The sequence below is a fragment of the Ambystoma mexicanum genome, chromosome 2p (assembly GCF_040938575.1).
Source record: "Ambystoma mexicanum isolate Mex_15411 chromosome 2p, UKY_AmexF1_1, whole genome shotgun sequence".
Taxonomy (NCBI): Eukaryota; Metazoa; Chordata; class Amphibia; order Caudata; family Ambystomatidae; genus Ambystoma; species Ambystoma mexicanum.
Genome location: NC_090923.1, coordinates 519,244,410 through 519,388,588, shown reverse-complemented (window position 1 = coordinate 519,388,588; position 144,179 = coordinate 519,244,410).

The following is a 144,179-nucleotide window of genomic DNA, read 5'->3' as shown; positions in this document are numbered from 1 at the left end:
CTCATTGTTTCCATAACCAAAAACAGGAACGACCACTCCACCCGATCGAATGCTTTTTCGGTGTCGAGGGCCAAGAGGATCGCCGGAGTGGACGTCTTCGGTGCTTTCTCAACAACGTGGGCTACCCTTCTAATGTTATCAGCCGTCTGCCTCCCAGCCACAAACCCTGTCTGATCTTGATGTATCAGCGCGGGCAGGTACTTTTCCAGCCGGCTGGCCAATATTTTAGTATATATTTTTGCCTCTGTATTTATGAGGGCAATAGGCCGATATGAGGTACACTCCTCAGGGTCTTTCCCTGTCTTATGTATGAGTATTATTTTGGCCTCCTCCATTGATGGGGTTATCCCACTGCTAGACACAAATGAGTTGAACAATTGTGTTAAGTGTGGAACCAACAAGTGGGAGTAAGTTTTATAAAATGATGCAGGGTAGCCATCTGGGCCCAGAGCTTTCCCCCGAGGGAGGGCCGCTATAGTAGCTCTGACCTCGTCTTCAGTGATGGCTTTGTCTAACTCGCTCCTCAACTCCCTGGATAGTCTCGGAAGGGAAAGAGCCCCGAGAAAGCCCCTCTGCGGACTCTGCGCCGTATTTTGTGAAGAGTACAGTTCATCATAGAACTCCGCCAGCCTCCCCTTAATCTCTTCCGTCCGAGTGAGCCTTACCCCCCTCCTATCCTTCATGGCCACAATATCATTCCACTCCCTATTCCCCCTAAGTAAACGTGCCAGGAGTGAATTCGCCTTATTGGCCTTTGCATAAAACTTTTGTCTAACACTTCGCATAGCCGCCTCAGCCTTTTTAGTCCTTAGAATTCTCAGCTGACCCTCCGCTGCCCTGTACTCCTTATACACTTTTCTAGTGGGGTTCCCCTCCATGCGCGCTCTGGCGGCCTCAAGTTCACCTTCCAACTGTGTCTCTAATCCCCTCAACAATCTGTTTCTTTCTGTCTGTAGGGCGATCAGTTCCCCCCTCAATGTCGCCTAGTTGCTAAACTCGTATCCACGCTATTGTTCCGCCTAAAGAAATCCCGAATCTTGCCATCGATCTCCTCCCTCATCACCTGATATATAGATTGGTAAAACAATCAACCCAACCTCCAGATAAACATGTTCTGAAATGTTCTCTGTGTGAACCAAGGGCTTTATCACTGAGTTATGTTCAACCAGCTTGTAGAAAGCCTCGTTCTTTTCTTCCACTGCATTAAAAAGCTAATCCCATCACTTCACTTATCCATAACATCAGCAGGTCCCTGTGGGAATCCTCTCTCCACTTGGATACCGAGAATGTGTACTCACGTGAGGCCAATACAAATAGGGGGGATCAAAGATGAACACTAAACATGGCCATCCTCCAGGGCAAATGGGAAATCTAGTTTTACTCATATTTTCGGGGTTATTCAATGCTTGGTCCCAAAAGACCCTAAGGGGGTTCTGCAGTTTGCTTGTGGTCACTCCCCAATGAGATGGAATGCATGCTGCCATAGTATGCATATGTCTGGTTCATGGTGAACTCAGCTCTTTCTCCACTTAGCCCTACACCGCCACCAAACACACACTCGCTGACCGTGCCATTTCCGACAGCATTCCCACTGTCAAGCATGACCCTTCCACCAAGTGACACTTATGTCCAGTGCCCTCAGTCCTGTCAACACTTGGGGTGTCTTAGGCCGGTGTCTAGGTGAAGACCTGACAGTAAATGTCTGTGAGAGGATGAGAGGGTGGGAGCCACCCATTCCTTGGTTGGTAAGTTAAGCTTAAGTTTGGTCAAATTGGCCTGGGTCATTAAAGAAAGAGGGCTATCTTAAATGTTGGGGAGAGAGAATGCCAGTGAAGGATGAAAGTAGAGGAAAGGAACACAACTGGTATGAGGGACAGTAAGGCATGGAACTGTTGAGGAGAAAGAAGCATCATAGAGTTGGGAAAAGAGTAGAGAGATGCAGATATACAATAGCCCGGATGGGGCCAGGCCAGACACACTTGAGATGGCAGTCAGCTGTGTGTACGCTGCCAGCAGACTAGATGATTGGATGAAGCATCTTTGAACTACCACTTGCTATGTATTCTGTGTTGTGGGCGGACCAAATAAACCTTGAAAGAGATAGACAATTGGTTGATGAGTTAGGCCAAAGTTTGAATGTAGGCAGTTATAGCCACGAGGGAAAGAGACGAGCTTCTGGGAGCCCCACCAAATCGTAGTCATCTGTTGTTCTCAAACAGTACGAGTTCTGATTGTTTTACCTGACTGACAGAAGATTTTATCAGTTTAATCTTGGAGCTGTTTAGTTATTCTTCTCTCTGGGACTTTTCTGCCTCAAAAGGAAGATTTGGTGAAATACACTTTGGCTAAAATGGAGGCTTCTGCATTGTGTTTCTTTAGCTGCTGGGCAACTGGTCCAATTGTGATGTTCAATAATATGTGGCATGCCGAGAGACAAACATTTCAGAATATCATGAAAGGGGGGATGGAGATGTTGATCAGGGCTTTGGATGGATGTGCAGAATATGGCAACATTTGGGATTTGGGATTTTAAGGTTTCAAGCTTTCCCACTTTCTTGAGACCCTTTCCTGTGCTGTAGAGGGGAATTCTAAGAAGGATGTGACAGGTGTTCATTGAGCTGTTGCATATAACACCAGCTGTTTCCTTGGTAGAGCGTGGATTGAGGATCTATTTCAGCTACTTTCCACCCGAAGTATAGAGAGAAGCTTTTGACCATATCCCATGAGGGTACTCTAGTGGCAAAAGCAGGACCATTTGTTGTACCTTCATTGAAAATGCGGAAGGAAGGAGCAGTTTGAATTCTTTTACCACAGAAAGTATTATTTTTTCTTTGAACGGTCTGCCTATATGTTGTACCATGTTGTGGACTCCCTAGGTTTTTCTTCTCAATATGTGTGGCATGTGTCATAGTAAAGCCAGTGTGCAGTCATCAATTTGTGCTAAACACTTCATAGATTGTAACTAGTAACATGTACAGTGAAGAATACTGACACGTGTAAAGGGCCAAGAAGGCCTAGTGATCTAGATAGATTGCCTTGCTGTTGGTTTCACTCTTGCCTTGGAATGCGATGCATAGTAAATCTACTAAAACAAGTGGAGTCTGGATTTGCTCTGTTGTTGGCTGACACATCCAGTTGTACGCAGACTGCAGCAGCTGGCGTGCACACTAATCCGAAACCCTCATTAGAAACAATAGTATTTTCATAATTAAGTGATGGGACGTGACAGCCTGTGGAATTATGAGGATGTTGTGCAAACGCTCGGTAAAGTTGCCGTGCCAGCAAGCCGGCCCTTCCATACACATGGAAGGCAAAAGCATTAATGTCCACGGCTAGACTGCTCGAAATGGTCAATGTAAGAAGGAAGTCGCTGCTTTGCCTTTACTTTCTGAAAGTCGATTAAAAAAACCACGAGGTGCAATCGATGGAAGCCATTATGAAATAACGGCTTTCACAATCCTGTATTCCACTGCTGCCATTTTGAAAGGGAAAAACATGCTTCTCCGCTTCCACTGGCCTAGTGTCAGGAAAACAAGTAGTCATTTTCTATGCCTCTTCCAAGTCTCCTCAGAAGCAAAGTAAATAGAGGTGCCCAGAGGTCTGCAAAGGCCTGTACCACATCCCGCAGCAGGTATTTCTCAGCGACAGACCAACTGATAAGCAGGGTATGGCCTTAGTCCTGGCAGTGCCCAGGGCAATACTAAAGTTGGTCCTCTCCCCCTGCATTCCCCCACTCAGGCGGCGGGGGCACGCAAAATGTGGGTTGTGCACCAGCAGGGGAAATGGAAAGCGCCCACTCCCGCGCGGGAGCAGGGCGCTTATCACTTAATTAGAGTGCTGCTGCTGCACCAGCAGGGGGAAGCCTTATGGAGGCTGCCCCCTGCTGGTGTAGCAGCTGTGCTCTATTGAAATGGAAAGCACCCCTCTCTCATGCTTTTCATTTTAATTGGGTGCCTTTACCAAACCAGCTCGGGGGAGCCCTTGAAAGACTAGCCTGAGCTGGAGTGGGGTATTTTATTTTTGTAACCTTTTTGGGGAGCAGTAAGGACACTCAATGGAGGTGAAGGTGGGAAGGTTGTCGGTTTATTTTTATGTTTTTATGTATACAGACATGAGTTGTAAATGGAGGTGGGAAGGGCTCTAGTTATTTCTTTGTTGTGCATTCGAACACCATGCCTGCCCATTACATCACAAACGGTTCATGGGTAAAGAGATACAGGTGTGCTATATATACAACATACAGTTGTAAATAGATCAACAAAGCGGTGTGTCCATTTAGGTGTGGCAAGTGACATCAAGCCTCTCTTGTCTATAAAGCCACTGAAAACCCCTCATTTGAATCCATCCACACAATTGATAGCTACACATCTACAATGTATTAAATATTAGCACCTTCAGTGCGGAAAGGCACTTCCATCTCAAAACAAAGCTATAAAACAGACATGCAATTAAAAAACAGCAAACATGTGATTTGCAAGGAGCCCAGAGAATACATTAATTGTTGGGCATGTTGTAGCGACATATTGGGAGACCACCCTTACAACGGGGAGTGCCCCCCAATTACGGTGCCACACGACACATCTGTTATTTTGAATGCATATAGAGCCACGTAGATCCCTTCCCCTTTGCCACCAATCAGCCAAGAACCAGGCCATGGTACAGAAAGAATATATATTTATTAATTAATAGGGTCCTTGAATATTTGCACCACATAATTACACACACCACCTTCTTTGTGGTACCAAACAAAGCTTCAAAACAAAATCTCACTTTTTCTTTGAATTTTACCTGCATCTCATGAACATGGATCATTGGCCAAATACACAGTTCAAACCTCTTGTCCTGTGATCCCCTTTATGTCAACATTAACCAAAACCTTGGAACATTACCAGATCTTGAGCATTTGCATTCCTTGATAAGGTTTAGATTGAAAACAACTGCAACATTTTTCTGTGTTCAAAAGCAAATTCACACATACAGTGCTTTGTATATTCAGTTTCCCTGCACAAATGAACATTATAGCAGTTTTGAAATCACAACAGACCTTTGATACTACTTTGGATTGATAGAACCATTCTTCCTTCTTCATCCCAAGGCAATACAAGATCCTTTCTTCTATCAGTGTCACTTTCAAACTCACTTTCAAACTCTCAGGAAAGACTGCATTTTTCAATTAGGAATTACACTTTGTGTTGCATTTAGCAAAGCACTTCTGTGCCCAGCACCAAACCCAGACCTTCAGTGATGTGATTCAAAATATTCTAAGGATCTACTTTCATACCCCACACCCATTAACAAAGGGGCAGGTATTAATCAACAAATCCCCAATCTCTGTTTTTGGTTCTCAGGAAAGTCAGCAGCATTTTAGGACCCTCTCTTGTGGAAGCACAGATACTTCTGTCAAAGATACCCACCAGCATTCATTCACTATTTCTCGCTACTTGGTCATACGGCCCAGTCAGCTTTTAGACTTCCCCAATTTCTGTGTCCCAGGCAAAGTAAATCTTGCAGCAAAACATTCTAACCAAGGTAGTATCATGAAGTCTTCCCAAAGGATTTCAGACACCTCTGAAGGTTACTGCCCACATGCACGTATATCCACTAGACCAAAATAAAGGGCACAGCCCACTAGGGAATGAGACCAGGTGAGTAATTGCAAGTAAAACACATTTATATAAGATATTAGAATACAAGCAGAGAACTCTGCTGCCCGAGAGCGCTTTGGTACACAATACACAGGCAGCATAATATGAGCCAAAATAAATGTCACAAATGATGTAACAACATAGGGTATGAAATAACAGTTTCAATTGGTTGGCCCTCAAGTTGCAGCATACGGCATAGGTGATGTCAGGCTGTGATTGGCTGCTGTGTCTGGGTTGATCGGCTGGCACGTGGGTCAGCTGGGCTCATCTCTGCAGTGTGAAAGTCTAACTTAGCTCATGTAGAGTTACATTTCTGACTAATCTAAACTAAACAACAATCATTGGCATACAAAGAATAATGGTGGACATAAACTATTATGTGGATGGGGGGCCTTTGTAAAGTATAGACAGACATATGGGCATTCTAACTCTTGCATTTTACAGGGATTGGGTAGCACTGGGTCCCTTTCCCTGGTGCCTTATCAGTAGGGTTTGATCTATACTGTATGCTCCCTGGTGCCTCACGACTCAAACTAATATTTAGACGTATGTTAGTATAGAGGAGAATATACTAATGCAGGGGATTAAGTATATGGTGGGTACTCTGGTGTGGCTGTTGGGAGGGGTCCTGCCAGCAGTTACCTTCAAAGAGAGTGGAGGACAGGGGGTTAGTGGACCATGGCCTGGCAAGGAGGGGGTGGAGAGGGTACAAGTAGGTCAGCAGCATTCTGTCGGCATTTGTTACTAGCTAATTGCAACAATAAATGGCTGGACTTCCATGATAAAAAGGCTTGCGTGGAGCTGGCAGGGTGTGGAGGTGTTGTGGGCTGTCTGTACTTGGTGCTGGGAAAGACAGAGCTGACATCTCAGTTGAGTAAATTTTTGCCTAGCAAAAGAAGGCGTACGGCAGGGCACACAATGGAGTTTCTAAACACATACATACATTGAGTTAGGGACGTACTGGGTAGTGTTATGAGGCGTGAATAGGTACGAAGGGGTTGGGGGTGTGTCTCCCATTAGCTTAAACATGGTCTGTAGATTGCAGGAATGCTCATGTGGTGGGACAGTGCCACCTCTCCCCCAACACCTGTCTCAGGTTTCACACAGGTGATTTTTAGGCATGTCTCTCTTCTGCATAGTGCAAGGCCTTTTTACTCTCTAATCCACACATCCAAAATAATAAAATTAGAAGATGCAAGTTTATTGGTTCTGACTTTTCATTGGAGATGTATTATCTTCTCCTACCCCAAGGTCCAGTCCCTCTCCGCTGATAGAGCCTTAGAGTTATGAAGATGAATTGAAGGGAGGGATGAATACACCTACTAGAGTTGTCATTTTTGCACATTTAATTTTGCACTGAAAAAGTCCTATATGAGAAACATTTTTGTTTTACTAAATAAACATAACAACATATATATGTTGGTGTTCCTCTATTCATGCTGGTCTCATTAAGATGACTCCTTTCTCAACAGGAAGTTGCAGGTTCAACTGCCACTTTTTCACACTTTACACAACAATTATCACAGTTATCCACCTGACATTTTCAATGCCAATATCTAATTTAATAAACCACCAGCACCACAACTTTCAGCATCATAACACTTTCTGGGGAGCTGGAAACACATCAGTGTCAGAAGCAGCTGCTTGATTGATTTACTGTATGTGCAATATGCAGTGTGGCTTGACACCTAGCTTCGACAGGTCCTTTCTTCGTATTGGTCTGAATCTGCCTGCTGCATGCACTTTGTTTTTTGAATTCTGCAGAAATTTGCAGAAATCAAGGGCAGCGCTGCGAATGAAGATTAAGGGCTGAATACTGCAGAACGTGGTCCTGTAATAGCCATACCGGTGTGCTCCTCTGAGTGTTCTCAATTACTGGAGGTGTCATGGCTGCTGGAAGCAAGGTGAGCTAAACCTTTGAATTATGGTATGATTAGGATGTAGCCTGGTCCATCCCTATTCTATTGGCTGCGCCCCCAAAAAAGGGTCCACAAGCGAGTGCTGGAATCAGCCTGTGTTATTGCCAACCTGAACCTCAGGGCCTGTAATGGCAGATTGTCATCTGACTAGCCAGCAAAGATAACATTTAATGGCTGCAATGGTACATCACGTATCGACTAAATATTTATTACAGCCAGTCGCTGGTCCAAGGTTATTGATTGATTTTGATTTATTGATTTATAGAGCGCTTTACACCAAGGCGCTGGTTAAGGAGTTCAATGTGGCCGAAAGAAGTGAGAGTGACCACTATCCCCTCACGCTTAAACTCTGCATGAGGGGGTCCAACTTCGCATTTTGAATCATGGCTTGGTCAGGAATCAATCCCTGTCAAATTTGGCCTACGTAAGGAAAACAGCAAAATGAGCCAATTGGGTAGATGGCGCTGCAAAATGTAAAGTATATGATGCCATCAAAGATAATATGAGCAACATCTTTGTTACGTCCATGATACCAAGCCTACAAAATCTGAGGTTTGGACCCTCTGTGGCAAAGCCCTCACAGGATAAGGCTCCGGTGTTGAGAGCAATGCAGGTTCGTAGGGTACGCTGCCCTATGACACGTAACAAGTTTGTTACGTCCATGCTACCGAGCCTATAAAATCCGAGGTTCGGACCGTCTGCGGCAAAGCCCTCGCAGGACAAGGCCGCTGTGTTGAGCAACGCAGGTTCACAGGATATGCTGCCTGATGGCATGTAACACGCTTGTTACGTCCACGCTACAGAGCCTATAAAATCCGACGTTCGGACCCTCTGTGGCAAAGCCCTCACAGGACAAGGCTGCGATGTTGAGCAATGCAGGTGTTTGGCGTGAAGGGGTCTGCAGTGCCGAACCTTGTGCAGACAATTCACTCTTCTTTCTGTGGCCGCCAGGTAAGGAGTTGGGGAGTTAGCCTGCATTGCGCTTCTTAGCTCTTCTCCTGAGCCTTTCCCCTATCTCGTCCCCTGCATCCTTTGCCTCTGCCCCAGCCCCTGCCCTCGATGAGTGACCCCCTTCTCTGTTGGTATCTACCTGCGCTGTCCCCTCTTACCCTCCTTGAGTTCCCCTCTGCCCCGTCCAGCCCATCCCCTCCCATTTCCCGGTCGTATCTCTGCATTGTCCCTCGCATTCCCTTACGCACGTCCATGCCACCTCTATCCTTGGCTTGGCACTCGCTAAACATTCCTGATGTGCGTGGCCCCTCACATTCTTCGATCGTGTGTGCCTTTGTGCCCCTTCCATTCCTGTCTGTTTGCTCTGTGCGTCCTCTCCCTTTGTAGTCCGTCACATTCCCTTTTGCGTGCGCATCTGCAACACTTTGACCCTTGGCTTCGCACATGCTGTGTGTTCCTGACGTATGTGGCCCCTCGCATTCTTCGACACGTGTGCCTCCACACCACTCCCATCCCTGTCTGCTTGCGCTGCACGTCCTCGGCCTGTGTGGTCCCTCGAATTCCCGCGAGCGTGTGTGCGTCCGCCATTCTCTGTCCTTGGCGCTCCCCTATTTTGTGTGGCCCCTTGCATTCCTCGATTGCATGTGCCTCCGCTTCCTTTCCATTCTCTGCCTTCCCGTGCACGCATCCTTGGCCTGCGTTGTTCCTCGCATTCCTGTGTTAGCGTGTGTTCAAGCTACTCCTCCAACCTTGGCCATGTTTGCGCCTGCGTGTCCTAGGGCAGATTAAGCAGGTTTTATAACCAAAGCACAAGCTGTTTTTTGCGCTGGCAGAGGTACTGTGGACCACTGCTTCCTCCACTGCTTCCTCCTGACTTTATGAATCCAGGAACATATATTCTTAGCCAAAACAAAGCTATATGTCTTCTTTTTAGATTTGAAGTCAGCTTTTGACTCTGTCTTTAGGAACATACTTTGGCGGGTATTAGGTGAACGGAATGTGCCCACGCCGTTAGCTGATTCAGATATTCAGAAACTGTGGCATTTGTACATTATGGAGCAAGGGGGAAGCAATTGAGGCCGTCTGCCATGAACAAAGGGGTGCGCCAGGGTTGTTCTCTGGTGCCCCTGCTTTTCCTAATGTTTATTCACGATATAATAGAACCACTAGAAAGGGGCACCCTTGATTCCCCAAGAATTACAACTAGGAGATGGCCTACTCTATTCTACGCAGATGATGCAGTTAATCTGGCTACTTCTCAGAGAGTAAATGTAGCAAGCTTGGCCTTGAACTGAACACTAAAAAAAATAAAGTCCTGGTTTTTAAACCCCCCCTTTGTGAAAACACCCCTCTGAGCATTGTGGTAGACAACACACTGTTGCAGCAAGTGAAATTCTTGGATTGCCTGGGTCTCAAGTTCCATGAATCAGGGGGGTGGTCTGATCACCTGGCCAAAGCCAAGATGAGATTGGAAAAATACAGTGGTGGATGCACACTTTTTTCAAAGGCCACGATAGTGGGGCAATTTCGCCAGCACTGGAGCTCTATAGTAAGGAAGAACTGCCTGTAGCTTTGTATGGGTCGTAATTGTAGATTGTGAGAAACCTGAAGGTGTCTCCCTAACTAGTCCACGGGGATCTGACATCCAGGTGCCCAAGACACGGCCATTGCTGTTGGATCCAGTTCCTGGGAGTGGACCAGTGAGGGAAGATCACCTGGATTGGGGGTCCTTGGGAAGTGGGAGTAGGACACTGATGGGCGAGATGCAGTATCCCCCCTTCTTTCAACAACTTTTCCCCCATCCTACTATGTAGGATATTCCACAACACTGCCCCTCCCCTTTTCCGACACAAACACTTACGTACAAAACTAAAGACAACAGAGTAACACCAGAGCCATTTACCTGACATGTTCCAATACGACGGTCAGGCAAAGTCAGGCAATTGGCCATAATCACTCACACCTGACGTCCCTTTCCCTTCCCCACAGGGATAAAAGGTGGAGCACGAGAGCACAGGACGAGCAAGCAGACCGCACAATGTGAGAGCTAACTCAGCACAGCAGTTCAAGAGGAGGCAAAGGACGGCAAATACTGACGGGGTGACAAGGGGAGAAGTAACTTTGCCCTTTCCTATCAAGGACTGTGAAACCTCTGCAGACGGAAGAATAAGAATGCGAACAAAGGGCAGCGTGTGTTGCAGCAGATGTCGATGGTACACGAGACCCTCCTCCATTGATAGCCAAGCGAGGGAGAGACACCGGTCTCTGTGGTACCAACCTTGACTGGAAGGATAAGAAAGCCAAGCAGTTCATCACAGCCGGTGAGTCGAGGGGGAGACGATAAGAAACCGGGCTGTGTTGAACGAAAAGTAGCAAACAGATAATTTGAACTTGGAAAGCTTAAAGGAACTTTTGTGAAAGTGAGGGGAAAGCCTGCAACAGAGGCATCCGGCACCACGTGGGTACCCACACAGAAATCTCTGGGCGATTACCCGAAGCGAGAGACTACCATAACCAGAAGGCCTTGGGAAGAGGCCAAGAGAGGTCATAGTGGTCATATACGGGTCTTGTGAAATCCTCTGTACCAATTAAAAGTCTTTGGCCGACAGATGATTGTAAAGAAGGGAAATTAATCCTTCATGGTGAAAACAGTAGTGAACTGTGTTTCATAAAATTGGTTAGAGTGAACCCGGCAGAGGGATGCTAACGCGAAGGGGCACATTGAAAAGGAACTGTTTGATTGGGAGCCACCAGGGGATGCTGAGATGGAATGATGCATCTCAGACAGTCTCCTCCTCATGGGCCGATAATTGGGGAATGAGGCCACCCCAGGATAGAGCTTCTGACCCCCAGAGCACCGGTGGGGAGAGAACTTGAAGCTTCTGCACCTAGTATCTCCCGAGAACCGAATAAATGCAGTCGTGGTGGAGTTCCCGCGTCCCACGGACCGCATATCACCTCTGAGATGGGCAGCCAGGGCCTGAGGTGTTTGTGAGGCCCCACCACCGAACGGAGCTGTCTTTCACCTAGGGGAAAATTGATCTCCCCCTGGGCAGGGTGTGCCCTTGGGGCATTGCGTGGGATTGCTTGAGAGACTGGGACACAGATCCTAGGTTCAACCAATCCTTGGACTTCCCTGCAGCGGAGCTCAGAGATCCCTACCGCTCCAGCCTTAGACATCTTCACGGCCGTTAAGGTCCCTAAGACAGGAGGGGGTAGAGCATCGGTCCCTCCTCCCTTGGATGTCTGGCTGGGCTTGCCCGCTCCCCTGAGCAAGAGAGAGGAGAGAAGTGACTTGGAGCAACTCCGGCTGCTGCCGGCGCCCTGGACTATCTTTCACCCGCCCCAGCACAGCAGAATCGACGTATGAAGAGATTGGAGAGATCTGTCGGAACTCCAAAGCCCCCCAGCTTTGGGACTTCCCCTGTGGGGCCCCCAGATCCATCTCTGCCAAGGAAGGTTTGGAGCCCAGCCCAACTGCGCCTTTTGGGCCTCTTGTATCTGGTGAGCTGTCCGCTCATCGTAGAGCTGTATTAATCCCCAGGGCAGAAACTCGTTTTGGTCCAATGGTGCCCCTTCATGCCAGAGGCACAATTTCAAAGATCCTAGAACCAGATGCCTGTGCCTCCCCTCGTGTGGGGGGCTGGCCGATTCCCCCTCTGTCCCGGACTCTGATAGGTTTGGTGCCATTGGCAGACCCTGCAGCAGCTTCTCCCCCCCAGGCAGCTCTTCCTCCAGGGGCTTGTGAAGGGGATCGGGCGAAGGGGGGGCATGCCAGGGTGAAGCGACAGCGAGTCCCACCCATGCCACTAGCTTCAGATTCCCACTTTTCTTAACTAGGCACGCTCCCTCACCAGACTAACCCCCGGCTGGGCACCTAAAGATATCAGAGCCACGCTCCCGCCCAAGTCTACACTTTTAGCAACTGTGCCACCTCACCATCCTGTCCATCAAGGTGTGCACAGTGTGAGAGTGACTCTGGTTACTTCTGGACTGTGCCGGAGCTTGCTTCTTGTCATCTTTACATAGATAAAACTGCCCAACATTGAGCAAATCCCCTTCGGGCCCCTGCCACAACTCAGAACAGGCTCCATCTACACTGGCTGATGTGATGGGCAAGGGAGAGTGATGAGATCCTGAGCCAGACCTTAGAGAGCTTTTCGCAGGAAGCGAAGGTCTATACTTGCTGCTCATCGACACAGGCAATCTGGTGGGCCCAGCCAGTCTCCAACCTGACCTAAAGGGAATTGTGGTATCCTCCCACCCAGGGTTCGGGCGTGAGATGGCACTCCTCTACCTTCATTACTGGGAATAGGCACATAGGGAGCAGTGGTTCGATCCTGACATTTCCTGCTCTCCCCCCTTGTGCCCTTTCTCTGTGTACATGACCCCCAACCCTGCATGGGAGGTCTGAAGTTCCCAGTACTTTGAGAAATCCATGAACTGCACTGCAGCGCCCACCACCCTCCTCAGAGCACAGCCCAGCCGCCGCTTTGACCTGTCTTGGCGATTGCTAACTACATACGGATCCTCACAAGACTGGCATTGGCCACGCTTCCAGAGTTCCGGCGCCCAAATCCAAATAGTAGCTGGACCAACAGAGGGCCCTTGCCGGGGAGTCCAGACTTTGAATTTTGCACAAGGTGAGACACCTAGACAGTCCTGCAGCCTCTCCTCAAACAAACTACTCATAACTGAACTACTCAGAAGGGCCACGAAAACCCTGCTCACGACACTTGCCTGGTCTTCTGTCTTCTACCCGGGTTCCCGACGACTGGAGCACCACCTGTTTGGAATTCCAGTCACCCCTCAGTGAGGGTCTCTCCGCACCCTCCTCTGGTGGGGAACCTCTACATCCCCGAGGGAGTCAACTCTAAAGAAACCTGCTTATGGACTGGACCCAATCACTACAAAAGTTCTGCCATTCCCAAACCCCTACTTTGGAGGGAGTCAGTATGCCGGCCACCATGCAACCAGAAACAATGGACGCCCAGGTGGTGAATAAGAACATGACAGCCCTTCTGGAGGAGATCCGGAGCTTTAGTGCAAATATCAGCAAAAGGCTGGATTCCCTAGATAAAAAGGTGGACTCTATGGATGACCATGTCCAAGCCCTAGAAACAAATCAGACTTCATTCGACCTTCTGGAGACCCAAATAGACATGCGCTTAGCAGAACTGGAGAGGAGGGAGGAGAAATACACCCTAAAACTCCATGACCTGGAAAATAGAGAGTGCCATAGCAAACTGAGGTACCTGGGGATCCAGGAACGCGACAGAGAAACGCAGGCGGAAATTGTAAGAGTCGTCAATGGGGTGATCAACAAACTACGTGACGAAAGCAATACCAATGAGCCGACCATTGACAAGGCCCACAGAGCAGGGGCACCCACCAGAGGCCCAAGGTCGATCTTCATGAGATTTCACTATTATTCGGAAAAGGAAAAGATCCTGGAATTGGCACAGAAGATGAGCCCGGTCGACTGGGAAGGCGCTAGGGTCACGATCTACCAGGACCTATCGGCTCTTACCCTGGCACAACGACGTCTATGTGGCCAACTAACAAAATGGCTCCACCCCAAAGGGGTCAGGTACAGATTGGGCCACCCCTTTTCCCTCTCCTTCGAGTACGATGGCTACAAATACTCCTTGGTCACAGAAGACGACATACAAAGGGTGACCCGGGAACTGCTGGGCAAATCGACCCCTGGGGACGAGCAAGAAGGCATAGGGGGGAAGGAGCGGAGACTCGAAAACCCTATGGTTTCTTGGAAAGTCGCTGAGTCCAGGGCAATAGAAAATTCAGGAGGGTGGCTCCAGCATCCCGCAGGCGCATGGCTGATTGATAGCAACTCTTTTTCGCTCTGCATCACTACATTGAACTGGGAGGCGCTGATAGCCTGGTCAGACGGCATCTCCTATGTTGCAGGCAACCCAGGCACTCAGGAGGAGGAAGGGGGGTTTGTTGTGGGTTTGTTTCTTGTTTACTATGGGGTGTTGTTGCTTTAAACTACCATGTGGGGCCACAGCTACTTTGGTGCCCGCTTTCTCAGAGAGGGATCCGAGTGTATAGACCAGGAAGGGGTATCGGAATACATGTGGGCTCCTAGAGGGCTTTTAGAAAAATGTTATCCTTCTGATGGCTGACGCAATTCATTCACTGATATTGGGTTCACTGAATGTTCAGGGACTGAACTACCCACATAAGAGGTCCTTAGTGGTGAGAGAATTTAATAGACTGAAACTACACTTTTTATTTCTACAAGAAACCCATTGGGCCAGGGGTAGAGAAGTCTCTCTTAGGGCCAGGTCCATACAGGAAACCTTTTATGCATTGTGACCGGCAAATAAAAGGGGGGTAGCAATACTAGTGTACCCTCAGGCACATTTTACACCAAACGCTCAGCGCAAGGAACCTGAGGGTCGATTTGTAATGATCAATGGGGACATCAGGGGTAACAAGATGACATTAGTATCGATTTATGGCCCGAATGAGGCCAAGGACCACTTCTGGGAGGGAGTGAAAACAAAGATTGTGGCCTTCACAGAGGGGGTTCTCTTAGTGGGGGGGGGGTTTAACATGGTTCTCCACCCAGATCATGACAGAAAATCTGAGCGCCCCTATACTGACACACAAAACCAGAAGAGTATGGCTGATTCCTTTCAAAATACTAATCAGGAATTGGGACTCTCAACTCCCACTCGACGAGGCAGGGACGTGACCCTCTGTTTACATTCTTCTCCACCCCACACTCTACGTTCTCCAGAATTGATTACGTGTTAGTCAATAACTCATGGCGATAGTTGATTTTTGTGTGGAGGTTGTCCTGTGGTCAGATCACATCCTGGTCAAGATTCAAATTGGGCTGCCCTTGAGATCCCAATGAACTCAAGGTGGTCGTGTAACAACCTCTTGCTGAAGGATAAGGAACTGGAACTGTCCCATCCCTGTTAGCATCAATAAAAGAATTCTTTGCAATCAATGACAATGGCGCGGTAGGGGAGGCAGGAGTCTGGGAAGCCTTCAAAGCTACAATTAGGGGGGTACTCATTGGTATGGGGGCTAGAAGAAGGTGGGAGAGGGGGAGACAGGAGAAGCTCCTTAGGGACAAAATAAAATCTATCCAGCCAGGGGGCAAACTTAGGTCTCAGATTTTTCCAGTTAAGTGAGAGGAACTCCAACAATTTAAGGCTAAACTGGCTGCCCTTATGGTGGAGCAAACCGAGAGGAAATTGGCCTTTCTTAAGCAAAGATATATGGAAAAGGGGGAGAAGGCTGATAGGATCCTTGCCTGGAGGTTGAGGGAACTTAGAAAAAAGTAGAATGGTTGATTCATTGCAGCAAAACAGGGGGGACAAATCTCTAGATGACTCTGAGATAGCAGAACAATTCCACCTTTATTATGAAGGCCTCTATAAATCGGAATACTTGGGGGAAGGTTGTACAGGAGGGCGGAGCAACCTCTGACGGGCCCATGGGATCAGAGCTCACCCTCAAGTACCTTAAAACAAGATAGCTGCACCTTGAGTAGGATGGGGTGCAGGATTCTCTTACTCCAACACCAATCAATAAGGACAAGTCAATGGTTTGGCAAAGGAAAGTCCGTTTAATGACAAGTACAAAGAATGAGGAAACAATGGAAATCAACAGTGATTCGATCGCCCGTCTCGCTTCAACTCCCAAATTCTTCATTCAGACAGCAATTCTTATAGGCAAATTTTGTCATCATTGACTTGTAAAACTCAAAGTTTGCCATGAAATTCGGGAAAAGTAACTTAAGTATAGGTGCTATATCTGTATATGGTAACAAAGCGTGAGGATTGGATAACTCTTATCGGGTGGGCATCTACGCCCATCCCTCTACATCACTTGTGATAGATGTCACTACAAGTATGAGGTCTCATTGGTTCTACTAGCTATAGGACCCTAGATTATTTGGTCCATTGTGATTGGGTATGTTACACCCCTAGACATAAATCTCCACTTTAATTAGCAGCATGCAGAATAGACACCCAGATGCGGTGTGCCCGAATATTCACCCTGCCTCCCTTCCATCAATCAGTACCTTAGGGCTATGTGTCAATTAGTTGGCTGTGGATGGCCTCGAAACTGTAGCTTCTTATCAGGAAAAGTTATGGCATCCTCGGGTTCTGGGTGACATCAGACATTGGTACCTCTCCGCGCTTGGCTGGTCACGTGTTAGTTCACCGTGAATCTGCTTCATTTTTCCTCTATTTGTGTATTTGATTCTTCCTTTAGCCTTGCCACCTGCCTGGGCCTCTTATCTCGACCTTCACTGGTTGGCTGCTATGCTCTTAAGTTTTGTTTCTTCGAAGTTGCCACTCTCCTCCCTTCCTGGAGTTGACCTTGAATTTCTAGGAATGAGCTGCTTCATACTGAGTTTCGATTCTGCTCTTTCGTCTGGCTTTGAGCTAGTATCTGAATCCTGGCCTGTTTGTCCTCCGCCATCCCGGGCTTAATTCGGCTTTTATAAAATGGAGTCGCACTTGTATAATGTGCTTCTTGAGGTAGATATATAGTCGGCGCTTGCCGTTCTATCCTTCTACTAAGCAATGCAAGCAGTACCGTTTCCTTAGCTTCTTGCGTTCCAAACCTATTTACAGGCATTTAGCCAGTTGCATGTTTTCATCCTTCTTTCATGATTACGTTCTTTGTGTTGCAACATTGTTTCTTCTTTTAAGTCTATTACACCATTATTCCTTATATTTCGTCTTTACGTGTCGTTCTTTGCTTGTCGTTTCGTTCATTAGTACGCCTGTCAAGGCCCTTGTGTCGTCACCATTCCCCTTCCATTAAGGCCCTTTGGGTCTCTTCGGGGACCGTTTGTAAGTAGTCTTCATTTCGTGTCAACTGCTGGTACGTTTGTCTCAACGGGTACCGTGCTGCCCATGGCTGTCTGGTTATAGGCACCTCAACAGGTATTGCTCTTCTGATGGGCACTGGGCAGAGCCCTAGTGCTGCTCTCTGTTGGTTTAATTGCACCTCATACATCACATATCTTGGCGAGTATGTTCCTGGTACCTCAAAATGGGTGGCTGGAGTGCAGGCCATATCTGGGACCTCCTCTACACTCCCCCCTCTGGTCGGTTCATCGACCACTTCTGCTTCCTCCTTCGGATTCGTCTTACTTGGTTCTTCTGTATCTTGTTCATCGTCTTCTGGGTTTGTACATGATGGTGTGAATTTGTGTTTCTTTGGAGTCCATATTTTTATCACTCCTTTCAGAGTTCCTGCTGTTTTTATTTGTTCGTCCTTGTTCCAGGTCGTAAGCTGGCACTGTCCATTTGGGCTGCAATATACTCATTTTCCTTCATATTTTCTTCATTTTCTGGGATATGCAAACTTTGTTCCTTCTGGTGCAAATTCACTGGCCTTCACAAAGTCTCTTATTTCTTCATCAGTCAGGTCTCTGGGCTTTCATCCTGGTTTGACATCGATCATGATCTTCATCCCAATGGCTTTCTTCGCAGTTTTCTGGCATTGTGTGATGATTATCTTGATAACACAAAATCCTAGCAGTATCATCAATAGCAGGGCTCCCAGAAACTTGAATATGTCTGCCATCCATTGTGGGACGTATGAGAATAGAGTTCCAAACCATCTGTCATCATCAACTTTGGCAGTTTCAACGATCATCTGGTTCTGTAGGTTTGTCAGCATACTTATGGCTTCTGTTAAGGTTCCATTTTCTTCATCATGAGAAGGTATAAATGTGCAACATGATTCTCTGATTTTTGCGCAAACCCCTCCATCCATCGCTGTGATCATGTCAAGTACATATCTGTTCTGGAGAGTCATCAATCAGATTACTCTAAATTCTTCTTTAATCGCATTGAATCCTTTTAAGGTGGTGTTGATGGTCTGTAATAATTCCCATCTGGTTGTTTGCGAACACTTAGTGTTTGCGCCAACCTGGATTCTTGGCATGATGATTGTTGTGAACACTGATGAGGTGAGGCTGAACAGCCTGTGTTCATATGGGATCGCATGGAATGCTTCTTCTGATTTGGCAGAAAAGTAATTTTCTCTCTTCATTCGGGAGACCAGCTCCACTGATCTCCTTTTCCTCAGGTGAGCATCTGCTTTCAGGAAACTGTCAATTTTCAGGTCACTTTTTGGGATCACCAGCACAGGAACGTGGACATTCACTATTGTGCATATGCCTCCCCAGTCTCTTGGCAGTCTGATGTATGCTTTGGATCCACACGCCCAATAATGAAACATAATCACTGCGGTTCCATGTACCATTCCTGGAGCGTGGAAGACTCGTCCACAGTTCTGATTTTCTCCCATCTTCCTTGTGCTGTTATTTCTGAAACAGAACTTTGGGTTTTCTAGTGGCACTATCTGCAAGGGTCCTCCTCTGTCTTCGACCCATGTCAGTAATTTTGCAAGTTTTGGCCATAATGGCTTGCATCCGTTTCGCACTATGTTGATTGTAGTTTTGTATTGACCAATGACCATCCAGGCTCTGCAGATCACTACTCCTTTCTCCCATCCATCTGGTGAAAGCACTGTGCCCCAAGTCTGCATTTGGCCTCTGTTCTTCCAACTTTGAGCTTCCTCTGGAGTTTTTCCTTGGACATTTAGCTTCTGATTCACTTCCCATCTAATTTTAGCCCCTTTTACTCCAGGTTTCTCGTACCTGATTACATGATTCTTAGTATGAGCTCTGTATCTTGTCTTTATGTCTTGAACATAATCATCTTCATCAGGATCAGTTGCTTCAGTTGCCCATTTCAGAGAGGCATCACTGCCCATGAACTGGTCGCTGCACATTGCTACGTGCGACATACAGTGTGCTGTCTGGACATCAATTTCTACTGCCACAAAGATTTTGGATTTTCCCATGCTGTACAGTAGGAGTGCACAAACGAAGCAGTCTCCTTCTGATTTCCTTCTCCCAACTTCTTTCATGTGTCGGTACCAAATGTTGTTTCCAAGATGTGCTGTTCTGTCCAGGTAATCGTTTAGTTCATTCTTATCTTCATGTGGGCTTCTCTTGATTCTTAGTGTCTTTCTGTAGTTAGCTATAACTACATCTCTAAATGTGTCTGTGTGACTTTTCCTTGCTGGGGGTCTCTCGGGCATGCTGGTTTCTTTATCTGCAACGATGTGATAAGTGGAGGTTTTGCAAATCTGTTCCTCTCCTCTTGCATTCTTTTCCTGCCCTCTATAAGTGTCTTTAACCACCACCTGTCATCAGCCTAACGTAAGGCTGCATCGTGGACTTGGTACTTGTTCTCTGTGTTGGAACTGGTGTGCTTGTCTGCGGGTTTATTTTTCAGTTCCTCATGTAGTTTCTTCGCTCTAGCTATGAACGGGAATAAATGATATATCAACATTTGTGTCCTTGCAGTGAATTTTCCCGTAGCTGTTTCTGTCTTCTTGAGGGTTTTTGCTATGTCTGCTTTCGTTGGTCTTTCACTGGATTCTTCTTGGTTTCTTTCATTATTTACAGGGACTGGTTGTTCGGTAGGCAGTCTTGTGCTCTCTGTCGTCTTCGCTTGAGGTTCTGTGGCCATTCAGTATGTGTGTGCATGTGTGGTCAGTGCTATGTTTTCATTCATTCCGCGCTGACCCTGTCTCCAGCTTTTCTCTTCATTTGTTACCTCAAATGTGTAGGTATCACTGCTAATTACATTAAATTTTAGTTTGTTTACCTTACCATCAGATTTTCTCTGGACTGGAAAAACTATATCGGGTCTGGGTGCTTTTCTGGGACCTATGTGTACATTATCCGGTGGGTGCACTGAAATTGGAACGCTTCGTGCACCAATAAAGAATGCAGTTCTGATTGTTTATGACAGAAGGACAATCATAATCAGTATACATATACACATAATCGTGCGGTATGACAATTGGCAGCATTTCCTTCCAGGGAAGCGGGGGCAACCCCTCTGTTTGTGGGAGGATCAGGTTACTGTTCTGGGCCCCCATTTCAATCATAGCAGAATGTCAATATTTTATTCTTTTCACTCACTCCATTATTGTTTCTCAAAAAGTTTGTATCTTAAAGTGTCTGGTGCTTCGCAAGTGTCCCCCCTCTTGTGGGTGACGATTGTCTCTGGATATGGGATACAGTTCCCTTGCTAGACTATGGAAAAAGATTAGACTAACACCTTTGGTGAGTCACATTCATTGTGCATATTCAGAATAGGTGAGTTCCCAGTCCACCCGCCGAATCTGTTTCAGTCCTGAGGACATGCTGGAACCTGTTCAATGTAAAAAATGGAAAAATGGCAATTTATCAAAATCAAAGAAAGGTGAAGTTCTCGTCTCTGCTCCTTCGATCTGTCCCACAGCGGAAAGATGGAGTATTTTGCCTCTGCTTCTCTGATCTGTCCCTCGGTGGAAAGATTAAGTATTTTGCCTCTGTTTATCCGATCTGTCCCTCGGCGGAAAGTTTCATTGGAATCTCCTCAGATAATCTCTCTGAAAGTTGGAAAGCTCCACTTGCAGCATAATTCGATGGAGGAGTGTTCCCATATGAGCAACATTAGCTGGATCTCTGATGAAGGTGATGAGGAAAACCTCGACAGATCTCCACACCATTTCTGGAAAGTCAGTGACTAGGCAAAACAGGATGCCGTGTGCCAATCGGCTGTCTTTGGGTGACAGGGACATTTGTCCTGCTTTACTGGGTTCAGGATTACAAGCCCTTCCCTTGACGTGAACAGTCCTTGCACCTTCCTGCTGCACGGATTTGCGACCAGGTAACTGAGTTTAGCCCACAGCTGGCTCAAATGTTCAGTGTTTCTTGGATCTCTAATGAAAGTAAGAGTGTCAGTGGTTCTCCCGATGATTGCTGGGCACTCCTCTATGATGCAAAAGAAAAGTGTATTTGTGAGTTCATCTATTATCGCCTGAGGTGGAAGCATTTGTGTCCTTATCACTGTATTCTGGTAACACAATAAGGGTTCCGCAATGACAGTAAGCAGTTGCCAGATTTTTTCTTGTTGGCAGAATCTTGAATAAAGTCTGTGACACTGGTTACTCTCCCTACAAGTGATGGATAAGATATTAAAACTGACTGGAAGTAGGTGAGCACATCCCTTGTGATATTTCTGCTGGGAGACACCATACGTTCTGCTAAACAAGGTCTTAGTGTTGGTTGCTTCAGGATACTGTGTTAGCTCTTTAGGGTAAAAGTCCTCGATCTCAGTCTATTAGAGTCTCTTTTTTTTCTCAACAATGCTTTAGTGTGATTTGATCTACAAGTTTGTGTCAACATACGTGTTGTGGCTTAGATGCGCAATTTTCTTCTTCACCCTGCAACTAGGATGCACAGAGTGTCCGTTATGTCCTTATCCCCTTTTTTGTTTAGAGGAACTGTCCAGTTTAAGCCACAATTTGCAAAAGGGTTCTTTTGTCTTGCTTTGCTGCTCATGCGTCCTTCTTCCTCATCATGGATCTGGTCGGCACATGCTGAGGTTCTTCCCCGTTGTCTGTAACTTCTTCGTGGTGGGGTGAAGCTTCAGGGCTTTCTCCGATATAGGGCTTAATGTCATTGAGAAAGATCCATGCTCTTCTTCCTTGCAGTTTGACAGCTGAAGGAGTGCAGCCCTCTACGATGAAAGGGCCATTGAATCTTGGCTTGTCCCACCTTTTCCTCGTGTGGTTTTTCACCAACACAACGTCTCCAGGGAAGATGAGTGGAGTACATAGACCTTGACCTGTGTCTGTTTCAGCATCTCCTGCTGTGTTTTGTGCTGCGTGGCACCCTTTTCGTCGTCACTGTAGTTGATCGGAAATTACAGTAAGGCTGGATGTCATGCATTTAAGATATTCTTGCAACTTGGTTCCCAGGACATCTCGGGTTGACTGGGCATCACATCTCGCTCTATCTCGGGGGGCAAGGGGAGCACTCATTCTTCTTCCTGTGACTATCTCGTGCAGCATAAGATGATGGTCAGAGCCTGGTTGGTTCCGAAGAGCATACAATGCCAGTGGAAGGCAGTGAAACCATCCCCTCTTTAGAGTAAGCTTGGAATTGGCTATCCTTTCCTTTATCAAGCCGTTGAGCCTCTCACAAATACAATTACCTTCTGGATGATACGCCAACGAGAACCTGTGCTTTATACCAAGCAGCAAGCTGATCTGCTCAAAGACTGTATTAAAAAAATGAGCCCCATTGTCTGATCTCATCACCTCACACACCCCCCATCTAGGGAATACTTCCCTCACCAGGAATTTGGCAGCACAGGTTGAGTCTGGGTGTGTACAGGGACCTGCTTCTATCCAAATAGAGAATGGACACACCATTGCAGTTAAGTACCTGTACCCGTTACACACTTGAATCATATCGACCTAGTCGTTATGTAAATGCTGAAAAGGCCCTTTGGCCGAGGGATGATTCCTCTCACTAATTTTACTGTGTGCTCAGCGGTGAATTGCTGGCAGATTATGCAGTTTACCAAAAAGAATGCAACATGCTCAGCTTAATTCGGCATAAACCAGTCTTCTGCGAGCGTTTCTGCAAGATTCTCTTTTGACATGTGAAATGGGTAATGCAATTGCTCCAATGCTATCTTTAGTAGGGCTACAGGCATTACTGGTTTACCAGTGCTGTCTTGCTGCCACAATCTATCAGAGGGGTTTAAAGAACACCCTTAATGTTTCCACAGGTTCTTTTTCGTCCTGAGGTGCCTCCCCTTGAAGCTCCATCAGTTGTGTCTGCCCCATATTGCTATAGGCTTCTGGTGTGGCTCGTGCTATCATCATTCGTTCATGGGTGCACGCCACTTCTACTTCCATGATCGTCTCACTTTTGGATGCATACGCTTAGCTTCTGTGTCTGCTACATGATTTCCGCGTGACACGAAATCTGTCCCTTTGGTGTGGGTGGCACATTTCACGACCGCTATGCCCACTGGGAGCTGTAGTGCCTTTATCAGCTTATCCAATAAGGCTGTGTGCTGCACTGGCATGCCGTCTGCTCGGAGATAGCCCCTCCTTTTCCAGCGTGGTAGTCCTGCATGCACTGTGGACGTCACATAGGCGGAGTCACTGTACACCGTAACTTCCTGGTCTGCGTGACTCTCTATGGCGAGTATCAACGCCAATAATTCTGCAGCCTGTGCTGAATAATGAGATGGTATTCATGCAGTGACGAGTACTTGAAATTCCCTGCTTGCTATGTGTTTCATTACAGCAACGCCTGTATATCTTTGTCCGTCTTCTTGGTCGATTCTTGAAGAACTGTCAATAAAAATGATCTCGCCACCCGCCAGAGCATTTTCTTTCACCAAGTGGATTTCATCATAGAATTCTTCATAGTTTGCACAGTCATGTATCGGCTCTCCTTCAGTGACTGGCTCAGCTATGAATGTAGCTGGGTTTACTGTTTTACATCAAACTATTTTGGTCGATGGATTAAATATGATCACCTCGTAGGCGGAAGCTCTTTGCAATGTCAATGTACCCTTTGGTTTCTCTAAGATGGCAAACAATGAGTGCTCGACGTATAACGTCATGGAACATCCCATTACAATGGTAGTTGCCTTCTCTATGGCAAACGCTGCGGCAGCTAGGCATTGTTCGCATGGGAAGTAGCCTCTCATGACTGGGTCCAGGCTCCCACTGTAATACGCTAAGGGCTTGTACCCCAACGAGGTTCTTTGAGCGAGCACTGCCGTCATAATGCTGCCATCTGTGTGTTAGAATAGGTAGAATTCCTCTGCATAATTAGGAATCCCGAGAGCTGGAGCCGTACAATCGCTCTCTTGAGTTTTGTAAACCCCTTTTCCATTGCCTCAATCCATTCAATCTCTCCCTTCGCACCTGGACCTTTTTTAACGCCTGGAGCAAGGGCTTGGTATACGAGCTGTAGTCAAAGACCCACGCTCTGACATAATTGCACAGGCCTAAAAAGCTCTGCATTTGCTTTATCGTGAGTGGTTTTGCCGGGTTCATGATGGCTTCAGCCCTTTCTGGGGTCACCTTTTTCCCTTCATGCGAGATGAGTTGGCCTATGTACAGCACTTCCTGTTGACAATACTGTAGCTTTTCCTTGTCAACCTTATATCATTTCTCAGCCAGTATGGTCAGTAGTTTAACAGAATCGCGCCTGCATTGCTCTTCAGTGGTGCTGCAGATTAGGATGTCATCCACATACTGCAAGACAACACTATCCACTGCAATATTGCTTAGGTCCATCTGTAGGACTCTGTTAAATATGGACGGGGACTCACAGTACCCCTGTGGCAACCTCGTGCTTTTCAGATGCATTTGTCTGAATGTAAATGACGTCAGATCTTGAGAGTCACGGTGCAATGGGATTGATAAAAAGGAAATTTTCAAGTCAATCACTGTGAAATACTTTGCCTCAATGGGTATGTTACATAGGATTGTAGATGGATTAGGGACTAAAGGGAACTTGTCTTCAACAATATTGTTTAGTGCTCTTAAATCTTGGATTAAATGGCAAGATCCTCCCTTTGATTTCTTGACAGGATAGATCACTGTGTTACAGGGTGACTCTGACATGTCTAGGATGCCCTGATCCATCATGGTGGAAATTGTCTTCGCGATCCCTTCATCTGCCTCTCTGAACATGGGATATTGCCGCGCTCGGGATAAAATTGCTCCTGGTTTTAATTGAATTTTCACTTCTCCCACCCCCTTCAGGAGGCCTACGTCATATGGTCCCGTAGTCCATACTGAGACAGGCACTTGGGCCATGTCGTCATCGAAGTATTCCAGACGTACCAGCGCCAACATCATTCTCTGAGGCACTTCTCTTTTAATCATTTTTACCCAAAATATGAGACTCACTTACTTCCACCCTTGTCTCTTCTGTGTCTGGTTGTTCTTCAAACAGATCATCATCAGTGACGTCAGTCACTTGATACCCTACTTCAATGGCGATAATCGTGCACCATTGTCTGCCTTCATCATCGTATCCTTCGACCAATGCTACTTTCCCTCGTACTGCTGCAGTATGTATCATCAAGGGAAATACTTGTCCCTCCTCTTCATGCATAGGTATTCTTGGTCTGAATAGAAACTCATCAGGGGTTCTCATAGTTCTATCTGCGAAGCTTGGCAATCCTGCCATAAGCACATGCATGCCATATGCGAAGACCTCTGGCTCTAATGGTATAGCTCTCATGGTTATATGTCACGAGTATGCCCTGATTATTTCACACACGTTTGAATAATGTATTCTTGGAGTGGGGCATACTATGCCCTCATCCGTGAATGAGATGGTCATATTCAATTTTGTCATTAAGTCTCGACCCAAAATGTTTACTGGGGTCTGACGCGAATACAATAAAGGTACATTCAATTCGCACTCTCCTACGGAGACTGGGAGTGCGTCCGTAAAGGGAACTTGACTGTGAGCTCCTGTAAAACTCTGAGTATCTATGGCCTCACCGGACAAGGAAAACTTGCCTTCCCGTATGCACAAGCGTGTTGCACCTGTGTCAACTAGGAAGGAATATTCTTTACCCCCTATGACGACATTCACCCTTGGTTCCCTGTTAGGGTCTGGTGTCACTGATAGGATAGAGCACTTCAGGGTTCCCAGTGAGCTGTCCTAGTTCATATATAACTTCGGCCCACTGTACACTTGTGGATTCTCTCCATTTCCAGGGTTGCCTCCCCTTCCGGAGTTTGTGCCCTGAAACGGTTGCGGTGGTTCCTATTGGAATTGCCCCTGTGGCAAGTTCCCCATGTTCGGGGTTTAACCCCTTGTTGTGCACTTTGCTGCAAGCCAGGTGCTTGCTGCTGCACTGTGTGATTCTGTGTTGTGAGATTGCAGGTGGATTCGCCGTGCCTGCTCCCATTCCTTGGCCATTTTGCCACCCGCCTTGGCTCCTGCACGAGCGCGCCAAATGCCCTGTCAAACCACACAGCCAACACACTGGCGGTGGTCGGGCTATTTGTCCATTTGACATATCAGGACAGCCCATCTGCACGTTTTGAAAGCCTCCTTGATTACTCTGGAAACCTCCCTGATTACTCTGCCATCCTCTTCCTCTAAATCGCCTTCCCCTTGCGTATTGTCCTACTATACGCTGGTTGTTCTTCTGTGGGTTAGCCACCTGTTGTACGTTCTGTTCAGCTGGGCTGGTCAGCATGGCTCCTTCAAGAGCATACTTAGATAATTTCTTTTGCACCAGCTTCGCTTCCTCACCTTTTCGAGTTGCTTCCTTTTTCTGATTCTTTTCTTGCAACAATCTACAGTAATGTGCAATAGTCAACTGTGTTTCGGCCCAATGTTTAGCATCTACCCCTACCAATTTCTTGAGCTGTTTCTACTGGTTCTGGTAACCCTTGGCATAATATGTGGTAAAATACAGGTATAGATTTCGTCCAAGATTCATGTGTTTCGAGCACCTACGCGTCTTGGAAATTCTGGATATAAATCAACGGATCTTCTAACTCCTTCATTTTTCGAGTCATTATATCTCCCATATCGGAAGTATCTGGGTAAAGCACTTGTAGCGTTTTCCATACTGCTGCTCTGCAATTGTTGAATGGCGCTCCGTCGTTGGCAGTGTTAATTATGGTAAAACCAGGTTACCCAGCCCGTGCCCATACATCGTCAGCTCTCTCACCCAGTATGGCAATCAGGAGACCTTTAATGTCCCCTGTAGCTAACGTGACACCCCCTGTCATCTTTTCTAACTCGTGTATCCACTTCCGAGCTCCCTATGTCAGCATTGTAAGCTTGTTTTTCAAGTTCTCTCGATCCATGTGTGGCCATGGAATATATTGCAGTCTTGCTCTGCCCTTTTCTAACAGCGGAAATTGGAATGTGCAGCCTTCTTTCTTCTTCCCCATAGCTCTTCTGTCTATCACTGGGATAATATTCCTGCATCGCCGTCTGCCTGGCAATGTCCTTAACCTATCTACAAAGGCATGTGCCGACACCCTCCTCTGACCTTTGGGTGTGCCTACATGCCAGTCAGGCTGTGTGGCAGACTCTGATGCCCTCAGTGCAGACTCGCTAGCACCCGACCATCGTACCCCTTTGTCCCTTGGGAGATGCTTTTGAGCCGTCTCCCTTCTTCATTTGTCTCGCATTCCATCTCCTCTCCGGAGTCGGACACTGATTGTTCACAATTCACGCAACTCCTTGCGTCATCGTCGTTCTTACTGATTTCTAGCCTATCCAGGGACAGTCTCCTGCTCCCATCACTTCGGGTGACGTCTTCAGTGTCATACAGCTGAGTGCTTTCCAAGCGCTCGTCTTCCCATTGGGATATTGGTTCTAACCCCATTTCATCATATATTTTATCGATCGTTTCCCCGATGCTTCTGGTGTCTAAGTCATCCTCAATATTAGCCCCACTAGTGCCTGGTATTGAATCATATGCAGGGAAAAATTCTTCAATGTCGTCCCATTCTACAACAATATTTGGTTTTTTAACTTCCCGCTCCAGATATTCGAGATTGCGTGTCTACGCTTACGTTCAATATCATCATCCAATTCTTTGCGCTTCCTCGCTTCTTCTCTGACCTTATCTTTTTCCCTTCTCCTTTCATTTCTACATTCATTTGCTCTTCGAACTTCCTCATCTTCTCATCTCTTTCTTCTTTTTTCACATACTCTTCGCTCTTCTTCCAACCTTTGCAGGTTCTGACTGTACTGGTCATAGGCTGCGCTCTGTTTGCGACTGAGCTGCTTTCCTTGCTCATCGCGATATAGCTGTTCCCGCCTCAGCCTATCCTTCCTTCTTATTCTCTCCTCCCTTATCTCCCTTTCCTTCTCCTTTTCCCTTCTCTGTGCCTCATCAGACTTCTCTCTCGGTCTCACATCATCACTTCCTTTAGCATCGAGTTTCAACAACATCTGTCCTCCCACCCATTCGTCTTTTGCGAATGCTATCTCATCCGTTCTCTCTTCACTTCCTTTCCTCTTCTTTCCCTCTCTCTCTTTATCGAGTGATGCACTAGTCTGTGCCTGGTCCCTCCTCTCATCATCGCGTCTCTCCTTGTCACTCGGGACTGCGGAGGCAAGATTATTTTCCTGATCCTTCCCTTTATTGTCGTCACTACTGTACATAGGTGACTCATATGTGGGGTTGCTGTACCCTGTGGCTGCTTTAAGCTCCCTTAATGGGTAGAGTCGCTCAGGCTTACATCCCTCCGTTTCTATTTCGGACGGGGCAGGTGGCGCGGTAGGCGTCTCACCCCCCTCCATGGTTACGTTTAATATCCAGTCAGCAGGTGGCTCTTCATCCTTCTACTGTTCGAACATTTTCCAAAGTTCTAGAACAGCGAGGCGTTTCTGTAGTTTCTTGCCTGTATATGTGGCATGCAAATAAGTCGTCATGTGTTGTAAAACGGCTTTAGATAAGGACCCGTTCTGTGGCCACGGCATAAACATCTTGTGGGCAGTACCCTTAACTCACTCGGTACTGTATTTCTTAAGCTTGGGTGCATGTTTAGGCAGTTGCTTACATAAGTGTGCTAATGGAGTAATATTGTCCATGCTTAAGCCTGTCTCCAACAATACTTCCATGTAACTTCATCACTCCTTATAATATGAGCGAGCACCGGTACTGCAAGCTCCAATCCAATCTTTTCGGCCAAAATTTTATATCACCAATTTACTCAATAACATCAAATCAGGCGCGATTCCCTCTCAACTAGAGAATCGTGTAAAATACCTTGATCAATTTCAAACAACAAGGAGACAAATTTCCTTACGTGTGACACATCAATATAACATGCACGACAAACATCAAACAGACTAGACAGACACCAGCTGGACACAGATATCTCTGCTTCTAATCATTACCCTGACATGGAGTTTAAATAAACTCCTTTTACGACATCTTTAATCGTCGTAGTAGCCTAATCTTTCCCTATTATGTGGGACTATGAGTTCATGTTTCTTCTGACCGCTATATTAAAGCGCAGGAACAAGGCGTATCCTCTCTCTTCTCGGGTGTCTACCCCGGTAATCACTATTTTATTCAGTTATTCTAGAGTCATTATCCCCTTATATATATACAGTCTTCTCTACTTCTGACTATTTTGTTTTTCTCCACCTCCCTCCGTTACCTTTTCCTTACTTGTTCTATTGCTTAAAGACATTTGCCAAAGCATCATTTTTTGTTTCACTCAGTGCTTGCATCATTCCTCTCTGGATCCTCAGGATCACCGCCTTCGTTAGCGCCTTTTTTGGTCTTTCGTCTGTTGCACTGCCTGTAGGAATGGAAGGGTTTACGGGTGCCTTCAAACCCACTGCAGTTTTTTGGACATGTTTATACTATCATTGTCCATGGGAAGCTTCACAGTCTACTCGGCCAAAATGGTGAAGGACTCGTGATATTGCCGAAGACCTAGAGTAACTTTGTGTCGACGGTCAATAGGTGTCTTGTCAATAATCAATATTCAATAGTTGATGGTCAAAACCATCCTCTACGGATGGTTTTGACCATCAACATGGGATCAGAGGTCAGGATGGGGTGCAGGATTCTCTTACTCCAACACCAATCAATAAGGACAAGTCAATGCTTTGGCAAAGGGAAGTCTGTTTAATGACAAGTACAAAAAACGGGGAAACAATGGAAATCAACAGTGATGCGATTGCCCGTCTTGCTTAACCTCCCAAATTCTTCATTCAGACAGCAATTCATATAGGCAAATTTCGTCATCATTGACGTGTAAAACTCAAAATTTGTCATGCAATTCTATTGGTCGGGAAAGGTATCAAGTATAGATGCTATATCTGTATATGGTAACAGAGCGTGTGGATTGGACAACTCTTATCGGGTGGGCGTCTACGCCCATCCCTCTACATCACTCGTGATAGACTTCACTACAAGTACAACGTCTCATTGGTTTTACTAGCTATACGACCCTAGATTATTTGGTCCATTGTGATTAGGTAGGTTACACCCCTAGACATAAATCTCCACTTTAATTAGCAGCAAGCAGAATGGACACCCAGATGCGGTGTGCCCCAAGATTCACCCTGCCTGCCTTCCATCAATCGGTACCTTAGGGCTATGAGTCAATTAGTTGGCTGTTGATGGCCTCAAAACTGTAGCTTCTTATCAGGAAAAGTTATGGAATCCTCGGGTTCTGGGTGACATCAAACGTTGGTACCTCTTCGAGCTTGGCTGGTCACGTATTAGTTCACAGTGAATCTGCTTCATTTTTCCTCTATTTGTGTATTTGATTCTTCCTTTAGCCTTGCCACCTGCCTGGGCCTCTTATCTCGACATTCACGGGCTGGCTGCAATGCTCTTAAGTTTCATTTCTTCGAAGTTGCCGGTCTCCTCCCTCCCTGGAGTTGACCTCGAATTCCTAGGCATGAGCTGCTTCTTACTGAGTTTCGATTCTGCTCTTTCGTCTGGCTTTGAGCTAGTATCTGAATCCTGGCCTGTTTGTCCTCCACCATCCAGGGCTTAATTCTGCTTTTATAAAATGGAGTCGCATTTGTATAATGTGCTTCTTGAGGTAGATATATAGTTGGTGCTTGCCGCTCTATCCTTTAAGCATTGCAAGCAGTACCGTTTCCTTAGCTTCTTGCGTTCCAAGCCTATTTACAGGCATTTAGCCAGTTGCATATCTTCATCCTTCTTTCATGGTTACGTTCTTTGTGTTGCAACATCGTTTCTTCTTTTAAGTCTATTACAGTATTATTCCTTATATTTCGTCTTTACGTGTCGTTCTTTGCTTGTCGTTTCGATCATTAGTGCGCTGTCAAGGCACTTGTGTCATCACCATTCACCTTCCATTAAGGCCCTTTGGGTCTCTTTGGGGACAGTTTGTAAGTAGTCTTCATTTTGTGTCAACTGTTGGTACTGTTGTCTCAACGGGTAACGTGCTGCCCATGGTTGTCTGGTTATAGGCACCTCAACAGGTATTGCTCTTCTGATGGGCACTGGGCAGAGCCCTAGTGCTGCTCTCTGTTGGTTTAATTGCTCCTCATACTTCACATATCTTTGCGAGTATGTTCCTGGTCCCTCAAAATGGGTGGCTGGAGTGCAGGCCATATCTGGGACCTCCTCTACAAGGTACTGAAGCTGACAAGTTCATGGAGTCTCTCCCAAGATGTTCAATGCAGTCCTAGAGTCGGGAGCCCTCCCCCAATCTATGTTATCGTCCCTCATTGTGGTTATCTTTAAAGACGGGAAGGACCCAATGCTCTGCCAGTCCTATTGTCCCATTTCTTTACTTAATAAAAACGTGAAGATGTTGGTGAAGCTAATCACTAATAGGCTGGCCCAACACCTCCCTTCGCTGGTACACGGGGACCAAGTTGGATTCATCCTGGGCAGACAGTGGTCTGATAATATTAGAAAGACCTTAGACCCAATGCACAAATCCTTAAGTAAGAATACTCAAGCCTACCTTCTTTCGCTAGACTCATAAAAGGCCTTTGACTGTGTCAAATGGTCATACATGGGCAAGGTCCTACAAAGAATTGGACTGGGCGAAAGATTCTGTGGGTGGATTGCCTCTCTCTATAATGGCCCCTCTGACAGAGTGTCAGTCAATGGTACAGTCTATGCCCCGTTTCTCCTCTCCAGAGGGACTCGTCAGGGCTGCCCTATCTCTCCCCTCCTTTATTTCCTAGCAATGGAACCACTGGCCATAGCTGTAAAACAGCACCAGGGGATCACAGGGATTCGATGTGGGGACCTAGATTTTCGCTGACGACATCCTTGTCTATTTAACTAATTTAAATGTCTCTCTTCCGAAGCTCCTAGAGCTGATACAGGCTTTTGGTATCTTCTCCAGGCTCAAATTAAATCCATCAAAATCTTGTCTAATGCCAATGGGAGGGGGCAACAGAAACTTTGAGGGGAGGGAAATAGTATGGGGTATGAGAATTGAACGCAAGGCCACCTCATGTCTGGGGATCCTGCTGCCGAGAGACCTGAACTGAACTTCCCCCCTATCCACTCCAAGATAAAAGCAGACCTCCTTCGATAGGCTCCCCTGTCATGGTTCAGGCGCATGGTAACCATTAAAAATGAACGTTCTTCCCTGTCTTTTCTATCTTTTTTCCTCCCTCCCGACTGCTATCCCAGATGCGTATTTCAGGACCCTATACACCCTGGTCCAACGCTTTATATGGAATGGTAAGAGGCAGAGGATTAAGCATGCAACCCTGATGCTTCCGAGATCCCTTGGGGGGTTCAGTCTCCCGGATTTCCAGCAGTACCATAAGGCTGTCCAGCTAAGGGTAATGTTGGAACACATGAGGGATGAAATGCACACTTATTGCACGTCCATAGAGGATAACCATACTCATCCTAGAAAAGTGAGGGACCTCCTGTTGTCCTCTAATAAATACCTTCCAGTTCATATCAGAAACCACCCAACATTATCAGTCCTATGGGTGCTATGGTAGCTGACAAAGGAAATGTACACCTTTCGTCCTGGCCCTTCCCGCTGTCCTCTTTGTGGGGTCCCCCCATTGACTTAGCTAAGAGGGGTTTGCGTGATGTGCAAAGATGGTCGGATATGGGCTTTGAGCGGGCCGCCCACCATTTCACCAGAATGCTTTTGTCGAATACTATAAGCTAGCAGAAGCCATGGGGGATAACCTTATATCGATCTTTGAATATCTCTGTATTAAAGGAATCCTAACCAGTTGCCAATGGAAAGAAGACATTGCTCGCCCCCTTAAACACCTGGAGAGAGTATTTGCTGAGTCGATCTCGAGGAAGGGTTCACTGTCAAAGATATATAGGGTCTTGGTCATGGCACACTTAAATGGCAGACAGGGGTAGAGACAGTTCTGGGAAGAAAAACTGGGGAGGGTCCTGGAAGAGGCAACCTGGGCTAAAATCTATGGGGTCCTTTTCTAAGGTACTCTGAATACTTCTGCTATGGAGCACAACTTCAAGATTCTCCACACATGGCATCTCTCCCCCGACAGTTTGTCCAAAATGTTCATTGGGGTTTCCCCCCATTGCCCTGGAGAGTGTGTCCAATGGGGAACCTGGTATCAATTGTGGTGGGAATGCCCATCGGTTCAGATCTACTGGGCCGAGCTCCTGAGCTGGATCAAGGATATTGTGGGCATCTCCCTTGACCAGCGCCCACTGGAACTCCTCCTTCGTATCCCTTGCCCTAAATTCAGATTCAAATAGCTTCGCTAAGGTGATACAGGCCATGCTAGAGCCGGAAGACTCGCCTTAGCCCAGAATTGGAAAAATAAATCCCTACCATCCAAGTCAGAATGGCTATCTAAGTTGTGGGTGATCTTCACTTATGAGAAAGTGGCAGCACTGACCCACGACACAATGGAAACCTTCTTGCTGGACTGGACACTGGTACAACTCCATGAGGATTGTGGAGCATTGAGACTCTGATGATCCTCCCACCCCCATTAAGTCCTGTTTTTCTCTTTCTGCTCTGTTGAAGTATAATCTTCGCCCCCACTAGCCCCCTATTGTTTGAACCCAGTTTGTCAGCCCAGTCTGGACACACATTCCCTCACCATTTTAGTTAAATGTGACAGGCTATCGGTCGGATCCAGTGGTTTCTATGCGGGGGGTGGGAGGAGGAGGGAGGGGTAGGGTACGGTTAACTCTACTGTTGATTCTGGAAATTGATTGTTTCCTGATGAAATGTCTTTTCTTTTTCCCTTGTTTTATGAAAAACCTTCAATAAAAACTAAGTAAAAAAAAAAAGAAAAGGAACTGTTGATTGGTTTGGTGAATACAATTTGGTGAAGGGTCTACGCCTGGAAGAGGGGGGACTTAGGGGTGAAGCCGTCACCCAAAGAATATGTGGAACAGAACTTTTTGTTTGTTTGTTGAAGGCATCGAAGGCAAGAGACTTTTATTGAAAGGTGACTTGACCGTCGAAGGACATGATAATGGATACAGAACTGTTGGCTCGTGGTGAGAAGGCTTGAGTGTGTGCTGTGCTCCAAAGTCCCACTTTGTCCTGTGCTAGAAAATGTGGGAAGGGAGACCTCTGGCAATCACATCCTGACTTATTATTTATGAACACTTATTTATTTATTGAAAGCCGTATCCCACACTTTTTCTGTAATTAGTTGTAAGGAATTGGCAATATGTTTTTAGTATAGGCTTTTTTATTTTGACACATCGCCACGAGGACCGCCTTATTTTCATTTGATGGTCGACGCTTGCTCCCATCTTAGATTCAGGTTTAGGCTAGATGGTTTTCCACTCTCCATTTACAGTTTAATAAACACCCTTGAACTGTGTCTGTCTTTACTGTTGTCACCATGAGTTCTGTATACGGGCAACATTAAATTGTCTGCTCTGTCTTGTATTGAGTACAATTTTTTGAAAGAACTCCTTTTTTTACAGATGAGTGCACCAACCTCATTGGTTCTAATGCATTTTGGTGTTTTTCCCATAGCTGAAAAGATCGCATTGAACCTTGTGCTTTATTGGATGAGACTGTGGACCTCTCCAGGGCCATCAACTAATCGGGATGCCCTAACATATATTCTATTTTTGGTGGGGGCACAGGGGTGTGGGTGGCTGGCCGATCTAAAAAAGGTGCTGTATATGAGGGATATCAGAATTCTTTGGGACAATCCAATGCACTGTTGGAAGTTTTCCAAAGCAGACTTTAAAGCAAATGCAAAAAGGAAATCTTTGGCTCAGCTGGAAGTGAAACGTTCTCCTATGAAGAATGCACTAGAGTGTTTCTCCAATGCAACAACAGGGAATTTAATGAGCCTTTTGGAAGAAATCCATCCTGCCTTTGAGCGTTCTATGTTTGTTTGCATGAGACGGGGGATTCTGCATTCTGATTGGTTTACTCGATCATGGTCAACTACGAGATCTGGACTCAGCCCATTGTGTGGTTCTGCTGGTGAAACCCTAATACATTTCATGTTAATTTGCACTACTACTCTTAATCTAAGGCGTTTGTCCCTGAAACCACTATTAAAAAAAAATGAACTGTTTGAAACCATCACAGAAGCCTTGCAACTGTTAAAGTGCTCCACAGAAAGGAGTGTTGGCTTGGTATCTGCAAGCTATGCGCACCACGCCTGGCTATTAAGGTGAGGATTCATGGGAAATGTTGTTAAGAAAGAGTCTCGGAGCATGCTGAGTTTAGGGCCCTTTTGGTAACATGCATACAATGGGTGGGATGCAGAATAACTCTGACACCAAATAGTCAAATCAACTCAGGAAGATGGCAAAGTCTTCTGTTTTATTATCAATTGTCTAAAACTGGGAGTTACAACAGACATCAACGGATGTTAGCTCAAGTCTCTCGGCATACGTTACAAAAAATCACAGTTATATAGTAAAAATGCGTCATATGTGATGTCATACTATGTGGCAAATAAGAGAAACCTAAGAGGGATTGTGATACGCTCAAGGAGAACATCTAAGTATACTTGCTATAGGGGTTTGGTTGTAATTGGATCTCTACTGTCAGGTGGCCATCTTGTGCCTACCGCTAGTGCAAGTCATCATCAACATTATTACTTATACAGTATATCATTGGCACTCACACTATAAGGCCCTTCGTTATATGGCCCTCTGCAATTGATTGGTACGTTTGTGCCATGTCTGGAACATTTGGTTCACTTAGCAGCACGTAAGATTGTTAGCTCCTCGAGAGTACATCTGATCAGGTTTTCTCAGAGTGTATCTTATTTTGAATATTCTTCGGGGTATGGTCACAACTGCTGGTGTCAAGCATGGCACAATTTCTGGCCTCCAACATACAGGTGGAAGTGGGGCAGGACTTCCTGCAGAGGCATTCCGCTGCTCCTCTACAGTGCTCTCCTCAAAATGTGACACTTGATGACAATGTATAACCCTGTAAATAAAGGTATTAACCAGTTGTTCGGTTTTTATGCCGAATAAAGCTTTGTTAAAGAAAGAAAGAAAATTAGAAGGTGCAAGTTTACTGGTTCTGACTTTTCATTGGAGATGTATTCCCTTCTTCTACCCCAAGGTCCAGCCCCTCTCTGCTGATAGGCCCTGAGAGCTATGAAGATGAATTGAAGGGAGGGATGAATACACCTCCTGGAGTTGTCATTTTTGCACATCTAATTTTGCATGGAAAAAAGTCCTACATGAGAAACGTTTTTGTTTTACAAATAAACATATATATATATATTGTTGTTTCTCTACTCATGCCAATCTCATTAAGATGACTCCTGGCTCAGCAGGAGGTTGCAGGTTCAAAGGCCACACTTAACACTTAACACCGCAATTATAACAGTTATCAACCTGACATTTTCAATGCCAACATCTAATTTGATAAGCCACCATCTCCCCAACCTTCGGCTTCAGAACATTTTCTGGGGAGCTAGAAATACATTTTAGGTTGTCACAGGGTTTCCAAAACAATGCAAATGTATTCAACATCACAGGCTTGTAATAAGCTCTAAAACAATACTTGTCCCGATTCTGCATCACGGTGCAAATGTTAACAGGGAACATGTAATGCCTAATATAAATCTATGGCCACATATTTACAGACATAAGATTTTGAGTTTCATCTCTTGTTCAAGGTTTCACTTCTCTCGAAACATATGCTCCAGGCACTGCGGCCTCATTGTTGACTTAAGGCTGGAGCAAAACTATTAACTTTCTTCTCCCAAGGTTAATGGTCATTTTATTGCTTTTTACAGCCCCTCATAAATTCCCTCACTGGTCACCAGAGTATCCTAAATAGAAATGGCTCCTTCTCAGGAAATAGAAACTTAGAAACTTACAGTCATGCCTCTAGCAACAGGCACTAATATTGGTGAAGGTTACAAATCCTTGGGCACGTGAAGCCTTTTCAATGTTGCATCTGAAATAAAAATACTGCCTTTTTCAATCAGTTGCATTTAATTTTCATGTGTAGTCTTTTAATGTCTTTCATCATGACATCAATGTCGACTTCACTTTACAATCTTTATTTGAAGGGTTTAGGACAGGGAGTCCTTTCTGTCCAAACTGTAAGATGCCCACATTTTCAAGGCATCTTTCCTTTGTCAGCAAGCTGGCCGGTTTAGAAAAATAGGCCTCACAAGGTGTACTTCTCTTGATTTGCACACAGCATTTGTAGTGTGGAAGCTGAAAATGAAAGGCTGCCTTTTTGTCTGTTAGCTCACAATGTGGCTTTCCAGTTCCTTTCTGCAGTCTGGTTTTATTTGTTGCATATGCCTTGTTTCAACTGCAGAAATATGCACAGTTTGAATTCACTAGGCACCTTGGCAAGGGTTAAAGTTTGAAGGCTGGCTTTTAATTCTGGCAGTGTGCCTTTCCATGAGAAGAATGTATTTCAGCCCATTAGGGTTTAGCATGGCCTTTCTGTTCATTTGATCCTGGGGCTGTCATTAAACCCCACAATGTGATGATTATTAGCCAGGCTCGAACTGGTTTGAGAAGAATTCGATCCACCTGAATTTCACCTTGTTCGAGGTAGATGACTTGCATAAACTCTTCCAATAAACAAAGTGCCACACTTCAATTGTACTTAATTTTCCAACTTCCAAAGAATGAAAAGAAGAGGAAGACTTGGCTGACAAGTGATTGATTTTACCCCACTCCTATATTGCTATTCCATGGCATTTCAGTCATAAAGTCAAACTACCAACTGAACTTCCTCAGAGGTATTCTTCCTTTCCTCTCCTTCCTCCAAAAGCTCTCTGTTTCTAGAGCTCTGGTTCTCTCTATGCTTGACTACTGAAACAACCTCTTTTTAAATATGCCCACCTCTACTCTCCGTCCTCTGCAACTCATCTAGAACAGGACTGCAAGACTTGTCCTTGGCCTCAAGCCCAGGAATCGTACCTCTCCAGCACTGAAATCTCTCCATTGGCTCCCAGCGGCTCAAAGGATCAAGTTATAGACCCTTTGCATTATACACAAGGCCTTCTGGGGCCTGGGACCAAAATATCTCCAGCTTACCCTTCTGAAGTACCTTCCTACTCGAGCTCTTCGCTCCTCCACCTCCAACTCCTTGAGGGTCAGTTGCTTTTCCAAGCAATGAGTGGGGGCGAATCTCTCTCTTCGGCTGGCGCCTCCCTCTGGAACAGCCTCCTTGCCTATCTGATGCTTGAGCAGAATGATCTTCAGTTCCGGAAACAGCTCAAGACTTTCCTCTTTGCCTCTGCCTTCTCTCTTCCTGCTGATCTCCTGCCTGACACTGCACTGGTTATCTGGCTACCCTCTGAAGCATGGGCCAAGGTTGCGGCACTCCCAGTTGCACACCTGCACTACCTCGTGACAACCCTGCTGCACCTGGGGCTATATCTGCAACCCTACCGACCCCCTACCTGCACTAACACTCGCTGCCTGCACTTAACCACTGCACTGCCACCTGTCATTTCTTGTTTACGATGTTTACATCCTATGTCCTGCACTTGCTCCTCCTGCACTTTTCCCTTTTCCTCGCCCCAGCACTTGCGTGATCTCAATGTCACTGGGCCTAGTAAGATCGTTGTTTTGTCCCCCTTTGTCCCCCCTGCCTCACTGCACCTTGAAACACTTTTGTATAGGCACGCTATAAATAAAATATCATATCATATCATGTATTTTATTGACTTCATAAGTTTGAAAATGTGACTTGTCCCTATTTAGATTCAAACCTTTCACTGCAGATAACATACAGATCTTTACTGCATAAACTTACTGAGATAACATACTTGTGACCTAAATGTGTTGGCTTTTGCTGACTGTTGATCGATAGTTAATGTTTAAGATAAGAATTTCAGTCACCAATTAATTCAATGACTACATTAATAATCCTAAATTCACAAGTTACCAATTTGCAAAGGGGGTGTTCCATATCATTTATAGGTAGTATTCTACTATGCACCGGAGGTGAGGGGAAGAGGAGTATATTGTGAATCGGAATGTATTGCACCTACACAACGAATTCTGAATATTGAAGTGTTCATATTAAGGGGAAGGGGGACCAAGGGTTTAGGGTTTTTAGAATGTATTTTCTCGGAAAGAAGCAGTTGCAGCCTTTAACTAGCATTACCTTAAGTGGGGTTTTATCTTATCTATCTCGGCTTTTACTTTTTTTAAAATTTATTATCAGGACCAGTACGATGTAGGATCAATTGCATATCCACAGAAAGAATGGTGACTAAGGCAAGAGATGAACTATGTTTTGTTTCATGGAATGTGAATGGTATAAATAATGTATTAAAAAGAAAAAAAATATTAACCACTTCAATGACTTAAAGGCAGACATATGTTTATTTCAAGAAACACACTTGTTGCAAGAGGAGATAAACAGACTAAAGAAAGGATGGGTAGGGAGTGTATTTGGTTCATGTTACAACTTGAGGTCACGTGGAGTAGCAATATTAATACGTAAAAACTCGCCAGTTCAAATACTGAAACAATACTCACACAAGGAGGGCAGAATAATTGCATTGTTATTGAATATCCAGGGGGAAATTGTAGCATTGTGTAATATATGCACCAGCGGTTGATGTTGGTTCATTCTATAGATAGATTGCTGAGACACTGCTAGACATGAATACATCTTATATAATACTTGTTGGGGGTTTCAATCAGGTAATCGACCCATTGATGGACAAAAGCAAATGTACTCTGACTCGAGTAAAGGATAACAATTCTTTGTCTTTACATGCTTTAATTTCTGAACACAGGTAAGCACATGGAGACTAGAACACACGTCAGCCAAAGACTATAGTTTATTCTCAAACGCACATAATACATATTCAAGATTGGACATGATACTGGTAGCTGGCAAGGTTGCAGAAAAATACAAGAACGGTGTGATTTGAAACATTCACCCGTCTGACCATGCACCTGTGCAATTGCGATTAGGTTTGTTTTTTAACATAAACAGAACCGGTGCATGGAAAATGAACACATTAATACTGGATGAGGACGACATTATTGAGAAGATTATCAGTGAAGCCAATTATTTTGTTGAAGAAAATTACAAAGGGGAGTTAGATGCAAGAATTGTTTGGGAAGCCTTTAAATGTTCCATGAGAGGCTTAATGAGTAGTTTGTCGAGTGGACCAACAAAGAAACATGAAACTGAAGTCTTTGCCCCAGACAAAAAGATTAAAGATTTGACAGAAGAAGTGTTACATGACCCAAATGAAGGGAAAGTTAAGGAACTATGCAACATAAAAGTGAATATAACATGAAAAGGTCTGAAAGGGCGTAACAAACATTATTTCGCATTAAATGTACATATTTTGTACATATTTTAAAAATGGTGAAAAAGTGGGGGTGTGGCTTGGCGCCATGGTGAACGGTCGGGTCCGGTGAGAGCTCCCGGGCGCGACCGCGTGTTTACCAGCAATGCCCCAGTAAACTCAGGTTTTTGTGAATAAAACCAAAGCCCTGCAGAGCCGAGAGGCTTTGTCATCCAATGCCTCTACTTTCGCAGCCCTGAACAGGTGAGGGACCGAGTTAGCGCCATAATACCCCAGACTTTGGCGGAATCCAAGATGGCGGATGGCAATCCGGCGTAACCCGGCCTCCCGGCCAGCACCTGAACCGAGCGGGAGCTATGACAGCTCAACACGGAGCTGTCCCTAATTCCTCGACCTGAACTGGAATGCCCCGGAGCCTGCCTGCCCCTCCGCCTCAGGACGCATCAGCGACGTAGAAGCGCCCAACCTCTGGAGCAGCGGACACTTCTACGCTGAGTCCTGTGAATCTCCCTCCTTCCCCTGCGGTGGGAGGATCGAGGCTTTGGGCCCGGAGGCCAAAAGCAGTTGTGGGGTGGTCCCCGCTAAGTGGAGCGGCAGCGTGAATCCTCTCCCCCCGGGCTCTACAAGCCGAAGGTCTACCCCTTCCCCCCTCAGCCGAGGGAAACTCCAGCTCCCAGGACGTCCGCCACCCTAGCTGCAGCGAGACCCATCGCCGAGCTCCGGAGTCCCTACCTCCTGTCAGCGCCTGCTGAGTCCCGCGACTGCCATCTGCATCAGTGAAACACACATCAGAGGGGCACGACGGGGGGTCCATCCCGCCCTTCCCACAGTGCTTCACCGGAAAATCTCTGGCTTCCTACTGTTCACCCCCGCCGAGGCCTAGAGTCCCACCCCAGGTGCTGACACGGGGGAGTCGGCGGAGGCGGAGGATTGAGCCCCAAGTCCCATTGACCCATCGGTGCCCGCGGCCGCGGAAGGCCCGTGAAACCCGTGGCCCCCATCACCCCAGCTGGGACTGGAAGCTTGGGAGTCCCCCCCTGCAATACACTACCAATAACGACTCCTGGAGCCCAAGAGAATCATATCCTCGGACCACCCTGATGCTGCAGAGGCGGGCTCTGGCACCCTGAGGAAGGTAAGGCGGCACCTGCACCCTAACACAAACCCTGCTAGGAGTGAGCTGTACCCCAAACCCATGTTGAGCCCCCTCTCTCCAGAGGTACTACACAACCAGCAAAGAGTTGTTCCTCCTGAGAACGGCCACGGCCCTATCATCTCCCACCACTACCACTACCCCTACGGCCACTACCGATGCTCTAAGCCATGGAGGACACAGTGGGTGATCACCGGTCTGTCCCACAGCAAAGTCCCCTCTCAAATCTGCCAGGCCAGGAATCTAGGGCCATGAAGAAGCCCCAGTCCTTTTATATCAATCCACCCCGGGTGGGAGGCATACAGGCACAAGGGACAATGTCCAGGAACCAGAAAACAGCCAAAGAAACAGACATTGCAACCTTACTATCCGCCAACATGGGCGAAAAATCAAAGAAAGGGGGGCAAAATGACACTTCTTGTGCCCCCCCGGAGCACAACACGGAGTCGCCAACCCAAGCAGTGACCAAAGCGGACCTCCGGAGCTACTCTCCGCCATAACTAAGGAGTACCAAAAAGGGACAGAAGAACTAATGGGCAGAATCTCCTCCCTGGACAAGAGAGTGGGGGAAGTGGAATCTAGAAAAGAAGAAATCGAAACCATCCTGACCGAACACAACTTCGAGATAGGGGAGGGGGCAGACAGACTCGCTGCGCTGGAGGCCAGGTGCGAGTCCCTCGAGAACAAACAAGAAGAAGCTGAAAATAGGTCTCGACGCAACAATATCCGCTTGAGGGGAATCCCGAGTTCTGTCCCCGACGAAAAGCTCAACGCTTATGTCAATGACTTATTTCGCTTCATCATAACGCTCCCAGATGGAGCTCCTCTGGAACTGGACAGGGTCCACAGAGTCAGAGCCAGAAAAAATGCAAATGTTACGCCGGATGTCTTAGCGAGGAATCCACTTCTATAAAATAAAGGAAGAAATCATGCAGGAAGCCAGAAGTTCGGCCCAAATTCACTTCTGTGATGCCGAAATATCCCTGTATCAGGACCTAGCCGCGACTACCCTCGCAAAAAGAAAAGCCCTTAAGCCACTCGCTGAATGGCTGCATGATCGGAAAACAACATACCACTGGGGCTTTCTCACATCTCTACTCTTCGATTGGGAGGGCAGGGCTTGGTCTATCCCTTCCTTAGAGAAGCCGAGTGATTCATGAACCCGGAGAGCGAAGAGGGGTCCCTCCCCGAAGTCGCTGAGGCTCCTGGGAGATCCCGCGAGACTCCACCAGAGCCTGGACCAAGGTTCCTGGCCGCCGCAGAACCCGTGGCCCTCCGGGCAAGCCAAAAAAGGGACAACAACCGCTGAACGGGTAACCTAGAACATTCGAACCACACGCCCCCTCCTGGCCCGACTATCTACCCCCCCGTGAGGGGACACCAAATTACTTCAAGCTGCCTCCATCACTTAGACTCGCTAATCTCAACCTGAATGTTTACTGGCCAAAGGAAGAGGCAAGGTTTGCCTCCAAGCAGAGTTTATACACCGGTTTGGCCGAATGCCCCGTTGATTTAAGGCAGGCCCGGAAACCTTGTTATTGTTGGGTGGGTGGGGACTGGGAAGATAGCGGGGGACAAGGAGGAGAGGAAATCTTCACGAAGATGGAAGGACGGAGGAACTCAGCACTGAAAGACAAGGAACAAGAGATCTTCAAGGAACACCTCGAACCGACCTACGTAAGATCCAAAAGATGGGCTCGCTAGACAAAACCCTAACTATCACGACCTGGAACGTGCAGGGGCTTAATGCACCCAGAAAGCGGAAAGCAGTGGAACACAAACTAGACCAACTAGCAGCTGACATTGTCTTCATCCAGGAAACCCACCTCATTGCAGATGACGAAAAGCGACTACGGTTCTGGTGCTATCCAAAATGCTACTTTGCCTCGGCCACACAGAAAAAGAGAGGCGTCACTATCCTGCTAAAAAGAGACCTCCCATTAACACAGATCACCATCAAAAGAGACCCTGAGGGCAGATTCCTGCTTCTGAAGGGCCTCCTAGTTGAGCTACCGATCACCTTGGTAGCCATTCATGCACCAAATAAACAGCAAGACCAATTCCTTCACAGCCTCCTCCCAACCATCACAACCTTCTCAGTGGGCTACTTATTAGTCGGAGGGGACTTCAACCTCCCACCGGATCCGACGGTGGACAAGACGCTCCCAGCCTCGAGGGAAGACTTTGGTAAATCCCTGGCCCTGGCGGAATTCCTGCGGGAAACCGAGACAATAGGCATATGGAGATTCCACAACCGGAGAGAAAGGGACTACACTTTCTTCTCCCACGTGCATAAAGGCTACTCACGGATCGACCTCTTGCTAGCCACAAACAACTTGGCCCCCTGTGTGGAGAATATTCAAATTGGACCAATCGCAATCTCGGACCACACGCCAGTCACGATGGCTCTGCTTCTCCATGGAGCTCCGGAACCTAACCAGCGGCAATGGAAACTGCAAGATTACATGCTCACCGACATAGCGGCCAGCTCAGACCTCACGGAGGCGATTCGGAATTACTTCACCGAGAACACAACCCCTGACTCCTCAACAGCAACAGTGTGGGACACCATGAAACCGGTGATCCGAGGTGTGGCGACGGATTTAACAGCCAGACTCAAGCGCCAAAACCTACTGAAGCAACAGAAGTTCGAGAAAAGACTCACAGAACTGGAAAACAAGCTCAAAGTCTGTTACAGGAGAACAACGCACCAAGAACTCAAACGAATTAAAAGAGAGCTCGAGATCCACCTAGCGGACCGAGCCGCCAGAGCATTAACTTATACCAAACAATACTATTACCTGAACAGTAACAAAGCGAACCGGCTCCTAGCACACAAACTGAAAAAGCTTCAAACCAGGAACCACATCCAATCCCTGATGGATAGAAATGGCTCCTTACACCATCTGGACCCCGAAAAACTTGAGTTAATGGTGCAACACCATAAAGAAATCATGGCAGGGCCTTCGACGTCTACCTCAGCCATCACTCAATTCTTGGCCCTAATCCCAAAGACACAGCCACCCCCACCACTATCGGACTTGGAGGGCCCTATCTCAGAGGAGGAAGTCAGCGAAACGATCCGTCACCTGATGAACACAACACCCGGTCCGGACGGGTTATCAGCAAAATTCTACAAAATGTTTGCTCACCTGCTAGTACCACAGCTGGCTAATTTATTCAATTCATTCCTGTCCACTGGCTCCACAACTCCATCCATGAACGAGTCTATAACAGTACTGATCCCTAATCCAGACTGAACACAATGTGCATCATATAGGCCCATAACGCTCCTAAACAACAATGTAAACATATTTGCTAAAATCCTAGCAAACCGGCTGGCCCCCTCCCTCCCAGAGCTCATCCAGCCGGACCAAACATGATTCATTCCGGGTCGGGGTACCCAAGACAACATCCACAGAACCATCAACATCATAGATTCAGCGAACAGACTGGGCACAAGGCCTGCAGTACTCTCCTTAGATCCGCACAAAGCATTCAATATGCTCGACTGGGGCTATGTTGGGGAAATGTTAAGGTACTTTGGCTTTGGCCCAAATTTTGCAAAGTGGGTCCTAGCCATCTATCAAAGACCTTCTACAAATCTTCGCCTCAACAGTGCCAAATCCAGTAGGATAAACATAACCAGAGGCACGAGGCAGGGATGCCCTCTCTCCCCACTTATTTTTGCCCTATCTATGGAGCCATTTGTGGAAAGGGTCCGCAGAAATTCATCAATACTCGGCCTAATGATTAAAAGAGAATACTACAAAATCGCCTTATACGCGGACGATGTGCTCCTCACACTCACCAGACCAGAAGAATCAATAAGAGCCCTATGGCAAACGCTCGAAGAATTCCGAGTAGCATCGGGATTCACAATAAACATCTCCAAATCAGTTGCACTGGGCATAAACATCCCACGAAAGTCCAAATCTCACCTCGAAGCGGAGTTCCAGATCCCCTGGGCAAGAAGTAGCATCAACTATCTAGGAGTTCAAATACCCAATAAAACTGAGAAGCTGTACAAGACAAACTTCCCGGCACTCTTCAGAGACCTGAAAAATGACATCAACCACTGGAAAAAACAAGAAATCTCCTGGTTCGGCCGAACTACTGCAATAAAAATGAATCTCACACCACGGCTGCTATACTATGCCCAAGCTCTTCCGGTGTCGATCCGTAAAAAGGCCCTGCAAAAGCTGCAAGGAGAGGTTTTGAATCTAGTCTGGGAAGGAAAGAAGTCCCGTACCCCGCATCATGCTCCGAAGTGCGTCCTTGGGTGGCCTAGGGGTCCCAGACGTATCAAGGTACTGCCTCGCGGCCCAATTAGCCCTGGCCTTCGCCTGGAAGCTCCTCGCCAACCACCCTCGGTGGCTACAACTGGAGGAAGATTTGAGCCAGATCCCACTGGAATCCCTGCCCCACTCCAAAGAGCCCAAAGGGGCCCGGGACCCAGGTCCCCTACCAGCAACAAGAAATATGGTCGCCAGCTGGAAATCGGCTGCCCGCCGGTGGAAATGCAGAGTCACAATGGGCCCCCTCATGCCAATCTGGGACAATCCCGACTTCTCCCCCGGAATCACATCAAACCAGTTCACGGAGTGGCGGGCCGGTGGTTTAGAAACTATTTCTGATTTCTTCGAGAATGGCCTCCCTTTAAACTTCGACGAGTGTAAATCAAAGTTCAAGATCCAGGAAACAGATTCCGCTATACGCAGCTCAGGCACTGGCTATCGAATCCCCAGGTCAGGAAACAGGGCAGCAGAAAGCTAATGGCATAGGAACTCACCCTCTCAACAAATCCCCCGAAAGGGAAAATATCCGCATTGTACCAAATACTAGATAGAAAAGACCCCACAAAAAAAGAACCGTATATGGTGAAATGGGAAGAGGACATCGGGAGACCAATTGAACCAGAGGAATGGCACCACATCTGGTCCTGTGCACTGAAAAGCTCAAAATGTGTGATGAACAAAGAAAGTGCGTTTAAAGTCTGCTACAGATGGTACAGAACTCCAGTAATCCTTAGCAAGTGTAACCCGGCTATCCATGCTCAGTGCTGGAGGGGTGCCCGGACCGCGGAATCCTATTCCACCTCTTCTGGTCATGCCCGAAAGCCACCCTATTTTGGAAAAACATCCTGGAACAAATTAAAACAATTACCGGACTCAACATCCCCTGGGACCTAGGGATTGTGCTACTGGGGGCGACAGGAGAAGGCCAATTCCCCTAACCGGCAGCCTGGCGGACCTATGCTCCCATCTCCTTACAGCCACCAAAATTACCAATGCCAGACTCTGGAAAAACCCAGAGGGCCCGTCTACGGAGATCTGGTGGTCCAAATGCTGGGAAACTGTCGCAGCTGAGAAAGTCACAGCCATCAGATCAGGCAAAAAAAAACAAATTCGAACGCATATGGGCGCCCTTTCTGGACTATGTGCAGCAATTCCCCAGGGTGGCAAGGCAACCCCCTAACCTACGCTGGATGGAAACCCAAGACTGAAAAGAACGAACAGAACCAAGCCAGAAATGCAACTGAGCTCATCCACGCCCCTGAACCGCCACAAACCATCAGTCTATTTACCCCGACCCGGAAGGACCTACGCTAAAGCACCCTGCCGAAATCCAGCGAAAGAGTCACCTCGAACCGTTGAAACTATCTCCTTGTCGAAACAGACAGTCATCTGTTCCTAATGTGCACACAGCTCCTTGTCCCTTGTTCCCCTTCCCCCATCTCAGTTGTAGTTAATACTTTTGTTTTTGAAGAGAACGCAGGACTGGCTAAGACTTAATTACGCAAAGAGCTGTTTTCTTCCACTAAACGTATTTAACAAGTTGGTAAAGCATGTAATAATCACAGATTCTGCATGACTTGTTATGTCAAAAACAATAAAAATAATGTTGGAAAACAAAAAATGGTGAAACATGTGACGTTGGTTAGCCGACCGCCTAAGGAACCAGGAGGCTGACAGAGCAATTGCATCGATAGCTAAATCGGATGGGTCCATTACTTTCAATCCATCTGAGATTAGTGAGGTATTTAAGAACTACTATGAAAAACTATACTCCAATGAAAATAATATTTCTGTCAGTTTTAAAAACGATCTTCAGTTAATGAAATTATTTGCGGAGGAGAGGGACAACCTGGATGGCAAATTGACGGTTGACGATCTAAAGAAAACTGCAAGCCCCAGTGCCTGCGAGGATTAAGTTCAAAACCCTCTGCATTGTCATATAAGAATTTCCTTTGGGACAACAAACCACCTTGGATGAAATTATGGAAATTGCAATTGACTTTGCAGAAGGGTGGCTTAGGGGTTCCAAACGTTTTCAAGTGTCATCTGGATTCTATGGCCAGATATTATGCACCGCATTTGGAAAAGGAACCAAATGAGTGGTCCAAAGGAAAGGCATGTTTATTAGGCCCCCTATTACCGAAGGCGATCTTAACGACCACGTCAGGAAAGAAAGATAATGTAGAACCTATGATGCAATTTATGAGAAGCTCTTGGAAGTTAATGAAACTTCTGGGAGAGAACGCCTTAAAGATTCTTGACTCATCAATATGGTATAACCCAGAAATAAGTGAGAATGGGAAAATTATATTTTGGCCAGAATGGTTCTTGGGGGGTGTGATGTGGATCGGGGATCTGAGAAGTAATGACAAATGGCTGACCCTAAGTCAAGTCAGAGATAAGTGGGAAATTCCAAATTGTACACAGCGTGATTACCAAAGGCTTAGAAAGGCTATTGGGGAAATTGTGACTAAGAAGGGAACAGATTTTGTAGCCCTTAAAGACAGGGAAAAACAGAGGGTGGTGGACCAGCGAGTAAATACTATAAACTAATTGTGTCTATATTTAAGGATAATGGAACTCTACTGGAAGACTGTACCAGACGATTGACATGTGAAATGACACCGGAAAGATGTTTTCAGTAACTTTGAGCGAGAGATCTCATCAGATTAAGATCCTGAATAGGGTTTATTGGACTCCTGAGAGACTGCACAAGAGAGGCCTATCTGATTTCAATGACTGTTGGGGTTGTGTCCACAGAATGGGCACCTTGGAACACATGCTTTGGGAGTGCGTGAGAGTAATTTCTGGGGCAGACTCTGCATCATTTTTAACAATGTATTAGGGTTATCCTTGGATTTCGATTTCAATACATTAATTCTATGGGATGATGAAATACTGGATTATCTAAACACTTCACAACATAAATGGTTAGAGGGGCCTTAGTGGCAAAAGAATTTATATTGAGAGGATGGAAATCGAGATTATCTCCAGAAGTAGATGTTTGGATGGATGAGATGTTGAAACTGGCTAATATGAAAAGGATGATTTATCGAAGAAAGAAAACAAATTATCAGTTGTTAGAATGTGATTCAAGACTGTGCATTGGGCATCAAAGACCAGAACAAAATGGCAGTGTCACTCCTCAACCCTCCAAACATATTAACACACCCTTAAACTCAGAGCAAACCTAAAGAGCTATTGCCTCTGATGCTGTCTACTGTACACACTGCAAGACATAAAATCCTTTAAAAAGTGAATCATTGTGCCAGCTGCAAGTGCCACTGCATTTCACCACTACCGGCCATCAAACAAGTGACATTTTCCCAAAGTCAGTTAAAAAATCAGATGTGATAAAACGTCTTAAGCGCTCATTGTTGCATTGATTTGTATTACATATATAATTGCATGTAGAAATCCACAATAAAGAGGTTTGTTGCTTGAAGTACCACAACAACATATTGGCTTGCTCATGGTCACCACAACCTTGAAAACAAGTTAATGGTCCTGGAAATTAGTGGAAAACTGAAGTCGTAGTGAAATCTAGGATACTGGCTGGTTCGTTATAGAGTACACAGTAAAGCACAGGTCAAAACATCTTTAAGTAAACTTTGTGTTGGTTTACTGAATTTCATATAGTGTATTTCTGCCATTTGCGAGTCCTATTTCTGTAATAGAGGGTTGCAGTGGGTAATGTGGTAGAAAGGTTTCTATTTCTAAAAAGATAGTGTCTGGCAGATGAGAGAATTAATGTTCGATGCATGGGCGTCGCCTATGTACTAATAAGAGTGTTGTGATGTGAGGGTTATAATGTGAGCTCTGAGGCTAGTTTAATTGCTTGATGCAAGTTGGTGCACTAAGTTATCCTCCCGACCTGTCTGAAAAAACATTATGTGGGATTATGTGAAGTGCACAGTGTGTGATCTGAAAGTCAAATAGAGGGTAAGTGGACACTTGGTAAACCTCGAAGGTGGTATGCATGAGGCTGATGATGGGGGCAATACATGAAGGGTTACGTCAGTGGGTTAGCCTGGTTGGTGGGAGATAAATGCTGAGGTGTGCTAAGATTCTTTGTTGATTGCTTGAGCCTAGTGTGCATCCCAGGGATATGGTAGTGTTTGTTATATCACACACTAAAACAACCTGCAGGTTCAACATGCTGTAATCAATGAGGTGCCATGCGCAACATTTGTAAGCAAGTATGCCCAACAACGCTGTCATGTACTAACTTACATTTCTGTAAAGTCTTCATAAAGAACCTTTTTTTTTAAGTACCTCCTTTTGTATAAAAATGCTTCTCTTGAAGCCCTATTTAAAATCATCCTTCAATAAGAAATGCTCTATTTTCTTACTCCTCAAAGGACGTGGGAGGATCTCCCCTGCCTGTTTATGGGGGTCACTGAGGTGGTGATTCAGTGGGCTGGATGCCAACCTGAGGCAGCGGTTTTGGGCCCAAAGGCGGTATGCAGAGGATACCCTAACAACCGTAGTTTGGTACCCTTTGCATTGCAGAGGGCAATCAGAGTACCTCACTAAAGCCGACTCTTGAGGTCCTAGACTCAGTCAGTTAGTCCTGAAACCAGTTCTAGAAGCCCTGACCCTGCCCAGAATCTTTGTAAGATCTTTCAGGGCGATCATAAGGCACTGCCTCCCCAATTGAGGGAGCCTAATGGTGCCCCTGAACAGACCCACATCTCTAACATGGGACTAGATAGCTTTTTCTTTTCATGTATCTTCACTCGACACAGGTACCGTGTTTTGATACCTTATCAGCATCCCCAAGACATTGAAGGAGTAACTTCATTGCATTTTTCAGACTCTTGGTGAACTCTGTAACTATACAGATACAATGTTGCACGTCATACGATTTCAAAGTCATACGATTTCAAAGTAATACGATTTCAAAGTCGGAAGAAAACTTGGAGAAGCATTGTTCTATGGTAATAGTTTCTAATAATGGCTATGCAATGGTTTGATTTTAATGTGCACACACTATTAAAGTAGAAGCCCACTTTAAAAAGCTCACCCGGTTTTCCAGCTTCTAATTCACACACTGGAAACACAGGGGACCTCATCTTAGCACAGGAAGCACCAGGTAGGGTCAGAGGAGATAAACTCACATCAGTCATGTAAGACAAGTAGATTACATTCTTGCTGGAGCCCCATGAACATAAAGTAGCCACTGCTGTAGTGAAAGGCAACAACCAATCTCAACCCTCACCCAATTATAAGCCTAATAATGTGCAGGCCCTCATTCAAACCCCACCTGGGAGATGAAGGGAATACTGTACAAAAGCAACTTACTGTGGGCTTTAAGGGAAGATTATGGTGAGTGGTGGGACAATGGTGGAGTGTGATTGGAAAAGCGAGAAGGCGATGTTAGAGGTTAGGGGAAGAGGATACAGCAGAGGAATTGTCATTAAAAGCAGAGGTAGAAATGGTAATACCAGAGAAGGAGGTGGCAACCTCAAAGGAGGAGGAAGGGGTAATAGTGCCAAAGGGGGAGGTGCTGGTATCAGCAGAGAAGTTGGTAGTAAGATTGGAGCAGATGGCAACAAGAGAGAGAGAGGAGGAAATAGTGGAGGAACCAACAGTTGGGAGTAACAAAGAAGGGAGGCTCTTAGCCAATAAGGGCAGCCAGGTATGAGGAGGATGGGTTGACATAAATCATGCTGAGGAGGATTGAGAACCAGCAAGGAGGGCAGAAGAGTAGCAGTTGGGGTGCTGGTGAAGTGATCCAAGACTTAAGGGCTTAAGCACAGACTTAAGGAAGAAGGGACCCCAGAGTTTATGAAGTGTGAAGTGCTGATGACTGCAACTACATCAACAACTCGGTCAAGAGACAGTGCAACTAACTGACAGACTTGTATTTCCTTATTAACTAGGTCAGAAGAAGGTTACGGGACCCACTGGGAAACCTGTAATTCCACTGGGAGGTTAGATGTTATCATATCCATTGATAGAGAATTGTTTCAAGTTTTATATGTTACCCCTTTTTGTTCACTCTATCAATAACAGCTTGTTAACAGTCCTTCCCGAGTTCAGCCTTCTGTGTCCCTTGATGGCCACTTCACACAGGCTAAAAAGACACACTATCCATCATTCTCCCCCCTTCTGCAGGGGTCACAGAAACAGTGACAAAGCTGTTGAAGTAGGGGCCTTTCAAAGACTGATGAATCAACCAACCCATATTCTGTTGCTTGAAATTCTTAAACGTTGGAGCAGCCTTCTGACAACTGAAAAGCTGTATTAAAGCTTTTTTTTTTTTTTTTAATAAAGATTTGTGTCTGCATTTTAGAACAAGCATCATTTTAGGAATCCAGGTGTAAACAGACATCACACGTTTGTCAAGCATCCTAGTTCCAGTTTTTAAGAATCAAGAACAAGAAAGAAATCAAATGTCTTAATAGGGAACACTAAATAGTCCACATTGCACGTTTGGCACAATTAGCCAGGCTAATTCCGCCAAACTCGAACTTATTTATTTATTTGTATTATTTATTTTGTACATTTATAACGTGCCTAATACCAGCGATTGGTTTGTAAATTTGGGATCAGGAATATCGAACCTGTGTTGTATTGCATTGTCTTGCTTCCAAGACAAATGCGTTGCCCCTGAGCTATCCTTCCTCCAGAATACAATTTCTGCCGCCCATTTTGGCAGTAAGTCCATCAAATGAGTGTTAGTCCCCATTATGGTGTCCCATTGGACTAGATTGAGGTTTGTAGAAATGACCGCCAGTGGTAAATCAGCTGGCAATTATTCTTCCCTTTTGCTGGAGGTAATAACACCAGCTCGGGGTATTGCCTCTGAACCATTCTCACCCTTGGAATATGGCAGAGCAGTAATGTTACAGCTGCCACATATTCTAAATGAAGCCCAATGTCTTTTTTCCACATGTTAAAGTGTCTTCTCTCTTGCAAGTATGGTTTTATACATTTCAACTATTTGTTACATGGGAATTGCCGGAATAATCTTCAGAATTAATGAATTGCGAAAACATGCTTATCATTACTGACAAATGTTACAGGAATTAGAGATATATTTAACAAATCAATTAAATGGCATTATAATTCTGCTGTGTGCCGCTAATGGTTGAATATATGGAATTTTAAACCCATCTGATTTTGGAAAATACATTGTGCTTTTTTTTATTGGATTATACATTTTCAAGAAGTGCTTTTTAACACGTGTTAGCTGACACCCTCAACCTCACTTTCTAGGGGACAGGACATGGAAAAGTAAAAGTCAGTAACAATTATTTTAGGCCTCCATTTCCGGCTGTGTCCCATTTTTTTTCAGTGACAAGATGAAGGAGGGGCACAGGGCAGAGATGAGATTTCTACCATGCATTCCTCCTCTGTCTTGTCAGAGTGTTTTATTTTACACTTGCATGCCATGTTCATGACAGCATAGAATTAATGTATTCATATTAAATAGACAGTGGGTTCTGCATCTTCAGAAGGCCAGTTGCAGTCTAATGGAATCCATTAGTAAATGTCAGACAGCGATTACATTTTCACAAAACAGAGAGGAAAACGAAGGAGGAAAATTGAGTTTGCCCCTCGTTACTTTTTTCTTGGTAATGTTTAAAGTTGCTTATTCTCTGTATGTGTTGCCATGTTTAGAATTGCATGCAGGGGACCCTCTAGCATGTAAGTGCTAACATGGGTGATTCTCTGCATATATTTACAATTCTTTGTAAACTGACCACCCACTTACTGTCTTTCATTCAGAATTAGAAATATAAATCAAAGGTTCCAAAGTGAATTATCAATGTGTGCCTTTGTAATAATTTTTGGAAAGAGTAAAAACAGGCACAGAATAGTGCAAAATGTGTTGGAACACATGTACGTATTTTCATTTACAACATAATGTAAGGTTGATGGCTTGTATCAGAAGTGAAGAAAATTACATCAAGCATGCATTCTTAAACCAGGGCAATTCTGGGCATTGCCAATTCATGGGAAAACATCCGGCTAGGTAAGCATCAGGAACAATGGTCTGGCATGTCTCAACTAAAGCACCCCTTTAGTGGGTCCATGAAGCCCTGTGACGAGGATCTGAGTGTATGGTATTCTCACTTATTTCTCTTCTGTCAGGTGTGTATGAGTAGTCTCACATTATAAAGAGTATCTTGTTTACTTTACCATTGGTACTCAGCAGAAAACATGCCAAGCCGCAGTAAAAAATATAACCAGACTGGTTGCACCAATGCAGTCCAGTCTATCCACCTAGTAACACTCATAATTCTTTCTTTCCCTTTGATACCAGTAAAAGAAATGTCATGCTATAGAAAGAAAATGTGTCCAAAATGCATGCAGCTGCTCACATTTAACCCCTGTCTGGGGTTGTTACGGTTGCTAGTCTATTCCAGAGCGCGATTGGCCAAGCTATGCTCATTACGAGTATGGCGGTGTGGGAATGAATTAGAGGTAACGGAATTACCACCACTTTTCCTGCCCCCCCCATACTACAAGTAGTGACCTGGAGTGGGGGATTTACCTCCAGCATAACGCTGGAGGTAAATCCTTCCACTTCTGCTAGAAATCGGCAAAATTGGCTGGAATTACCGCAGCAGTTATTCCTCCAGGCAGTAATTACGCCAAAATGCCCCATAGAGTCCAATTGACTCTCAAAATATGGGGATTAACTCCACCCCACCACTTGGAATCTGGCAGCAATTCCGCTGGACCAAGTGGTGGTAACAGTAATTATGTTCGGCGGTATTCCAGCAGATTTACCACCGGAATACCGCTCAACTCGTTATGAACCCATCGTCTGATAAGTCTAGACCGGCATAATCTCCTGGTGCTGTTAGTTTTGCCTCTTTCTGGGCTTTATTCATTGCCCTATTTCGCTGGACAGTTTTTAGCAACTCTCTGCCTGACCTCACGTCTTTTCCCCATGGCCATGAAGACTTGCAATACTGCCGAGACAATTCATGAAGTTCTCATGAAACATACGACGGAGACACAGTGTGCAGCAGACTGGCAAGTCACATGAGTCAGAGCAAGCTCGGCAGCATTTCTCGCTATGTGGCTCGCAGCTGACTTTGCATCAAATTGCGTTTGAAGTCATGGCTGTTTTGACAGGTACTGCAGAGGTCAGATCCCTGGAATACTTCGCATTTTCTTCACTTCAACCATTATTTCAGTAAATATGACGCATGGACTATGTGCTGCTGAAAGAGGACAGTGCTACAGAAGGATGCCGTTATATTTCATTAAGAATCTAAACAATGCTCACATATTTGGTAAAGTAGATTTGACAGATTACAGCTTTACATAATGGCAGCTGTTTGGAATGTGCAATGAACCAAGCGACAGTAGGTGTACAGTACATGAAGACACCACGGCTACACTTTTGAATGCCAGTAAAGTGCCTTCAATGCCAGGTTTTTGGTGAACCCACATAGCACCTGTACATAAGGTACCAAACACTCAACTATTGATTAGCCTGACTCTTCTTTTGAAGAAAAAGAGCATCGCTAGGAAAATGTGTGCCAAGTCAGTAGTAGACTGAACCACTGCAAGAACCCTCACCTGGGACCTATTCAGTGCCCGGTCAACCAGTCTCTGTACACATTCCTGATATTGGTTGTTAAATTTAGCCATGGAATAACTGTTCTCCCCTGCGCCACCAGGCTGCTTCTTTCTCCCACTACTCCCCACCTCAGACACTCCATGCTGGGATCGTGCTGAAGGTCTCACTCCAGGACCCATCCTGCGCATTCTCTCACTTACGCTACTTCTCCCTCCCATCGCTAAAACCTCTGACCTCTTGAAATCAAAGGCACCACCAGCATTCCTGCACTCAAGGTGGACCTCACCTAATGCTCAGTCTGCTCAACATTGTAGGGGCCCAACACTATTCCCACCTAAACCATGAATCCTCTGTTCCTTTCAGCAATATGTGTGTATACACACATACACATTGACACACACATGTATACTCTTCCCTGTTCGTGTTCTCCCCCAGTTCATATCCCACCGCACCCACTAACACCATGCTGTTTATTATGTATTGTGCAAAATCTATCAAAGGTCATGTTCTTTTGGGAATGCCATAACTACTCTTTGCAAGTATGTGTCCTCAAAAAATACCAAAAATAAATAAATAAATGAATAATAAATAAATAAATAAGGTAAAACCTTTTAACTTAGCGACATGTGCTGAGGAAATCTCCAGCAACGGTCTCTTTGCTGACTTTTTTCAGAAATTATGCAGGTCATGAAAACAACAAAACATTTTTACCGACTTTATTTACCACAAATGTACTGGCTTTCTTATTTTATAAATGACCAGTTGTGCCCAATTTTGGGGAACTGGTGAATTATGGTGTGCAATTTCACAATATTGTCAAAAGCAAAATTGCCCAATTGCACAAATCCCTCAAATCAAGCAAGCAGATGGGGCGACTGACAACAAAGGAAGCAGCCAGGCCAGTGGGAGCGAAAAATGGAAGAAGACAGAATAGAAGAAAAGAATAAGCATGGGCAGCAAGCAGAAAGGAAGGGGCCTAGGCAGGAGAGAAGTGCAAAGTAAAGCATCAAGTGACAGGGAAAGTAACTGGCCGGAAAGAAGCGGGAAAGGCAAAAGCACGTAGGAGAAAGAGGGAAGGAAGTTAAAAGAGGAACCAGAAGAAAAGCGGGCCGGAATGCCAAGATGAGGAATCTCAGTGATCGAGGGAGGGCAGGAAGCAGGGCAGGAAGCCCGCATAGAAAAGAAAAGAAAGGATCCTTGTGCATGGACTTCAAGTTATCTCGATTGGGTCGGATCTACGTGCAGTCGACCACCACCCATTCTGTTGCACATAAGCTTATGTACAGAGTGCATACATACAACACAAGAATTTGTTTCCTTTTTTTTAATCAGTGGCAGTTGCCTTACATGCAAACCACGCATTTCTGTGAGCACAAATGCAAAAACGGTTTCTGAAATGACCCCAATGGGTCTGAATAGACAGCTACACTACAGAGAAGAAGGTACATGAGGGGATCGCCAACGCGGCAGGCCCAGAGACTTAAAATTGCATTTGGGAAGGGAATCACTCAGCTGCTGCTATCACTTTGATTTTCTTGCAGTAGGTTTCATAGTTTCCGTCTTATCCAGGAGACCTTCTCCTGAGGCGGATAAAGTGCGCCACCCGTGACGGTTTTTCAGCCTTTGCGGACTTAGCTGTACAGAGTTCTACAGACAGTCTTTCCAAGGAAACCCCCCCCCTTCCCACCCTTTTACTGCACCGGTGAAATGTGCCCCCCCCACCCCCCAGACTGAGGCAGCTTGAGCAGAGCTGCATGCAGTATGTAGGCCTGGCTGGCGTACATCAATGATCTCACACACCCATCCCTAGTGGGGCACCGAGGCAGCTTGCTCATCCTCCCAAAGTGAGACACACAGCACTTACCATCCTCCAAACTCAAGGGCAACTAGGCCGCGGCACGCATCACACGTGACGGGGCTGGCTCAGGCAAGGCAGGCTGTCTGCTCACTGGAGGAGGACGCATCGACAACGCCCTTGGCTAGGCAATACCAACTGTGAAGTGAGAAGGTGGCGCTGCTGTGTCCATCACCCACCCCATACGTGACCATAATTAATTGAATTGTCTGGCAAACAGCCAATGAAAACTGTACATTCTGTGTTACGCCACAGAATTTAAAATACTGCATAGTAACACAGAATGTATAATTTTCAAACTTTGCATTGGCTATTCTGTTGACTTTCACTGCGCTGTTTGTGCAAATAATATAGATTTAGACTGGCGGGCAGGGCCACCGCTCTTGCACCCCGCAAGGCTCTTGTGTTGTCTTACAGTCAAATGCTGTAAAGACAAGTGTGTGGAGCTACGAGCGCCATGCAAACAAAGAAAACTGCATGGTGGGATGCGTTACGTGGCCATGTAGTCAGGCAGGCCCAGCCAGGCAGCCAGCCATGCGCCTGCAAGTTGCAAGCAGACAGAGAACAAACAAACAAAACAGATTCCTACGTCGTGCTGGCCTCCATCAGTGCCAGTGCCCAACAAAGAGTGCCAGTGTTGCCCACCGGCAAACACAGCCTCAAATTAAGCGGTGGAACTATTCATCTAACATGTAGCTAAATCTGTCAGCATTCCGATAAGATAATAAAAGACAACACAGGGATAACCAGCCTCTGCGCACAATCAGCTGACAATTATTCATGAAAAAATCCATGCTTCTAGATGTCGCAGATGAATATAAAACCTGCATGTTCTCTTACTACTGCTTGCCTAATTGTACATTGATTCAATCATGGCCACATCATGTTATTGTGCATTTCCTTTATATGTAATGTTTTAAAGAGTATCGACCAGGCGTCATCATTGAGCTTTACAATGAGCTCACAAAAACGTAACAACATATTCTTGTAAGATTTCATCACAATATTACAACATGTATGTGGGTCAAAGCTGGCAGTTGTGTGTACAGTCAATACAGCCGCACTTGATCATAATGAAGAGAAGAAGAAGGCCAGACAAGGTCTACTCTGGCTGGGAAAAGTACTACTGATGTTGGAACTATACCCTTGGTAACGCATGGTACACATATGCAAACATTTCCAAAAGTAGAGACTCTCTCCTGACCTTCCTCACACTCCCTCCTCCTAATTTCAACACTCTGCCTACTCTACCATCATCCTCTGCCTCTATATCCCACTTTAGTCACACTAATACTGCAAAGGACAAATATTACTTAAATTAGACGGAAAGGGTATCAACCAAGTTAAAGGAAAAGGAAAACGAAAGGAAAAGGAAAGAAAGAAAAAGGAATGTGAAAGGGCATATAAAGATGAGAAGGAGAAAGAGAGTAAGTGAAACAAAGAAGGTATGAAGAGCAGGAAGGAGAGAGCGAGAGAAAAGATGGGGAAAAGAAGAAATGTGAGGAAATAGAAACACTGAGATAGAAAGAAATAACGTTGCAGAGAAGGCAAAAGGAAGAAGAGAAGAGGGCGATGAGAAGATGGGGAGAGCAAGAGGAGAAGGAAATGAAAAGGAGTAGGGGACAATGGGAGGATGAAATAGATCACATCATTAACAGATGTGTAATACACAGTTGAAGAATGATAACAGTGGGAACAAGACAGGTCGCAACAGCCCTGGAGGGAGCTGCACGAGATACCTAGAGTATTGACATGGGCTGATGATCATGAGGCAGAAGGAATAGGGAAAAGGATCAGGGAATTACATAGACAGATGAGGAAAAAAGATGTCTTGATACCAGAGGGAGTATCGAAGGAGCTCGACTGAGAGAAACAAAAGCTAGATCAGATGATGTGATGATGGTCAAGTATTGGACGCTGATAATGAGGAAAGGGATAACAGCCATACCAGTTGGGGTATAAATATGTCAGATGAAGAAAGGGAAGAAAACGAGAGAGCGCGAGAAGAGGGCGTATGTGGCTCTTCGATAGATCCAGATGTAGGAAAAGGGGTAAAGTGATCAGATTTAGGAGAGCCAGAAGCAAAAACACATATATCATATCCTGAACGACTACAAGGATGTGCGCATAGAGTGGGGGAAGTGTTCCCGCCTTTTGTAAATAGATTCAGGTCATTGCCAGGACAAAGACGAGCAGGTGAATCAAGCCCCACCTGGAAGACAAGAAGCATAGGTGGATATGATGGTAGAACAGGATTCACACAATTCCTGTTATTAAAGAAAGGGACAGGACGACCACAATATATACTATGGCCGCAGATGGAATTTAAAATGCAAGTTACCTGGTTTGACTGCATGAGTGGGTAAATTGATTCATGATTTAGAAAGAATGACAGCGGCAATGACATTTGCAGTTGGTCTTTAAAGCCCACTAGCAGCTATTTTAGGGCGAGAGCTGATGACATTTGGAGACGAGCTGGAAATGCGAGTCTGACAGCACAAACCACGACACATGATGGAGCGCCATTTAATAATTGTAATGCAGATGTATGGATGGCACTTGCAGTAGAGTTTGTTTGTTTGTTTATTTATATATGTTAGACATGAGCATGATTATCACACGGAAAATGGGTGAGAATGAAGATCCTGTTGCATATATTCAGGAGATTCAAGAACGTTGGCGTCTTGAGACGAGAGAACTGTGGGATAAAACAGTAGTATTATTTTACCATATTTTATGGCATGGCAGCCCGAGCCAGTGCAAAGGCAGATGAAAAATCAAGTAGGCATGGAGGCAAAGTCATGGCAAGAAACACAGTTGACTATTGTACATCATTGTCGATTGTTACAAGAGAAGAATAAGAAAAAATCTGTGAATAGGAAGCTTTAGGAAGCAAAGTTAGTTCAGAAAAAGTTACAGAAAATTGCCATAGAAGGAGCAGTACTGACAAGCGGCGAAGGAGTGTTTACGCAAGAGTTACAGGCTACACAGCCAATCAATGTAGTGTACCCTGTAGATCAGGCTGAGTATAATTTCTGGCCAGCTGGTAGAGAGATGGGACCTAGAGGACAAGGAGGTGTATTTCAAAACCCCCAAGGGGGAGGAGGACTTAATGGAGGACAGCCACAGCAGTGCTGGAATTGTGGGAGAATAGAACATGTTGCCAGAACGTGCAGAAGTAGAGGGGGCATGCAGTAACACTGGCCAGCTCCAAGAGGAGGGGGTGGACTATTTTCCACAGTATAGTACAGAACCATCAGAGTATTATGCCCAAGATCACACACAGTATCAGACACGTGCACTGCAAATACAGCAAATGCAACAGATACCTCTGCAAATGCAGTCACCACAAGGGCAACTACAGCAATCACCTATGCAAATACAAGTACAGGCCCAACTGTAAACTCTGACACAACAGGCAGCAGTACCACAATGCAATGTGAATACAGCAGCCCCACAAACACCTACACCCATGATAGGGAGTGTGACAGTAGTGGGAGGAAATCCTTTTACAGGTACAGGGATGAATGTATATCCACAATAGGAAAGCCCACAGAGCAACCTGGTGTGTTCAGTACTATCAGTGACACCAGACCCCAAAGAGGAATCAAGGGTCAGGGTAACGATAGGAGGCAAGACATTTTCGTTTCTTGTGGACACAGGAGCAACTCATTCCTGTGTTTAGGAGGGAAAGTACCCAATGTCTGGCATAGCCATGTCTATGCAGGTATTCTGTGAGGCTATGAGTGTGGTTCCTTTTACTGATGAATTACCAATTTCAATTGGAGAACACAATGTATTTATGCCATTACTGTATTCCCGACAGACACCAGTTAATATATTAGAACGTGACTTAATGACAAAACTTAACATGACAATGGGCTTCATTACAACTTTGGCGTATTGGCGGCATGGCTGCCGCCAAAATCGGGTCTGGGTCCAGGTTCCCTGAATGGGGAATTACCGGGCCATTCCGAGTTTGGAGGGCCCGGTAATTCCTCCCTCCAGGAACCCCAGCCCGGACCTTCCTCATTCCCGTCTGAGCCCCCATAGGGCTCAATGGGAATGGGAGAGGGAGCTAACAACGGGGCGATTACGAGCAGGCCATTGTTAGCTCCCTGGTCCCCTCGCGGGACCCGGTAAGGATGCTTGGTTTGACCAGGTGTTACCGGGTCCCACGAGGGGACCTCGTAATGAGGTAGAACGGGTTTAACGGCTCCACCTCCCCGGACATATTTCATAAATGTAAGAGAATTTATACAAGCATTTCCAGGCCAAAACACATTGAGAGGTGTTCCTTTAGATCCAGAAGTATTTTTGTATGGAGTAAATATTTTGTTGACATGGCTTCCTAGATTAATATGTAAATTGCTAAGGATACCTGACATGTTTTTGTTTAGACCAGAAATACCTTTAGATGATGATGAAGGAGCATTTATTCCTATATAACTGGAAGCAGTGGTAACAAGAAATGACAGTATGGTTGTTCATGGGACAGATGATGAAGGAAGAGCATGCAGAACAGTAATAGCTCTTGACAAGGGATATTTAATGACAGACTTGACAGACGAGGAGTTGTTCGGAGATGAGATTTCAGATGATGAATTAATATTTTTCATAAGTCTAATTTATTGGATAAAAATTGATAATAGGAAGATACCACAGAGAATGGAATCAGAAAAGGAAGTTTTAGAAAGAGTGCCAAGCATTTTATGGATCAACTCCATATGACATGGGTCTATTCAGCGGAGGAGGAGCAGATAAAATAAAGCCTAAGCCAGAAGCAAATTTACCATGGGAAGCAGATGAAGATATATATTTGAAACCATTTCCCCATTAGTACAGCAGGGAATATTGGTACCATCAGACTCCACAGGTAACACAGCTGTTTACAGGGTCGAACTGGGACATGAAATAGGCCCGGACATCTAGAAAAAAAGTTGCCTGCTCCCCACCTAAAGAAAGTGGCCCCAAAACCTCATCTGTTAATCGTATCATTTCACGACTTTAGAGTAAATTAAACGTATGAAGGATTAATGGCATTTGTTGCAAGTTTTTTTTGTGTGTAAAGGCTTGAGATAACCAGTGAAAACACTCCTTTTGTTCTTATCGTATCATTTCACGACTTTAGAGTAAATTAAACGTATGAAGGATTAATGGCATTTGTTGCAAGTTTTTTTTTGTGTGTAAACGCTTGAGACAACCAGTGAAAACACTCCTTTTGTTCTTATTTGTTTTTTAAACAACATCCTAACATAGCTCAATCCTGTACTGATTTTGCAGAACCAGACTCAAAGCACTGTACATAGAAAATATTTACATTCAATTATTTCCAACTGAAGTTGGTACTCGTTTATCAACCACAGATTAATGAAAGGCTGAGCTGGTCTTGCCAGGATTTGAACCTGCCACATGCAGATCACATATACATGATAGATCGCAGCAGCGCCAGCAGCAGGCTTGTTACACTACACACAGACTGAAACCCTGAGAGGCAGATGCTACCAGTGTCTACTATTCGGGCAGAGCCTCTAAGCACTAGATGGGTCAAGAACCATCCACAGCAAGTCTGAAAAATATAATAAGCCTTCACCAGTTAATGGAGAGTATTAGGCTTTTAGATTGGTGAATTAACATCCAGTGCCGAATAGAATAAGAGCAAAAGTGACCACTGACATATATTCAGCTGTCCAAGATCTCACCACATGAGTACAGCGCCGTCCGGACATGAGCAGAGTGCACAGTAGGTGAAACAGAAATGCTCTGAATTAGGCGCGACACATAACAGTAAGCAAAACAAAGGTGGAGCTCAGAGTAAAGTGCCAAATAATATTTTGCCAACAATATGTAAATTGCGTCATTTCAGTAGGATGCAAAAAGTGTCATGCTAATGTAATAGAAAGACGGATGTGCCAATAACATTTAAAGAATGCCAAGACAATACCAATTAAAGAGAACCATAGCCATACGACGCAAGTAATGCTAGAAATGTCTAGACATGGTCATGGCAATACCATGTAAATGGTGTTGTGTCAATGCAATATAAAGTGATGGGCCAGTGCCATAGCAATACAGTATTTGTGCCAAATTAATTTATGTTATGCCAATAAAATGTAATTATTATGTGAATGCAATTCATCCACTGGTGTTCTGATACCAAGTAAATATTGAGATGCCAACCATAATAAAACAATTGCATGCACTTGGTGCCCGTCCTTGGCCAGGATAGCATTTAACATGTGTAATCAATAACTAGCATGTGTCGAAATTCCTCTGCTTTTCAATTAATCACTGAGACCGCTTTTATTTGATTTCTGAAGGTAGCTTTAGTCATCACAAAACACAAAAAGATAAAGGGCCCGATATTCATAGAATAATCTGCACGGTCAAAGCGAGACTTGCGCGTGATTCGTCGATTCATAAGAAACAATGCGCAGGGCTTACCCGGGACTTGCGAGTAATCTGCGGCAGTCCACAACGTCATTGTGACCTGACGAACGCCTTGCGTGAGACTCCAAGAGAAGGGCTGGCCGGGCCTGTGCAGACAGCTAAAAAGGGGTTGGATCACGTGTAATGAGTAAGAACAAGCGAATAAATGTGGGCATTAAGAGGGACGTTCCACCATCGAACAATCGCACCTCCCATACCTGCTATTGAACAGGGAACGCTGGGTCGCATAAAAGCATGCACAAATCCAGAAACACCTACACCACGTGAAAGCAGGCGTAAACGTCAACGCGTGCACTAACAAATGCATAAAATGCACACACGCTCAATAAACACATGGATACAGCCACGATGAATGGATCATCTGTTGCAGCAATCATCAACGGACACTGCAGTAGGAGGAGGGTGGGCAGGGCCCGGAACTTCCACCCAAGCACCGGCCTTTTTGGGATGCCTGATACCAGGTCTATGGCAGGTATAGGTTCCCCCATATCACCCTAGACCTCTTCAAGGAGTGGGAAGATTACCTCACATCACCCACCATGTGCTCCCAAGCACTGAGCTCCTTGCAAAAAGTGCTCAAAGTTCTGAATTTCATGGCCAATGGCTCATTCCAGCAGAACACTGACATAGTAGTCTCACTGCTTACATCAGGTGTTAGCAATCATAACTGCACGTCCATCTGTTCGTTGGCATATCTATATGCCCAGAACACTGGCAAAATGGCAAGCAGTGGTGCAGGAATGTCATGGGGTGGCGCATTCCCCAAAACTGCTAGGTGCCATTGATTTCACCCATGTTGGTCTACGTCCACCTAGAGCAACAGAGCACATTTACCACAACCGGAAACATTGGCACTCCATCAATGTTCAGGGTGTGTGTGATGCCAAGGACATAATTACTGAAGAGTATGCCACTTATCCTGGTAGTTAAATCTTCAGGAAGTCCCCGCTACACCCAGCACTGGAAGCTGGGAAGCATGGCACCATATGGCTCATTGGTCATTATGAATGGCCATGCACACAGACCAAATGACACTGTCAACAAATGCCAATGACGACCATTCTCACCTCTACAGGGGACAGATCCCACCCTCTGAGCACATAATTGATGACACCCATATGCAACCCCAACACACCTGCTGAGGTAAAGTACAACACTGCACATATTGCAACTCGGGCATAGTGGAGTGCACATTCAGAGTGCTCAAGTCACGTTTCCACTCCCTCAACCACTCTGCTTATGTGTGGCTATACGCACCACCAGTAGTCTGTAGGATCATTGTGTCAGCATGTGTCCTGCACAATGTTGCAACGTGGCTTTGCGTCTCAGTAGAAATGGTCGTGGCACACCATCCACAACCACAGGCAGACTGCTTGCGTAAGGCTGGGCAAAGGGCACATGGAGAGGATGCACATACTCAGATTGTGCAAACTTATTTTACCTAAAATCCTCCCCCTGTGGAGTGCACACAATCCTGCTAAATCCCAGGTGCCATTCAATGATGACAATGTGCCAATCCACTGTGCCCACAAAAGCACGCTGAGAAAGTGCCCTTGGAAGTGCACATTTCTGTGCATCCCTTAGCACTAAAAAGACATTTCATTTTGTGTTTCCAAAAGAAACAGTTGAAGAGGGTGTGCAGTAGGGACCCCAGCTGGCCCATAGGACTGGGGCTTTCCAAACAGCACTTTAAGATGAGTAGCAGCACCCTTGAGATGAATGGGGATGCAGATTTGTACGCTTGAACCAAATCAATAATGACAACTCAATAGTTTGGTAAAGGGAGTCCGTTTAATGACCAGTACAAAAAACGGAGAGTTCAGTGAATATCAGCAATCGCTCGATCTTCCTTCTCGCTTCAAATCCAATTAATATCAGAAAAAAAAATAACATTTATACCAAAAACTTGTCATCGCTGATGTGTAACTCTTACAAATTAGCATGCAACTTGATTGGTTCTAGGAAGGTAACTTTAATATAGGTACTATATCTGTATATGGTAACAGGGTGAGGGGATTGAATAGACAATGTCAGGTGGGACAACTAAGCCCTTCCTTCAAAATGGCTACTCTAAACATCACTAAAAGTACGACGTCTCATTGGTTCTACAAACTAAAGGACCCTAGATTAAATGGTCCATTATGATTGGGTTGGCACCCACTCTTACTTTTCCACTTGCGCTTAGCAGCGTGCAGAATAGCCGGCCAGGTGCAGGGAGTTCGCCTGCACCGCAGCCTCCCTCCAATTATAGATACAATCATCACCTCAGTAGTCATGTGTCAATTATTTCTCAGTAGTTGGCCTCGAGTCTGCTTCTTGGTCTGGGAAAGTTAAGGCGTCTGGGCATGGCAAAGGTCCATGCATAGGTGTGAAAGTTTCATCCCTTCTTACTTGTCTGGTCACGTGATTCCAACACTGTGAAATCGGCCTTTCCTTCATGCAATTTCATGTGTTTGATTTAATTCTGCCAGTCGTCTGCCATCTGTTGCTTATCTTGACCTTTCTGAACAGGATATTCTGTTCTTCTTCTCTTTAATTGTATCCACCATTGGCCTATTTCAGACGATACGGTCTTGGCTTCTTGGCATGGTTACCCTCGTCTGAGCTTCTCTCCGTCTTTAATTCTTGATTTGTTTGCTGCAAAACTCTCTTCTCGAGACCTTTAGTAACCCTTGGTTGATTCTGCTCTTGTGCGTAGTGGAAGTATACTTTATATAAAGTGCTTTCTTGAGGTAGATATATGTATAGGTGTTGCTTGCCGCAATCTATCTTACTACTAAGCATAAGCAAGCCTCACGATTTCTGTGCTTCTTGCATTTACTTTGCATATGGACACATTTAAACTAACTGAATATCTTCATGGTGCTTATGGCACAAGTTTCTGACAACGTGACATCAATTGTTTCACTTGAGGATTTAGGATGTCACTTGTCCATGGTGTTTCGTCTTGTTTGTCATCATTCTCAGGTCATTATATCTTCTATATGTGAGTAGGTCCGGGTTCTTATGATGTTATCATTCGTCTTCCTTCAGTATCTTCTTAGCTTCTTTGGGTATAACATTCTGACAATCGTCATTTTGTCTCACTTGTCGATATGGTTTTCTCAATGGGTACCTTACTGTCCAGGTTTTCTTAGGTGTCGGTACTTCAATAGTTGCTGTTATTCTGATAGGTACTGGACAGAGCCCCACTGCGGCTCCCTGCTGGTTTATTTGCTCATCATACGTCACATATTTCGGGGTGAATGTTCCTGGTACTTCAAAATAGGAGTGTGAATCATGCTTGGCACCTCCTCTTCACTCCTCCCTCTGGGCAATTCAACACCCACTTTCACTTCTTCTTTTGTATCCACTTTTATTTCCTCTGGATCTAGGCATAGAGGTCTGAAGAAATGTCTCTTTGAGGTCCATATTTTTATGACTCCCTTCAAGCTTCTTGCTGTTCTTACATGCTCCTCGTTGGTCCATATCATAAGTTGACATTTTCCACTTGGACTGCAATAGATCCATCTTCCCACATATTTTCTATGTTTCCTTGGATACTGAAACTTCGTTCCTTCTGGTGCATAAATGCTGGCTTTCACAAAGTCTCTTATTTCTTCATCAGTCAGGTCCCAGTTTTCTGGCACTGAGATATTAAGATTTTGATAACACAGAATCCAAGCAATATCATCAGTAGCAGGTTTCCTAGGAATTTGAATGCATCTGCCATCCATTGTGGAAACCATGAAAATAGTGATCCAAACCAGCTGTCATCGTCAGCTTCATCAATCATCTGATTTTGTAGTTTCATCAGCATAGGTATGGGTCCTGTTAAAGTTCCATTTTCGTCATCATGAGATGGTGTAAATGTGCAACATGATTCTCCAATTTTTGCACAAACGCCTCCATCCATAGCTGTGATCATGTCAAGAACATATATGTTCTGGAGAGTCATTAGTCGAATTGCCCTTAACTCTTCCTTGACTGCATTGAATCCTTTTATGGTTGTGTTGGTGGTCTGCAGTAACTCCCATCTGGTTATCTGCAACCATTTAGTATTTGCTCCAACCTGAAATCTAGGCATCAGAATTTTCGTGAACACTGATGAGGTTAGGCTGAACAAACTGTGTTCATACGGGATCACATGAAAGTCTTCTTCTGATTTAGCAGAAAAGTAATTCTCTATCTTCATTCGGCTCATCAGTTCCACAGATCTCTTCTTTCTCAGGTGAGCAACTGCTTTCGGAAAACTGTCAATATTCAAATCACTTTTTGGAATCACCAACGCTGGAACATGGACATTCACCTGTGTATATATACCTCCCCAATTCTTCGGCAACCTGATATATGCTTTGGATCCACATGTGCAATAATGATCCATGATCACTGCAGTACCCTGTACCATTCCTGGAGCGTCAAAGACTCGACCACAATTCTAATTCTCTCCCATTTTTCTTGTGCCATTGTTTCTGAAGCACAATTTGGAATTCTCCAATGGCACTATCTACAAGGGTCCTCCTCTGTCTTCGACCCATGTTAGCAGTCTTGCAAGTCTCGGCCACAATGGCTTGCGTATCCTCTGTGCATTTTCAATTGGTTCTTTGTAGAATCCGATGATCATCCATGCTCTACAGATCACTACTCCTTTCTCCCATCCGTCTGGCGAGAGAACTGTTCCCCAAATTTGCATTTGGCTTCTGTTCTTCGATCTCTGAGCTTCTTCTGGAGTTTTCCCTTGGACGTTCAGTCTTTGGTTTGGCTCTCTTCTGATCACAATGTTGTTTGTTTTTCCATCCATTGTTTCTTGTCTTTATGTCCTGGACATATTCGTCTTCATTTGGATCAGTTGCTTCAGTTGCATATTTGAGTGAAGCATCACTTCCCACGAACTGGCCTCTGGCCTTGCACATTGCAATATGTTAGGAAAGATGTCATATTGTATGTAATTTTCCCTCCATGTGGCAGCCCCCAAACTTTTTGCTGTTGTTTTACACCCTGATCTAGACTTTGCCAGAGAAGCGCAGCCTTCTGCCACACTCCTCTGGGCTTTCACTCAATTCTTATGGGGAAACTGACATGCCCTTAAGACAGTCAGTACTGGGAGACTTAGTTTCCCTTAGTCCTTTCCTCATGTTGCAGCTTTTGTGCAACATGAAACAAGAGTGCACTGTAATTTACTATACCATGCTCTTGGGTCTCTAGTTATTCCAAAGGCCCTACAAACTCTAGCTGAACTTATTATGAACTGTGCAAGTGTGTCACGGACAGGACTGGTGGCAGCTATCATTTCTCTTGTGTTTTGAACCCTTTTTCGCCATGTTATCCGCGCTTACCGCGTTTGGCACAAATGAGTGGCCTGGCTCCCAAAATGGCCATGCCACAAAGTTCTTTGTCCTGTCCTCTGACTGTCTTGCCCCTTCACCTTCCCCAGGTCAAGCTGACCCGGGTCTGTCCTTATTTGTTCATGCACTTTCCCGCGAAACCCAAAGCTTTCGCTGGCTTCTGTATGCCTTGTGTGTGCCTCCAGGATGTGGGCTGGGATGTCTGTTCCCAATACACATCCTGGGTGCCAGAGCGTCTTGGGTGTCCTGAATGCCTGGGACCACCGTGGTCCATGATAGGTCCATGTATAGAGTGAGTGTTTGTGAGCAGATCTCCCATTGGGTCCTCTCCATTTTGGCACGAAGGGAACTTTGGATAAGATGAGGTTAGAAACACCACTACCATGTCGATCTCCTGAGTTCACACCAAACAAGGGATAAGGAGCCAAGTATCCTGCAACAAGAAGCTGAGTTGAGGAACCACTGGTGACCCGCTGAAGGTTTGGCACCCTGAGCCACTGTAGACCCGTGAGACCCCTCTGCATCTGATCGTCCTAGAAGGTCTGCAAAGGCGTTTCGACCCATTGGAATAGTGGGATCAACTATTCTCGGCACCTTCATCAAACCCTGCAAGTAAGCCTCTTCGGAAGTGTCCCTGGGCCAACCAGTGGGCTGACCAGCTTACACAGGACGCTTTGCTCTGTCACCGCCACCATTTCGGGGAAACCCTCGAAACTTGGTCTACTGCTTGCTCTGTGTCCACGGCACCCTCACACTGAATTTCGTACACTTGGCAGTCCCAGGTATGAAGTCAGACGAGTGTGCCCGGACCAGAGTAAATGCGGTTGCCGTGTTGCCCTGCTGTGGTAACAACCTGTGCACGTCCGCTGCATTTGGGTCACCCTCGCCCCTTCATCCGCGGAATCTACACAGTGTTGAGACGTCCTCATCAATGTAGCTGAACCTACGAGCTACGTGAACTGAACTGGAGAAGTCTGGGTCTGCCTGCGTCGGGGACCGGTGAATAGTCCATACCCCAACCGGTGGCCCCTCGCGCAGGAGCCCGTTTCTTTTCTACCGCTGTTGTGAAATAGCGACTCTCACCCTGCCTCTGCCCACAAGTGGAGGCCTTGCTTGAGTAGTGGGGACTTGTTCTGCATCGCTTCATTCACCTTCCTGAACTGCCTGAGACCCTTGAAGAGACCCTACATTATCCATTGGCACCAGTGCATGCATGTAGTTTTGAGCATAAGGCTCCTCTCTTCGTAGGGCTCGTACTTCCTCCTAGTTAGGTGAAATTCTGACGTTGAACTGGGACTAATGATTATTTGCACTGCCTGCTTTCCTCCCCATCTAGGTGGTCTACATATTACGTGCCCATAACTCCTTAGACCCCTCGGTCGTGTATATATATTTTATTGATAGTAATGTGTTGGTTTACTTTAGTATTATTGTGATTCTTTGGTATGGTCGATGTTACAAAGGCCTTGTAATAAATGTGTCTATATTATTAATATAACACCTGTCTGGAGTAATTTGTAAGTGTCCTTGCTTTGTGTGCTCATTGAGGTCTTTCAGTCACCCTCACCACTCTTGAGACTTAGTCTTGACCGCCGCCATCGCTACCCTGATTGGTCTGGCTTGTCCAGAGGTTACCCTGTTCCAAGAAACTAGGCTGGCCTTCTGAACCTCTGCCCCTCCAGGTCAGAGTTCAGAAATCCATCTTAACACTATATGTGACGGACAGTGTGCTGTCTGCACATCTATTTCAACAGCTACGAAGATCTTTGACTTCCCCATGCTGTAAGGTAACAGTGCACAAACAAAGCATTCTTCCTCGGAATTTCGTCGTCCAACGTCTTTCATATGTTGGTACCAGATGTTATTTCCCAAGTGTGCTGTGCTGTCCAGGTAGTCATTTAGTTGGTTTTTGTCTTCTTGTGTGCTTCTTTTGACTCTTAGGTTTTTTCTGTAGTTTGCTATAAGCACACCCTTAACTGCATCCATATAGCTTCTTCTTTCTGGAGCATATTCAGGTATCTCCATCCATGGTTCTTGCATAGTAGAAAGCTCTGTCATTCCTTCCTTATCTCTTTGCCTTCTCCTGGCTTTGTCTATAAATGGCCAAATAAATTCTGCTATTATCCCTGCATTGGATCAGGCGTGCTTGTCAATGCAGTTTCTGTTTGTTTATTTTCCAACTCCTTTTGTCTCTTCAAATGTTCAGTTTTCTCCATTTGTCCTTTGGCTTCTCTTGGTGTGGAACTTCTCATCGTTGGTTTTCCAAACTTCTCCCCTTCTTTTGACTGTGGTTCTGTAGTTATTGACACTAGACGAGGTGTATGTGCACTCATCATTTGCGTGTGTGTGTTTTTCATGAACCCCCTCTGTGCTTGCTCTGCCAACCCTGTCTCCGGCGGTTACATTTGTTTGTTACCACAAGTGTGTGTGTATCATTGCTCATCGCATCCATTTCAAGCTCACTCATTCCTCTATCAGTCCTTCTAGGGAATGGAATGACTATGTAAGGTCTGGGCACCTTCGTGGGTTTCATGCTTACATCATTAGATGGGTGTACTGGAATCGGAACGCTTTGTGCACCAACAGAAAATGCAGTTCAAATCGGCAGTGACAATAAAACAATAATGAACACTATGCAAAGGAACATGATTCTCTGTATGTTAATCTGCAACACTTATTTCCGGACCAATACGAACGTCTCTCCTCCAGAGGGAGGACAAGATTACTATTTTGGTTGCACATCTCGATCATCTAAGGAAATAAGACTAACTCTTTAATACATTCTAGGTAATGTCCTTATATCTAGGTTCTGCTATTTCTGCTTGTAGGTTGCAGATACTGGAACAAATAATATATTGTCTCTTGTCTCTGGAAGCAGTTCTCTTTTCCGTATATTAAAATGTCAAGTATGGTAATAAGTTCAGCAAGTCTCTTAGTTTGCGTGTTCACAATAAACAAGCTCCCAGTCAATGCCTCTTATCTGTTTCACTCCAGAAGACAAGTAATTTCGTTGTCAGCATGCGCAGAAGTTCTCTGTCCATGCAACACTTTCTCGATCTGTCCCTCGGCGAAAAGTTTACACTATTCTGTGATTTTGATGAGCTTGAAGAGCAACCTGAATTATGATTCCGTTCAGGATTATATTTAAACATTCTGTGTTTGCTGGATCTCGAAGAAATGTCAAGAAATCGATGTGTCTCCCGACAAGATCTGGACAGTGTTCAATTAAGCGAAAGAATAGCACGCTGATAAGCCTATTCGCTGCTTCTTCTGCTGGGGACATTTGTCTTGTCCTCCCTGAACTCTGGAAGCAAAAGGAACTTCTAGGCAATCACGATGAGCAGCCTCCTTATTGTCTTTTCATTTTCAGGGTCCTGAAGAAATACGGTGATGTTAGTGAGCCTTCCCGCTAATGACGGGTATGACCTCGAAAGTACTAACTCGAAATAGATCAAAATGTCCTTAGTGATGTCACTACTGCGTGACACCATAAGTAAGTCCAAATAAAGCTTCTGTGTTGAAAGAGTCAGGATACTGTATTCTTTTCCAATTTATGTGTCCTCAATCAAAATTTGGCATATCTTTTCTTATCAAGGCTTCAGTATGCCTCAGTCCAAAGTTCAAAGTCAACAGACTATCAGGGTAATTCATAGAATTTCGCACAAAAGTGGCGCACGCGGCTGGCGCACAGTGTGCGCGTGCGTATGTCTGCGCCAGCCGCGTGCGCTAAAATCGATTTCCGCGCACAGCGTATTCATGGATTTTAGCCTCAAAAACCAGCCGTGGCGCAGAGTGGTGCAGCGACCCTGCAGCAACGCCAGTTACGCCCCCAAGAACGCCCTCGCGCAAGGAAAAGCCATCAAAATTCCCAATTCAGCGCAAAGGGCTGTGCTAACCCTGGACCAGTTTACAGGGCTGCCAAACAGCAAACGCCAAGCGGGCAACGTTTATTACTGGGGTGCGCGTGAAGTTTCACACGCGAAAGGGCCTGTGCGAGTGGGGTACGTGTATTACGGGGGTGCGCGGGAAGTTTCACACGTGATTGGCCTGGGTACGTGTATTTCAGGGGTGCGTGGGAAGTTTCACATGCGATTGGCCTGGGTACCTGTATTTCAGGGGTGCGTGGGAAGTTTCACATGCGATTGGCCTGGGTACGTATATTTCAGGGGTACGTGGTAAGTTTCACACGCGATTGGCCTGGGTACGTGTATTTCAGGGGTGCGCAATAAGTTTCACACGCGATGGGCCTGGCTATGTGTATTTCAGGGGTGCACGGGAAGTTTCACATGCGATTGGCCTGGGTACGTGTATTTCAGGGGTGCATGGGAAGTTTCACATGCGATTGGACTGGGTATGTGTATTTCAGGGGTGCGCGGGAAGTTTCACATGTGATTGGGCTGGGTACGTGTATTTCAGGGGTGCGCGGGAAGTTTCACATGCGATTGGGCTGTGTACGTGTATTTCGGGGGTGCGCGGGAAGTTTCACACGTGATTGGAGCAGGGTACATGTATTACTGGGCTGTGCATGAAGTTTCACACGCAATTTTGCTGTCAGAGCGGGGAACGCGTATTTCGCCGGTGCGTAGGGAGTCCTACACGTGAATTGGCAGTGTGGGTCCTCCCAGGTGTTTCCTCTACCCCCTCCATGGCCCTGCAGGCAGCCCACACCACAGGGGACTACCCTGCACCCCTGGTCATGTCCCAGAGGCAGCCCATCCACCATGGACATGCCCCCCAGCCAAGCCACATGTCACGGTGCAATATGATTACCAACTCATGTCTCCCAGCACCCCCACCCCCAGCAGTGAGGGGCACCTGCAAGCAGGCCCCCACTCATGTCCCCTTGCACCCCCACCCCTCAGCAGTGAGGGGCACCTGCCAGCAGGCCCCCACTCATGTCCCCCAGCCCCCCCCATCCCCCAGCATTGACAGGCACCTGCCAGCAGGCCCTGACACATGTCCCCCAGCACCCCCACCCCCCAGTAGTGAGGGGCACCTGCCAGCAGGCCCCTACACATGTCCCCCAGCACCCCCACCCCCCAGCAGTGAGGGGCACCTGCCAGCAGGCCCCGAAACATGTCCCCCTGCACCCCCACACCCCAGCAGTGAGGGGCACCTGCCAGCAGGCCCCCAATCATGTCCCCCAGCCCTCCCACCCCCCCAGCATTGACAGGCACCTGCCAGCAGGCCCTGACACATGTCCTCCAGCACCCCCACCCCCCAGCAGTGAGGGGCACCTACCAGCAAGCCCCCACTCATGTCCCCCAGCCCTCCCACCCCCCCAGCATTGACAGGCACCTGCCAGCAGGCCCTGACACATGTCCTCCAGCACCCCCACTCCCCAGCAGTGAGGGGCACCTGCCAGCAAGCCCCCACTCATGTCCCCCAGCACCCCCACCCCCTAGCAGTGAGCGGCACCTGCCAGCAGGCCCCCACTCATGTCCCCCTGCACCCCCACCCCCCAGCAGTGAGGTGCACCTGCCAGCAGGCCCCCACTCATGTCCCCCAGCCGCCCCACCCCCCCAGCATTGAAAGGCACCTGCCAGCAGGCCCTGACACATGTCCCCCAGCACCCCCACCACCCAGCAGTGAGGGGCACCTGCCAGCAGGCCCCAACACATGTCCCCCTGCACCCCCACCCCCCAGCAGTGAGGGGCACCTGCCAACAGGCCCCCACTCATGTCCCCCAGCCCCCCACCACCCCAGCATTGACAGACACCTGCCAGCAGGCCCCGACACATGTTCCCCAGCCAACATGTCATCACAATCCAGATCCCTGGCTCTTATGGCCACCCAAATCCCACCCCACGCCAACCCAGTCCAAACACCCAACCAAGCTTTACATCCACTCCAAATTGAAATCCCCATTACATGATAGATCACAAATAAGCAGTATGCACATGAGTACAAGTCTGTCAGACCCACACAATGGCAACACATGACTGAGAAAACCCACATTGTGACATGCATGAAACCAATGAGAGAAGACCACACATTGAAGTAAGAAACAAAAATGTATTCAAGTCAAAATGAAGGGAATGAAATCAAAACACACAATAATGCCAATAATAATCAAAATGCAGCATGTCCCAAAAAATGATAAATAAATAAAATGAGAATCCAAATTAATCGAAATGAAAATGTGTCCAAAGTCACCGTCCAACAAAGCAAATCCAAAGGGAAAGAAAAGCGTAATATCCATTGCTCCCTGGTAAAAAAAAAAAGATGAAGGATACAAATCCACTGTAAAACTATGTACAAATAGCAAATCCAGGGTCCATGAGCCCAACAACATAAATGAAACCTACAATGAAACCTACCTAATTACTAACTATATGCAAAAATGTGGGGCATAGTCCATGCGCCCCAAATGAAAAAAAAAAAGAAATGAAACTTAACACTAATGAACTATATACAATGGCGGCGGGCAAGTCCAATGGCTCACTTGTTGATGTCATGGGCCAGGGCATCATCAAACTCCTGTTCAATGTCTTGGAGGCGGGCCTGTTCACTGGCCCTGAGGTCTCACAGGGATAATGCCATGTCCACCTCCAACTCCCTGCGAATTCCCTCGAGGCACTCAGCCCGTCTCAGCGCCCTGCGCATGGAGATCTCCGCCCTGACCATTGTGAGCTGTGCCTCCTCAGCCCGCCGCCGCTCTGCACCTATCCACTGGCCCAACCGCTGCCACACGGAAGACACTATCATTATAGGGTCCTCCTGCCCTCCGGCCGATGCCTGCCCCTCTGATGTAGATGGCCCCGAGCCATGATGCCTCCCACGTTGAGCCTGCCGCTGCTTCCGACGCAACTGCCTCTGCCAGCACGACGGCATCCAGGCTGATGGAATCCACCGACGCCGTCGTGCACGTGCCCTGCCCGATGATGCCGGCACATCCTCCATCTGCTGGGGTCTAGTTGCTGGGGTGTCCACGCCTGCTGGACCTCCGACTCCCGACTGTGGCAGGGATGGGATCCCCACTGAGCTGGCTGCGTTGGTCAGGGCAGGTCCACAGGGGGCCCTGGTGGCATCTGGGCCGGAAGACCGCAAGTAGAACAACTGGCGCATAGTCTCCACAGAGGAGAGGGCCGCCAGAGTGGCGGACACATGTACAAAACCCCCGACCATGGACACTCCCAACTGGGCCACGTTGGCACGCTGCTCTTCGTGATGACGTGCGTGCTCCCCCCGGGAAGCACCCACTTCATCACAAATGTCACGCGTGCGCAACACCGACACCAATCAGGACCTTCTCCATACGGTTATGGGTCCCCTCTTCCACAGGTAGAGGAGTGTCAGATGACATAGACATCCCCCCTACCTGCAGACGGGCCTGGGATGGGGCATCCCTGCTGGTGCATGGTGGTGCAGTCACAGTGTCAGGGACAGTGACATGAACAGGCCCCTCCACGGCGACCTGTGCTGCCTCCTGCCCCTGCCCCTGGACCGCACCACTTGCAACAGTGATACCACCCCCACCAGGCCCCATGTGCGGCTCAGTAGCGGCCTCCTCCTCCTCTGTGGAAACCACCAACCTGGATAGCTCCACACCGTCTTCCGCCATTGCAAGCCCCTGTGGGGGCTCACACATCACTTCCGCGGCAGCCGTAGTGGCAGACGCAGCACCAGTCCCCTCACTCCCGGACGATGGTAATTTCTGGGAGGGTGACTGGGCCTTGCGTCCACAGCGCCGTCTCCTCCCTCTTCATCGCTTGCCGCTGTGTAGCATCAGGGTACTGTACAATGCATCAGCATTGCATCAGGTACTGTACAATGGTCCCCTAGACAGGAAGCAATAGCAGATGATTGGCACTGTCAAACATCACTTCCATCATGTCCCTCCACAACACATGGGTCAGTGCAGGCAAAACACATGCAGTAACAGGCATGGTGCATGCTATGAACATTAGCATACATGTCCAAGGGACTCTTGAAACATACAATGCTGGTTTGAAACTCACATGCATCATGGGTCATGCCTATCACATGCACACACTTCACCGTAGTTTCATCCGTCTGGCCTCGTACACCCCAGACACAGTGGATACAAGGATGAGTAGGCTGCATCAGTGAATGTGAACATTGTCACAGACATGTGTCATGCATCCATGGCATTTACAAGTCCAGACACTCAAGTCAGACACACAGACATGGACACCATACATGTCCATGAGTGCAGCACCCATCTCTCACACCCCATCCATGTCCAATAACAGAGACAGGCATGCATTAATGTGTGCATTCCGCATGCTGCTCCGCATGTTGCATTGTAACACATGCACCACCCATGTGGTTCACACATTACTGGTCTCACATGCATGACCATGATGTCTCTGCACACACACATCCATACATGGCCTATGTCACACATACAGGCAAGTATCAGACAACCAGCACCCTGCAAAATGCCTTGTCTCACACAGCAATGCTTGGCCACTTACCGCTCAACTCCAGACGGGTCTGCCTCCGAAGGATCTGGGTGTGGAGCGCTGGGCCTACGTGTTCCAGGACCCTCACCTGGATGGTACTCATGCTGCCCCGGCCCCTCTCCACGAGGCGCCGGGCCTTTATGAGGGTCCTGGACCTCAAGTCCTCCCAGCGCTTCTTGACTTGCTTGATGTTGCGGGTTGCCACCCCCTCCGCGTTGATGGCAACCACAAAGTCGTCCCAGATCCTATCCCGTCCTTCCTTGTTGGCACGTGATGTTCCGAAGAGGGCATCATAATGCCCCAGGACATGCTCCACCAGGACACCAACTTCCTTATGACTGAAGCTGGTGGCCCTCTGCCCCTCTGGCTGGGGGTCGCCAGTGGTCTCAGATGGTGTTTGCCACGACATGGCGATCCCCGAGGCAGGCGTGGGTGGGCAACTGTGTCCTGGGGCTGGGCTGTGGAGTGATGGTATCCCAGTCGGGAGTCTTCTGTTCCAGCAGGGGTGAACACAGCAACTGGATCCCTGCAGATGGCTGATGTGCAGACACCAAATAGCAGGGCACGTGGGCAGCAGGCAGTCAGGCAGCAGCAGATGGCAGGTGGGAGCGTGCTCGGGGGTCTGGGGGGCAGGAAAATGGCCTTCAGGGCAGGAGCGTGGCCTTCCGTGTGTTTTAACGTGGCCAGCTTGATACAGAGTTATTTGGCACGTGAAAAAAGTGCATGTCAGCGTGTAATTCGAGGAAAGGCCCTTAGTGCGTAAGCGCATCAGCACGCATACACGATTTCATTGGACCAAAGGCCCTTAGCGCGTAAGCGTGTCTATGATGGTGCTGCCTGGTGCAATATTGCTGTTGAAATGTTCATGTGTCATCATTTTTCTATCCACTGCAGGAGTAATATTCCCGCATCGCCGTCTACCTGGCAATGTCCTTAGTCTGCTCACATATGGTGGTGGAGACACCCCCCTCTGAACATAATATACTCCTTCGTGTCATTCTGATTGTGTGGCTGACTCTGATGCCTTAGGCGCAGACCCACTAGAATCTGACCATCTTATTCCCTTTCCCCTCGAGAAATGTTTTTTGTGGCTGCTCTCATCTTCTTTTTCCTCAAATTCCTCTCTTTCTGCGTTTGATATTGTCTGTGCCCTACTCGTGCAACTCCTCTCATCTTCCTCGTTCCTGTTTAGCGTCAACCTATCTAGGGACAGCTCTCTATTTCTGCTACTTCGGGAGGAGTCCTCAGTGTCGTACAACTGAGTGCTCTCAAGACGCTCGTCCTCTCCTCTCCCTTGGGGTACCTGTTCTAGCCCCATTTCATCATATATTCTATCAATCGTCTCTCCGATGCTTCTGGTGTCGAAGTCATCTTTCACATTTGCCCTAGACGTGCCTGGTTCTAAATCGTACTCGGGAAAGAATTCTTCTATGTCTTCCCAGTTTACTATTGGATCAGGTTTTTTAACCTTCTTTGCAGATATTCAAAATCCTGTGCTCTCTGTCTTCGCTTGCGTTCTATGTCATCATCAAACTCTCTGTGCTTCCTCGCTTCCTCTCTTTCCCTATCTTCTTCCTGTTTCCTCGCATCTCTTCGTTTATTTGCCCTTTGTATTTCCTCATCCCTTCATCTTTTTATTCTCTTCTCGTATCTTCTGTTCTCCTTCGTCTATTCTCCTTTGTTCCTGTCTGTCCTGATCATTAGCTGTTCTTTGCTTTTGATCGCATTTTCTTTCTTGCTCCTCACGATGTAACTGCTCTCGTTTTTGCCTATCTTTTTTCTTAGTTCTTTCGTCTTTCAATCGTTTTTCCTTCTCCTTCTCTTTTCTCTCTAATTCATCCATTTCTCCCTTTGTCTCACAACCTCAATGCCTTTACCATCGAGTTTCAATAAAATCTGACCTCCCATCCATTCGTTCTGTGTAAATGCCATCTCATCAGTTCTGTCCTCATCTCCTTTCCACCTCTTTCCCTCTCTACTGTTCTCGTATCCAGAGATGTACTTGCTTGTGCTTGATCTCCTTTTTCTTTCTCACGCCTCTCCTTGTCCCTCGGGACTTTGGAGGTAATATCTCGGTCTTTGTCTTTCTCTGGGCTTTTTTCTCTACTTTGCATAGGTGACTCATATGCCGGGTAGCTATATCCTGTGACTGATTGAAGCTCCCTCAACAGATATAATCCTACGTCTTTACTGGCTTCACTTTTTGTTTCAGACGGTGCGGGTGACACAGAAGGTGTTTCACCCCCCTCTGTGTATATGTTAAGTATCCAATTAACGGTGGCTCCTCCTCCTTTTCCTCTTGGTACATTTTCCAAAGCTCTAAACTAGCTAGGCGTTTATCTAACTTTTTGCGAGTATACGTGGCGTGCAAATATGTGTTGTAGGGCCGTTTTAGATAATTATCCGCCTTGGACCCATGGCATAAACATTTTGTGGGCGGTTCCTTTAACCCATTCTGCACTGTACTTCTTCAGCTTAGGTGCATGTTTTGGCAACTGTTTGCACAAGTGTATAATGGTGTAATATCTTCCATGCTTAAATCTGTTTTATCTTCCCCTCATATAACACTTTGTTATGCTTTACGTTTCTCAAACAAAATCAACAATATGAGCGAGCACCATTCGTCGCAAGCTACAATCCCGTTTTTTTACAAAAAATGTTACTTTTACTTTTTCAAACAACAACCATCTATTCATGCCATATAACATTTTGTCTATTCAATCGCACAATTTTCATGCTTTTTGCCCAAAAAATGTTCTTACTTCATGACGTCAGAAAAAGAAAAAACACAAGTCAGACACGACAGACTAGACAGACTCCAGCCAGTTATATAAATCTTATGCCATCTGCTTCCTCATATGCATTTCTGCCCCTATTATTATTCCGACATGAAATGTAAGCCCATTTCTTTCAGATCGCCTATTTTTAATCGATTCTGGTCTCGTATATTGTCCTATTCATTCAGGACTTTAAATGCTGGCTTCTTCTAGTGCTATATTAAAACCTAGTTATCTGGGCGTATACTCCTCTCTCTTCTCGGGTATCCTCCCGGTATCTCTCTCTATTCTCTCGGGTATCCTCCCGATATCTCCCTCTATTGCTCGGCAACCCTCGAGTCAATATTTTCCCCTTATATATATATTATGCTCTCACTCTGGCTTTATTTTAATCCCTCCTCCCTCCGTTACCTTCCCTTTACTTGTTCTAAGGCATGCAACATTTTGCCAAAGCATTAGTCTTTTTCACTAACCGTTCACATTTATTTCTTCTCCGGAAGCTCGGGATCACTGCCTTCGTTACCGCCTCTCCTTGCTGTTCATCCAATTAGCTGCTCGTAGACGTGGAAGGGGTTTATGAGTGAAATCAAAGGCTCCTTCAGACCTAACCTGAAAGGTTTTTACTTAGACTAACCACTATCTACGGGGAGCCTCTCGTTCTACTCAGCTGGATGGCAAAGGACTTGTGATATTGCCGAGGACCTGGAGTTACTTATGTCGACAGCCAATGGGTGTCTTATCTAATCGATTCTAATCGAACTATCTTCTGCTACCAAGTGTGCAGTAGGGACCCCAGCCGGCCCATAGGACTGGGTGATTCCAAACAGCACTTTAAGATGAGTAGCGGCACCCTTGAGATAGATGGGGATGCAGATGTGTACTCTTGCAACAAATCAATAATGACAACTCAATAGTTTGGCAAACAGAGCCCGTTTAATGGCAAGTACAAAAAACAGGGAGTTCAGTGAATATCAGCAATTGCTCGATCTGCCTTCTCGCTTCAACACCAATTAATTTCAGAAAAACATAATATTTATACCAAAAACTCGTCATCACTGATGTGTAACTCTTAAAAATTAGCATGCAACTAGATTGGTTCTAGGGAGGTAACTTTAATATAGGTACTATATCTGTATATGGTAACGGGGTGAGGAGATTGGATAGACAATGTCAGGTGGGACAACTAAGCCCTTCCTTGTAATGGCTACTGTAAACGTCACTAAAAGTACGACGTCTCATTGGTTCTACTAACTATAGGACCCTAGATTACATGGTCCAATATGATTGGGTTGGCATCAACCCCACTCATACCTTTCCACTTGCGCTTAGCAGCGTGCAGAATAGCCGGCCAGGTGCAGGGAGTTCGTCTGCACCCCAGCCTCCCTCCAATTATAGATACAATCAATCATCACCTCAGTGGTCATGTGTCAATTATTTCTCTGTAGTTGGCCTCGAGTCTGCTTCTTGGTCTGGAAAAGTTAAGGCGTTTGGGCATGGCAAAGTTCCATGCGTAGGTGTGAATTTTTCATCCCTTCTTGCTTGTCTGGTCACGTGATTCCGACACCATAAAATCGGCCTTTCCTTCATGCAATTTCATGTATTTGATTTAATTCTGCCAGTCGTCTGCCATCTGTTGCTTATCTTGACTTTTCCGAAAAGGATACTCTGCTCTTCTTCTATTTAATTGTGTCCATCGCTGGCCTATTTCAGATGATACGACCTTGGCTTCTTGGCATGGTTACCCTCGTCTGAGTTTCTCTCCGTCTTTAATTCTTGATTTGTTTGCTGCAAAACTCTCTTCTCAAGACCTTTAGTAACCATTGGTTGATTCTGCTCTCGTGCGTAGTGGAAGTATACTTTATATTAAGTGCTTTCTTGAGGTAGATATATGTATAAGTGGCGCTTGCCGCAATCTATCTTACTACTAAGCATAAGCAAGCCTCACGATTTCTGTGCTTCTTGCAGTTACTTTGAATATGTACACGTTTAAACTAACTGAATATCTTCATCGTGCTTATGGCACAAGTTTCTAACAGCTTGACATCAATTGTTTCACTTTAGGCTTTAGGATCTCCCTTGTCCATGGTGTTTTGTCTTGTTTGTCATCATTCTCAGGTCATTATATCTTCTATATGTGAGTCAGTCTGGGTTCTTATGATGTCATCAGTCGTCTTCCTTCAGTATCTTCTTAGCTTCTTCGGGTATTACATTGTGACAATCATCATTCTGTCTCATTTGGCGATATGGTTTTCTCAATGGGTACTTTACTGTTCAGGTTTTCTTAGGTGTTGGTACTTCAATAGGTGCTGTTATTCTGATAGGTACTGAACACAGCCCCACTGCGGCTCTCTGCTGGTTTATTTGCTCATCATACGTCGCATATTTCAGCGTGAATGTTCCTGGTACTTCAAAATGGGCGGTAGAAGTGCGAATCGTGTTTGGCACCTCCTCTTAAAGGGAGGACAGCACTAACACCATGCCAACCATTTAATGAAATCACCCCTTTGGCACAAAAAACATACCATATGACTAACTAACATACCTGTCAAATGTGTAAGAAGCGATAAATCCTGAAACATCATGCCTGAGCTTCAAGCCATACACGGCCTAAAAATGTACATGTTATCAAAATCCAAAAAGCACAATGTCATATTACTGGACACATGTTCTTTTTTTTAAACTTTTTTATTTATTGTATATGGTTTACAAGAAACCTTTACAAACAACATTTCAAAAAAGACATTAAAACACTCATAACATTCACATTTTTGGTATACAAACATTAAAAAAACATATTAAAAACATAGATCCAATTTCCAGATAGTAAGGGACACATTTAAAAGATTCAATGCAGTAACAATTCGACACAGAATTTTGAGATATAGAAAATACACAATAGAACTTCAAATAACTAACAGGAATAGAAATTTCATGTAGACAGGCATGGTCATGAAAGCGGGGCATACAAATCTAGAGCTTTAATAAATCCCGCCACAGCCAGTCCATCCTTGATATTAGTAATAGCAAGACACTGTGACTAGATAAGATTATCAGCCCCCAATTGACCCATTATGTTGAATCTAGCTAAATATTTGTCCCTTAGAGTTGTCAGAGCAGTACATTCTAGAAAGAGATGGAGAGAAGTCTCACTCACCTCCAAAATTTTACAGAAGCGATAGGTAGGATCTAATTCAGGAAACTCCTTCCTTTTATGTAAGACTTCCAAGGTGGGAAGGAGATTCCATCTGAGTTTGAGGAGAAGTGAACGATAATATAGGTTAGGGAATTGAGTCAAAATAAAAGACAACAGACCTCTTTTCTTATGGTCAAATTGTAGGTCTCTAAGAGAGGGATAAGAGTGCAGTTTTTCGATGGTATTACTCCAATCATGACTAAAAAGACACTCCTTAACCTTATTGGGATTCGTTAACAGAGTGTCCCTATCCGAGGAAATATCTGACAGGGTCTTATCACAGAGATCACTGAATGCGTTAAGATAGAGATTACGATCCAGAGGTCCCTGGGAAAAAGTCGTATGACCCACATCAGCATAGAGGGTATCAGGTTTCGGAGAGAGTAGGACTGAAAAAAGAGTAAGGACCCTCCAAAGAATCCTGGCTCGCAATGAGACTAGCCCTAGTTCATATCTTATGGCTACTATTGGAATAGAATTCGGCAATTTCAAAATATTCCTCCAATAAATACCCTCAAGAGTCCCAAAAAGTCAAAAGTGCCGAATAGTGGAGTTCAATGCCATAAAGTAGCTTTGGGATGACCTTACCCTTGACAAGGTCTACTACATGTTTAAGAGAGAACATGCAATATTTGTTGTCTAGTCTTATGGATTGGGAGATAAATGGGAGCAGTTTGTGTCTAAGAAATCTTCTAAATCTAATCGCAGAGGGTTGAGCCAGAATAAGAAATCCAAGATAGACGATTTTATGCGCTCTGGTGATATTTTCACCACCTATTTTCCATACTTTGTTATCCCCTTTTCTCCCCTTGGAAAAGGCCATAGTACGGGTTTTGCTCAGATTGATCTTCAACCCATTTAGAGTAGCATATTCTTAATCATCGGCATATGCCAACCATGAGAGCCTAAGATCCCCGAGTTTAGCGCTTACCGTGCCTGTATTTCCCAAAAAGTCGCCAGGTCTGCCATATAAAGGATAACAAGACAGGGAGCTAGAGAGCAACCCTGTCTCACCCCAATACGGGTCCTTATCCTTCAAGAAAGGGTTCCTGCCAAGTCGAGCCTAATATGAACCCCCGAATTTTCATACATTGCCATGATAAGAGTAAGAAGGCCAGCCGGAATACCACATTTGGTTAGCTTTTCCCAGAGTCTTGACCTAATTAAGAAATCAAAGGCATTTGACAGATCAATTGAAGCAACGTAGAGACAACCGTCATATTTACCCCAGGTAGAACTTTGTAGGGCAGTAATGATGAGACCATTAAGATTAGTTGAGTGGCCAACCCTAAAACCTGTTTGTTGTTTCAGGAGAATATGATTATCCTTAATCCAGACGTTAAGGTGGGACAAAAGCATAGAGGCAAAAAGCTTGCAGTCCGCATCGATAAGAGAAATAAGTCTATAATTTTTGACCAAAGTACGTAAACCTCTCTTAAAGTTGGGCACAATGTGAGCGGTTTGCCAGCTAATGGGTACATTCCCAGAATTAACAACGTCTTGGAAAAGTAAGGAGAGGAGGTTGGCCCAAAGATGTGGTTCAGCTTTAAATGTATTGTTAGTTAGGCTATTGGGCCTCAGAGCCCTGGATTTCTTGGCTTTAGAAATAAGTTCAAAAACTATCTCAGAATCAATTACAGGCTTCCAGGAGTCCTTAGACATATTATTCCCCGAAGGACAAGATTCTAATCCCTCAGCCCCTGTATCGAACAATTCAGTGTAGTGCACTACCCACTGAACCTCTGGGATGGCATTCAACTGGTCGGCCTCCGCAGCATCATCTAGGCTAGACAAAGTAACCCAGAATGCCCTCAAATCTCGTTTGATAAGTACTGCAAGCATATGTTCCGCATCATTTTGTAACAGAATAGCTTTTCTTGACTTACAGTAATTTTTATCTTTTTGGCGGATGGCTTTAATTTTTATTTTTTTATTGACCCACTCAGTGTCTAGAGCTTGTACACCTCTGATAAGTTTCCGAGTGAGGGCCTTTACATTAGCCAACTCTTAATCGAATCTATGAGGGTGAGATGTTTTGAAGACAGTCTTCCTAAACTGGCCATGAATACTACTGTGAAGAGCATTAAGAAAACTATCAAAATAAACTGTATTGAAAACTGCTAATTTCCAAGTGAAAGATTAAAAGAAGATATCAGTTTGCGGTTAAGGAAACTGATATTAATAGGTGACCAACGTACCCGTGTCCCTTGTCCCATAGTTTGGAGATGGCTTGGACCCCCAGCAGGCAGAAACTTAATGGGAAAAGGACAGACAAATGAGTCCCGGAGAATACCATGATCACTCCATGAGTTAAAAGAGACCTCAACTTCGGACGAGAGAGGAGACAGAGAATGATCTACATAGACATAGTCTAGAGTAGATGTTGATAAGGATCTACGCCATGTAGGGCGACGTAAGTTAATGGCATCATAGTAGCCGTTAAGACAGGTTAGACCGACTGAGTCCAAAGCGAAATTCCAGAGACGACCCTGTACAAATTTCAGGCCTAGGCGAGAATCATCCTCCATAGCCAATCCCAAGTCGTCATATTTGGATTCAGAAAAAATAGAAGAGTCAGAGTTGAGATCACCTGCAAGAATCACTTTCCCTATAGGGTATAGAGATCTCCAGGAAAGAAGCATATCCGTTAACCTTTGTAGAAACGGCTCAAGTGCGGAGATTCCCTTGTGCCAATATACATTGATGAGGAGGAGACAAACCATTAAATCAAGGGAAGTCACCTCCAGGGCCAAGATGCCAAAAGGCATATCCGGAAGAACGTGATTCCTAAAACCAAAGGAGGTTCTAATTCCTATAAGAAGACCCCCAGAGGGCCTCCCTGTCAAACTAGGTTCAGCATTTTGAGAAAAGATATCAAATCCATCTTGAACGAGAATAGAGAGCATCCAGGTTTCCTGCAAAATAAAACAGTGTGAAGCCCTACAGTGTCCAGATTCGTAAAGAGATGGGAATTACCTCTGGAGTTCCAGGATAGAAACGCAAAGCTATTCAAGGGAGAAACCTTTGTAGAAAGTTCCGATTGAGTCGGATGATACTCATTTCCACAGACCTGCAGTAACCTGGGCCCAGTTTCGAGAGTTTCCATTAAATCTGGGTGTAAATTGCCTCCGTTGGGGCTGTGGAGCTCTTTCCGGGTGATATACCATAGTGAGGTTTCCCCTATAGTCTGCACCCCGTCCCTTGTTACTGGGAAACTGAGTGGATTCTAATAGGTTTGCTTTGAAACCAAGTTGCTTTAACCCTTCCCTATGCCCCATAATCAATTCCAGGACCACTCTTGATTTAAGAACGATATTACTAACATCTACCCGACCCTGAATAGGGAAGAAAATACTATCCATGTCATAACTAGAGATAAGAGAGAGCGAGGGTAATTGGTGAACAATCTTTAAAATATTGCCGCGATTAAGACAAAATGACATGTCTTGACCCCACAGACTTGAAAGCTGAAGAATCTCAAGCGGATCTTTCACTTCTGTCAATTGAGGTAGAGAATCAGTGATCTTTTTGGTGAACTGAGTTAAGGAGTCAGCCTCCGAGTCGGGCCCCTTGCACCCCGTAATATAGACCTATTTTGGATTCCATTAGGACCCACAGGGAATCTTTCACATGAGTTGAAAGAATTACTGTAATGGGCAAAATCGGGCCCAGGGCGGTCACCTTCATTGCCTATGGCGGGGCCAACACTAGACATACTTGGATGACCTGAATTAAAAGAGTTAGGTGCGAAAGGACCCCCCACTGATCGTACTCCCATGCCACGGTCCCTCATTATAGGCTCGGTATTGGCAGGAAGACCCTCAGTAACGGCAGGGAGAAGGGGGTCCAAATGTAAAAAAGGAGTAGATGGAGCCCCATCCTGTGAAGGGATAAAAATTGAATTAGGCACTGCCCCACTAACAATTTTAGGAGCATGTAGCTCCTGGAATAAATGTTTAACCATGACAATATTAACCAGGTTTGCCGTGATCGACGCAATAGTGGTCTCTGGATGACGAGAATCCTCCCCAGATATGGGATTAGATGGAATAGTTAGGATTTCAACATTTGCTGTGGAGTCCTGCGGCTTAGTAATAGAATTGGGGGATAATTCAGCTGAAGTGTTAGTGGACGTAGGTTCTGGTAGAGCTGAAACTATTATAGAAGGGCTGGGGACCGAAATGTCCACAACCCCCTCAGTATTAGGCCCCACTACTAAGGAACAGTGTTAATGGTAGAAGGGCCATCTACCAAGGCGACAGATGAACTGGATAGTGCTAATGTAGTGGGAAGTGAATTAACTGCGGCCTGAGTGGCCACGATATTAGGAATTGAAGTAGCAGAAACTGCAGGTACAGCAGGATTCCCAGTCCCCTTGGGGACAAGAGAAGCGGTTGTATAAGCTAAAGTGTTTACCAGAAAAAGATTTTTAAAAAATTGATTAGTATATGAATTGATGCTTTTCAAATTCTTCCGATTTTTAGTTTTCTTCAATTGCTGAGTAATTTTTTTTTCCTTCCTATACAAGAATAACCTTTTTGAAGTATCATTTCTTTAGTGAGGTCAATAGGATCGGATATGTTTTCTACAGTTGGAATGGATAGCGGGACCACAGACAAGGCGACGTGGACTCCCTTAGGTGGCTCAGCCTGTTCTACAGTCCTCCCTACACGGGGAAGAACTTGAACAGTAGAATTAAGGGGATAGCCCGAGGACTCCACTTGGACTTTCTCCTCCATTGGTTCCGTAATGACTTTGGTGTGAGGGGTAGGGGGTTTTACCTCCATACCGGAAACCTCTTGCACACCCTCAGATGTCATTGGAAGGATCATCAGAGGATGTTCACAGATCACCTGATCCGAGCAACGGGGAACAGTGATGCCTGAACCCATATCTGAAGCTACCCCTTGTGTAGTCAACAGTTTCCCAATGAGCCCTTGATTTACCATTTGGGCATCAACAGTTAACTGATTAGAGATGATGGGCTCAGAGCCATGTGTAGGCATTATAAAGTGGTCTTCCTTGATAATTTTAACTAACTCTTCAAATCTATCAAGGCCCTCTAACCTGGAATAAATTTCAGAGAGAAGAAGCGAATGTGATCTAACCTCTGACCAGATGTTATCATACAGGCTCACAAAGGAGCTCAGAACCATTTTCAGAGCCGAAAGGGAGGGTTGAGAAAGTTTAATTCTGTCATCCGCCTCTTTAAGAGTATGATGCAGAATGGACTCGCTGCCATGATCCTTTTTAGAGTCAGGGAGTAAACCCCTTTCTCGCATCCAATTTTGTTTTTCTGTATACTCATCAATAAAATTGATGAGATCAGAGGGAGAGCCCACATAAGAATCGTCACAAATTTGCTGGGTGACATTATTTGTACTATTAGAGTTGAGACCCAGATGGCTATCTTCGATCACTAGTTTCCTAGCTACATCGACTAAATGAGAATGTTCCAATGTGGCCACTATACGAAGTGAGTGTAGAGATTTGACCAGGGTACTAGTTGCAGTCCTCTTACCAAAAAAGTTAGAGATTTTTGTTCCCTTGGGTAGGTTTCCCTTGGGTACCCAGATTGGATTTTGTTTTAGGGGTGAGATTATGGGATTTGTTAAGTGGAATTTTAAACACAGTGGGTTTCACTATAGGAGTATTGGGAGTTCCAACTAGATTGGCAGAAAGATTAACATGAATAGGGGAGGTATGATTTACACCCCTAACAGAGGAATAAACCTCCGGCCAATGTTTAGTGGAGGGGATAGCATCTTTCCCTTTGGCCGCAGGAGGAGAAAGGGGGTCAGCATCCTCTTTTGTCACCACCGAAGAGTCTGTAGCATTAGCTACAGAGTTATCCACTATACCAGGCATTGTTGGCGTCCTAGGGAATAATTGAGCGGGGGTTGAAAGAACACTATTTACCATGTTGTTGTGAGTATGGTCCATATGGCCCCTAGCCTTTGGTAAACTAAGGCCTTCCTCCAGAGTAGAGGCTATAGTGGCTGCTAGGCGCTCTTCCTGTGTGCCCATGGAAATATCTTGCTTCCCAATATAAATGCAACTGTTATAGGCTGTTGTACATGGAATAATACCCATAGCATTAAATACCTCAGACCTATCTCTGGCATGGATTTGGGCCTGAGCCAGGGTTTTTAGGGGAGAGGAATCAGGGGGAACAGTTGCTGGTACATGATGTGAATTATCCAAAGCAGCAGGGATGGAAACATCTGAAGCAATAGTGACTGGCGAAGCAGAAAAGAGATTTTCTGTAACAGAAGGAGTAGAGACAAAAGAAGCCTCCATAGCCGACTGACTTCGAAGTCCCTTATGTGTCATTCAGGCAAAACCAGAACCCTGGGGTGAATAGGGGGAGTAGAGAGATGATAAAAAGAATTTAAACTTAGAAACTAAGTTTCAGTATATAACATTTCGGATAAAGATAACCAAAAAAATAGTATATAAAGCAGTCAATAGTATAGTGAACACTAATATGTGGAATATGCCACTAAAACCAGAAACAGCATAAAACAGGTCTAAAACTGCCCCGAAAACACTCATAAAAATAGAGATTGCAAATAGAAATGGATCTATGCATGTCGAAATAGAAAATTATGAATACAAATATAGTTTAAAATGTATTAGAAAAAATGACCTTTTATCAGAACAAGATCATGTTAAATAATTTATAAATCACTTCATTCAGCCATAGAACCTGGTGCGGCACACAGTCTCAGGGTAGGGTACGCCCGACAGCTCATGGAGCTTCCAGAGTCTGACTCTCACCCCTACCCCTGAAGACTGGAGAAGCTGATATAAATGTGTTTGCAGCTCTCGAGCCTGAACCGAATTACTCACAGGTCACAGCCAAACAGCACTACAGCGGCTCCAGCCCTTACTGCCTCCAGGGTTTAACGCCGCAAGGGTGCATATACCGGCAATTTATGCTGGAATGTAGTCACGTGACCACTCACGTGCACGATAGGCCCAGCCTCCTCCAGGAAGCAGGGAGAGCAGCAAGAGCTTGGCTCGCAGTGCTGCTGGGCTGAAAGTCAGTTGCGGGCAAAATCAAATGCTTGCTATGTGAAGGGCACCTTCCAGTCAAACAAAAACCATGTTCTAAAATGTGCATGATGCATACAAACATGGCCCTATTGTGGGGTGTACAAATGCAGTGCAGTAACAATACACACGTGACACAATCTGCCAACATGACCACAATAAACCCCATCCCTAAAGCCCACATTAACAAGAAGTAATTTACAATTGTGACAACGAGGGCGAAACCCCAAAATGGCAACATCCAGCCATGCAGCAACTAATGTAGCCATTCCATAATGATCAAGATAAATGCACATTTTACCTGTCCCCTTGGCATGCAGTCCACATTCAAATTTACTCCCATTAAATAGCCATCAGTCACCCTGATGGAAGGATTTGCAGACAATTAACAAAATGAAACAGAGTGGAGCCAACATATCCATGAACCCAAAAACTCAAGACCCATGCCCCCCCATGAAATACAACACATGCAAACAACATCTCACAAGACAACCATCAACATGTGTCCCAACACACACGCAGCAACACCTGCACACTGCCCGCAAATCAAACACACCAGAAAACACACACTGACAAACAACAACAAAGTCCACACTGCCTGTCTCCCTGAATGTCATGCAGCAAATGTGCATGTCACATATCCCCATTCCCAAGACGATGGCACATACACAATGCACGCATCAATCAACATGCTGCATGAAAATGAGAAGCCATCTCATATGTAGATAATTGAGACCCCAAAAAAGCAGGGACACCCCTGGAAGACTATCAATTACATGTCAAGGCATGCCATCACCTGTGTAGTATTGGGACAGTGCAGTGAATACAGACATGGGAGCACATGAAACAAAATACAGTACAGTACACAAATACTCATCTCTTGCACTCCACGCAGGATCATGCTTGAATCAATTCACAAAGGCCGATGTCAGACCAGGAGGCTGCCCACCGAGGCAACTGCCATGGAAGACATAAGCAGACAAGACACAGCTATGTGATACTGCAAGCAAGGATAAATGCATGCTAAACATAAGATGCAAAGTAAAAGTGCAAGGTCAGTGCAGATTTCTAACAGTATACAATTGTTCCAATTGTGCATTCAGTTGAATGTAGCAGTACCATGCACCCAGATGCGGTCAACCAGAAGCTGCAAACACCATGGTGCAGCATGCATAGGACATGCATGTGAAAACACCAACACCACACAATGTAATTTGCCAGTTCACAACATAGCATCCCAAAAATGTGCATCAATGGATCCATGGTTGTGTCTCGTAACTGGGCACATAATTGTGAAAACCTGAGCAAGAGAGGCCAAATGTGCCCTTGAACCATTGCTCCACAAACATTGCAAGGGATGTTAAGTGTCACTCAGTACACATGGTCAAAATGCAATGAGGCCCACACCAGCACAACCATCAAGACCTGTCGCAGGCCACAAAAGGGCGGCCCGGCAACCCACTCCCAACAAAGGCCCACACAGTTGAAACTCCCACAATTTTGAATATGAAACCAGTGTCCCCACTAATCCACAGAAACAACACCATGCCCAGCCTCTCACCCGAACCACCCCCTGTGAAACATGCAGCCATGAAGTAGTACTGGTCCCCCATAAAATAAGTCAATCCAAATTGATCACACACAGGGCAAGATTCCCAGCCAAAGACCAAACAAGTGTCTGCAAATGTCCTTCCCTTACCTGCACAGGTTACCCACCTGCCTTGCATATGATGCAACACATCTGTCGACACATCCTTTAAATGCAATGACACGTAACAACAGAAAGAACATGCACATCCACAATAACACATGAACGGATCCTGAAAATATGCAGAGAGCACCCACTGCAGAAGCACCACAGGGTGCAAGAGGGTGACAGGACATAGATTGTGATCTGCCCATGAGTGCAGCGTAGCACAACAGACAGAGGGAGGGAGAGTGACATTGAGTGGGAAGCCCAAGTTAAACACACATCAAGGAGTACACTGCCTGTATTGAAGATGGCCAATGACCTACACTACACCACAGTAGGTGTGGGCATAGATGAGTTGATCGAGGGAGGTAACACAGTGACATGAGTACCACCTAAAAAACAATCCTGGCATTCTAGCATGCAAAGCACATATAATTATAGTTACACATGCAGCAAACATGGGGGGCAATGAAGCATGCTCAACATGCAAGGCATGCTTACCCGCTGACTGCGCCGGCATGGTTTGAATCCTGCATCAACTTCACCAGGATCTGTGTCTCTGAATAAGTGGCAGGAGGACCAGTCCCTGGTGGAGGGCATGGGGAGAATGAACGTCAAAGGGTGCAGGGTGTCTCCTCCGGGACAGCTGTCACTGCCACATTACAGATTACTGAAACAACATGGAAGAAGACATTACAAGAGGCATAGTGAAGTACCATTCACACAGCACACATACACTGAACCCATAATTACCTGCACATGCCATCTTGCGCACCACCATGCAAACATGGACGTGGACCTCACTATGCATGCCTGAATATCCACCACTGCAAACATTATGGCCTTGAGAGGGCATCTGCATAACTCAAGGCAAAAATTAAAACAAAACAACAATAAAACCTGGAAAGGGCAACTCAAAAATAACATGCCAACATCTGGGACTGGGGTCTACAAAGGTATCAACAAAATAAAAAGACGTGTGAATTTAGGGCCCTTGGTAGTTAGCGGGTCATGCAGTTGGAAGGAAAGCAGAATAACTATTTACGCCAAATAATCAAACCAACTCAGGAAGATGGCAAAGTAATTTTACTGTTTTATTATCAATTGGCTAAAACAGGGAGTTACAACAGACATCAACGGATATCGCACAGCGTTCTTTCGAAGCATTTCATAAAAAACTAAACTTTTATAGTAAAAACTCATCATACGTGACGTCATACTACGTGGCAAATAAGAAAAACAAACAGAGGTTGTGGTTGGCTCAAGGGGAACATCTAAGTATACATTTTATAAGGGGTTGGACTGTGATCTACAGTCAGGTTGACAACTCATGCCCACCCCTAGTAAAAGTCATCTGCAAAAGTTATTAGAAACATGGTACATCATTGGCTCTCAAACTATAAGAACCTTCGTTATATGGCCCTCTATGATTGGTTGGCATGCTTGTGCCCTTCTGGAACATTTGGCTCCCTAGCAGCACGTAAACTCATTCCCCAGGTATCAGGGGGTGGACTGGACTGTACCTCCCCACACAATTGGCCCATCATCTGTATTCACCCATACTTTCTGCCATGAAGATTGTCTTTGAACTTGGCCTTGCAATATATTCTCCTCTCTGGTAATATAAGGGAGTGTGAGCACATGCTTATCATAGTTCTGGAACTGCGTGACCAACTCTATTTTTACCCTGGACTCACGTGACAGGAGACTGCAATTCGACCCATTTTGCAGCATTTAATTGTCTTGAATTAATAAAACTTTGCACTCATGGTGTTCTTTCTTTGCACCTTAGCAAGGGATGATTCACCTTCTCACATTCTCTGCCTTCAAGAATAGATAACCATTCTTGGCTGCCTTCTGTCTTGGCACAAGGCCAGACAGCCCTTCTTGATTCTTCCAGGCTCCCAGCTAATTGTCTGCTGCGACACAGCTTTCAGCCCTTCTCTTCATGGTTTGAACTTACTAAAATTGTGACAGCGATGTCGAGCTTCTATATAATGGCGGCTCTGCCAGCAGTCTATTTACTACATATAGCCAGCTTCTAAGATTAATTGATCTACTTACGTTGCTGCATCTGTACAGTTATTGAATGATTTGTATTTTCTACAATGCTCTTCATACTTGCAATCTTCGTTTCACACATTAAAGTTTACTTGATTCTTTACTTCGTCATCAGTTTCTATAAAGTCCATACATTCTCTTCTTCAGCCAGTCTTCTCAGTGTGTCATGCTCGTCTCTTGTAACGTCACCACCTTCTCTTTCTCTCTTTTTCATATTCCTTTGGGGATCTCCTGCCAGAGATTGTCATCTCTTCTGGAATACATCTGATAGGGGTGTCTTAGTGGATACCTTTTCTTGAAGATTCGACGCAGGGGCAGTTGGCTGCTCCTTTACACTCCCCCCTCGGGTTGATTCATTGACCACACCTTCAATAACCTCCATATTTTGCTTTCTTCGTTTGAAGAAGTGCTTCTTCAGGGTTTAAATCTTCATCAGTTCTTTTTGGGAGACTGCTGAATTTTACATGTTCATCCACACTCCAGGTCATGTAGCTGCACTGTTCATTTGGATTACATTAGACCCATCATCTCACATACTTTCTTTGGGTACAGGAACTTGGTTCCCTCAGGTGCTATGATTCTGGACTCTATGTATTTTCTGATATCTTCATCTTTCAACTCCTTGGGTCTCAATCCTGATTCGACATTGATCATGATCTTCATTCCTACTGCCTTCTTCACTGTCTTTTTACACTGTGTAATTATCTTGATCGCACAGAATCCAAACATCGCCATCACTAATACTGCTCCAAGAAACCTGAAGATGTTTGCCATCCACTGTGGAACCCATGAGAAAATAGACGCAAACCAGATGTCATTTGTAAAGTTCTCTTGTGTTGTCTTTCATCTTGATCTGCAGGTTTGTTAGCAACATTATGGCCTCTGTCAAGGTCCCATTCTCATCATTGTGAGAAGGTATGAACGTGCAACATGATGTCCAAATTTTGGCACAAACTCCTCCATCCACCATTGTGATCATGACAAGCACTTATCTGTTCTGCAGGGTCATTAATCTTATGGCCCTCAATTCTTCCCTGGTAGAACTGAATCTCTTAGTGGTGGTGTTGATGGTCTGCAGAAGTTCCCATCTGGTAATCTGTAAACATTTGGCATTGGCCATCGTCTGGATCCCAGGCATAAAGATAATTGTGAATATTGAGGCAGTCTTGCTGAACAACCTGTGCTCATATGGGATAGCATCAAAGGCTTCTATTGATTTTGCTGAGAAATAATTCTCCCTCTTTGTAGGATTGAGAAATTCGAGCGATCTTCTTCTTCTTCTTAAATGGGAATCTGCTTTCGGAAATTCTTCAATATTCAGGTCACTCTCAGGAACCGCTAACACTGGAACATGGATGAGCACTAAGGAACATGTCCCTCCCCAGTCCTTGAGCAGCTTCATGTAGGCTCTGGACCCACAAGCCCAATAATGATCCATCACTGCTGTTCCTTCGTTCATGCCTGGGTCATCAAAAACTCAGCCACACTGGCGATTCTCTCCAAACTTCCTTGTACCATTATTTCTGAAACATAAGGACGCATCCTTCAGGTGAAGTATTTACACTGATTCTATCGTCAACCCATGTCAACAATCTTGCAATCATCGGCCATTGATCTTTGCATTCTTTTTCTGCATGTGCCACAACTGCTTCCTGCTGTCCGGTTAATGCTGTTGCTTTGCACAAAACCAGTCCATCAACCCATCCTTCGTGAGTAAGCACTGTTCCTTTGATTTGTAGTTGACCTCTTTCCCAACATTCTCCTATTTCCTTCCCATTCTTATCTTTGCATTGTAGAATCTTGTTTACTTCAATCTTGATTCCGGCACCATACCAAGCTGTTCATATTTTATTATTCGATGCTTTGTTTCTGGCTACTCTCTTGTCTTTAAATCTTGCACATAATTGTCTTCTCTTTGAGATGTCTCTTTATTCATCCACACCATGGATGCTATTCTACCTTGGAACTGTCCTCTTGTCTGGCAAAGTGCGAGATGAATCAGGCAATGTGTTTTTTTCACTGATACTTTGTGTGTGGCTATGAATATTTGAAAGGTTCCCAAAGCATAAGGTATTAGGGAATACACGTAGCAACTCTCCTTAGATGTACTCTCTCCCACCTTTTTCATGTGCTGATACCACATGTTATTAGCCAAGTGTGCTGCATTATCTAGATAAGTGTTCATCCATTCATTATCTTACTCTGCATTTCTCCTAACTCTCCCATATGCAAGGTTTGTGTACTGACCACACAATGAATCAAAAGTGGTTTTCATAGTGGGAAGAACTGACAGGACGGATGTCTGCTTTATTTGGACTAATGTGATAAACAGTGTGAAACAGGAGAAACAGGAAGATAATAAGAGACATTGTTCATGCATACACTATTCATAAAACCATTGACATCCACCTCTCTCACCATCCTGGTGCTGGTTGTGCTCGTTCATTACCTAAAATCATATTTGCCTCATCATTCCTCATTTCCAATATAATCATAACAAAATGCTTTTACTCCTGGTGTTGCAGTATATGCTCAATGATCACTATTAACAACCTCTTAATCAGTGGGCCATTTTTAAGATCTTGCAAAAAAGTGTGAATATCAATATTTCTCCTGCCAAGAGCAGGATAAGCTTGAAGAATGAATACAAAAACAGTAAACACGATCCTATGCACATCCCTGTCAGTTAGGACCATAAAGCTAACCAAATAGATACTAGGTGAGAAAGGAATCTGGATATTGTTCTCTTTTCCAATTCTTAATTAGGTACTGTCATTTAGGCATCGCTTTGACATATACATGTGATTTCTAAAGTTAATTTTTTCCAAAATTCCTGTGACTCTCAGAAAACGTCTGTACTCCTGCTGTAATATCTATAAGGAGTGTCCGAATTAGTCAGAGTCCAAATGCAAAATCTGCATTATCAGCTGGTTGGTTTGCCATCCTTCTTCTTCGTCATCAATCAAGTCTGCACACACTGAAAATCTTCTTGTTGTCTTGCTTCTGGATCGGCATCAGTACAAGGGGTGGTCTCACCGTTGTACAATTTCACATCATTCAGGTGAAGCCAAGCTTGCCTGCCTTGGACTTTTACTGCTGAGAGGGCTATATTTTCAACACAAAAGGGGCCCTTGAAACGTGGCTACGCCACTTTCGGGTGAAATTTTTCTCAGAACGGTGTCACCAACAAAAATGTAGGTGTCGATAAAAGATCAGGAGATTCGGTTGCTGGATTGATTTAATCTGTGTTCTGAGACCAACCCCTCTGACGTGTGAGTTGATCTGAAATAATTGTGCAGTTCATCACCTAACCGTTCCGCTGTACTCAGGCCATCACTTCTACTCATCGATGGAGGTGTAAGAGGCATTCTCATTTGTCTTCCTGTCACTAGTTCATGGGGGGTGAGGTGGTGGTCCGAACCAGGCTGATTCCTTACGGCATATAAAGCTAAGGGCAAGCAATATAGCCATTCCTTCCTCAAAGTTAGTTTAATTTTGCAATTCTTTCTTTGAGAAGGCCATTGAGTCTCTCACACGCTCCGTTTTCTTGGGGGTGATATGCAGAACAAGACTTGTGTTTAATACTCAATAATAGTCCTATCTGTTTGAACACTTAATTAACAAAATGTGGGCCATTATCGGATCTCAGCAGTTCACACACACCCCATCTTGGAAAGACTTCACGTACTAAAAACTATGCTGCACAAGTGATGTCAGGGTGTGTACACAGACCTGCCTCGATCCACCTAGAGAAGGAACACACCACCACTATCAGATACTTGTATCCATTACATACTTTCAGCATGTCAACTTAATCAACATGTAAATACTGAAAAGGAGCATTCAGTCTAGGTATTACTCCTTTAATCATTCTCAGTGTATGCACAGCCGTAAACTTTTGAAACATGATGCAATTCACTTCTAAGAATGCAACATGATCTAACAAATTTGGAATGAACCAGTCTTCCGCAATCGTTGCATCAAGACTTTCCCTAGTTACATGCATGGGGTAATACAGCTGTTCAAGTTCTACTTTTAACAATTTTACTGGCATCACCAGCTTTCCAGTGCTATCCTGTCTCCATAACGCTTCTGTGGGTGATAAAGAACACCCCCTTCATTTCCATAACTCCTATTATTCCTGCGGTGCACTCTCCATTATTTAGGTCTTTGGCAAATGATTAAACCCTTCTTGCATTACCAAACTCGTGACTACTTTCTCTTTGACATTTAGAGTGTTGAAACATGAGATATCTGGGGAATACGCAACCCTTTTGGCTTCTGCAGCTTAATTCCCGCACAAAATAAAATCTGTTGACTTAGTGTGACTGGTGCATTTAATGACTGCTTTGGGTACTGGGAGTTGCAGTGCCTTAATAAGCATGTTCAATAAGGATTTGTGCTGTACTGGAGTGCCGTCCGCTTGGAGGCAGCCCCACCTTTTCCAACATGCTAGCCCTGCATGTATGCCAAGTAACATAACATAACATGTACGGTTGATGTCATGTAGGCGGAGGTACTGTACACTGCCACTTCCTGTCCTTCGTTTTTCTCGAGCGCGACAATGAGCGCTACCAAATTTACTAATTGTGCTGAAAATTGAGATGGTAGCCTGGCACTTGCTATCATTTCAAATTTCCCTTTCAATCTAGGCCTCACTGCAGCTATGCCAGAATGCCTTTCTCCACTAGTCTGATCAATTTTTGAAGAACCATCAATAAAGAGAATTTCCCCTCCTGGCAAAGCATTTTATTTCACGCAAGGTATATCATCATAAAATTCAACATAATTTGCCCAGTCATGCACATGATCGCTTCTGTTACTGGCTCAGCTAGAAATGTGGCAAGATTCACTATTTTACATATGACAATTTTGATGGTCGGGTGCAAAATCATTACTTCATAAGCTGAGGCTCTCTGAGATGTCAATGTACCTTTCAGTTTCTCTAAAATGGCAAACAGAGCATGCTCCACAAAAAGAGTCATAGAGCATCCTTTAACAATACTTGTAGACTTGCGAATGAGGCGGCTGCCAATGACTGTTTGCAAGGAAAGTGTCCTTTCATAACTGGGTATGAAATCCCATTATAATATGCTAGAGGCTTGTACCCTAATGTAGTCCACTGCTGTCATGACTATTCCATTTGTGTGCGAAAACAAATACAATTCCTCAGCATAATTGGGAATTCCTAAAACAGGGGCTGTACAAATCGCTTTCTTCAATTCTTCAAACCCTTGCTCCATCTCCTCAGTCCATTCTATTTTAACCTCATTTACTTGTGCTTTCTTTAAAGCCTGGAAAAGGGGTCTTGTGTACGAACTGTAGTCAAACACCCAAGCTCTAACCTAATTGCATAGTCCCAAAAATGGTTGCATCTGTTTTACTGTGTGCGGTTTTGCAGTTTTCATAATCGCCTCAGCTCTTTCAGGTGCCACCTTTTTTCCCTCATGTGAAATCAACTGCCCTATGTATAACATCTCTTCTCGTCAATATTGTACCTTCTCCTTGTCTACCTTGTATCCTTTGTCTGTTAAGGTAGTCATCAACTTATTCGAGTCCTGTCTGCACTCATCTTCTGTAGTGCTAAAAATTAAAATGTCATCTACATATTGTATCACCACACTTTTCAAATCAACATTGCCTAGGTCCATCTGGAGGGCCTGTTAAAGATTGATGGAGATTCATAGTACCCTTGAGGCAGCATACTGTGTTTAAGTCAAGTTTTGCAAAAATGAAGTCAAGTCTTGTGAGTCTTTGTGCAACGGGATTGAGAAAAACACATTTTTCAAATCAATCACCTTGCAATATCATGCTTCTAGTGGGATATTGCATAGTATTGTCATTGGGTTAGGAACTAGAGGAAACTCTGCATCTACAATCTGCTTAACAGGTCTCATATGTTGTATGAATCTACACAACCCTTCCTTTGATTTTTTGATAGGATACAACACGGTGTTGCACTATGATTCTGATGGCACAAGAATACCTTGTTTCATCAGCGCTGAAATGGTTTTGAATATAGCCTCATCAGCCTCTTGAGACATGGGGTACTGTCTTGCTGGAGGTAAAATCGCCCCTGGCTTCAGATTTATTTCAACTTCTCCCCTGTTGCCTTTAGTAATCCTATGCCTAAGGCCCTGTAGTCCATAGGACGCTGGGCACCTTCTCCAAGTCCTCTTAAAAAAATGCTGGATGCTGCTGCATTATTGACATTTGATGTGGGATTTCCCTCTTCTCTATTCTTATGCAGTATGTAATGCTCATAAAGAACACTACTTCATCGGCTGTTGGGTCTTCTCTAAACATATCATCATCAGTAATGTCAGTCAACATGTATCCTTATTCGAGCATTATTATGGTCCTCCATGGTCTACCCTCATAATACGTTCCTTCAAGCATCGACATTTCCCTTTGCACTATGTCTGCTTCTAAATCTTGAGGGATAGTCTGTCCCCCCTCTTCGTCCGTAGGCATCTGTGGTCTGAACAAGAATTTGTCAGGTATCCTCACAGTCTTCCCCACTAAACCAGGTAGCCATGTTAATAAAATACTCACCCCATGAAGAAAAACCTCTGGCTCTACAGGAACGCCTTGCAGAGCCATTTGCCCTCTGAACGCCAGTATGAATTTGCCCACATTTAAGTAGTGTATTCCGGGAGTGGAACACACTGTTCCCTCGTCAGTAAATAAAATTGTCATGTTAAGTTTTGTCATAAAATCTCTTCCTAAAATGTTAACTGGTGTTTTTTGTGAATATAACAATGGAACAGACATGTCACATTCTCCTATAGAGATTGGTAATTAATCAGTAAAAGGAACTCGACTTGTAGCTCCAGAGAACCGTGGAGCATTCATGGCAATTCCCGACATTGTATATTTTCTCTCTCGTATACATGAACGAGTAGCCCCAGTGTGTGCTAGAAAAGAAAAAGATTTGCGTCCTATCATCACATCAGCCCTAGGTTCCACCTGGGGGTCTGGTGTCACTTATAGTACTGAACACATCAAGTCACCGTGTGAGCTGTCCTATTGTGGGTGCATGCATACCCCCGTAACTGTGAAAGGATTTCCTCCTACCACAGTGACACCTCCTATTCCGGGTGTCAGTAGTTGCTCCGTGTTTGCGTACTGATGTGTCTGCATGGGGGCGTGATGCGACTGCCTTTGCGGTGGATTCATTTGCACTTGATCTGTTTCTGTGTCTGTTGCATTCGCGGTGCTTGTGTCTGATAGACTGTATGATCTTGGGCAAAGATTTCCCTAGTTTGTGTGTTATATGGTGGCGTATGAGCTGCCCCCCCTCTTGAGAAATGCCCATCCTGTACATTCCCTTGGCTCCCACATAAACCTGCAATGTGTCCTGTCAGACCACAAGTCCAAAATATATGGGGAGGCAGCTTGACTAGTCCCCCTTGGTTGAATCCTTCTTCCACATTCTGATTCTCATTCTGTGTATTTTGAAACCCACCTTGATTGTTTTGGAATCCACCCCTTCTTCTATAGCCCATACCTCTGCCTTGTGGCATTACACATTCCCTCATTGGTCCATCGGGCATTGATTACTCACCTGTGATGTACCCACTGCCTGCCGCATTTCCAATCCTTCTCCGCTTGTCAATACCGCCCCTTCCATGGAAAATGTTGACAATTGTTTGCGAAGCAATTTGGATTCCTCAATTTTCCTAGCCTCAGCTTTCTTGTTGTTTTTCTCCTGTAATAGCCTACAGTGATGCACTATTGTCAATTGTATTTCAGCGCATGGCCTCACTTCCGTTCCCACTTCTTTCTTAATTTGCCTCTGTACTTGCTCGGGCAACCCCTGACATAAAATGTGGTAAAATAATGCCACTGTTTTTTCCCACGGCTCATGCGTTTTAAGTTGCCAATGCTCTTGAATTTCCTGAATGTAAGCAATAGGATCTTCATCTTCCTTCATCTTACGTGTCATGACTGCACCCATATCTAATCTATCGTGATATTGCACCTTAAGAGCCCCCCAAACATCTGCTCTACAATTATTGAATGGCGCTCCATCGTGCGCTGTGTTTTGTGCTGTCACACTTCAATAGCCTGCTCTCCTCCATATGTCATCAGCTCTCTCCCCAAGAATAGCTGCCAATGTCCCCTATGGCCATTGTGTTTCCTCCTGTCATTTTGTCTCTTGTATATCCATTTTCCAGCGCCCAAAGTCAAACTGGGGAGCCTACACCTTAAATGATCCTTATCGACCTGCGGCCATGGAATATACTGTGGTCTCATTCCCCCTTTTTCCAATAAGGGAAACTGTGTAACCCCTAACCCGCAGTTGTCTCACATCATCTATTTATCCATGGCAGGGACAATTGTCCCTGTCCATCTCCTTGCTGGCAGCAATCTTAACCAGCTCACATATGGTAGTGATTCTCTTTTTTCACTATACGATAGTCCTCTGGGACGCCCTGGATATGCTATGGGATCTGGCATACTATCCTTAGGTAGCTCTAGATCAGACCATCTTACTTCTTTGTCCATCTGCAGACTTCCCTCATGGGCATACGCGCTCCCTCCCTCTTACGCAAGGAAGAATTCTCTTTCCTCATCTGACATGTCTTGTCCCCAACTAGTGTGACTCTCATCCCCTTCACCCTTATTTAAGTTCAGTCTGTGCTCAAGGCTAAATGGATTTTCTTCTTCGCTTCGTGATTGGAATACTACGGACTGATCTCCCTTCCCTCGGTTTCCAGATTTGCTACGTTCCTTTCATTCTTGATAGGCTTTATCGATCCTGTCTCTGATTCTTCCCATAACAAAGTTTTCTCCTTCTAATGCTGCTCAAGATGTCTCTGATGTTGCTCCATTTAATGGAAGAAACTCTTCTATTCTGTCCCATCGTATTGCTGGCCTTTGCTCTACTGTTTCCTTATGAACAAGGCTAATATCAAAGTCACGCTGTCTACTTCATCATTGGTACTCTTCATCTAATTCTCTTCATTTTCTCGTCTCCCTTCTAATTCTCTCCTCCTCTTGTCTTTGCTCTTTTCTCCTCCCTTCTGCTCTCCTTTCCTCCTCTTCTCTTCGTCTCTGTATCCTTTTGTCCCATAATTTCTTTGCTTCCTCCTCCTCTCTCTTCCTTTCTTTTATATCCCTATCTTCTATTGCTCTCTGCCTACTGTCATACTTTCTTTGCTTCTCTGCCTGTTCCTGCTTTTTCTCTTGCTCCTCCTGATACATCTGTTCTCGTCGTTCCCTACTCTTTCTTTTATGCTCATCTTCTTTCAACCTCTTTTCTCACTCTCTGTTTTTTCTATCCTGTTCCTCCTTATCTTCTCTTTTCTTTACTTGCTCAATGCTTTTTCCATCTAGCTTGAGTAATATCTGTCCTCTCATTCATTCGTTCTGCACAAGCATTTCCTCGTCAGCGTAATCCTTTTTCCCTTTCCATCTCTTAATCTCTCTTTCTAATTCTGTCAATGCGTTTGATCGCTCACTCTTCTTTTCTTTATTTTGAATGATCTTAAAGATCTCTTCTTTTCTCTTACTCTCCTCTGAACTATCATCACAGCTATAAGTGGGCAGTTTGTATATCGGATTACTATAACCCATTGCCACTTTCAGTTCCTTAAGAGGGTACAATCCTGCTTTGTCTGCAATAGCACCACTTACTTCAGGCGAGGTAAGGGGAACTAGGGCTTAGTACCTTCCTTCTTACACTGATTAAGCATCCACTCTTCAGGTGGCGATCTTCCCTTTCTTCCTGTACATCTTCCAGAGCTCTAAAATCGCTAATCTTTTCTCCAATTTCTTCTCTGTGTATTCAGCATGCAAGTATGTGGTCATGTGTTACAATACGGCTTTTGACAATGATCCCCCTTGTGGCCATGGCATAAACATCTTATCTGCCATGCCTTTCACCCATTCCGCACTATACTGTGCTTTGGCAATGTTTTACATAAATACATCAGGGGAGTGTCTCCCATTGTATTGAGTCTCAATTGACTGTCAAAACTTACAAGGTTATGTAAAATACTTTCGCTACTTTTCAATATTCTTAAAACAACAAATATGAGCGTGCTCCAACAATCGCCGCTGAAGTCTGTACCTTTCCAATTATCTCTGTCTATCTCTGGATTTGTACCAACCACTTTCCTAGATAGTCTTTTTAGCTCCTTAACCTTGTTTCAATTTCTTCACAACTTTTGTCACTTCTTCAACACTTTAACTGAACACATAACACAGACAGACTAGTGGATTTTACACATATACTAAAAATATTCTGTGATTACTCTTTTTCTCCTCGCCCCTATTCAAATATCCTGTCACATGATTTAAGTTGTCTCCTTAAGTGAACCTGTTCACACATAGCCTATTGACTCCTGCTGGAGTGTGAGACAACTTCTATACCCCCTTGGTCAGGCTTCTGGGTGCTTCTATCCCTATCCCCACACAATATTTCCTGTTACTTTTAAATTACCACAACCCTATCTGCTTCATTTGCCATTCCCCTCAGTCTACTCACCATTCCGTTGTTATTTGACTTAAGGCCTTTGGTATCGTCTCCTCCTCCAACCAACCACTTCCGTCCACAGAGCGCCCGTGTAAACCTGGTAGGGAGTTCGTCAACCATCTGCCAAATGTCTTGGTTTTTCTTGCAAGATTTCTATCCGCCGCTCTTCACAGAAAACCCAGCGATCTTCCGGCTAGATAGCGGAGGATGTCTGATCGTCCGAAGCTCTGGAACTAACTGATCAATGGGTCTTGAACCATCCAACACTGCTACCACATGAGCTTAGGGCCCTTGGTGGGTAGCGTTTCATGCAGTTGGATAGGAAGCAGAATAACTCTTTACACCAAATAATCAAACCAACTCAGGAAGATGGCAAAGTCCTTTTAGTGTTTTATTATCAATTGTCTAAAACAGGGAGTTACAATGGACATCAACAGCCATTGCACAGTGTTTTCCCGAAGAATTTCATAAAAAAACATTACTTTTATAGGAAAAACTCATCATTCAGTACATCATACTATGTGGCAAATAAGAAAAACCTAGGGGGGGTTGTGGTTGGCTCAAGAGGAACATCTAAGTATACTTTCTATAAGGGGTCGGATTGTAATTGGGTTTCTACAATCAGGTGGACAACTCATGCCCACCCCTAGTGTAAGTCATCTTCAAATGTTATTAGAAACACATTACATCATTGGCTCTCAAACTATGAGGCCCTTTGTTATATGGCCCTTTGTTATATGGCCCTCTACGATTGGTTGGCACGCTCGTGCCTTTCTGGAACATTCGGCTCACTAGCAGCATGTAAACTCATACCCCAGGTGTCAGGGGTTGGACTGGACTGTGCCTCTCCACCCTATAAGCCCAACATCTCTCAACACCCATGCCTTCATCCATGAAGATTGTCTTTGAACTTCGCCTTGCAATATATTCTCTTCTCTGGGAATATAAGGGAGTGTGAGCACATGCTTATCATAGTTCTGGAACTGCGTGCCCAACTCTATTTTCATCCTGTGCTCACGTGACAGGAGACCACAATTCGGTCCATTTCCCAGCATTTAATTGTCTTGGATTAATAAAACTTGGCCCTCATGGTGTTCTTTCTTTGCACCTTAACAAGGGATTATTCAGCTTCTCACGTTCTCTGCCTTCAAGAATTGATAGCCAGTCTTGGCTGCATTCAGTCTGGACACCAGGCCAGACAGCCCTTCTCAATTCTTCCATGCTCGCAGCTAATTCTCTACTGCTGCACAGCTTTCAGCCCTTCTCTTCATGGTTGGAACTTACTAAAATTGTGACACCGATGTCCAGCTTTCATATAATGGTGGCTCCATCTGCAGTCTATTCACTACGTATAGCCAGCTTCGAAGATTACTTGATCTACTTGTGTTGCTGCATCTGTACAGTTATTGAATGATTTGTATTTTCTACAGTGTTCTTGATACGTGCAATCTTCGTTTCACACATTAACTTTTACGCAATTCTTTACTTCGTCATCAGTTTTTATAAGGCCCATACATTCTCTTCTTCAGCCAGTCTTCTCAGTGCATTATCCTCGTCTCTTGTGATGTTACCAACTTATCTTTCTATTTTTTTCATATTCCTTTGGGGATCTCCTACAAGAGATTGTAATTTACACAAATGTGCGCAAGGAATATGGGCATCAGATGATGAAGTGTCAGATTTTTAACACCCTATTTTCTGCTACTACTCCCCAGAACATACCACAGAGTTCTCATACCTCTTAAAATGTGCACAGAAAAATCACAGGAATAATGATATTATTTACATACTTCTGACACTTCCGTACTATGAATTATCCATCTTTTTAAAATCATGTTCTGGCCCAGATGGGTGTGGTTTAGGTTCCAAAGCACATGGGGGAATTTCTGTCTGTCCCCGCCTCCAGCTCAGGTGGCTCCCAGAGGCAGTGCCCCTCCCATTTCCTTCCAAGAGGAAGCCATTTACGACCCCTGATTTAGCATTTGCCTGAGCCAAGGAAAGTTCATTGTTCTGTTTTCCTGCAGCCCCAGGTACCCCTCCCCTAATTCAATCAGAGAGGTGTAATCTCCTTTTGGTGGGGGCAGGAGAAGACAGGCCAGGCCTGGGAATGCAGTTGCTGGGCAAGTTTCAACTCCTGTCGGGGGTAGTTGCCGGGCAGAATTCAATCTCTTCATGCCAGGGTTCAGCTAAATGTCACTTTTGTTCCAGTTTTCTTCATTCAAATCAAACTTACAATTTTTACACATGCAGCTAGAACGCTGATTCTAAGTTCAAAACTATGACATTTAAACAGTTGCAACCTATGTGACACTCAAAGTAAATCACTCATTTATTTTAAACATTTCGATTTTAGTGGCTTTAAGTCCAATTTCACTTAAGCTGCTGACATCCACAGCTCAGCCAGTTTTGTTATGAACATTATTTTAGGCTCTTCATCTTTCCAGATTTTGTATGCACACAAGACTTCATTCTGCCAGATGTCTGCTGGTGCTCAGTAAGATTTTTGAATATCTTGCAATGTTTGAAATAGGCATTTTGAGCTTACATTCAGAGAAACAAAGGTGATTTCAAAGCGCTTTTTGAGCCAACAGGCACTGCTCTTTTTTCTTTGGCACCACGTTTCACTCATGGCGCTTCTGGCCCATCACGCTCGCACTGGTGGGTGGCAGGTCAGACGACCATTTTGGTGTGCGCAAAAACTGCACGGTTTTCCTGGATTCTGGCGCAAATGTGGGCTTTTCAGCCATCTTGGATTTTCTAAGCCCACCGCACCAAATGTTGCAGCATAATAACTTGAACGTGGGTCAAGACACCTGACAAGCCCCTCCACCTGACTGCGCTTTGATTTCGAGTCGAGGGGGAGTCGGGTGCAAAGGATGTTTTGATCCACGCGCTGGGATGTCCGCATCATCTTCTTCTGATTCCGTAGATGGCACAGTTCAGCATCTTTTCCGCCATCAGGGTGGATCGATCGATTCTCCTCGCCGGTCCTGATGGGAGTTTCGGGCGGTACCTCGGCCCCCTCGGATCTTTGCTCCCGGTCCCCGGGTCGTCCTCCTTGGTCAGTCTTCATGGTTTATCTCTCCTAGGATGACAAAGCAAAGCGGCAGAAACATATTCGTAGACATTTCCCCACCACTATTAATGGTGGGGTGAACATATACATTTTATACATCAGGAGACATTTGCATTGAAGAATCATAGAATTTTATAGGCTATATGTGGAATATTTTAGGGTTGGACCTGTATTACGCTGGATCGGCCCCCTCTGGGATTGCAGAGGGCTCCCCCAGTTGCTGCAGAGTGTGCCTGAGATGGCAACACTTTAGCTGATTAATATGGACCCACTTGTCTTCCCCTTCCACCAAACTACCTTTGGGGATGCAGATCTTGTAGGCGACTGTGGAGATCTTGTCTACAATTTCAAAAGGTCCCTTCCATGTAGGCAGAAATTTCCACTGCTTGGCCTGGTTCCTTTGGAAATTGTATAGATAGTCCCGGTCTCCTACATTGTATTCTTTCCTGGTAGTCTTCAGGTCGTAGTGAGTCTTCATACTCTCGGTTGATCTTTCTAGATTCTGCTGAGCATAGGCAAAAGCATGTTGAAGGTGTTTCCTTAAATTCTCAACATACTCATGAGTTGTGGAGGCATTGATCAATGTCTTCTCTTGAGTCCTGTAGAGCAAATGCTGGGGAAGCACCATCTTGCGTCCAGTCATCAGCTCAAACTGTGACATTTTAGTTGCAGATGAAGGGGTAGATCTGATGGCCATTAGGACCAGAGTTAATCGGATATCCCAACTTGGCCCAGAATCTGCCACAAACTATTTTAATATGCTCACAATGGTTCGGTTGTAACGTTCTACTGCACCAGAAGAGGCGGGCCGGTAAGCAATATGTAGCTTCCTTTTAACCCCCAGTATCTCCCACACCTTAGTCATTACTTTGCTGGTAAAATGGCTACCTCTTTCTGACTCAAATCTTTGGGGCAGGCCAAAACGCGAAAAGATGTGGTTGATCATCAGGGCAGCTGCTGTTTCTGCCTTGCAGTTTGGGGCCGGGAGACATTCCACCCATTTAGTAAATAAGCATGTCACCGTCAACATGTACTTATTTCCCCTAGAGGAGCGAATCAAGGGGCCTATGAAGTCGACTTGTAAATCTGACCATGGCAGTGTCATCCCCCTCTTTTGGAGAGGCGCACGGTGTGTGAGGGATGTTGGCTGAAATTGTGCACACACAAGACACCCCTTCAAGTATTGGTCGAGGTCCTGCCCCATGTGTGGCCAGTATGCAACCTCTCTTAAGATCTCAAGTGTTGTGTGAAATCCCCTATGACCGGCTGTGGCCGCATCATGGGCGTGACTTATTATCAGGCTTCGGAATGAGGTAGGAACCACCCACTGATCATGGCCTGCTTGGGATTTCCTTACCAACAAAGCGTTTTGGATTTGGAACATTTTTGGACATTTCGTCAATACTCTAAGGTCCTCTTTCCCAATGTAATCAGTATCCATCAGGGGAAAGTTCTCAGGGTCCTCAATGTGTTGGTAAAATTTACCAATTATTGGATCCCCCTTCTGAGCCGTGATCAAATCAGCATCTGGGGTCTCCTTATTCCATTGTACAGTTGAAAGATCATTGTGAGCATTTGTCTGGGACCTAGTGATTGCCGTGACCTGGATTTCCCCCAACAGGGATTCAATCTCTATTAGATTCCCTTGGATGGCCCCAGTTTTGGCCAGCTGATCAGCTAAGTCATTTCCAGTTTTGTCTGGTCCCTCTACTTTGGAATGACCCTTGATCTTCTTCCAGTAGATGGTCATCCCATTCGAGGTGACCAGATCATCAATGTTTTGAATTAACTTCCCATGTTTCAAGGGTTTGTTATTAGCATATAACATGCCTCTAGTTTTCCAATTAACCAGGTGCTCCACGAACCCGTTCCATACATAATCCGAATCTGTGATTATGACCAGTTCGTGGAGTTGATGTTGGACAGCAGTGAGGATGGCTTGATGCACAGCCATCAACTCTGCCACCTGGCTACTTCGGGGACCGATTTTGTACCCAGCAGAGGGTTCTGGGGACTCATTCACCCATGCATACCCTACGCTGGCCACCAGTTCTTTCTCCCCATTGTTGTCAACATGGTAAGAGCATCCATCCACATAGACAGTGGGCATTTCCTCACACTTGTCTTCTTCAAAGACTTTGTGGGTTGAATTAAGGTATCCCTCCATGTTGTCCTTGATTTTTAAACTTTCGTCCTCGAGACAGTTTTCTCTGGCACAATCATGCAAGTCAGCCAGACCTTGCGCTAGGGGACGCTTCTTGTTTTGGCAATATCTGACCTCCACAGGAAAGCCTTGCATTGACAGAATCCAGGAAGTAATTTGGGAATTACTCACATTTCCGGTGAAGATTCTGTCACTTTGGAGATATTGCAGAGGCTGGTGTGGAGTCTCCACTATGATGTGTTCCCCCTGGATGAACGGGCGATAATTCTTCAATGCCACACACCGTTGCCAGGAGTGCCTTCTCACAATCATTGAATTTTTCCTCCACAGAGGATAAAGTTTTGCTTGCATAGGAGATTACTTTGTTGACCTTGTCATGCTTTTGATATAATACTGCAGTCAAGCATGTATTAGAGAACCCTGTCTCTAAGAAAAATTCCTTGTTTCTGTCAGGGTAAGCTAGGCAGGGCACTTGTGAGAGGCTTCTTTTGAGCTGTCTTACTGCCTCAGATTGTTCTGGACCCCATTCTCACTTGACTCCCCCCCTTCAAGAGATGAATCAGGGGTCTGGTGATCTCTGCGTAGCCCTCAATGAACTTTCTGTTGTAATTAGTCAGTCCAAGGATGCTCCTTAGCTCCAGCAGAGTTGTGGGGTATTTCAGTTTCTGGAGTGCTTCCACTTTTTTTTCCTGGGGACAGAGACCCTGAGGAGTAATCTCATGCCCCAAGAAATTAACACGGGTTATACACCACTGTGCTTTCTGAAAGGAAAGTTTTGCTCCGGCGGCCCTCAACTGTGTCAGAACATAATGGATCTCCGCTAGGTGTTCCTCCGCAGATGAACTTTTGATGAGGACATCATCTACATAAGCCCGGTTACCCCTCACACCCAGGTCGGGCATGGCCTTATGTAGGAAAATGTTGAATTAATTGCCGGAGTTGTGGTATCCAAAGGGAGTCCGGGTCCATGTGTACTGCTGGCCCCCAAAGGTAAAAGCCAGTTTGTATTGGTCCTCCCTACTGACAGGCACAGTCCACTATCCATTGGTCAGGTCTATTGCAGTGAATACCTGTGACCCCTGGATCTGGACCAGCCCTTGGTCAATGTAGGGAAGAGGTCATCGGGAAGTATGGACCCGTTTGTTGAGCTCCCTAAGGTCGGCGCAGAGTCTCCACTGGCCGTTTGGCTTCAATATTCCCAGCACCGGATTATTGAAGGTGCTGCGAACTGGACGGATTATCCCCCGGGACTCAAGGTTCTTAATTATTTCAGTAAGGAACTCCATGGATGCGAGAGGCAAGCGATATTGCTTCACAAACATTGGAGTCATGCCAGGGTCCGTGGGACTTGTTGTTGTGTGGATGTCGGTGCGACCACAGTCATATGAGTCTACTGCAGAGAGATCTTGGAAATCTAAGAAAACTTGTTTCAACTTTTGCTTCTGTTCCAGAGTCACACAGGCATCAGCTAGGTTGACTCTCTCTTCCACCATCTGCCTGAACCCTGGAAAGACTTCTGGTTTTGCTATCTTAGCGGCCTCCTCCAGCTGGGTGGAGCAGTCCCTGGTCAGGGTGCTGATTTGGACTGGAGGCTTCAGGTGGGAAAGGCAGCCCTCATGGACCTGGAAAATCACCTCATCCCTACTGAATCACAAGTCACATCTTCCTTACCATAAGGGCAGGAAGTGTACACCAGGAAGTTCCCACCATGCCGGGTGAAGATCCTGTCTGGTGTTGTGTTGTTATCAATGTCACTGTCAAAACAGTTCTTGGGGATTGGTCCTAACAGTTCATTTCCTAAATCAATTGAAAAATGTCAGTCATCAACCGCCATTCCGATAATGGTGCCTGCGGCTAGAGTAATAATCTTTAAGTCTCTGTTATCCACCTCTATTGGAATGGTGTCATGTTCTATGTTGACTAATGGTGTTGGGTTTACCCCCAACCCTTGCTGTTGGAGAGAAGCATGTAGATGAATATAAGCAGCAGGGTTTTTCAATTTTTGTCCTCTTTTAACTTTCACTTCCAGGGAGAATTGTCGGGTCCTTTCTGGGATGGTGACTTCCATTTTAATCTGAATTTCAACTGCATAAGGTAGCAATTGAGCTGACCTAAATGCTTTTTCTGGATCATCAAAGCCCATGGGATTATCCGCTAATCGGGACCAAGCTTTGGTGTTTATTAGGTCCAAACTAATGGCAAAGCGATTGAGAATGTCACTGCCTAAGTAAAAGGCGGCAGTGACGTCTCGAACGACCCAACAATTATGGACTATGCTCTTGTTGCCAATGGAGATTTTGAGCATACACCTGCTTGGCAGGAGATGTTTGGAATTTGGTGCTTCCAGATCCATTTCCCATTTGTCTATCAGTTTGAATGTGGGAATGGCTGGATCTTTTGGCAGTTGGCGGAACATGGCTTCGCTGATGAAGCTCTTACCGTTGTTCACACAAACTCGGGCGAGAACAGAGTCCTTCCCATCATTTAACTGAACAGGGATGAACACCTGTTCTCCAATTTGCTGAATATCAGCCAGGCTCTGAGCTGATTTCACATCTTTCTGGACTATTGGAGTGGGAATGTCAGATTGTGGATTAGTAAAGAATTTCAGAGTGTTTCCTTCCAGTGTGGAGTACGACCTTAAACTGGAAGGAAGGTTGATTTTCACAAATAGAGAGGACACCCCGTCACCAGTCTGTTGTCCTACTGCTATTACTGTCACGTCTGGAATTTGGTTGTTCTGGAAGTGAAATTCTACTTGGTCAGATTTTTGTTCAACCATGTGGCATGTGCCGTTTAAACTAACATGGTTGACACTCTGTTTTAATTTTATTGGTCGGCTAGTCTGGGTCCAGAGGACCTTGTTTACGCAATCTATTAGGGGTGACAACCTTCTCAGGAGATCATTCCCTAGTAAACAAGGGGTGCCCTCTGGAGTCACTACTATGACCGGGTGTTTCACCTTGTGTCGCCCAATTTGAATGTCCAAATCTACAGTCCCCTCGACAGGAATTTCCTTCCCGTCAAAGTTCTGAAGTTTTCCAGGAAGAGAGGTGAGAGGAATTTGGTAATTCTCCCCCCTTCCTGCATTTAGTTCATCAAAGGCCCTTCTGGACAGAAGAGTAGCTTGGGATCCAGTGTCCACCAGTGCCAGAATTGTACCCCGCCCCTGCACCTGTACCGGGGCATAGTATCTTCCCTCTTTCTCCTCAAGGGGGCACAGATAATGCACATTTTTGGACAACTGGTGGGCTAATGTTGTAGTTTTAGACATTGCAAGAGAAGAGATCTTGGCAGAATTCTGTGGAGAGTCATGGGAATCTGCAAGAAAAAGTTGACAACTGGAAATCAGAGCCGTTGTGGGTTCCACTGGTTCCGGTTCTGGGCCGCCCCCCCCTTTTTGGAGGCAGTCACCAGAATGGGTATGAACCAGAGGATTTTCATGCTGTTGGTTCTGGGATGAGATGATGGGCGGCGCTAGCTCAGTCCCCACATCTACCCAGTCTGGATTTGGATCCCTTGGGACCCATTTTTCTTTGGGAGTAGTTCCCCCATCTCTGAAGGAGAAGATCCTTTTCCCAGGATCCTCTGAGGATCCCTCTCCCTCAAATTGGAAGATCTGTACCTCCTCCACAAACTGGGTCTGTTTGGGTCCTTTGTTTCTCCTACCTCCTCTCTGCTCCTTGGGTGGCAGACTTTCAGGGATAGGAGATTTTGTTTCCGGTTCCTGGGTTTCCAGGGTCTGTTTACAAGTGGGGAAGGAAGCTTCCTCCAAGGCTTTACACCCCCCTTCCCCTTGTGCCTCCTCCCTGGGAACCGGTTGGTTATCGGGGTGCTGCCCTGTCATTGTTCTGGAGCACCAGGCCCAGGGTTTGGGGCATTCTGCGCCGGCATGCTCATCTGAGGGTTCTGTTGAGCCCTCAGCATGTGACCCAGATCCCGTGCCATATTTTCGACCTGGCGCTCTAACTGTGAAACCCGCTCAGGCTGATACGGGGTTCTATTTTCTCCCCTGGGCTGATCCCGGGAAGGGTAGCTATCCCTTCTCTGGTAGTACCCCGGATTGGGAAGATTTGGGTACCCCTCCACCCTTGAACTCCCCTCTCCCGGATTAGGTGGTCTGGGCTCAGGGAATTGGGGAAAGAAGGATGGATGATTTGGGGGCTGGAAGTTGGGTGGATACCTGGGAAAAAGTTCTGCCCAGGGTTGGGTGAATTTCTGCCCTCCTGGGGGAAGTTAGGAGGGAAGTTCCCTGGATTGGGTGCCTTGTTGGATCCCCCCCTTGGGCTGGAGGAGTCCACACATAACCCAGATGGGTCGGTTTCCCTTGTAACGGGGACTTACATAGTCAGGGGAGCGAGGGACCCCATTTGTGGGACTACCTCCTTGACTCCCTGTCTGTGAGTGGCCCGAGGGCCTTCTGGGCTGAGAATTTTTCGGTGCAGGCAGGTTTTTAGGCCCCCCCATCTCCAAATCTAAAATGGGGCAACCTTTACCTCTGCCACCTTGGCAGCAGCAGGGGTGCTGGTCGGTTTGGGACTTTTCTGGGCGTTATTTTTATTTTCTATGGGCTTCTGCACCTCATAGATTCAGGTGGCCTGTTCAATGACCGAGTCTAGTGATCTTTTCTCGTGAAAATCTCTCACTAGCTAGGTCATGATGTATTTGGGCAAAGCATGGAAAAAGGTATTTGCAAACTCTTTACTGTCCGTGCACACCCTATTGGTAGTCTGCGCAAAGGCACGCTTCAATTCCTGCACAAATTCTTGTGGGGCCTGATCCTCCCCACATTGCAAATTGTAGGCTGCCTTACGAGCCTCTTGGCGATTCCGCTGAACAGAAAAATGTTTCAAGATGGCCGCCCTATATGTGGACCATCTTGAATGGTTTTGGTCCTCCAGCCCCGCAAAGAAACTGGAGTATTCTGGGGAGAATGTCCATTTTACATACTGACTGCAGCTACTGCTGTCCTTCAAATGGAAAGTATCCATCTTTTGCTCGTAAAGCTCCAAGTGTTCCCAAACAGAATACTTAGCGTTCTTGTGATAAGGGGTGATGACACTCCTTATTGCCTTCATCTGTTTTAAGGGGTCCTTAAGCAAGGCCCTTTTTGCCTTATTGGTCTTTTTGGTTCGGGTAACCCTGGTCCATTCATCCTCTGACTCAGAAGCACTGCTCCCAGAGGTGCCCGTCTGATCTTCCAGGTTTTCCCGGATTCTGTGAGCCCGGGAATGGCTGGCAGAAAGTGGGGACCTGGTCTCCTGTGTCCTGTGATGCTCAGAGGAGTCTTCAGATCCCTCCTTGCTGCCAGGATTTGATAGGTACCCCCCCCCCCACTGACCTAGTTGGGCAGAGGTAAATACATATTATTTTCAATTCCCCTTCATGAGGACTCCCAAGATTTGACATCCTCTTCATATAGAAATCAGCAGGGGGAACATACCGGATTACCACAGGAATAATGTTAGTCCCCATCGATCTTATATAGGGTCCTTCAGATGGACCTAGGCAATATACAATTTGAGAGCATGATAATTCAGTACATAGATGACATATTAGTGTGCAGTAAGACAGAAGAAAAATGCAGAGAAGACTCAGTCCGGTTAATTACATTATTGGCAGAGAAAGGATACAAAGTGGAAAAGAGAAACTACAGTATTACCAGGAAGAGGTCCTATATATAGGCAGCTAATTTCTCAAGAGGGGAGAAAAGTGATACCTGAGAGAGCAGAAGTGATCATGAAAACTTTAACACATATGACAGTGAGGGAAATGTAGCAATATTAGGCCTATGCAATTATTGTATGGCCTGAATTTTTGATTACAGTACATATATTAGACCACTCTTAAGAGGTCTTAAGAATGCAAAGACAGGTAAAGACGACATAACATGGACAGATGAGATGACAGAAGAATTTGAAGAGCTAAAGTGGTTATTTGTACAACCCCAGTGTTATTAATTCCAGCTTATAATGTGCAATTGTACTTATTCTTGCATTCAAATGGAGTGGTAATAACAGCTGTCCTTAAGCAGAAAACAACATTAGGACATGGATATAAACCATTGGCTTATTACAGTGGGATTATAGATCCAGTAATGAGAGGGCATTACCCTAGTGAACAGGCATTAGCTGCTTCTCCATTGGCAATAAACAAAGCTGCAATTATTACAAATGGGCGCTCAATGACATTATACATCTAGCATTCCTTATTCACCATTTCGGAGAAATCTAAAAGTACGTTGACTACACAAAGAGCATCATGATATGAGGTCATCATTTCAAACCCAGTGATCAAAATTTTTAGATGTAGAGTAGTGAATCCAGCGACATTCATAGTGGAACCAGTAGAGATAGAGGATTATGTACATGATTGCAGAACATATACTGAGTTTTATGATGATATTCCCCATATTAAAGAAAACACTCTAGAGGGGGATTCTATTCATTTTTCGGTCTTCAGAAATTGATCAAATGACAGGAGAAAGGCATTCGGGATCAGCAATAGTAAAGGTAAAATATGATGGTGAATTTGAAGTAGTGACAAGTGCAAGAATGCCTTCACATTTTTCAGCACAGGCTGCAGAATTAGTGGCGCGTATTGCTGCAATTCAGAGATTTGAGGATGAGGAAGTGATAGTGTACTCTGATTCCGCCTATGGGATGTCAACCTTATATGCAGGGTATCCATGCTGGAAAAGGAAGGCTTCCTTCGCGCAGACAGCACGCCATTGCAACATGTGCCGCTATTGGACAAGCTTATTAAGGTACACAAGCTCCCATTTGCTAGTCCTGTGGTGAAGTGCACAGCCCGTACAAAGAGGGCAGACATGATTTCTAATGGTAACGAAGCCGCAGACAATGAAGTGAAAAGAGCAGCATATTTTTGAAATATTTCAACTTTTGAAGTAGAAAGTGTTAAACAACTGTCAGAACGATGTATGGTGATGAAGGAAGGCTATAATATGTTATCCATTGTGCAATTAATTGAGCTGTAAGGTCTGCCCCACATGAAAAACAGGATTTGTGTAAAAGATGGGGGTGTTCTTCATCCCCCACAGAGGCTACATGAAGACAGGACAGTACTGGAAAGCCAGTTATGCCTCTAGCATTATTGAGAGTTGCCCTGGATCAGCTTTACTATCGTGCGCATACAACCAGTGAGAATCTTGCTGTCATGATCGTAAAAGACTGGTGTTCGCCAAATTTATTAGAACACACAGGGGATCATTACAACCCTGGCGATAGGGGGTTAACGGGGCCAGTAGTGCTGCCAGCCCCGTTATCCCCCTACTGCCTCATTAGGAGGCCCACTCGCGGGACCCGCCTAGGACGCCTGGTAAAACCAGGCGTCCTTAGCAGGTCCCGCGAGCGGTCCAGCAGGCTAACAATGATTGTTAGCATGCTTCCCATTCCCATTGAGCCCTATGAGGGTTCGAATGGGAATGGGGATGGGTTCCTGGAATGGGGAAATACCGGGCCCTCCAAGGTCGGAATGGCCCAGTATTTCCCCATTCCAGGAACCCAGACCCGGTACCCGGAAAGTGGGTAGCCATGCGGCAAATAGCGGCATTGCTACCTCCAGGGTTGTAATGACCCCCACAGTTTATTGTGAATTGCATTGTCTGTCAGAAATGCACAGCATGGCATACCTTGCGAACAGTTAGATGAGCAATACTCTGCCCAAAGGGTCCTTTTCCGCATCTGCATATAGATTATGTGGATATGTTGCAAACATGCAATGGCTATAGATATATGTTAGTGTGTTAAAACAAGATTTATTCGGCAGTAAGTACTATAAAATCATCAATACATATATTAAATCTTAAAATAGAATTCACGAATAACAAATACCGATCATCCCTACATACCGTAAATACAAAAATAAAAAATGAAAATAAAAATTGAAAATTAATATATGTGGATAGATAAAAACAATACATCATAATAATTAGATCCACACCCTTATGATGCCAATTTTGCTCTTCTTAGCCAGGACCTATACAGCCATTTTGCAACATGATAAACTTCAGTAACATCAGTGGTACTTTTACAATACACCAAGACCTCTTCTTTATACACAAAACTCTTTAGTCTAGGACCAAAAAGCGCCTCCTGAGACCCTGTTAACCAGGGCAAATAAGTAAAAAATGTTTTCGCGTTTCCTCTGGGTTACCACAAACTTTACATTGTGTATCTATGGAACTGGCGTATTTTGCAGTAAAGGTAGCCACCTTAAGAGTGTTAGTGCGGAGTTGGAAAAATGAAGCTTGTGCATACCAAGGAGTCACACAGTCTAGATAGGGCTCAAAGTCATCTGTCTGCTTTAACAATAAATAAGGTGCTCCAGTCTTTAGAAGAGCACATGCCCTTTTTATGTTCCTTGTTATAGCTTTGCAATATTTTGATTTAACTACATGTGTTGAACCAGCTGGTAGCCCCTGTAAACTGGACCAAAAGGTTCACAACTTCAAAACTGCTGGCCCTGTACGGATGTGTTTGATGAAGCAAAGAACGAGAAATGATTACCCCTCTCTACAATATTTCCTGAGGGTACAAAATTGGTGCAGTTATACGCAACATTGAATACATAGAAGAAACATGTAAACCCTGCCGGTCATACACTGAATTCAGAATTCTCTAAAAATTAGAGTAAACCAGAAGAAATTTACCGAAAACAATTTAATTTATTCATATGTCTTAAACACATAGTTTCTTAAAAAACAATATATAAACTAGACAAATAAGTGTTTGGGAAAACACAAAACATAAAACATTTTTACGGGGTGTAAATCACTAAGTCAACACAATTCCAAACAGTTGGTATTAAAAAACGGACAAAATTAGCTGTCTTTTATTGGGATAGTTGACAGGTTTCGGCCATTGATTAGATTAGACACTTATCCCTAGTGTCTTTTCAAAGATGGATGTATAGGCCTTCTTCAGGACAAAATGATTTCTTCTAATTTCACATTAATGAATTACCCCAATATTTGATGCCTCTATGGCATCACTGATCTATTAACACATAAAAACTTGAGTTAGCATCAAGGAGTTGTCGTGTAAGGAGATTCACAGTTCATTTAATTATTTAGATGTCTTTTTTAGAACTTAAGAATAGTGTCACATTTCATGCATAATGCTCACTGTGTTTCAAAAACAAAGAAATTACACAAATGAACTGAATTAATACCAGAACAAGAGAGGGTTAAAAATTATACAAAAAAATTAAACAACACATTTTTTAATGTAACTGCACCAAAATGTATTACTTACATCTCAGGCAAGGTGAGAAAACAAAGTTGGGCATAAATGTATGCCTTAGAGATAATTTCTTTAGGTTGGACAAAACGTATATACGTGAACGTTTGTCCTTGTGGTAAGAAAAAATGTTTGTCTTTACCTACTATAGAAATATTGGTGTTAAAACTACATTATTAAGGTTATTTAGCATGACGAGATTTTGTTCCCAGGAAAAGTATAAGTTGGTGTCTAGATAGAGCTGACTGTTAAAGCACTATACTTGATTAAGGCACATGACTAAGGAGACACATGATCCAGCTGCCTGAGGAGAAATGCAAAATGAAGAACACCCGAAAGGTACTACACACAAACTTGCTTACTCAAAGTCTCAGAGAAATGTTAGATTTCAAATGCGGAATCAAAGTATCATGTGTTAAGGGCAGACAAACTGAATGCTGAACGGTATCCGTGACAGAAAAACTGTTAGCCCTGAATCTCTAGAGTGTAAACAGATTTGACACTTACTGCGAGTTGACTCACTGGTCACTTTTGGATTTTAAGTGAATAAGAATGGAATAAGGCTCAATGGCGCTGTATATGCAGAACCGGAATGTGAGATGATTCCGAAAAAAAATTCAGGAACGTGAGCACAGGCGCAAGGAAATGCTTAAACTGCTGACCTGTGAGTGAAATGCAGTTGAAAGTTGATTTTAAAAGGCATGTGTGGTAGCCCAGAGAGGTTATCAGTATGGGTCAAAAGAGAGTACTTACTAGTATAAGGGGCAGAGATAGCCCAAAGATGTCATACAAACCCATTAGCGCCCAGAGGCAAGCTGTCTCTATTACTTCCGCGGCTTGAAAACTGCATGCGCATAGATGGAAGGAAATGCCAGAGAAAGCTTAATTAATGAGGAGAGAGAAACACACACGCTGTCTAAGATACAAATCAAGTTATCAAATGACGGGAACCGCAAGTGGAAGCACTCACTTACCAGCACTAACAGCGGTCGGCATGACGGCCTGCAGTGAAGTGCCTAGGAATGTTAATGAGGCAAGGCTTGCTATTTAAAGGACAGCCGGAGTGAATAAAATGTACTAATTGCGATCACGTGGCTAGCTGCCTGGGTGTGGATTTAAAGGTGTATCAACTATACTGAATTTAGTTGTGAACACGAACGAACGAGGGTGGATTGAAAGGTGTATTAAACAATCTCAATTAAATTACACCCGCTGCGAAACGGGACAGAAAAAATATTCAAAATAGCAGGAGTTAGTCACGCCCAAAAGTGACTCAAGTCAGCCTACAGAGCCGAGGCAAGTATAGAACAAAGGCCCCAGAGGCAATATGTGTTTAGTGCCTGATCACCACACAAAAGCTAGAGAAAGACTGGAAAAGGACACAAGGTTCCGATAGTCAAAAAAGGGGGGCCTGAGATGGCATAGACTGAAACCCATTAGAAGGACAGTGGCCTAAACATTGTCTGAGCATGTGCTGAGACCAAATATGTTGTACAAAGTCATGCAGGAGGCTGTTCCACTCAATTGAGGAATTTAAGCCTTGGTTGACAGTATTAAGGGTGTAAATCCAGCGTTGTTCACAACGACTAAGTAAAAGATCCCTATTGCCTCCTCTTTCTGTGGATGGAATTTTTTGAAGAACAAACCATAGAAGATCAGTGTGTTTGTGTTTTTTCGCTTCGTAGTGAGCAACTAAAGGTTTTGAATCGATCTTGTTTTTTAGGCAACACCAATGTTCACATATCCATTGTTTAACTGGTCTACTGGTTTTGCCTGTGTACAGTAAATTACATGGGCATTTAATGCCATAGACCACCCAGTAAGTGGAACAGTTAGAGAAATGATGAAATTCCCACATCTTGCCATTTAATTCAACAGATTTTAAATTTTTCGTCAGTGAGCAGACAGAACATTGACCACACTTGAAATGGCCAATCCCTGGCAGAAGGTGCCAGAGAGTAGCTTGTTTTTGAGAGTCCTGTTTTTTGGGGTAAGTGTGTACCAGGATATTTCTATCGTTTTTTTTGTCTTTTGAAGGCAAAACGAGTTGTTACAGGACTAAATTCTTCAGTGGATAGGATGTGCCAATCTTTTTTAATTATCCTACGTAAGCTGTTACTAATAGGACTGAAAGTGCTGACGCATGTTATTCTTTCCTCTTGGATTTTTCTTTCTGGATTCAGGCACCTGTCTCTGTTGGCATGCTTAGAATGTTTGTATGCCGAATGGATAGATTTGTTTGGATAACCCCGTATTTTTAGACATTGTTTCAAATCTTTACCTTCTGTGACAAAGTCGCTCATATTAGAACAATTTCTCCTAATTCTGAGGAACTGGCCTATTGGTAAATTTTCTTTTAGGCCTAATGGGTGGAAACTATTGTATTTCAATAGCGTGTTCTTATCTGTGGGCTTTCGGTATAGATTCATCACCAGGTGTCCTGTGTCAGTTTTATAAATGAGAAGGTCCAAAAAAGGTATCTGTTGTGCGTCCCCTGTCACAAATGCAATACCCTGGTTCTGGTTGTTAAGCCAGATCAGAAAATGATCAAGAGATAGCAGATCACCCTTCCACACCATGAACATGTCATCTATGTAACGTAACCATTTCACAATGTTAGTTTTAAATGGGTTGTCAGGATGGTATATGGAGGAGGCTTCAAGGTAGTCCATGAACAAATTGGCTAAATCAGGGGCAAATGTGGCCCCCATGCTGGTTCCATGTATTTGTTTATAAAAAGGAACCTTCAAATAGAAAGAGGTTTTCGGTCAGAGTGATACGAATACATTCCAGAATGAATGCCATGGGAACCTTGGTTAAGGTATCCATACATTTGTTTAGATATATTGCCATGATTCTTAAACAATCCCCTTGGGGAATGCTTGTGTAGAGCGCAGTGACATCAAGGGTTACTAGGATGTCTGGTAGATGAAAGTGTACCTCTTGGAGAAGATTAATCATAGTGGTGGTGTCTTTAACAAAAGATGTCATAGATCTTACAAAGGGCCTCAAAAACCAATCCGCATACGTAGAGAGAGGTTCTAGGATGGAGTTTATGGCAGAGACAATAGGTCTGCCGGGTGGTGTCAATGAGTTTTTATGTACCTTCGGAAGTAGGTAGAATGCTGGGATGGTGGGAGAAGTTTTTATAAGGAACCGGGGTTCATCTTGGTCAATCCAAATTTCCCCAAGGGCATGATCGATCAAGCTAGGGATTTCTTCTCGAAGGAGGTCGGTGGGATCTCTGTCTAATTTGCGATAGAAGAGTTGGTTGTGTAATTGTGTTGCCACTTCAGTTTTGTATAGATTTTTGTCCCATGGGACAATGCCTCCTCCTTTGTCTGCTGGTTTAATGAAGAAGAGCGGGTCAGATGTGTTTGAGCAAAGGGAGTGAACTCGACCCAGGTACATTCCGTAGATTAATAATTGTTTCCCTATATTTTGCATGTTCAGGCATACACCACAATCTGATCCAAAATAACAGTGGCTTGCTAGCTGCTACTTCACACAGGGGCATAAGATTGCATTCCAAGTGCAAACAGGTCATTGGGGCTCTGTTTGGTTGCATGAGTAAAGTCCTCAGGAACTGGTTATCGGCCACCTTGATTTGAGTGCACCTGCAATGACCCCACAAATCAGCTCCATATCAGGTTGACAGCCACCCCTGGGCTTTATACAGTGAGGGACATTGCTCCTTTCCCATGTGTACTGAAAAAACATTGTATTCCACTACTGGATTTTTCTAAGGTGGTCACAGACTTAGTGCAATGCGCAGATCATGGTAGATCTTCCTCAAATCTAACCCCCAAATAGTCGTAAAAACAAACCTGCTCTAAAACATGCTCATCAATTGAAATGCTTAAGTTAATTTTCTTGCTATGTTTGTGACCAAACACCATTACCTCTCTTGTTGATATGTTAGGTTCCATAGAAAGTTAATTGTACATTTTAACAAATATATTCAGGTTGCATCTTAAACCCATAGGGATAGTAAATAACAACACTGCATCATCTGCATAAGAGAGGGTGAGAATATATCAAATCCAAGTTTGGGGGGATCAAGACCACACACTAACAATTCTTCAATGATCACATTTATAAACAAACAAAATAGAAGGGGGGTCAACACACACCATTGTCGGACCCCCCTCTCTACTGAGAAAGAGGCTCGCCACCCAATCGCCACCTTACAGAAACTCCATTATTGCTATAGAGTGATTGGATACTAAAAAGCAGCGACCCTGGATTACCCTTGCTTCTCAACACTAATTACAGCTTGCATTGTGAGACACTATCTAATGCAGTATGTAAGTCTACAAATGCAGAATAGATCCTGTTGTTTTGTAGGGAGATATATTTGGACAAAACTACATACAGTTGAAGGCATTGGTCCGCTGTGCCAATGCGGGACGGAAATCCAGCCTGTAGGTGGTTTATGTGATTACCCTCTGGAGCCCAGCCTTGCAGGCGGGTCAGCAACACCTTTGCATAGACCTTTCCCAAGCAGTGAGATTGGTCTATAATTTCCCAGATCCTTATTGTCTGCCTTCTTTTACAAGGGGATAATGTTTGCTTCACGCCATGATTGAGGCTCATCCCCTGTTTCCTGCAACAAAATTGAACACTCGCTTTAAAAGGGGCACAAAAATATATGGCTCCTCTTTCAGCAAATCAATCGGGATTCCATCTGGCCCTGGTGCTTTCCCACTCCCTCACCAATAATAGCTTCTTCCACTTCAGTGGTTAAGAGCGTCAATGGAGGTGCATTGCAATTCTCCCCAACCAACTGCTGTAAAAAAGCAACATTTCCTCCTACCAGCCTCCAAAAATTAACATGGTCTCTAGCCACACTACAGGACAGTAACTCATCCCATTTATTCATACAATATTGTGACTTCTTAAGGGCCAACACCACTTTATGTTTAGGTTTATGTTTATTTATTTATATTGCGCACCAGACCCGTAGGTATAAGGGCACAGGAGCAGCAAGATTATTCTCAGCTTGGTTACAGTGCTGTACAGTAATTACAGAGTGAGCATGGGTACAACAGTTACAGAAGTGATAAACAGTTACAAGTGTACATATTCAGATATAGTGAATGAACAATTTATAAATATACATATTACAAGTATACATGGGATAGGCAGATGAGTTAATGGTCATTGTCCTTTATCCACTGAATGTAGTTGTGTCTAAAGTGAGGGTAAGTTTGCGCTGCCCTTAAGAAAAGTGGCAGGGAGTTCCAATGTTGGGCTGCTTTCACCTGGAAGCTGTTGCCACCTGTTTTGGTTCGTTTGAACCTGGGAACTAGGAGCAGGTTAGCATTGGCGGTTCTGGTAGGTCTGTTAGGGGTGTATCTTTTTATTCTGTCAACTAAATAGCAGGGGGCTGCATTGTTAAGGCATTTATGAGTTAAGGAGGCTACTTTGAGCAGGATTTTGTTGGAAGTAGTGAGCCAGTTATGGGCTCTCCTGATGTTGGATATATGTGCTCTCTTGGGAATGCTAAGCGCTACTCTACGAGCATTGTTAAGCAGAGTCTGGATTTTGTTTATTGCATATTTGTTAGCTCCTACGTAAAGGGCGTTACAATACTCCAATTTAGATAGTGTAAGGGCTCTGGCTAAGATAGTGCAGCTCTGGGTGGAAAGGAAGGGTTTGGCAGCTCTAACTAGTTTGCAAGTGTGGGCTGTAGAGGAGGCCATGGAACTAACCTGTTTGCGGAAGGAGAGGGAGGAGAGGGAGTATAAAATACTTCATATTTGGCTCGAAGGTACTTCAGGTGGAACTTGTCAGTCATAACCACATTTTTAAAGTTGTTCATTATATTCTGCTTGGCTGACAGATAATCTTCATCAAACCACCCTTTGTTGGGCAGGTTATTCTTCCTGATTTTACTTGCAGATTTTAGAAAATAGGGTGACACATTCTTCACCATATCTATATATAAATCTCCCACAATGGGAGACATGGGATCTGCTAGACAGATACCCACTGTATAGGGATCATTACTTGCGTAAATGTTCGGCAGGGTCACACTCTGGTCTACTGATGACAATTTGACCACCTGCTTCACATTGCCAGCAACAGAGATCATACTCCCACTCCTTCGTCCTGCGGAATTGTCATTCCCAACCCACTCGGGACAAATAATGCAACTTAATGGAAGATGGTTGCTGTCCGTCTGCTTAATAACTTCCATTCTAGAGACAATGGGCCTCATTACACGGTAGGCGGTAAGGGATTACTGGCACTGGTAAGGGCACCGGTGCCGTTAATCCCTTACCGCCCTACTACGAGGTCCCTTAGCGGGTCCCTTCCTTAACGCCTGGTTTTACCAGGCGTTAAGGAAGGGACCCGTTGAGGGACTTCAGAGCTAATAACGGGCCCGCTAATAGTGCACCCGTTATTAGCTCCATTCCCATTCCCATTCCCATTGAACCCTATGGGGGCTGAAATGGGAATGGGGAATGGTTCCCGGAATGGGGACTTACCGGGTCCTCCAAGGTCGGAATGACCCGGTAAGTCCCTATTCCGGGAACACGGACCCGGAATGCGGTAAGGTGGTAGCCATGGCGCTAATAGCACCATGGCTACCGCCACCCATGTAATGAAGCCCCATGTCCCAGTCAGCTGCACATATCATAATATAATCTATATGAGAGCTGCCCTGTAGCCTTACATAGGTAGCTACTGCAGGTTTGTCCGGATAAACCCTCCCATTACAAGAATGTATCCCTGCCTCACCCAGTAACCTGGCGAACTCAATCGCACCTTGATGGAGTTCACTGCGTCTGACAGACTCCAATTTGGGAATGCCAAGCACTGCATCCCGCTCATCCCAAAAACCATCTAATTCTCCTACAGGTTTGTATTGTACGTTAGAATCGCCCATACCTAAAATAAGGGGTTGATGTTTGTCAGCATTCCGCCTTTCCGTAATCATGTAGCACATGGTCTTTAAGGATTTTCATGGGTGTACTCCCAACTGGCCCGTTATAAATAATATTAAAAATCAATCTATACTTCTAGTTCAGACTGGTCACTTGGAGACACTGATACATGTTAGTAGTGTGTCCTTTTTCCCAATTGATTGAGGCAGGTCCATGCACGCACCCCAAAGCCACATGTGCTGCCAATTTTCTTGCATGTGAGGTGTTTTTTAGATAGGGTGTATGTGAAGCCCTAAGGTCTGATAATGGACCGCATTTTGTAAATTAGATGTTTGAACAAATCTCTCTTCTATCAGGCATAAAGAATATGATTTCATCTGCTTATCACCCACAGGTGAATGGTCTTTGTAAGCGCTTAAATGGACTCCTTAAAGAGAGGATAGCCAAGATAAAGATGACTTTGAAGAAGGAATGGCTATACTGCCTACCCCTTGACTTATTTGCATTGAGAGACAAGCCTGGCTCAGATCACCACCTGACTCCTCATGAGTTGGTGACTGGATGCCACATGAGAGTACCCCTTGCTCCTCCCATTTGAATAGAAACTGATGCTCATAGTGTAGCAAAAATATTAGGCAATGAGATGCATGATTATTTGACAAGTATGACTGCTATTGTTTCTTTTATTTCCCAACAGATCAAAGATTGGAGGGAAGGGTCGAAGAAGATTAAAGAACACAACAGCCAACTGAACAACCCAATTGAACTGTTAAATCCACCTAGTTTGTATCCAGGGGACCAAGTGCTTGTGAATGGTTTTGTCTGTACTTAGAATAAGCCCCGTTTTGAGGGACTGCCCCTAGTAGAGGAGGGTAGCACCCACGGCTGCGAAGATCCAAGGAAGACCAGCTTGGCTGCATCTGAATGGCATAAATCCTTACAAAGGAGAGACCCTTACCCCTCTGGCACCCGTTTACAGTGAAGCAAGAAAAGAAGTTCTGCAAATGTAGACTGGAAGGGCTACCAAGAGCCAACAAGAACAGATGAAATAAAAACAATTTAAATGTTTCTGTGTTCACAGAACTAATCCTGTAAGGTAAAAGAGACAATACTTGGAATAAAGAAAAGAAGAATGCTCACAATACTGTAGGCTGTCTATAACACTACAAACATTCTTGTATGCTGTTTTCTCTTATATACTTCGATCCTATGTCACCTTTTTTGGAAATCCTATGACAGCCCCCATTATTCACAGGATCATCATTGCAATACTATTAGAATTTCTGTTATGAAGAAGTGTGGATATTATAAAGAATAACAAGAACAAAATGTTGATTAATAGAGAATGGGGCTCTTCCAACTTATAAGATACACATCGCTAGCAAGAAGACTGATTAATACACAGAATGCAATACAATGCATTAATTATTTTGCAATATTTCATGAAGCCATGCTTTGTACAATGTGCAGCCTTTATTTCCTTCTTCTTATAGCATTTCGTCAAATGATGCTTTACAATGTAGGTGAAGCATTTGACCATCAGACAGCTATTTCTATTCCCAAAAAAAACCACAAGTGATATTTTCCCTGCTATTTCCAAACAAATTAAACAACTTTTGAGGGATGCTGGAGAAGATTATCAGGATATAAATACATACCTTAATAATTCAGCCCATTTAGAAAAATAACATGTGGTATCAGCACATGAGTGAGGTGCGGGAAGAATGTCAGATGAGAACTGCTATGTATGTTCTCTCATCCCTTATGCCATGAGCACAGCCAGAACATTTATAGCAAGATAAATACCTACACATGATGTGAAGTACCTCAGCCATCTAGCAGCATTCATGACAAGAGGACAATTTGAAGTGAAGTGGGCAACCACTTCAAAGAGATCATTCCCATATTAAGATGCTTACATAACAATGCAGAAGATGATAAATACCTGGATTGGAAGAGCAGAATTCTCCTGTTCTCATTTAGTGGTCTGAGTGGATGAGAGATGAGGATTGTTGAAGAAAAGAGACTGGAATGTGCAGACACAAGGGAAAGGCCAGGATTGCCAGGATGCTGGGAGAGAACTCAGCTATTGGTACATGGACAAGTAACCACCAGTACAGGATCGGAAGAAGGAATGATGGGGTGCAGTTCACACTTATTGATGACAGCAAGAGCAAAGATAGTCCAAGTAGTACATGATGGATGCCTTAGGGAATTGGTCAAGTATTTGAAGTTACTAACATGGGTTGAAGATGAAGAAGGACCGGTATCCATACTGCCGATGAAGAATGCAACACTGTGTTTCAGAAACAGTGGTCTGGCCAAAGTTGTAGAAAATAAAGGATGCCAACAAATAATTGATGTGCCAGGAATGAAATGAAGCACTGCCGTCCTAATGGGCCATTATTGGTCCTGTGGATCCAAATCTTGTATGAAGCTACCTTTAAATTTGGTAGGTATATGTTCTATATGATAATACATATTCCTGCATTGGTGATCCCCTAAAATAATCTCCAAATCACTGACTTTCCAGAAATGTATGCACACCAAAGGAAGAAGAGGTTGCTCAACCTCACTGAACTGAAGAGAGAGAACTATTATACGGCAAAATCAATAGAGGCTTATTACGACATTCCAGATGAGCACAAATTGTTCGATGGGACAGCAGTGATACTTACAGCTATATTCATGCCAGGAATTCAGGCTGAAGCAAATGCCAAGTGGTTACAAATCACCAGATGGAAACTACTGCAAACTATTAATACAAAAATAAAAGGATTAATGTGATTAAAGAAGAATTCAGGGCCATCAGACTTATGACCCTCCAGAACAGATATGTCCTGGACTTAATTACAGCAATGGAAGGAGGCGCTTGTGCAAAGTTCAGGTCTTCTTTCTGTATGTACACACCTGCCCATGACAGAGACAATGGAACCCTGACAAAAACAATAACTATGTTGACAACCCTGCATATGAAAATGGTGGAAGAAGTAGATGAGACCGAAAATTAAGATTGGTTTTCATCTCTATTCTCATGGGTTCCAACCTGGATGGCAAATACCTCCAAAATGTTGGGAGTAATAACAGTGTTAGTGTTGCTGGGATTCTGTCTTAGAAGAATAATCATAGGACAATGTAAGAAGAAAGTGAAGAAAGCAATTGGGAAGAAGATAATGATTGATGTGAATGCTCTGGCTGATGAGCACACACAGACTGAAAATACCTCCGATGAGCATCAGAAAGGAAGCACTATGGCACCCCCAGGAATGAAGTTTCAGTATCCAAAGGACCCTAAGAACTATGTGGGACATTGGGTGTTCTGTTCACCGACTGGGGAATGCTGCTACATGGCCTGGAGTGTGGATGAATACATAAAGACTGCAGGTGACCTGAGGGGGGTGACAAAGATATGGATTCTGAAGACACCACTGTGTTTAGAAAAGGTGAATACAATTGAAAAAGTGGTCATGGACTTGACCAGAGGGGGGAATTTAGAGAGGCAGATGCACACATCATTTATAGAGCCCACCCCCTCACCTCCTTCATATTGGAAGAACAGCAAGAGAACACTGTGCATGACACATGGTATCATCCCAATAACACATCAAAGATATGAGAAACGGTATGCAGTCAGACAACTATATCAAATGTACTCCTGAACTGATGCAGTAGACGTAAGCCTGCAGACACCGTTGGACAGAGAAGAACTATAGGTAAAGTCTGACAGCTATGAAATGATCAACAAAACATGCACAGACTGTTGCCAGTCGGTAACCCTGTGCTGCACTCCTAATGGGAATAAAATCCCAACTGGTGATTCAGCCTGGCTGAGACTAGAAGACTCCCTTGTGGGAATACTAGTTCAGTAGGACAAATTTTCAAAACGTTCAAAGAAAAGGGGTCAGCTTGATCAAGTGTTATAGTTTTAGAATGGTGCTCCAGGTATACCCAGACCTCTCACGCTGTAGGTCCACAGTGAACATAGAATTCGGCTGGGCTCAGAACAGGTAACAGGCTGGCCTAGGTGCCATTAAGTTGTATCATTCACATTGAAAATAAATTCAACTTCCCACACTTCAATGTGTAAAAGGTGTGAGACTCAATGAATTCAATTCACAGGATACTAAGTAAAAGTAAGTTTATAGTACACAAACAAAGAATTTCATTTCAGTTGATCTGGACAGAATGCTCTGTAACAAAACATATACACAGTAGGTAAAAAAAGTAAGATACACTTTTTAGCAGTATAGTCTGACTGAGCCATTCATATACAAAACTGAACAGACAATAGTTGTCCAATTTCAAATTCCCTGCTTCTGAGCAATCACATTCACTCAGCTCAGAAGTATATTCCTAAAGACACTCCTATTTAAGTTTGTCAGTGCCAACGCGTTTCGGATTGTAGGAAATCCATCTTCAGGGCAGGATGTGTTGTTGTTTCAACAAGATTCAAATTTCAGTTTTCAAATTTCAGTGGGGTTTTCTAAAGGTATAAGGATACACTAATTAGATCATACAGAATTTGGAATGCCATTAACTGATTACATCATTGTATCACATACACATGAAGTTAAAAGCACTTGAACAATCTAGGAAAAGGTGCAGAAGATGCACAGTGTTCCATTTTCATTTGTGTTTTTTTAAAGGACCTTCCGTATCCTGCAAAGAGTACATGCACACACTGATGCTAACAGCCGAAGGTTTTAGGGAAGAATTTTCTTTTAGAAAAAAAAACGATTTACGTTCATATCAAAATATACTCCTTATTTCTTTGGTGTAAGTTATGAAATAATCACAAAATCTTGTCATAACACTTTTCTGGGCAAAAATCATTACAATTTCTGTACATTTTGCATGTACCAGACACAATTTGCAAATTAAACTAATTTAGAGCAAGGATAACGTTCAAGTTATGCATATACTGAACAAGCTTTGAACTGGCGACCAGTCGAACATTGTCTGTAAGTGAGCTATTCACAGTCCTTCCATGAAACCCACACTCACTGTCTCTGTTTGAAAGATATGCTGCAGTTGTCATAGCTATTTGACATATATCTTTATTTCTTACTCAATCCTTATGTGCTTACAGCCGATATTGAATTTTTTCAAAATGAGAGTTTAGGGCTCGGCATATCGCTGTTAGCCATTTGCAAGAAACCCCATGGACGTTTGTGAATGCTCGACTTGGAGGGGCTTAATTGTGACATGGGCTCATGTGACCAAATAACACTTCAGAGTTAGGTGGCACCAGGACTGTGAAAATCCCCTTGCCACCTCAGTTTTTTCAAGGGGACCGTAATCATGAACTCAGTTCTGCATTGCGTGCGAAAGCCAGCTTGTACACGGCCAAGTCTTAATTTCTCTTCTAGGAAGGACTGTAGATTTTGGTTTGCTACTTTTTAGAGAAGTGTCTAAGGACATTTCTGAACTAAGCTGAGTCTGCAGAAACCCGTTCATGCAGTCTGGGTCAACTAGCTATTGTCGAAAGCAATGTGGACCTTCCCACTTTTCAGTGAGAAGTTTGCAACTATTAGTAGATTACAAACAATTGAAGAGGACCCAGCTATTTCCATGTATATCATTGGCAGACAGCAGTCAAGTAGCAATCACTACTGTGTCAAGTAGTTGACTAGAGAGCAACAATGAAGATTAATGATTGTCTGAATAATGGGATGATTGGCAGATTGTGTCTGTCTATGCAGCTTGTTCGTCTAGCGACTATTTCTCATTTGGCAAAGATGGTGTTTGATTTATTTTTTATTTTATTTACAAAAGCTTATATAGCACTTTTTTCCAAGGTGCTTGGCAAACATTTCAACAGAACGCTACAAAAGATTTTAGGGATAAAAGAGCATGAATCACAAGCCAATAAAACCAAGTTTTTTTCTGGAAAGTTGAAGAGGGATTCGGGATCCTGCCACCAAACCCTCCTGCTACTAAATTCATGACAAGGAAGAAGGCCAGGAAACACTGCAATCATTCTATTCTATTTTGGATGAATTCCTAATCGACCAATGATTGACAAATACACTGAGAGGTGTCACCTCAGCCAGCCATACAGGCCAGGCACAGTACAGATCTACCCATGCATGGATGAAGAGCGGTAGACCCTGGTCAGAGAGACATATATGCACAGCCTGGACTAGAGCACCAGTGTAGAGGAGGAGCCAAGTACCACCACCTCAACCACTTCGCCCATATTGCCTATATGTTGGGAACCAGAGTGTAAGACACGGTACCAGTGAAAATACAGATACCGACGCAAGTCCTGGAGGCAAGGTTCCCATTGAGAAAGCCATGCCTGCATACGAGACAGTATGATGGTCATTTGAATGAAATCCAGAAGAAGCAGGACCAATGAATGAAAGAGCAGAATGGTGACGTCACATGAAGCAAGCTGACGTACATAGAAGAGATGCAGAGAGAAAAGAATGAAGATATTCTATAAGGCACCAAGAAAGTATCAAAGATAAGTGACATCTTGGAATCAAGATGAAGAAATGTATGCTACAGAAACGATGAAGATATCAAGTTATTTTAAATGTGTACAGATGCAAAGAAATGCAATCAGGTGAAGTATTATTGAGGCTAGCTTTATAGTAAACAGATGCTGGAATGCGCCAACATATATTTTTATATTGAAGTGAGTAAAGAATGGATGTTTCCACTACGTATTACAGCAGAGCTGGACCAGAGAAGGAAGGTCTCTTTTCCAGTGTGTCGCAGTTAAAAACAAGTAAAGAAATTAACAGGAGTGAAATTCAGAAAGGCAAGGCTGGACGAGCCCCAAGAAGCCAAGGCTGTATCAGGCTGGGGTGAGCAGACATTGGATACAAATTGTGTGAAAGAACGAAACTCCTGTTGAGAAGACATGGACAAAAACAAGGAAGACATCAGAGGTCTATTAGAGAATAGTATTTTAAATGCACCAGAAGCTTGATTTTGTGGTCTTCAGTCACGTGGAAGGATGAAGTTGGACGAACATGATGAGCACACCTATGCATGAGGGCAGAGCGTGCCTTCACTTCCCTGAATTCTATAGAGCAAAAGAATGCTCCCAATGACAAGTTCAATGCCTTAATTGACAGCAGACCACTGAGGTGATGATAGATATATATGCTAATTGGTGGGAAGGTATGGTTAAGACTAGCTCACCAGCACCTTTTAAGGATATATATATATATATATTTATATATATATATATATATATATATATATATATATATATATATATATATATATATATATATATATATATATATATATAGGGATTATATAGGGATTTTAGTGCCAGTATGCAGTATGGAAATGCAGCTAGGCCCAGTTTTTCAAACTGCAGGCATTATTTTTAAAAGCAATTAGTCTGTGGGCAGTATGCAATATCTACAGCCATTTCAAAATAGATGCACAATAGGTGCACAGCATTTATTCAGAACATTTAGTAAAAAAAATGTTTTAGCACTGTGTGCTGTCATTTTAAAATGAAGAGGTGCACATTTTTATAAATTGGATGTTTTCATGTGTGGGAACTGCATTAGAAATACATAACTAATTAACCTTGTACTAACTGCCTTACTAATATATTAATTTCAACGCCTCTAACATTATTAATGTAGTTTTTTGTGCACAATGAAATGCATTCTATGTTTTTACATGCACAGTTTGAAATTCACTTTATTCTCCATGAAGAGATGCACACTCAGTTCATGTGATCATTTTTTATTTTTTTGTGAAGAGCAGAAATATGCACCAGCAGGAAAGGAAAATGAAACAGTTATTTTGCGGGGCTGAAGTCTTCATTGTTCTAAACAGGCAAAGAAATAATGCAGCACATTCTTTTATTATGATTGGTAGGGTTTGGAGGTGGATGATCCACATCAATAGAGGGCTGACCTAGGGGTGATAGGCAGGAGGATTTTTCTTAAGGAATAACCAGGGGGAAGCATTCAGATCGTGCTGGGACAGAGATACAGATGGTGCTTCAAAAGAAATGCTGCCAGACTCCATGTGGGTGTGAGCGCTGGCTACAAACTTAAACAGCCAGGAGCTCCCCACACATGCGAATGAGCAGTGGGTCTGCAGAGCGACGAGATAAGATCCTGACAACAAGAGTTTCAGACTTCACTGGCCTGGGTGGGTTAGTGCCAAGTGAGGAAAAAAAGAATAAATGGGAGATGACATAATTTGTTGGCAGTGCAGAGAGTTAAAAAAATACTGCATGTTCATATGTCTCTATGTTTAAAAATGCCGAACACCAAATTCTTTTTTTTTGTTGCAATGTGCCTGTTTCTTTTTCTGTACTCATTGAAGGCAATGCTGTGACATCATGTTGTAAGATGTATTTCTGTTTATAATTGCTATATAATACAGAGTGTAAAAAAACAAAGGCTGGGATTTTGGTGTTATTCATGTATCTGTGAATCATTTCTATACACGGTTTGATGTTTATACGAAAGCGGTAAAGCATTTGCTAATTTTCCATTGTAGCTAAAATAGCAAGCAAGGAAAAGTGAATAAATACCTGCAAGGTAGGAAGGTGTGTGTGTAGGTTTTGTGAGTGATTCCTTCTTTGCATGCTGAAAAGAAGACAGTGTCAGATGAGACACATAGATTACTGGATGTACATAAGCGAGTATTACCAGCCTCAAACCATAGGTGGCGTTCTGAATAAATTCATTGGGGTCTCTAAAGTGTGATAGGTCTGGGGGTTCTCTACAGGCGACCAAAAGACATTCTAATAGAGAGGAAAGGTTTGTTTTATGATGGGTTTGTAGTATAAAAAACCATGCTCACCACTATACCACAAAAATAAGGTCATTCTGAAAATACCACAAAGTAAGATACCACTAAAATTACCACCAACACAAGCTAATATTATATTATCACAAAAATAGAGTAATAGTAAACTATCTCTAAATGTAAGGCCAGTTTACCACCAAAATATCACGGTAAGAAAATACCGTCAAATCCTGAATTTTCCCCAATAAAACAAAACCTCCTACAACCTGTAGCCTGCGTGCTTCTAACGTAGGTGGAAAAATACTGACAGAGGTTAGAGTGCCAACCAATGGTAGGGGGCCACGTGATTAAGGGTCCTATAGTTTGTGTAACAAATGAGACGTCATGTACTTAGTGACATTCATAATGACCTGTTGTTAAAAAACCTATCACTTTTCTTCACTCTCTTAGATGAGCATGGATCATATGCTTAGATGTTCCTTAAGAACTTATCACAATAGCCACTAGCTTTTTGTAGTTTGCCACGTAGGGTAACATTGGTAAATACATAGGTTGACGTCATCAATGAAGATTTTTAGCTATAAAAGAATGCCTTTTTTAAGATGCATTGAGAGACCTTACGCTGAGATGTCCATTGATGTCCGTTCTATTCCCTGTTTTAGATAATTGATGTTAAAACAGTTATATTTTTGCCAACTACTTGAGTCGTTTTGATTATTGATGTTTGAGTAACTTCTGCATCCCCATACATCTCAAGGGTATTGCTACCTCGACTTAAAAGGCTGGGGTCCACCAGTTCACGTGGTAGCAGAGAGGATGATTAAAAATACATCGAGATAGTAGGCTTTAGGGTCCCGGAAATATTGTACAACCTCTGCCATTCGGCTGAAAGGGCGTGAAGCTCCCTGTAGATAGCGGAAACAGTTTTAAATTATCAGACTTGCAAGCTAGGTGAGACGGGCCCCTTGTTTTCAGGCAGAATCCCCTCCCGGTATCTACAGGAAAGTGAACGAATGGAAAGTTGAAGAGGCCGATAAAGAGGTGGATGATCCAAAAAGTCAGAAGCCGAAAAAGCGAATGGTGAGTAAAAATTTAGTGAGAAGGCAAAACTGTGAATGGGCAGTGAGTGAAGAATGTGATAAGGGAAAAACAAGTAACAGAGGGAGGTTGGGGTAAAGTAACTTGAGAACGATGAGTGTTGAATATTAGTAATTGACTTGAGTAGAGGCCAAGCAATTGAGTTATTAAGTAATTGCCTTGAGGAGGGGCAACGCAATTAAGAGGTAAGGTGCCACGATAAAGGGTACGCCCAGTTTCCTGCATCGTGAAGACGTAACAGAAGGAATCATTTCTAGAGCCCAATTTACAGGTGACGTAGACTATGGACTTGGTTGAAGACAAGTTTAATGAGAATGATTCACATCCCATTTGGGGTATTTTTAGGGCTAGGATAAGTCTTAAAGAGAAGACTGAGATATATGTGGCCGGTTGAGTATGTCCGTTTGTCTGTTTGTTTTATGTGACTGAATATGGTGAAACAAGCAATAGAGGAATTGATAGATGTGAAAAGAAAACTCGAGATTTGAGAATTCATTATTTATTTAGGGCAAATTGAATTGATGTTGTTTTGTGAAAAAGTAGATTAAAGTTAAAAAAACGTTATAAAGAGGGTTTGGAGCCTCTGACGATTTGGTGCACACTCATATTGCTTTGTTTTTCTGAAACATATTTTTGAAATCTGCAAAGAGTAAGGGCGAGTATTGACAGTCAAGTGTGATGAGTCAGAATGCAGGATATTACTCCACTTATACATCTCTGCAAACAGTTGCCGAAACACGCACCCAAACTTAAGCAGTACAGTGCGGATTGGGTTAAGGGCATGGCAGATAAGATGTTCATGCCATGGCCACAAGGGTGATCACTATCGAAGGCAGTTTTGCATCATATCATGACATATTTGCATGCAACATATACAGGGAAAAAGTTTGATAAACGATTACCCATCTTAGAGCTCTTGAAAATGTACCAGGAGGAAAGAGAAGAGCCACCTCCTGAAGACTGGATATTGAATATATGCAAAGAGGGGTGTGAGGAGCCTTCTGCTCCACCCGCCGCGCCTGAAGCAGACGGCGATAGTAAGAAAGATGATGAGTTATACCCATTAAGGGATCTTAAAGCAGCGACAGGGTACAGCAATCCGGCATATGAGTCACCTGCGCAAAGCAGCGACGAGGGCCCAGAGAATATCTTTGAGAAAGATATAATCTCTAAGGTCCCGAGGGACAAGGAGAGAAGTGATCGATCAAGTACATCCTTAGATATAGGACGGGAAATAAAGAGATGGAAAGGAGAAAAAGATCAGACTGATGAGTTAGCACTTATACAGAACGAATGGATGGGTGGTCAGATTTTGCTCAAACTCGATGGTAACAGCATCAAAGACATAATGCAAAGCAAAGATCGAGACAAACAGGACAAAAAGGATAGAGAGAGAGAGGAAAGATTGAAAGGAGACGGGGCTTAAAGAAATGATAGACAAAAACGGGACCAGTAGTATCAAGAGGAGCAACAGAAAAAGCAGGAAAGAGCAGAAGAGCAGAGAAAGTATGACAATAGACTGAGGGTAATCGAAGAACGAGAAAGACAAGAAAGCGAGAGGAAGAGGAGGAATAGAAATTCAGGGATAAAAGAATACAAAGACAAAAACACAAAGAGATACGAAGGGCAAATGAGAGGAGATACATGAAAAGAAAAGTGGAAGCAAGAGTAACAGAAGAAGCAAGGAAACAAATAGAGTTTGATGATGAACTAGAACGAAAGAGGAGGCAGAGAGCACGCGATTTTGAACGTGTGGAAGAGGAATTAATAGATCCTAATCCAGTAGTGGCATGGGAAGACATAGAAGAGTTCTTCCCAGCACATGAGCCAATGTCAGAGGATGAGTCTGACTCTAGAGCCATTGGGGAAGCTATTGATAAAGTCTATCATGATATGAGGACTAAGTAAGTTCTGCAGGGGAAGGGTTAAAATGATCGACACAGTTGTACGACAAAAAAGGAGCCTCATGCAGTTTTGAGCCAAAGGAGTTGTCTCTCAACAGGGACAAAGAAGAAAGAAGTCACACAAGTTGGGGACAGGATATGTCAGACGAGGACAGGGAAAACTTCCATAGGGAGGAGAAAGGCAATGCATGTGGCCCTGAAGAGTGTTATTCAATGGTTAAGGAAGTAAGATGGTTGGATCTAGACCTACCCAAATCTGGGGTGTCAGAAACATTGATGCAGCTAGATCCACCTAGAGGGCGATCCCATGGTGAGAGGGGGCTCTCGCCACCTTATGTGAGCAGGTTAAGGTCACTACCAGGTAGAAGGCGGTGCAGAACCATTGTTCTGCTATGGATAGACAGACGATTGGAGACAAGTGTGAGTTTGGGGTTGTTATCAAAGGAGGAGGTAGGCCACGGTATATACCTTGGCCAAAGATGGATAAGGATAATTTAAGGTGTAAACTCCTGAGTTTAGCTTAGCTGGGAAATGGATACATAAGTTGGAGAAAATGACAGGAGAAACGCGTTAGCTATAGGGGACATTAAAGGTCTCCTGATCGCGATCATTGGGGAAAGGGCTGATGATGTTTGGTCCAGAGCAGGGTATTCTAGTGTTACCACAGTAAACACGGCTAATGATGGAGCACCGTTCAATAACTGTAGGAGGGCGGTCTGGAAAGAGCTTGGAGTTCTGTATCCGGACACGTCGGACATGGGAGCTATAATGGCAAAGAAGATGCAGGAAGGGAGGATCTTCTTGTTTATATTTAGAATTTCCAAGAGCAGTGGGCTTTGGAGACACGCGAGGCTTGGGATGAATCCATACCTATATTTTATCTTATATTGTGCCAAGGGCTGCTAGAAGCAGTACAAAAGCAGCTCAAGAAATTAGTGAGCATGGAAGCAAAGCCATGGTCAGAGATTCAGCTGACCATAGCGCATTATTGCAGGCTGTTGCAAGAGAAGAATCGAAAGAATGACGATATTAGGAAAGGTGAAGAGGCAAAGTTAGTACAGAAAAAACAATCAAAGTACGCCATTGAAGGGACGATGTTGACTAGTGGAGACGAATCGGGTTGACAGCAAGCAGCAAGCATGCCACAACAGGTGAATAACCAAAGGCAGTTCGATCAAGGTAATACTGGATTTGCATAACAGGGATATGGAGGTTTTCGAAGTACAGGCATCCAGAATAATCAGGGAAACTTCCAGAACAATCACAGTGGGTTTCAAAATATGCAGAACGATAGTCAAGGCATGCAGGAGGGGCAAGTTAGCAGACCTCCTCCTATATGTTGGACATGTGGTATGTCAGGGCACTTTGCTTGCACATGTAAAGTCAAGGATTCGTGCAGAATGGACAATTCTCAAGAGGGGGGACTGTAAACCCGCCTGCATATTCACAGCAGAATGGAGATGGGTTTGCTCAGAATCAGACAGTGCAGCAAATCCAAGCACATAGAATGCAACAAGATTTATAAACACAGAAGGTAACAATGAATCCGCACAAGGGCAGTCAGAGCAGTCACCCATGCAGATACAGTAAAACACAAGCACAGGAAAGTTAATGACTCCTAGAATAGGGGTTGTTACTGTTGAGGGAGGTAATCCTTTCACAGTTACAGGGATGAGAATGGATCCACAATAGGACAGCTCACTGGGAGACTTGATGTGTTCGATACTATCTGTGATGCCCAATCCTCAAGAGGCACCGATGGATGACATCAAAATAAGAGGCAAATCTTTTTCTTTTTTAGTAGACACGGGTGCAACACGCTCATGTATACGAGAGGGGACATTTTCCATGTCTGGAAATGCCATGAATACTCAAGGTTTCACAGGAGCTACAAGTAGAGTTCCTTTTACTGAAGAATTGCCAGTCTCTATAGGAGAGTGTGACATGTCTGTGCCGTTGTTATATTCAAGGCAAACACCTGTCAATATACTAGGTCGAGATTTAATGACCAAATTGAACATAACGATTTTATTCACTAATAAAGGCATAGTATGGTCAAGACTAGGAATGCATTATTTGAACGTGAGTGAATTTATTATAGCATTTGCAGGACAAATGGCCATACGAGGAGTACCGTTAGAGCCAGACATTTTTCACTATGGGGTATGCATTCTGTTAACATGGCTGCAAGGTTTAGTGGGCTGAACTATGAGAATACCTAATACATTTTTATTCAGGCCAAAGATACCTATGGATCAAGAGGAAGGGCGAGTCTTCCCTTTAGAATTACAAGCAGCCATAGTGCGAGGAAAAATGGCTTTGCGTGATGGAAATGATTATGAAGGTAGACAATGGTGCACAGTGATTGGCATTGGGGAAGGTTACAGATTGAACAACGTCACTGATGAGGATATGTTTGGAGATCATCCGTCAGATGACAAAGTAGTATTTGAGATGAGCATTACTTGTTTGGTAAGAGCAATTAAACATGAGGTTCCTCAGAAAATGATGTTAGCACAGAAACGCCCAGAGTATTTCGATGAAGACATAGCGAGCCAGTTTCATTATGGACAACAGGCCCCTATGACATAGGCCTATTAAAGGGGGTTAGAGAAGTGAAGATTAAATTGAAACCAAGAGCAATTTTACCCAGGGACGTCATTTCACCAAAATGCCAGGGGTAGCGGAAGTGACATCACCCGACCCTTGACCCTCTGATGACATCACAGGAAGTGATGTCATTAGACCCCGCCCCAAAGTGATATAGCGGGTAGCGATGGTACACAACATTTCACCCGTTGAAAAAACAGGAAGTGGCATCACATAGCATTGTATACTATGAAAAATATAGTTATGATATCACTATATGATGTACATTCATACAAGAATGGATCGCCATATGTATCATTAAGTTCAGTGTTTATTGGCCCGTATTACCAAATGACTGTGTATGCAAGCAGACGTCCATGACCAAATGATAAGCGTAAGTGCTATATAATAACACATCATTACGCGCTTTATATAGAAAAAATATACACCCAATATCACCCAACCTGTGTTGGTACTCATTTATCGACCTCAGAAGGATGAACGGCTTAGGCTTAGTGAGGCGTTTAAGAACAGACTAAATCAGTGACTCACCCCCTGAAGTGTACCTGAAATAAACATTTAATGAGGCCAGCAATTACTGTATAGAATTCCAGAAAGACACATTATTTGGTATACCTATTCTTTCTTATTTAGGGTCAGTGCTGAAAGTGTTAGAAGAAAAATAAGAACAAGTGCCTCAAGTCTTTTTTTTTAAGGTGCCTGAACAAGAAAGCCAGCCACCCCAGAAGTAAAGAGCCACAGCCCAGGAGCTTGCATAACTTAAAAAAAAAAAAAAAAAAAAAAAAAATTTTTTTTTTTTTTTTTAGTAGAGGTCGCAAGGGACACCACAGAGGTCGCAAGGGACACCACAGAGGTCGCAAGGGACACCACAGAGGTCGCAGTTGCGACCCCTGGCGACCCCCAAATGACGTCCCTGATTTTACCTCGAGCACGACAGTATCCTATGTCTTGAGAGGCAGATGAAGTTATTTTTAAGACGATGCTATGATGGAACAGAGCATCCTAGGAACATCCGATTCACCATGTAAAACCGCAATTTATCCTGTGAAGAAAGGGGGTTGTATAGATCCTAATCCTGCGACAATCTTATGTTATATCCCTGTTAAGGGACGATATTTCACTATGATTGACTTGAAAAATGCGTTTTTCTCAATCCCATTACATAAAGACTCACAGGATCCCAGAGGTACTGTGAGTCTCCATCGATTTTCAATAGAGTCCTGCAGATGGACTTAAGCAATATTGATTTGGAAAGTGTTGTGTTGCAGTACGTGGATGACATGTTGGTCTGTAGCACCTCAGAGTAAGAGTGCAGATGTGATTCTGTTCAACTGATGATTATTCTTGCAGACAAAGGATATAAAGAAGCCAAGGAGAAATTACAGTATTGTCAAAAGGAAGTACTGTGTATAGGGTAGTGGCCAGTTAATTTTGCATGAGGGAAATAATGTTACTCTTGAGAGGGCTGAGGCTATTTTGAAAACAGTAAAGCCACACAAAATAAAGCACAAGCAGAGATTCTTGGTACTGTGTAACTATGTAAGAGCATGGTCTTTGATTAAAGTTCATACATAAGGCCCATGTTGCAAGCTCTAAAGAAAGCACCGGCAAATCAGGAAAAAACATTCTGGACTGAGGAGATGGAAGAAGGGTTTAATGAGTCGAAAAAGACAATTTGAACAGCTCCAGTTTTAGGTATTCCCAATTATGCTGAGGAAATCTTTTTGTTCTCACACACAAATGGCACTGTTATGACAGCTGTACTCATGCAGAGAACCACATTGGGGTACAAGCCCCTTGCATATTACAGTGGGATTCTAGACCACGTAATGAGGAGTCATTTTACTTGCGAAAAATCTTCGGCAGCCGCTGCGTTCGCCATTGAGAAGGCTGCTAGTATAGTAATGGGGTGTGCCATAACGTTATTTGTTGAACATGCATTGTTTGCTATTTTGGAAAAACCTAAAGGCTCATTGACTTCTCAAAGGGCTTCTGCCTATGAGGTGGTCATATCGAATCCAGCGATTAAACTAGTCCGATGCAAAATAGTGAATCCAGCCATTTTTATAGAAGAACCACTGGCAGAGGACGAGCATGCACATGATTGCTCGAACTATGAATAATTCTATGATGCACCCTCGTGAGTGAAGGAAAATACCTTGGCAGATGTGGAGATTCTCTTTAGTGACAGTTCTTCCAGAATCTATCAGAATGATGGACAAAGTTATACAGGTGCTGCTGTGGTAAAGCACATGGCCAATGGAGGTTTTGATGTATTGATAAGTGCACGACTACCGTCTCACTTTTCAGCACAGGCTGCAGAATTAGTGGTGCTGATTTTCACGCTTGAGAGACATGCAGACCAGGATGTAACAGTGTACAGTGACTTTGCCTATGTGACGTCAACAGTGCACGCAGGACTAGCATGTTGGAAAAGGAGGGGCTACCTTCGAGCGGGCAGCACTCCAGTGCAGCACACAGCCTTAATGGACAGACCTATTAAAGCACTACAACTCCCAGTAGCCATTGCAGTAGTTAAATGTGCAGCACACACTAAAAGAGCCAACTTTATCTCACGTGGAAATCAAATGGCAGATGAGGAAGCAAAACGAGTAGCATGTTCAGAAAATATTGTGGAGTTTAACACGCCTGATGTGAATAAAAGCATGGTGGTGATGATGAGTGTGTCTGAGTTTTATAATAATCTGTCTAGGACTCAGTTGGTAGAGATTCAAGGGGAAGCGCCTCAAGATGAGAAAGACTTTTATTCTTTAAACCGCTCTGAAACATTGTGGTGACAAGACAGTACTGGTAAACCAGTGATGCCTATAGCCTTATTAAGGGTGGCGTTGGAACAGCCACACTGCCCTGTGCACGTTACTAAAGAGAGCCTCGCCACAACTATTGAGGAGGAATGGTTTGTTCCAACCATAGTAGAACACATTGTACTTTATGTAGTAAATTGTATCGTATGTCAAAAGTGTACTGCTGGGCACACACTGGCACAATTAGAGGAGTTATTCCAAGACCTAGTGGTCCCTTTCAGCATTTGCATATAGACTATGTCAACATGCTGCAAGTATGTAATGGATATAGATATATGATTGTAGTGGTATGTCACTTTTTGAGGTGGATTGGGGCTGGTCCATGTACACACCCAGACTCCACCTGTGAAGCAACATTTTTAGTATGAGAATTATTTCCTGGATGGGGATATGTGAAATATTAAGATTAGACAATTGCCCTCATTTTGTTAATGACCTCTTGTTGCTTAGCACAAAGCACAAGTTTTCATCGGTGCATCACCTGCACACGAACAGATTCTGTGAAAGACTCAACGGCTTGCTTAAAGAGAGAATAGACAAATTGAAGCTTACCTTGAAGAAAGGATGGTTGCATTGTCTACCACTGGCATTGTACGCGTTCAGAAATCAACCAGGTTCATACCACCATCTTACGCCCCATGAAATAGTGACAGGGAGGCGAATGAGGACACCTATCACACC